The following is a 144,179-nucleotide window of genomic DNA, read 5'->3' as shown; positions in this document are numbered from 1 at the left end:
TAACCATGTCACTATGATATAGTTGCTTTTCTGTGCACTGCACCTTTTAATCTCCACGAGGCTGCTGTCTGCAAGTCAGCTCCCACTTTGTGTGCGATTTGGATGCAGCCTCATACAGAGGAGATGTGCGTAAAGGACTCCCTCATGAGACTTTGAATTTCTCTTTTGTTGTTGTTTTCCCTTAGTCTAAAATAATTTGTTTAGACTGAAACTATATGGCTGCTATTTGAGTGTGTAAAATGTAACACCAGGCATACGGGACCAGGTCCCTTGTTAACCAATGAAAGTGATATCTGAAGCAGGGCCGGGTCTGGCTTTTTTGCCGCCCCAAGCAAAAACAAAAAAACAAAAAAAAACACAACAACCCTGCAGGGTGTCTGGAGCGGCAAAGCAAAACAAAAAACAAAACAAAAAAACCCCAGGGTGCAAAACTGCAGTGCTACTTCCTTGGTGGCTCATGGCTGCCTCCCCTGACCGCGCTAGCAACCTTCTGGATGGGCGGCGGCTGCACTCCTGCTAGCAGGACTCCCTGCGCTGCAGACGTGCCCCGGGCAGCGGAGTGCATGCCCCAGCTAAGGGAGGGGAGGGAGCGGGGGTAAGAGAGAGAGAAGGGGGGCTGCCAGGGCTTCCTTCAGCCAGGGCGCTCGCCACTCGGCCCCTCCCACTGTGCCACCTGCCGGGAGGGCTCCGCGCTGCTCCCACCTGCAGGTGAATTGAAGGTCGGCGGGGAGGGAAGCCTGGGCTGCCAGGCTTGCTGCAGACCTGGCACCGGCTGGGGCAGACGGAGCAAGCAGGGTGCTCCCCTTTTCTGCGCCGCCGCCCCCTACAGGGCAGCCAGAGCGGCAAACCAAAAAAAAAAAAGGGCGTCTGTGCCACCCTAGGATTGGACGGAATGCCACCCTTTAGAATCTGCTTGGCTGGTGCCTGGAGCCGGCCCTGATCTGAAGTTATGGCGTCTTTCAAGATTGCCCTGAGATATAGTGTCTGCTTCTGAGCCCAAAGGGGTGGAAAGCCTGCCAGAGGAAGGAAGAGTCTCTTAAGCAGTATGCGCTTCTACTTGGTTTCATTGAGTAATCCAAGGAGTTCTGCACTTATTCCAGGTATGTGGTCTGTCTGTATTTAACTGGGAGCAGGGAACATCCAATAGTGTTGATTGAGTTTCAACAGACATTCTTCCTTTCCCCCGACGTAGTAAATAATGTTCTTAGCTTATGTATTATTGTTTTATTAAAATGGAACAATATATATGGCTGTGCTGCATGGCAGAACCCACGTTGCAAGCGGGGCCAGATTTAGGGGCACGCGACCCATGCGACTGCCTGAGGTGCCAGGCTTGGTGGGCGCAAGGTGCTGTTTTTGTTGTTAGTGACAAAAGGGAAAATAGAATGTTTGAAGTAAAATGTTTCAGGTATTCTGTATATGGATTCATTTTATCAATTGAAAATGCCATTGGCTAGTCTTTGGATCTCTCTGATGCTTCAGTGCGTGAAGGCAAAGGCGAGAAAAGTGATCTGTTGAACTAAAGGACTAGGCTTAACATTCTAAGGCTGTCACCTACTGTAATGCTATTTAATTCTAGTCCACCCAATGCTGGTGCACAGTTCAATTTCTTGATGTTAATACATTTGTTATTCTTAAAAATTAAAACTTTTCTATAATCTTAGAAGAAACTATTTTTATCTGCTTATATATGGCATGAATAAATACAGATGTACAGATCCTAGCATGCAAATTTCTCATCCTGTATGATAGGGATAAATCGCGCATCAAAGTCGTGAAATGGGCTACAAATGCAATTAAAAATAAGATATTCAAAAGCTTAACAAATGGGGGGGGGGGCGCCAAAGACACGTCTCGCCTGGGGTGCCATTTGGTCTAGGGCCAGCCCTGATTGCAAGAGCAGTTTAAGTATTCTGTAGTACTTTTTAGTGCTTCATTTTCAAACATTAATGCTTCTGTTTCTGAAACACATTCTGCATGGACTTGAACTTCATGCAGCAGAATTGAGTTACCCAGAGTGTCACTAAGTGAAATTGGGTGCAGAATTTGGCCGCATCTCAGCATGGGTAATTTTTTAGCCTCACTCAAGTGACTGTGCCTTTACATGAGCTAAGTGTCGGAAGGTACTGTCCAGGCTCCTCTCAATGATCCAGATTAATCTCTGTTGGGAAAACTCCTGACTTCAGTTGTGATGCATCAGGAACGAGTCTGGACCCAGTAACTTCAATGCCCAGGCCCACTACAATTATGGCAGAAGAAATGAAGATAAAATTATGGGTTCCTGATGACACGCAGAGTGTCTGGCAGACTCCGATAATCTTGTTATTTTAGCAACAGTTCTGAATAAAAATTCAACATGATCTGTCTGGAGCATAGACTCACTCGTCAATTAAGGAACTCTCAAATTCCGTATTTGCACCATTTGTAACTGTGATAATGCTAGTTGTCGTTTGGCTTATGTTCTTATACGATGTATTATGTTTCCAAGGGAATAGAAGCATCTGCTTATTAGAGGCACACCAATGTCTAGGAGAAACATCATGGGAGTTGGAGCCAGGAACTTGAGTTAATGAGTGACCTTGGGCAAGTCACTTAGGGCAAAATCTTCAAAAGTGGCCACAGTTTTTGGATGATCAACTTGAGACATCCAGGGCTGGATTTTCAGAAGTGCCGAACCACCTCTATTTCCAACTGAAGTCAGTGGCAGCTGTGAGTTCTTCGCACCTCTGAAAATCAGCCCTCTAAAGTTGGCACCAAGACATCAAGGCACCCAAAATCAGAGGCCACTTGGGAAAATGTTGACCTTCGTTTTTCATGCTTTGGTTTCCTCTCTGTAAAATGTGAGAAATACCCACAATACCTACCTCACAGGGCTTAGTCCGGTACTATTTGGAGAGTGCTTTGAGATTATCAGCAAGTGCTAAATCTGTTTTATAAGGACTGTTAATTACAGCCCCTTCAACAGTACACGATAGCCTATTAAATATGGCCTTGCTGACCCTCCGAGCCTGGTGGATTTTGCTTTATACCCATCTGTGAGATATATGGAGGACCATTGTATGCTCTGCTTCAACACTGCATCTACAAAGAAAACATTTTGCTCAAAAGAGCTCTTTGATTATCAGACTTGGTCTGAGTGGAAATAATGGGATCATTTTGATTAGAAAATAGCAGTGCTTCATGCCAAGCCATTTGTCTGTGCCAGCAGGTAGAGTACAGCAGGTGACTGATCCACTGAGTTGTAATCATAGCAGTAGTTGTTGATTAAGGGGGTGGGGGTAGGGGAAAGAGACTTTTGTAACACAAAAATAAATTATAGGGCTCCTATTGTACATTAGAGAGAAACCTCTCTGCTGTGCTCAAAGGGCTGCCTTCACCACTGTGTCCTGGTTACGACATGGTGGTGCTCTGACGTGTTAACACAGTCTGGTCTGATGGTGTAAACAGGTGTGAACCACATGGTAACCATGTTTCTGAATCATTAGCATTGGCTTTTAGCAAGTCTATAGCATGATTTGGGAACATGATTAAAACACAACTTGATCCCCCTCTACGCCCCAAGATAGGACTGTCTGAAATATTGTGGGGTGATGGCGAGGTAAATGTATCCGTCAGGTTGGTGTTAGTTTCAGCATAATTATGTCCAGACATACTGCGTGATTGCTGCCATAGAATCCTAAGTGCAGATGGGATCTTAGTTATTACAGCATATAGGGTGGGGTAAGAGGAAGAATATAACCTATCATAAGACACCCATCATGTATTCAGTGAGTCTCAACCAAAATACAGTGAGTGCTCCAGTGCATGCTGAGGAATGGGAAACCTTTAAGTTGAGTTGTGTTATAGTGCCCCTATTGGTCTAAGAGCAAATTGTTGTATATGCTACACTTGCTATTGTTAAAGCACATTCTTCCTCTGCTTTACAAGAGAAAGCCCAAGAGATAGCAATGTTGGCCTCTTATTTTCAAGGACACTGTGCTGCCCTAATGAGTGTGACATTGGCTTTGCCAGTGAACGGTAGAGGATAGAGAGTTGTCAGAACTTCCAGGAGTGCAAATCTAAAAAGATCTTTCAAATGAAGGTTATTTGCTGCTCTCTGAGCTATTGCTTGCCCTGACATTCCAGCATTTGAAGTTGCATCAAATATATATGTTGGAGTGTCAACTAAAAACCATCCCAAGATTTCTTCTGAAAATGTGTTGCTGAACTTACTATATTGGAATGAGCTAGGCAGTGTGTATGGATGGAATCGGCACTGCTAACCTGTGTCTTATAGTCCCCACACTGCTAATGGGAGATTCTCCTTTAACTTGTCGTAAGGGCCTGTGTCCTTAGAACAGGAGGACGTAAGTTCCAGCCTCACTGCTGCTGTGTATTCCCTGGTGTGCAGCAGTAAGTCAAGGATGAAGTTCTAGGTAGCCACACATTTATTACAATATTATATGCTATTGCTTAGGATCTTTGGAAGCGTGTGAGTTCATTTAGAAGTGAATATAAATGAGCCACCTGTAAGCATTTAAAAAAATTAAGATGTGATGCATTCATGAGGTTGACGAAAATTAGTAAGAGGAAAAGCATGCAGCAGTAATGTGCAGAGTGTATGTGCCCAGCAACTTGTTCTCTCAAAGGATGTGTCATGGTCTGAGGTTAACACTGTGTTTAAAATTATATTTCAAACTCAACAGGAACAACTGCCAGCTAACTAGTCTTGATCCAGGATCACAACTGCTGGAGGATGTCAACAACATGGTATTCAATTACACGGGCAGGACATTTTAACCTTTTATATCCTGGCTACAATCCTATGTTTGCAATGAATACGTCCTTTAACATCCATCACTTCTGTGTTTGTTCTTAGTGTGCTTCATTTCTGAACTGCCAGGAGGCCAATAGTTTCTTACCTCCAAGGGATCTGCTGTAGATTAAATTAATCCCTTTGTTCTCTATGTAACAGAGATGTTGGCAGTCCATTTTCTTTCCTCAGTGGATGATAATGGAAGGGAACTTAAATCCTTAATAACGTGAGGTATTAATATTCCCCCTCTGCTCGATTAAATTTTGTTGACTAATTCATATAATTATATACGCTGTTTGCCCTTTATTTGATGAGCAGTTGCTTCTTGCGTGTTCAGGTAAGTTACAGGTGATAGTCACCTCTTGAGCACCTCTTGCTGCTGCATGCAGTTCTGCAGGCCTCTTCCAGCTCCTGGAGCCCCCTTTAAGTTGTCAGCCTTGCTTGGCAGGCCTTCAGTGATTCAGCCCTTCAGCCAGGTTACTCAACCAAAAAGAACTCCTTCTGGGATAGCAAAGAGTCCTACAAAACTGTCTGTCTGCCCCCACCAGGATCTACATCTCCAGCTCTGGGCCTTTAAATTCAGCCCTTGGCTTAGGCCTCCAAACTAGCCTTGTCCCCATCTTGAGTTTTACACCACTTTGCCGAGGAGGAGACCCAGGCCTGTCTGCTTCTCCAGGTTCCAACCCAGGAACCCTATACCCAGCAGCCATGTACCACTCACTCAAATTCATTGCTACGAATCCTCTGGGCTTCTTCCCACCTTGCCCTTATATCTTCATCCCTTACCTTAGGGTTAAAGTTCTCAGGTACTCTCTATCTCCCAGCTTCAGCAAATGCAGCCAGAACCAATCTTGTGTTGTCTCTCAAGTCCCTTTGGCCAGACAGGCACACCATTCCTCACTCCTCTGGTCCCCGACAGAAACTGACCTATTATAGCCCTGCAGCTCCTTTTATCTGAGCCTACTGGGCTCTTCTGTGCAGCCTCTCTAGGCAGGCCTGGAGGACTCATCTTTACTGCTCCTTTCCTGAAGCAGAATGTAGTTTGACTGTGGGGCCTCCAGCAGGGGGCCACAAAGGGCCTCGTACACCCTGTTACAAGGTAGCTCAATGATGAGGTCAACATAGGTATTTTTTTTTAAATGCAATTGAAATGTTTATTAAAATTCACTAAGAATACTCAAAATAATCCATTGCAATAGAGGGATTTATATCCTCCAATGTATAAGAGAGAGAGGGCGAGGAATCTACATCTCTGTAGTGCTCCAGAAGTAATGGAAATGGATGGGATGGGATGGAGAGAGAGCTCAGCATATAAAACCCTGATAATTCCAAGCATAAAGCCGATGGCCATGGAGCGGACTTAAGAAAACCCAGTGGTGCTTATCAAAGCTCTGCCCACATGAACGGCACTGGATTGGACACTCAGAAGATTATGCAGATATCAAAAATAGGATCAGACCTATTCTGTTGGGCTCTTTGGGATTGGCTTCCACTCAGTTGGACTTAGATATGCACCCTAGGCTCCAGTAGTCAACTGGGGCTCTGCTCCCTCATGGTGAGCCTTTACTGCTTCCCTGGCTTGGCTGGGCTCTTTAAGCTTGATTATCCCATAGTGAGTTTAGATGGCCTCCAGGAGGTCTATTCCTCTCTGACTTGCTGCCTCCATTTGGACAGTTTGGTGGGTGGGAGGGCAGGAGGTTGTGGTGCTCTCACAAGGGCTCTATTCATAACACAAGCTCCACCCACTTGTGGCACCAAGTGAGATACAGTGCTCAGTAAATTAGGCAGATCTTCATAATATGATCCTTCCTCTTGTTTCTTGTGCTTCAGTCAGCACTGAAATAGTTAACAATGTTGCAGTTTAAATTACTGTTATTGGCCTTTACTGGGACCCTAATGAGATGACGCTACAAGTTGTTTCTACATCAGTTACACACAGAGCAAGTTTGTTTGCAACTCTATAGACTAAAGGCTTAGGGCCGGATTTTCCAGTCTGCTACAGGCGCTTGCATAGTACAGACAGTGCTAAGTAGTATTGTGGCCAGCAGAGAATTCTCCTTGTGGAGGAAACTCTCAGCTGGAGTAAAACCAGTGGAGGACTCACCATTTGCTTCCTGCACCAGCTGCATTTCCCCTATGTCTGGCGGAGGGGATCTCCACAGTGCCTCTTCCAATGACTGCTCTGACTTACCGCTGGTCCAGCCAATGCAGGATCGGTGAGCCACAACTAGCTCCTTGCAGTCCCCTTGTGCTCCAGCTTGGGCATGGTGGAGAACCTAGTACTTAACATTTGCCCTCCTCCCCAACGAATGCTGAGATTCTGGAGAACAAGTTGGCAGCTTCCCAAAAAAGTACTGGCTCCCCAAGCTACAGAGAGGCAGCCTGTGATTGCTGAAGAAAAACACATGTAATGATTCTATCAAACTGACATACAAAGGTGCGTAGGTAATATAGCAGCTTGGGTAAAACATACACTGTCCTAGTGCACTAAGCTATTTAGGCTGTAAACGCTTTAGGGCAAGGATCATGTCTTCCTGAGTGTCTGTACAGCCTAATGCATAATGAGGCATTGATGCTGATGGGGGCTTGTGAGCATACTGCACTGTAAGGAATAGAAAGAGCATGAGAACTACCATACCTGAATCCTCTACATTTTCTGAGGACTGGCACTGGTGCATATACACAGAGCTTTTGGCCTCTATTTCATGTTGTTAGCCATCAGAAGTTATTATCTAACAGCTCTAATGGTGGGTTGTTTGAAATGTCAGTGATCTCTCTTCAGTTGAGTGGCTTCTACATCACATAAGTATTGGAGCATAAACGTTCATGGGTGACCACAAAAGCTTGTGCTCCAATACGTCTGTTAGTCTATAAGGTGGCACAAGACTCTTTGTCGCTTTTTACAGAACCAGACTAACACGGCTACCCCTCTGATACTTCTACATCACAGAATTCACAATTGGCACTCCAGAAAAGAGAAAAGAATTGAATGGAAGTGGAGATCAGGTCCATCCAGGTCAGAGTTCAGGGCAAATCAGCATGGGGGAGCTCATGCTGCTTTCTAATCTGCAGAGAGTTTAAACGGAGCATCTTCTTTTCCTTCTGCCAATCTGACACACTTCACGAGCACTAAAAAACTCCCTATAAAGCATTTGTTTTGTTCCATATTGTCTAATGTATAATTTAACAGCCCATCCTTTCCTTTGGCATTTGCCGTCTAAAAAAAACCTAATTTTCACCTACTGCTATTGCTTTTAATGTCAATGAAAGCTGCATGTTTTATATGCATATATGCAAATTAAAAGGAAATTAGATGCAAATAGTGTAGATATTATACACAGCAAATTTAGATACATATTGACTTTAGATTTTGCTATTCCACCTCAGTGTGTTGCAAGCCACCAAAGCATAATTTTGGCGCAACACTGCCTCCCATTGTGATTTGCCCAATTATTCCAATATCAAGATTATACATTAAAAGCTAGGCTTTTCTAGCCTCATTGTTTGAAGCAGATCTTCAGCAAAAGAGCTCTATTAAGTCCAATATTAAATTTGAGAATTTAAACACCCAGGCCAAGACTAGGAAAAGAATAACCATGCAGTTAAAACATAGAGCTGGGAGTCAAGTGGCCTGAATTCGGCTCTTATTTCTAACAGATTTCCTGTATAACCTTGGAAAAATCTGTAAACACCCTGTAAAATAATAACAGGTTTCAGGGTAGCAGCCGTGTTAGTCTGTATCCTCAAAAAGAACAGGAGTACTTGTGGCACCTTAGAGACTAACAAATTTATTAGAGCATAAGCTTTCGTGGGCTACAACCCACTTCTTCGGATGCGTATAGAGTGTTTTCACTCTATGTGCATCCGAAGAAGTGGGTTGTAGCCCATGAAAGCTTATGCTTTAATAAATTTGTTAGTCTCTAAGGTGCCACAAGTACTCCTGTTCTTTTCGTAAAATAATAGCCACTTTTGGTTTGTGTGTATAGGACAGAGACTAAAACAGGTTTGTGCATTCATGCTCCCTCTAGTGGCTAAACAGAAGCAGTTTTACTAACAAAGGGCCTGATCCTGTAAGGTGTCCCTATGAAGATGTCAGCGCTGGTTGATGAGGGCATTCAGCATCTCACAAGAGGCGCTTGATACTTTGCAGAGTTGGGCTATGACCTAGACTGGACTATTGACATCACTGATGATTTCAAGCTTCCAAGGGGGAGGGGGAGGTACTGATAGAAAATCTCTGAATGGAAACTGGGAAAATGACAAAAGTGATAGTAAGTCTACCTTCACCTACCCCATAGAACTCAATAGTTACATTGGTGTGAGCACACAGCTAGGTGCTCTACCTCCTGAAAAACAATGGCAAGAAAACAGCAGTATTCAAAGCTGTCTAAAAAGCACAGTAGGTGGATATTCACTCCAGCAGCACATGCATTTTGACACCACAGGCTGAGTTGGCAACTTGCCAGAGCTGAGGGTTGTCTAATTTCCACATAAATTTACATATACTTTGGGACCAATTCAGTGGCATATAAATGAAACACTGGTTTGTGCCTGACTCTTCCTTGACAGATGAATAAGAATTACTTCAAAATCCCTGCAGTTCATGAGTTTTCTTCTTTCTTTGATAGTTAAAGGCATGACAACCAAAGGCTAATCAGTGGGAGAAGCCCAGACTTCTAGGTTGACCCTCTGAGATCCACAGAGGTTCTCAAAGGTCCCTCACCCACCATTAATTATTGAAAGAAATGTGCTTCACTATCTGTTTTATAAATTCTATTGACACTATTACACAAGCAAAGATAAAATCAAGAAAAACACATCACGAAAGCTAAGCTACTATTAATAATATTAAACTAAACTAAGAATAAAGCAATACAACTATCAAATCAGAATCAAATCAATAAATCAGCAAGTTTGTTTCAGCACTGGATTGGAATTAAATAATCAAATTAGTTACATCTTCAGATTAATTTAAAAACAAACAAACAATCCTTAGAATTTAAAAGAAGGGATCTAAGGAAGTGGTTGTCCGTTGGGCTATAAATCCCTATTAAAGAATTTTAGTAAGGCAATCAAGCCTATAAAATGGAAGTGATTAAAATACTGAAGCCAAATTATTGTCTAATGTCTGAATCATACCCTCAGAGCCAATAATAAGCTTCCTCTTTAGTTTTCAATTCTTTTCTGGTAGGTAACCCTCTCCCCTCCTCCCAGAACAGAGATGTTCAAATCCAGACTTCAACAAAATGCATTTAATAAGCAGAAGTCTGACAACTTTTGTGAATTTTAAACATAGGACACCGAACATGCTTTAATGACTATCTTGATGAGGCAATGTTTGGGACTAGTTAAAAGTGGGGAACTTTCTTTCTGACACCTTCCCTGTGTGGACTTTATGGGTGCTCCGACACACATGGATAGACACAGCCACAATTTCACACCCTAAAGTTAAAGAATATAAAAAGGCTGGGACATCTCTCAGCTAATGAAAACAAAAGACAAAAAAAGGGAAAACAAGATACTTAAGAATGATGGGGTGGGGCTTTCAAACTCTTCAGCTCTCAGTCTTCTGAACTTGTAGAGCAGGAGCAGGGATCATAGTCACGAAGACAGATGATGATCTCCTGGCACAGCTCTTCTCACTAGTGGGCCTCCTTCAGGTACAGAGAGACCGGTCAAAGGTAGGTGTAGCCTGTTTTTTGATGTCTTGACTTTCCCTCCTCAAGGCCCACCTGGCCTTGGAGATTCTGGAACATCATTCTTCCCTCCGGTAACTGGTTTACCCACAAGGTGAGGTCTTCAAACAAATGAGGTGTGAGGCCTAGCGTGCAGCTCTGCAACTTGGTCCAGTCAGGTTTGAATGGGATCATCCTTAGCTCGCATTAACTTGGAAAAGTCCCCCTTAAGCCTGCAATTTTTAAAATATGTGCCGTGAATATCACAGAGACGAAATTTGTGACCCTCCCCTCCTACTAGGATTGCCAAGTTTGGTTGAATGTGTTCCTGGAGGTTTCATCACGACATAATCTTTAATTAAAGATTAATCTTTAATTCCTGGAGACTCCAGGACAATCCTGGAGGGATGGCAACCCTACCTCTTATCCCTCCCCTCATAATAACTAACTAAATAAATAAATCCAGTGCCAGAGACCATTTCTGAGGAAGCTGTCATGGTCCTATCTGGGTGTAAAGTTTGTGAGATGACATTATGTCACCAGTTTCTGGAGAGTTTCACACACAAATCCTATAAAAATAGCTGATTGCTATGGTGCTTTTCAACAACTAGTCACTCAACACTCATCAATCAGCAGCATTAAAAATCATTTGGATAATTTATGATGAGTGTTATTTTCACAAACAAGACAATTTACAATAATCTTTCTAATTTGAAACCGGGCTGTAAATCAAACAGCTTATTTTTGGTAATCTTCACCTTGATAGAGAAAAGTTACTCTTAAGATTAAAGCCACTTAAGAAAAAAAATTAAAAGTTTATATAAGGTCTGTATTCCCATATATACTATTTTTCTCATGCAGGGCTGCTGAGGGAAGATTTGAGATAAGATTTTAAAAGCTGGATGCCTAAAGTTAGGCTCCTAAATAAGTGGTCTGATTTTTCAAAAGAACTGAGTATACAAGCTCCCATTCAAGTCAAAGAACATTTGAAAATCAGATCAGGTATCTGAATATAGACTAAGGAACCTAGCTTTAGATATTCACTGGTGCAACCAGTTTTAGTGGTTAGAAGAATGAATTTCCTTTTCTCAAAACCAAAGAAACAAAATAACAACCCATGTAGACAGTGTGGTCTAATGTTTAGAGCACAGGACTGGGAGACAGAAGATTTGGGTTCTATTTCTTGGCTCTGCCACTGAGTTGCTGCATGTCCTCAATCAGTGTTTGATCCATGCCTCGTTATGAAAGGACTGTTGTAGACAAGGCTATAAAATCCACTTTGAGTATTAAAGAGAATCTTTTTTTCTTTCAAAACTTTTTGCTAAAACTTAGAATTTTAAACTTGAATATTTGATATATTTTGATATATTTTGTCACCCCACATACCTGAGGGAAGACTGGTGTTCCAGAATCTTCAGGGCCAGCTGGGCCTTGAAGAGGGAAAGTCAAGCAAATATCCAGTACTTTATTTAATGATGCAGACTATTTTTGGATACAGTGTGTACGGAAGATGCTCCACAAAACATAATTGTTGAATTGTATTTCCTAGTTGCTCACAAGAGGGCAGTGCATTCATATAATTTGTTTAGCTGGGCTGAGAACCTCTTTCAGTGTGTCTCTGTAAAGTCTGTATGTCCTCTAAAAATCACAGCTATCATACAAGTGTTATATTTTTGCATGCCACTTGGCTGATTGCAATTTAGTGTTACAACTGTAGTTAGTGTCAAATATTAAGCAGCTTCCGCCTTAAATGTGTTGAAGATGATGATTATTGTTAACTAAGAGGATTCCTGAGAAAGGAGATTGCTCTAAACTCATAAGCCCCAATTGTCTACTACATCTGTGCTGTGCTCGGATGGATGGAGTGGAGAGTGGTGACCCCAGAGAGCCAGTGGCAGCTCATTGATCCTCAGACACCAGGCCTTGGGAGAAGTTACAGCAGTAGGCAGGGGCCTGTTCGAACTTCCACCACTGGTGGCATTTACACCCATGGAGGATCAGGCATAATGACACTTTGCTCTATCATGCCCCTTCTTGCTCCCAACAGGCCCTCTGTTCCTTCCATCTAAGGGTGAAGGGGTGGTTGACTCACATGGGAGGCAGCTATGCCAGTGCACAGGATTATGTGACAGAACAGAATCCAGCTGCTATGAAGGGGAAGCAGTGAATTGTGTTGTGCGAGTGTATGTACTGCATAAAAAGTCAATTCCTGAGGTGGGGGGAGGGGCATGGAGGGATAGCTTTTTAGAAAATTAATGATGTGTTTAGACTCTGAAACAAAGGATCAGTGCAGCTTGATCCTGAGAGCATGGTGTGGGGTGAGAGTCTAATATATATTCAATTTATATTTTTAAACGAAACAAACCTTGATAGATTTTGGCTTGGACTGTTTGTTTAATGCAGTGAATCTTGTTTTTCCCTTTGAACCATAGATTTCCCCCAGCTGGAGAGTGGTAGCTTAATGGTCTAAGCCTCAGGTCTGAAATACCTAACCTCTCACCACTCACTGCAGGGTCATCCCAAATCCTCTTCTCTCTCAAGTCCAATACAAAACTAAGTTCCAAGCCATTTACTGTGTGAATGACTGAAACTCTCTACTGTGTGTGGCCTTAACGATCCCATGGTACTTTTCTGATAGGTCTTTTGTCCTGTGTCCTTGGTCATTGTCCCCATTCATTCCCTACCTGCCACTCCACCAGAGTAGTGTGCTGTGCACCAGTTTTCTTCTATCTGGATTTTAGTGGTGCTGTTATCCTGACTGTAAGCCAGTTTACAGGAAAATTAAAAGTTCCCACTATGGGTCACTCCCCATCCCTTTCTTCAGGGCTTGTTTTATTTCCAAAAACAAAGCTCCGAATCACTACAAATCAACTTGAACTATGGAGTAAGACCCATCTGAGGCCTTTCCGCTTCAGCCAGCTGCAAGGAGAGCCCTTCCCCTAAGGTAACCTCCTTTCCTTTTCCTTTTCTAACAACTCTTGAGATCAGCCATGTGATGAACAGGAACTTGGTAACCTTTGAAATGCCAGAGCGCCTTTACCCCTTCCCATGTGACATTATCATTTTATTGATATAGCACCATAACTGTGCATAGCACTTTCCAAACCTACAGGGACAAGGTCAGTGGCCTGATGACCTTATGTTTTGTGACCCAAATCTTGAAGTCCTTACTCAGATTTTAAGCAGTCCTTCCTCCACCAATCTCCCATTGAAAGTTGACTGCTTTTTTCTGGGGCTGTGCAGTGGCATCACTTGAGAGACCTGGATTCTATTCCCTGCTAAACCACAGACTTCCTGTGTGACTTTGGGCAAATCACTTAGTCTCTCTGTGCCTCAATTCCTTGTCTGTATAACGGGGATCATAGCACTGCCCTACCGTCCAGGGGTGTTGTGAAGACAGATATATTAAGATTGTGAGATGCTCAGATACATGGGTGATGGGGGTAATTATAAGTACCTTAGGTAGATAACAAGGTATTCATTTCCAAGGCACAGCCTTCCTACTGCTTTCAGGTTAAAAACAAAACAACAAAACAAAAAATATTTAGACTAGTTTCCCCTAGTGCTCTTTATGGAATCTCAGTGACAACAGCCTTGGAAAGTTCTCCTTGGAAGACACGCACCTATTTTTTATTTATTATAGAGAGAGCTGGGTAGGAAATGGGTTTTCCCTCCTGTGAAAATTTTGAAAGAGAGATTCCCCTCTTTCACCCCAGCCAAACATAGCCTGGTGGTTAGGCACTCACCTGGGATGTAAGAGAGCCAGGTTCACGTCCCTGTATTTCCCACATCCTAGGTGAATACCATAAGCTCTGGGCCATGAAGTCAGTTGCTCTCTCTCACCCACTGAATATTTAATACTCACACAAGTGGAACAGTGACAACATTAGAGACGGGGGGTATGTCCATACAGCCCATGGCAGCGAGCCTTCCAGCCAGTGTCGACAGACCCAGGCTAGCCGGGCTCGCTAGTGCTCTAAGAATAGCTGTGTAGGCAGTGCCTTGACATTCTGCTCAGGCTCTAAAGCCTGGGACTTCAAAGCTTGAGTCCCAGCCCAAGCTGTAATGTCAGAGCACTGTCTATGCAGCTCATTTTAGAGTGCTAGTGCAAGCCCCACTAGCCTGAGCTGTTGACTTGGGCTGGGAGGCTCATTTCCATGGGCTGCATAGACATACCCTGAGAGAGACCCCCCCATTTCCACCCTAGAATAGCCAATAGCCTCCTGGTTAGGACAGTCACTTGGGCTGTGGGGAGACCCAGGTTCAAGTTCTTAGTCCAAATCAGGCATCTCCCACATCCACCAGGTTATTCTGGGTGTGGGTCTCTCCCTCTCTCTTTCAGTTTTGACCACTTGGCATTTTCTGTTGGAAAAATTCCTGACCAGCTCTAATTCCACGCAACTTGCACCGTTTATTTTTCGGGCCCCAATCTCTTCTTTAAAAACTAAAATGCTCTTCTCTTGCACCATAGTTAGTGTGGAAAGCAACAAGGCTGACTTCTGAGACTGGGGGAAATGCATTTTGAATCTGAATGGCAAGTGTGTGCCCTGCAGTGTTTGATAAATATCACCCGGTTAATCCCTGGAAATGTCATTTGTGTTCGTTTAACTTCCCTGGGTCATTGCCCCAGGGACAGCTCACTTTTGCATGGGATATGACACTCACTTTGTTATCTTCCACCGGGCTGGAGATTTATCAGCCCATGCTCACAGGAAATAAACAGCCATTAGTTCCGTTCAATGACAGCCCTCTTCATTTGCTGTATGTATCATCACTCGATGACTGCCATAGAATATGGAACCCATGGTTGCAGTCTCTGGCTATTGATTCATCTTCACTGCTTTTTAATGTGCCCTGTATCATTTCTTGTATTGTTTGTTTGTTCTCGTAATATAAATGTTGTGCAAACACTTTTTAATGAACTTGATCATTTGCACAAGGACATGCCATTTAAATTCACAGATTAAAACATTGACTTTTAAACCCACTATTCCAGTGGATACAGATCTAACATATAGCAAGCACTCTTACTCATGTCCAGACGAATAGCAGAATGCAGGAACCTGTCACTACCAGGGTTAGTGAATCTGTCCACGGCTTTCAATAATTAAAAGGCGCATTTATCATTATGGGGACTGAAACCAAACTGACATTAGCTGACACAATCTACATTCTAGCCTGGTTTTCCATTGAACAATTTATCTTTCCTGCTTTTTAACGATTTGCAAGTGTACCCACATAGAGATAAAATGGAGGAGTATCAGTGACGTAACACGACAAATATTTGAAGGTGTAACCCTCAAGAGTGAAGATTACGCTATTTGGGGTAGTGGAACTAGGAGTAATGGGATGAAATTTAGAAAAGAAGAGTTAGAATTCGAGCTGCTTTACCCTCAGTTTGTAGTTTGTGGCCATGTTAGCCCTAAACATTTTTAGTGGGCCAAGGCTTGAAGATCCTCCATGCTAACAAGGATAGGGGCAGCCTAGCTGTTTGTCTCTGGAGCTCCACCATAACTTCCATAGTCCCCCAGCATGGTCTGTAGTTTCCCCAGCAATGCCTGAAGCATAATTTAAGATGCCTGCGGAGGATGTTGAATGAGCTTGCTATAGCATGTGCTGCATCTGATATAATTGAAATGGTAGCTCCTGCATCCACATCCATCCTGACGTGATTATCCTTCCTCTGCTGGAGTCATCCTGCATCCGTGTGAGAACTCTGATGCAGGGCTTGTGCCTGCAAATCCTCACTCATGAGCAGGCCTTACTCATGTGAGTAGCCCCATTGACTTCAATGGAGCCGCTTGTGTGAGTAAGGATTATGTGTGAGAGTGAGTGTTTGACAAATTGGGCCCCAGGTTACCATCTGCAAAGTTATGTCTTTTGAGCTACTCAGTTAGTCCTGGTTCTGTTGCAGGTCTTCCTGTCACGTCTCACTGCCTATGTTGTACCTTTACTGCCATTAGTCTTTTCCTGGAACTTTATTCTCCTGCTTACAGGTGTGTTTTCCTTGCACTGTTGACACACCAAGTTCTTACACTAACATGCAGCTTCTGAATGACCCATTATGCCATATCAAACGCATCCTCAACTACCTGACATTTTTCTTGCAAGTCTCATTGTTAGGAGGGTAGATGTAGGCAGTCTTTAACTAGGAATGAAGTCCTGGAGTGTCACCTGGGAGCATGTACAAAGCCAAGGCAGTCCATGGAAACTTTCAAATGTCCTGGGATTGGGATGGAATTTGGGGAGTGTGATCCCTTCTGGAATCTACCTGTCAGTTGGGTGTCGCTCGCTTCATTGCTTCTGTAGGCCAAGCTTACTACACACATCAGGGGCTCTATGTGCATTCCTCTATACCACCCCTCCCCCCCCCGGTGTGTCAGCCTCTCACCCCCCTTTATCTCAGGGACTTACTGCAATACCCCCACTCTATCCCTCATGCCAGAGGTTCTGGGCATCCCCTATTCCCTCTCCCATGCCAGGGCTTCCCCATTCCCCTTCCTACCAGGGTCTCACATTCTCCCTCCATTCTATGTGTCCTCCATTCCTCCCTTCCCTTCAAGTCTTCCGATTCTGCTCTCCCGCCATTCTTTCTTTTTCAGGGTGCTGAAATTTTAAGCTCAAGAGGGACATGGACAGAGCTAAAATGAAGACTATTCTTACATGGAATGTGCTGATTTCTGCTGTCAACCATTTCTTTGCTCTATAGCGAATTACAGAGATGGTTGAAGCTGCTGGCTTTGCGAACTGGATGCCAGGGGTCCCTTTCCCCCTTTTGTTTTTTCTAACGTTCACAAAAATCAGCAGGGTTTTGCCCATTGAGGCCTAGAAGATTCCCTGAAATTTTGGAATTGACAGATGCAGTGTTCCAAATGTATCATGTTACATCCAACCAGAGAAATGCCATCAAGATGACGAGTGTAGGGGCCTCACAAGCCTGACCAATTACAGTAAAATTATTATTTACTGAGCTGTGACCATTATGCTACAGACATAGGAGAAGACCCAGTGTGAAATCCTGTCCTCACTGAAGTCAATGGGAGTTTTGCCATTGATTTTAATGGAGCTAGGATTTCACCCCAGTCTTGGCCCCAATTTTTGGTGTGAAACAATGGTGTCTGCCATATTTTCAGGAACTTCTAGTGGATTTTACAAATCTAGAAAATTGAGATTATTCACCTATCGTTTTAATTGGCTGATAATTGAATAATGAAATGGTTTTTTTATAAATTATGCAAACAAACATATATAACTTATAGGCGATAAACAGATCTGGTTGAAACTTTTTCATTAAAACGTTTTATTGGGGAGCAAAAAATGGCTTTTCAACTAAAACCAATTTTTTTATTTGGTCCAGATTATTTTTTAATTAAAAAAACCAAACAAACTGAAAATGAAACATTTGTGGAGGGGGGGGGGGGTTCTGTAGAAAAATTTGTTTTCAAACTGAAAACACAAATTTCTAAACCAAAAACCAAACTTTTTTTTTTTTGGTTTTCAAAAAACAATTTTTGGTGAAAATTTTTGAAAATTTTTTTTTAATTGGCACTGGTTGAAAAAGAGCAATTATTCTTCATGGGAAATTTTGAAAGCAATTTTTTTCAAAATTTCCTGTGAAAAATAATTACTATTTTTCAACTAGTGATAGTTAAAATGTGTTTTATTTTAAAAACTGTTAGATGCAAATGTTTTAAACACTTACTATCTTCTTGATGATCATTTGATTCCAGTACTTATACAAAGATATATTAAGAATATTTGTCAATAGTATTTTTACCTATCTAAATGATACTGAGGCATCAATGAGTTATTCCTCACATTAGCAGATGGTGGCTCAGTAAGAAGATATGTTTTCATACCCTCACAATTTATTCCCAGACTAAACAAAGCCACTTACATAATAGGGCTAATTTATTTTAATCTATGTTAATATATTTCTTATCAAACTCTATCAGCCTACTACATCTGAAGATGTCTAGACTTTGGATAAGAGTCTTCTTTATCATATATGAAAAGCGTCATTAGAATTTCAATACAACACAGCAATTTTTGTGTTAATTATGTAAGACCATTTAAAGTGCTAAAGTAATGTTAAGCAGTTGTAGCAAGAAACACCATAAAAATATGGTGATCAGAAATGTGGCACAGGGCAATTATAAAGACACACAATTCTTTTGTTACAGACATTATTGCTTGCACACAGGTGAGATAAGAGGGGCTGTAAAATTTGCATTATCTGAAACCAAGCTCTTTCTTGTATTCTGTGTCTTTCTCATAATTTTTATTGCCTGTTTTGAAAGGTGTTAGAGGAAGTTGATTTTATAAGGGGTCAATCCAATTTTTCTGCCAGCAAAAGCTTATATTATGGCATTTAAATGTGTTTCTGCAGGTATGATAAGCTAAATAGGATTTGTCAGTCCTCTGCATTTTATCATATTGTTATAGCTGAATAACTCACTAATTCAATAATTCACCTGTGTTTAATGGACAAAAATGCTAAAAATAAGGGTTTTTTAAATAAATATAAAGTTTCTAAACTTGGATTCATGCTTTTTAAATTTAATTGATATTTTTAAACGTTGGCAAACAAATGCTGTCTGTACCAAACGACAAGATAATCGCTCTCCCATTACACCGTGCCAGTTCTGCACAGCTCCTTCCAGATTTTTTTTATACGACTTTACTATGAATCCTTAAATGTTACATGTCAATAAGCAATTTGACCTTTAGGGGTGAATTTGACAGTTCATTTTATATTATATATTTATATATTCAAAGAAAACTGATTCATATGAATTTAGAGAGACCAAGTGGGTGAGGTAATCTATTTTATTGGACCAACTTCTGTTGGTGGGAAGTGCAAGCTTTTGAACTTTACAGGTTTTACATGATTTTAGTAAATCACATTTTCTCGCCTTTATTTTTAATCCAAAAAATGTAATCTGACATTAACAAAAACAAACAGAATAAAAACACACATCAAAGTAAAACTATAGTGTAGGACCTTTTATTGTATTCTGTATCCCCTGCGTTTAGCCGCTGTATTTCTGGTAGCAAATGATATGCAGAGATGAGCTGGACTGCAAAGATCTCTGTCTTTTCAGAAGGACAGTGTGTTCTAGTGGATAAGCTATGGGACCAGAATCTAGGAGATATTGTATTTCTGGCTCTGCCTCTGACCTGCTGTGTGATGTTGGAAAGCCACCCCGACACTTTCTTTTGTTTGTTTTTATATACAGTAGCACGCTGTCACCTGGGAGTGTATTGTTTCCTCTTTAGACTTCTTTCCTATCAGTGTGGGTACACTATGGACAAATTTATTAAAGGAAAACAGGAAGTTCAAAAAGGGCAAGAGGGACTCTTCACCAGGAAGAAATTCTGAAGTAACATTTTCAAAGGCAATTAGATCAGAGCTGGAGGGGGGACACTTCAGGCCTGTGCCTTTGATGTCAGTGTGAGTTTTGTCTGCGAGAAACTGTATCTCCAACACTCCTCAAAGTATGTGCGTGCGCACACACAGGTAATGCTTAGACATTCTAATTTTACAGGTTTTGTGCCAGTGACTATGTTCTTTAGATGCCATATCCTGAAATCCTTACCCAAGACTAAGTCAAGTAAAACTTCCTATGAAATGCAACCTGAATCAGTCAGGAGCACAGCATTTAACCCTTCATGATTATTAGAAACTTCGGATTTTTTCTATCACCATCCAGTACTATTTTTAAGAAAATCATCACATGTACAATGAGCGTAACTGGCCACTAGGTGTCACTGTTCTTCTGTAGAGATACAGGGGCAAGGTGTTCCTATAAAACTGTATAAAGCAATTTTGGATAACTGATATTTTTCTTTTCCTACACCTATGTGGGTAGAAATTGAAGTTCTCCAATAGTCCAACATTATGAGCTGTAGAGGAGTGTTGGTGGGGATTTCAAATCCACTCAAAAATTGAGGCTTCAATCAAGGGTGCTGGAACAATTTGGATAGTGGGGGTGCTGAGAGGCATTGAACCAAACTGTAAACTCTGTATATGATGGAGACCACTTCAAGCCAGGGGGTGCGGCAGTAACTCCAGCATCTATGGCTTCAACGTTTTCTAATGGAATCAAACTCTTGGAGGGCTAATTTGTGCTTAATAGTGTGGAGAAACAGAGAGAGATGGTGGCATTTGCCTGTCTGTTCCCTTGTTGCCTCAGCCAGGTAATAAAATTGTAGGGGGTCCTGCAAGTGAAAAATCAGGAGCAAGAGGGAAAGTAGTGGGATTTTTTAGGATCCAATGAAAACCAGGTAACTGAGCAGTGAAGTCTATTGAGGAGGTTGGGTAGTCAGGAAGCAATGGTTGAGAAGGGGAAAGAGCTTCTGATACAGAGGTTCTTGGGAGTAGAAAGGGGCAAGGTGACAAGAGACCTGTTGTGAGGAACAGGGGACTAGCTACCAACATGAAGTGTGTACATGTGCTGAAAGAACCAATCTCCACAGTATGCCAATAGTTTCCCCAAGGCAGCCTGACATTATACACAATCTAATCACTAACACAGCAGACCTTCAGCTACAAATTTTGTCTTCACTGACAATAACGATGTGCTTTTACCACAGGATAACTAATGCACGTTAGCTATCCCTTTGTAAAAAAACAGTGGAGGTAAGGCACGGTAGTTTTACTGTGAGGTAAACTAGTGAGATCAATCAAGGGTGGGATGTATAGTGCTGACCTTGCCTACCTACCTCATGGTAAATGCTAACAGTACCTTGTCTCCACTAGGATTTTATAGCAAGGGAACTAGCCCATATTTGTTATCTCCTTGTAAAAAAAAAAACCCCAACACCTTTGTGTCAGTGAAGACAAAAAGCCACAGAGTTCTAACACTGGCTGATAAAGCACTAAAAGAACTGTAAGAAATGTTGTCTCTGGAAATTTTAAATTGTTCTAGGCTTGATTCTCCACTGGGCCCCATTATGCCCTCTTACTCACATTCCCTGCCCTTTCTGGTTTATTCCCCCCATCCCTGACACACCACCTCCCTCCTCTCATGCTGACTGGGAGAGAAGAGGTACCAGTGCAAGAGACGGAGTAGCTGGTGTAAGAGGTGGAGTAGCCACCTCACACCCATGGAAAGTCCCACTACATACAAGGAATTCTCAAATGCAAATCTTCAGCTGCTTTAGGCTTTCATTGTGTGACATAAGCAGCCTAAAGTGAACGTGGCAAACTGGGGAATCCAATCTATTACATTGTGTATGTAGAACAGACCTAGCTATAGTGATGGCATAAAGAGAGAGTAGATGGTGGAAATGACCAGTATACATTTTCTTCATATGTATTCATATGGGATTGGAAAATTTAGGCACATTTTTGGTACAGAGTGATTCCCTTCCTTCCCAACACGCCAATATTGGCAAAGTTACTGACATCGCTTAGTTTCAGAGTAACAGCCGTGTTAGTCTGTATCCGCAAAAAGAAGAACAGGAGTACTTGTGGCACCTTAGAGACTAACAAATTTATTAGAGCATAAGCTTTCGTGGACTACAGCCCACTTCTTCGGATGCATATAGAATGGAACATATAATGAGGAGATATATATACACACATACAGAGAGCATAAACAGGTGGGAGTTGTCTTACCAACTCTGAGAGGCCAATTAATTAAGAGAAAGAAAAAAAAAAAAAAAAAAAAAAAACTTTTGAAGTGATAATCAAGCTAGCCGAGTACAGACAGTGTGATAAGAAGTGTGAGAGTACTTACAAGGGGAGATAGTCAACGTTTGTAATGGCTCAGCCATTCCCAGTCCTTATTCAAACCGGAGTTGATTGTGTCTAGTTTGCATATCAATTCTAGCTCTGTAGTCTCTCTTTGGAGTCTGTTTTTGAAGTTTTTCTGTTGTAATATAGCCACCCGCAGGTCTGTCACTGAATGACCAGACAGGTTAAAGTGTTCTCCCACTGGTTTTTGAGTATTTTGATTCCTGATGTCAGATTTGTGTCCACTTCAAAAGTTTTTTTTCTTTTTTTTTTTTTTTTTTTTCTTTCTCTTAATTAATTGGCCTCTCAGAGTTGGTAAGACAACTCCCACCTGTTTATGCTCTCTGTATGTGTGTATATATATCTCCTCATTATATGTTCCATTCTATATGCATCCGAAGAAGTGGGCTGTAGTCCACGAAAGCTTATGCTCTAATAAATTTGTTAGTCTCTAAGGTGCCACAAGTACTCCTGTTCTTCTTTTGACATCGCTTAGAACACGATTGAGCTTTTAGTCACAGTAGCTCACTTTAAACTCCTTTCCAGACAAGGGAAGGCTTGTATCAAAAGCAGCAATGGTAGGGCTAACCAATAACCGTATTGAAATAAATATCTGAGAGGGGAACAGGCAGAGGGAGTTAAAAACCAATGCTCAGTAATGAGATGGGCTTATTGGGGAGGAGAGTAGATGCAGTTGAATTTGATGGGCCATTTACAGAAGCCAGTTGAAACTTTGTCTTTAAGATAGAGGCTCAGTGATACATAAATTCAATGAGACTCCCTTTGCTTTCCTCTACTAAATACCCAAGCTGTGTAGATAGCTGAATGACAGCCTCAGGTGTTGGGAAGGAAGGGAATTCTTATCCAAAGAATTTATGGTGAGATTTTCAAAAGCATGTAAAATTAGGTGCCCAGCTCCCATTTATGTTCAGTGGATGTTGGGCATCAAACTCCCTTAAGCACTTTTGAAACTCCCACTTTGAATGTGTTTTGGAAGGAATACTTAGGACGGAAGAATCCCATGCACTGCTACAGACTAGGGACCAAATGGCTAGGTAGCAGTTCTGCAGAAAAGGACCTAGGGGTCACAGTGGACGAGAAGCTGGGTATGAGTCAACAGTGTGTTCTTGTTGCCAAGAAGGCTAATGGCATTTTGGGCTGTATAAGTAGGGGCATTGCCAGCAGATCAAGGAATGTGATAGTTCCCCTTTATTCGACATTGGTGAGGCCTCATCTGGAATACTGTGTCCAGTTTTGGGCCCCACACTACAAGAAGGATGTGGAAAAATTGGAAAGAGTCCAGCGGAGGGCAACAAAAATGATTAGGGGTCTGGAGCACATGACTTATGAGGAGAGGCTGAGGGAACTGGGATTGTTTAGTCTCCAGAAGAGAAGAATGAGGGGGGATTTGATAGCAGCCTTCAACTACCTGAAGGGGGGTTCCAAAGAGGATGGAGCTCGGCTGTTCTCAGTGGTGGCAGATGACAGAACAAGGAGCAATGGTCTCAAGTTGCAGTGGGGGAGATCCAGGTTGGATATTAGGAAACACTATTTCACTAGGAGGGTGGTGAAGCACTGGAATGCGTTACCTAGGGAGGTGGTGGAGTCTCCTTCCTTGGAGGTTTTTAAGGCCCAGCTTGACAAAGCCCTGGCTGGGATGATTTAGTTGGGAATTGGTCCTGCTTTGAGCAGGGGGTTGGACTAGATGACCTCTTGAGGTCCCTTCCAACCCTGATATTCTATGATTCTATGAATATAGAAATTGCTGACTGGGTGAGACACATAGATAAGCTACTCCAGTGTCATGTCTCCAATGGTGATCAACACCAGAGGCTTCAGAGGACGAGATAAAAACTCCACAGCAGGCATGAATGCAAATCCTGAAATCACGTCAGAAGTCAGTTTTAAATTCCGAAAAGATCAAGAAAAGAAACACCCATGACGATGGCAGTGTTTGGATTTTTTTAAAAAGAAGAAATGTAAATTGATTTTCTGAAATACTAGTATTAGCCTTTGCTAGGCAGAGAGGGAGATCATGTTTTACGCCCAGTAAAGCATGCGATGGGTTAGATGGAGCACTCATTAGTTATTACAACATTGTTGAAACAATTTAGATGTCTTTTAACCCATTTTAAAAATTACATTTGTTTTAAAAAAAATAGTTAGGAAAAACTTGGTGCTTGCAATATCAAAGCTTTCAAGTTTTTCAGCTGGTTTACATAAAGATGAATTTATAAGTATTTAAAATATTGTAGATTAATCTTGTTTTAAATCAATGTACATTGAGTAATATATAAATTTAAAGTTTCAGAGTAACAGCCGTGTTAGTCTGTATCCGCAAAAAGAAGAACAGGAGTACTTGTGGCACCTTAGAGACTAACAAATTTATTAGAGCATAAGCTTTCGTGGACTACAGCCCACTTCTTCGGATGCATATAAATTTAACATGTTAGCTTATGACAGTTATTGCTACCTTTATTTGGCTGAATCATAGAACTTTTTGGGAAAGATCTATTATGTCTCTTAACTCAGGAGTTCTCTAACTTTTCTGTAGTGTGGACCACATGCTTAGATTCAGTGGTTATAGGCACTATGTAAAAATCTTAGATACATTTTAGAGAGTGTCTATGGACCACTTCATCTCACACTCATTATCTCATCGTAACACTTTTGTGGCAACTGGAGCAACTGCTTGTGTAGTGACATCCCTGGAAGGTGTCATCACTGAACTAGGCACTAGCGCTCTTTGAAAATTTTTGAAAACTTTTCATAGAAAAAGGGACAAAAGTTGCACTAAAAGTTTCAGGAACAAATTTCCTGGTGTGGTGTTTAAACCAGCTCTACCTGGCTCCTCTGAACCTAAAGACCTGTGCCTCTATTGTTTGAGCTAAAGAGGCAGGGGTGAGAGTCTCACGCCTGCTCTGGCCCCTTTATTCTGGATGAAAGAGCCAGGGTGGCTTAAGAGGGTGCTAAAAGCCCCAGATCTAGCTTATGGAGGATAGTCCTGGCACAGGAACAGACAAACACAGCCATAAGGTGTCTTCCAAGCCCCCCTTCCCCAAGTCCTATATTAGGGGCATCGGTAGTGATGAGCTCCCAAAATCCTAATGACCAGTTCCCTACCGGCTCCTCGGCGGCACTTCAGCGGCGGGGCAGGGGTGGGGCTTCACTCGCTCCGGGTTTTCGACAGCATTTCGGCAGTGGGTCCTTCACCCGGAGCGAGTGAAGCCCCACTCCCGCCCCGCTGCCGAAGTGCGGCCGAAGACCCGGTAGGGAACTGCACGGTGAGTACAAGCCCCATGTGCCTGTCTCCCCACACCCATCTGACCCCAACCCACTTCCTACCCCCGACTGCCTCCCTCAGAACCCGCAACCCATCAATCCCCACGCTCCTTGTCCCCTGACCACCTCCTCCCGAGACCCCCCCACCCTAACTGATCCCCAGGACCCTACCCCCTACCCAACTCGCCCCGCTCCCTGTCCCTTGACTGCCCCGACCCCATCCACCATCACCCCGACAGACCCCCGGCACTCCCATGCCTACCCACCCACCCCCATTCTCCATCCCCTGACCGCCATCCCAGAACCTCCACCCCCTCCAACTGCTCCCTGCCCCTTATCCAACTCCTCCTCCCAGCCCCGGCCCCCTTACCATGCTGCTCAAAGTGGCAGGAGTGCAGAGCTTCCCAGAGCATTGGCGCCAGCGGCGCAGCGCGTTGGAGCTCTGCAAGGGTGGGGCGGAAGTGGGGGAGGGGCCGGGGGAGCTTCCCCAGCTGGGAGCTCAGGCGGGCCGGACAGGATGGTCCCGCTGGCCGGATGTGGCCCGTGGACCGGAGTTTGCCCACGTGCTGGCCCCTTTAACAACCGGTTCTATACCGGCTTCTAAATTTAACAAGCGGTTCTTGCGAACCGGTGCGAACCAGCTCCAGCTCACCACTGTCTAGAGGTGTGTTTCAGAGGTGGTGCCGCAGCATGTACTAGGCAGGGCAATGACTCTATCCCCAACACCCGGGCACCTGAATGAGTGGCACAGGCCCAGTTCTTGAGCTTGGGTTGAAAGGGAGAGGGGGAGTCATAGCTCCTTTGGCACTGGCTTTCAGAATAAACTGTGTCTTTGTGGGGAAGCACACACTGCACGTCCAAAGGGGCAGCCTACGAGCCATTCCAAGCATGATCCTGGAGGCATTTTGCCTGCCTCAGCACTGCAGCAGCAGCCAAAATGCAGATCGAATCTGTGTCTGATGTGCAGCCTCTTCTGTCCCCATAATGCAGCTAAGCTATGGCTTTGAAAGCTACAGTAGAGTCCAAATTTTATAAGGCCCTTGAGATCCTCTGGGGTAAAAGGCTTTGTATGATACGTGTAAGGGATCATAATTATTAGCACTTTGGATTTATTTCCATTGCTTTACATGACATAATGGATGCTTTGAAGATCAGTATTGCATATGTTCTACCACACAAAAAGATTACATATTTCAAGGTTTCAGGTACTATGCAGAACAGAACACAAGTGCCGTCAATATACTTTGCACTTCACTTATCCAAACTATGGAATTCTAGCTTCTGAGAGAAAAAGAAGTTCAGACTAACAGAGAAGAGGATTCAGAGAACTGCATCTCCTAATGTTTGTTGCTAGAAGAATCATCGCATATACAAAGTGATGGAGGCTTGACAGTGAGTCAGCCACCAGTAGACAGGTGACACAATCGTCCCAGGACTTTCTAAATTATGTTAGGGTCTATAGAATAACCCAGGATTAGGAAAATGCAAAGGAGGCTTAACCCATCTCCCCTTCCTCTTGGGCTGTTAGTTCTGTGCTGTGTCTCCAAGTGGTGCAGCACAGAACTCCACCCCAGGTGCATTGGTTCAGAAGCAGTAGCAGACTTCTAAACCTTTATATGTGGTCTAGTTGGTGACAGAGAGCCATATGGTGTTAGCATGGGTTACGCTTCCATGGAAAAGTAATATTTATGGATTTTGACAAAACGAGGACAGCCAGCAACATTTGACCAGCACACTTTCTGTGGACCAGTCGTGGTCCACACACTTCAAGTTGAGAACTTCTGATCTAATCCTTCCCTTTCCCTCTCCTGACCCCTCCCAGAGAAGGACTGTACCCTGCAGCATTTTGATTCCCCAGTGCTTTTTTCCATCTAGATTAAACTGTTACAAGTGCAAGGGTGTCTACTACTTCCCTCAGAAGGCAATTCTGCATCCTAATAGATCTCACTGCCAGGAAGTCTTTCCTGACATTCAGATTACATTTTCCTTTCCTTACGATCATTCATTTTATTTCTAACTGCATCCCCCTCCTATGCCACCTTAAACAATTTCCACCCTTTCTTGGTGTTTATCAGATGCTTGTAGATGGTTATCACATTATTCCTACCGCTTTTTAGCTGGTATTTAGCCAAACTATGTAATTAGGTTTTGGTTCAATAGAGGAACAGGCAGTGTCTTTTTAGCATCAGAAAAGGAAATCCTCAACTACAGATCTCATGTATTTCTACATAAATCCCATTTAGCTTATATGACTCATCCTTTATAACCTTTGGTGGCGATGAATCAGGTGACCTTCTTCTAGCAGCATACACTAGATAATGCTGGTTAAAGAAAGTTTCGGATCGCTCAGAAGTTCTGGCTGTAAATCAATGCCCCTGTTTTTTTCAAATCCACTTCAATGTAGAAAGAACATAAAATTCAGCCTTAAACTGCAGCCAGCCTCAACTGCTAATGGCAACTTCATCTGTGAGGAAAGTGTTTCCTGAGGCAAACACAATAGAAAGGAGGTTAAAGTAATGTCACTCTTGCATAACCTATCGAAATGGGTGTTGAGAATGAATGAGTTGGGCCTTTCCCAGGCTTTAAGGGAAACCTAGATCACCTTTACTTCAAGATTATAAATGTAGCTTTCTTTCTTCAGGGTAAGCACATGTTAGTCTTGGCTATACTCAATGCTCCCATACTGACAAGGCTCTCTGTAACCTATATGACCTCTGTATATCAAGGTTGTCATCTTATCCTGACAATTTCTGTGCCAGGCAGCAGAGGTGCCAACTTCCCAAGTGGTGCTCGACCCCCACTCTGCCCAGGCCCCAGTGGTTAGTGCACTAGACCTCCAAACCCTTGTTTCTCTGTCAGGGCGGAGGTAGCAGTACCTGGTTCCTGACCTCAGGTTGGGAGTGTTTGGACATCCTCCCCCTCCATCTGGGCCTTTGCCCTTACGTAGGCTGTGGTAGGTGGACCCCGGCCTTCCCTCTCCACTGGGTGGCAAACCCAGGGCCTTGTGGGAAGTAACACTAGCAAGGTCCTCTGTGTAGTGAGTCTAAGTCTGCTGTCTTGGGCTACTTCCTATCTATGTGCTCCTTCAATCTGGGGCATTGACCCTATAGTCCAAACAGTCAGTAGCTTCACAAAGTCTAAATGAGCAGGGCCCTGCAAGATCTGCTGGTTCCTGAAGTGGTGGTTGGAGAAGGCTCTTCCTGAGAACCTTATCAACTCTGTAGTTCCCCTCTCAGGGTCCACCTTCTGTCTGGCTTCCTGGAGAAGAATTCCTCTCTCCTGCAGCCTGTCACCACCCTTTGCTTGTGCTTCTGAGGTCCTTTTAACCCACTCCTCCAGCTGGAGTCTGCTAGGCAGGGCTACTTGGATTCAGCTAGGGTGACCAAACGGCAAGTGTGAAAAATCAGGATGGGGTTGAAGGGTAATAGGCACCTATATAAAACAAAGCCCCAAATATTGGGACTGTCCTTATAAAATTGGGACAGCTGGTCACCCTAGTTGCTCAGTATTGCCTTGTAACCCCTTTGGGCCAAGTGTGGGGTTTGTATACAGCGTCACAGCCCCCTATGCCCGCCCCCAATCAATTATTAGCTCAGCTCTACACCTATTATAAGGCCTTCTCTTCCATCTCTCCCCTTTTTCCATGGTAAGAAACTAATAAAGTACTGAGCCCAGCATAAAAATCAGTGCCCACGTACCCAGGATTCAGGCCATCATACATTCCATACTGATCAGTAGGTTGGCGGGGATGATAGGGAACTTGGATTCGAGAACTAATTGCACCATTTTTTACTCAAAAGATAAGGCAGGTGCAGTTAGACCAAATTGTTGGTCCATTTTGCTTATTTGCCAGTTCCTAATTGGATTATTTTCTAACTGTTGAAACTTGTTCCATAATAAGCACTTGGGAAATACAAGTGTAGTCCTTGTGTCTGTTGGTGGCTCATGTTATCAGGAGCTGTATGTTGGTAGTGCACACTGAGGACTAGAGTGTGTGAAGACCCTCTGCACCATTGCTCATTGGCCACTTCTTGCTGGGAGAAGCTAGACTCTAATAAATGTCAGGAAGAAAATGGGGTCATGGCCTCAATCTTCAGCCTTCTTTTTTCCACTCACTCACAGAAGCGAAGGGAGCAGGTCTGGCATGCAGGAGAGAACAATCTGCAACATCCTAATAGCTCTGCGCTACTTCCTATGCAGGTCTTAAAAGCCAGGGGCCAGCCCTAAATTTGATGACTCTCAAGTTTGCTGCACATTTGCTTGAAAGAGTCTCCTAGCAAAAATGTTATTCATTCTGATTAAGGGCAGCTCTCTACATGGCCAGAGGATTTTGGTTTGCTTGGTTTCATTTCTAGGATTAATTTTACTTTGACACCAGGCCATGCTGTACTCTTGTTCCATTTCCTGCTCTGCCTCAGAGGAAGTGTTCATCACTTTGTTGCAATAAGCAGCATTACAGCAGGCTGGCTTCCAAGATGCAATAGATTAATTTGACGCTTTTGTTACAGCACATTGGTCTGATTATTGCCAAATTAGCTTTAAGGCACCTATAGAATTGACTCTGGCACTTCACGTTTTCATGTAGACTGGTAGAGGGACTGCTGGAATTTGTTTTTCGGATGAGATGTCCTGATCAGGTGTAGCACTGAAGATTCCATGGACTGTTTTGCAAGAACGGGAAGAGTTTAACTCTGGTTTCCTGGCCAAATACAATTAGGATGATATAGTTGTTCAATCTAAACTACACCTGCAGTTTCAATTAATTGCACCATTGCCACACCTGCCTACAGTGGGCAACTGAAAAGCCTGAGGTTTGCATCTTGACTGTTCCTGCACACCTGTCCCTAAGGTTTTTCTTTGCCCGTAGATATACATACAGAAATATTGGCATAAAAGAAATGGATTTTTTCTAATCAGGAAAATAATATATATAATGTACCCTGAGTGACTCTGGACAACAGCATGTTATATGAGCTCAAATGGTGTCTTCTTTGCAGCCTGTTTTAATAAGACCTATTTCCATATCCCACAGCTACAGCTCTGAAAATCCTCAGATTATGGAGGCAGACCTGACAAATCCTACAGACCCCGAGGGTTGGCAGATATGAACATTTTTCACTCCCTATCCTGGAGGCCTGATTTGCAAAAATGCTCAGCCTCCATAATTCCCACTGAAATCTACGGAAGTCACAGGTGCTCAGCACCAAAAAAGTTATTCCATGAGTGTGCAATGCTACCAGACACACCAAATTACATTGCAAAGGTGGCTGCCCTTTTTCAGTTGTGAATGAAGTGATAGCTATACATGAAGGAACATGGCCTTATGCAGGGACAGTACAATGACTCCAGCCCCAACATGTGGGTACTTGGACAAGTACCAGGCCCAATTGCAGGCCTTGAACTTGAGTTGAAAGGAAGGAGAGTCATAGCTCTGCCAGTGATATTAGCCTCTCCAAAAGCTGCAGGAAGGGGCGAGGGAGGCACTGGCTTTCAGAATAAACCATGTATCTGTGGCAAAGCACACACTGCACTTCCAAAGAAGCACTCTAGGAGCCATTCCAAGAATGATCCTGGAGGCATTTTGCCTGCCTTAACACTGCAGCAGCAGCTAAAATGCAGATGGAATCTGCGCCTGATGTGGGGCCTCTTCTGTCCCCATCATGCAGCTTTGAAACTATGGCTTTGAAAGCCGCAAAAGAGCCCAAATTTTAGTGAGCCACTTTAGGTCCTTTGGGATGAAAGGTTTTGTATGATACTTGCAAGGGACCATAATAATTAGCACTTTTGACCTATTTTTTTGCTTGAAGTGAAATAACAGATGCTTTGAAAAACAGTATTGCAAATGTTCTACCACACAAAATGATTGAATATTTCAGTGAAGAGGTATCGGGTACTGTATAAAACTGAAGACAAGTCCCATCAATATAGTCCAAATTGTGGAATTCTGCCTTTGAAAGGAAAAGAAGTTCAGACTAGCAGAGAGGAGGGATTCAGAGAAATTTTTGTGGCCAGGAGAATCACCACACATACAATGCAGTGGAGGCTTGACAGTGAGTCAGCCACCAGTAGATAGATGACATGATGTCTCAGTTGACATTGAAGTAAATAAACAGTTAATCCTGTATACAAAGTTCAACTCCAGCCTTCTTTCTACACGGCTGTGTAAATGCAGGTGAACATGTAGCATTCAAATAGCTGATGATGGCACCATCTGCAAAAGGCTAATGGCTCAGTCGTTAAGCAGTGTGAGCCACAGTCTAATCAGATATTGTAAGATGAATAATTTAGCAATAATCCAAGTGCCTTTGAATAAATATTAAGTGAAGCAAAAACATACATATGGCACATTACGGGAACAAAAAAGGCATTTTTCAATTTCCCAGGCTGACAAGCTTGGTTATATTAGACATTAATCATGTGCATGCATGCCTAATACCCATGGAGAGGTTTGAGTGAGGTGCTTGTGACACAGCATTTGCAGGCCTTAGTAAGCAGAAGGAACTACAGAGCCCATGAGAAGATCCATTAGCTCTGCACTTTGTGGTTAGAGCCATGTAATCTGCATATGATACTACTAGAGGAAGGATGAACTAGTGCATAGGGCAGTAGCCTGGGATTTGGGAGATCGGGGTTTGATTTCCTGCTCTGCCATAGACTCCCCGTTTGATGCTGGGCAAATAACTTAGAGTTTGTCGTCACCAATTGTTAGCTCAAGGTATAACTCGGGTGTTGCCCCTAACCTGACTCCCGTGCACACAGAAAAATCTCTAGCTTGAGCTAACTGGCCTGGTAGGGAATGGGGATTGAAGCTGGAGTACTGCAGATGCTTGAGCTAATGTAGTGGGGACTCTGCTACTATGTGCTGCTAATCCAATCACTCTGTGCCACTCCAGTGTTGTTTTGTGGTTTGTCATTTCTCACTCAAGCTAGGTTAATCTGAGTGTAGATAATTCACTTCAGCACTGCAATGAGTGAAGACAAGCTTTTAGTCTCTCCTCAGCCTCAGTTCTGAATCTGTAAAATAGGGAAAATAGTAATTCCCTGCTTCACAGGGGTGTTGAGGGTAAATACATTAAAGATTGCGTAGTGTGCAGGTACTATGGGCCTAAAGGGTAAAAGGGGCCATATAATTGCAGGAAAGAAGATAGATAAAACACAGACATCTCTGTGATGCTCCTATCAGGTGGCTGGTCCACCCATCCTACAATCCTTTATAATACCTGTAATGTTGTAATAAAATCTGAATGTTATATTCCAAGTCAGATTAAATTCCTATTTAAGTGTAGATAAATCACAAACTTCATCCCTCTCCTTTCCATGTCCAGAAATGTCTGGGATTAAGCAAATGGCATCTTCCTGCCGACATAGGTAAAGCTATGGTACATTTCCAGTACATTTCAATGGCATCATCAGCATGACTTTAATATCAGACACACAGTGCTGATCTATATACCATTATTATCACCTAAACTATCTAAATGTGTTTATGGTCAGAAGTAGGGCTGGGTGGGAAATAGAGAATAATTTCAGGAGTTCAAGAGCCTTGTTCAGAACAAAAAGTTGAAATCTTCGAAATATTTACACACAGAAAAAACATTTTTTTTTTTCATTTCAGGCAATCAAAACATTTCATTTTGATAATTTCAATTTATTTAGTTTAGATTTTGACCTTTTTTCTTTAACTTTTTTTCAGCATAATCACTGTAAATTTCTAAACAAAAAGTTGTTTTGAAATAGAAAACCAGTAGTTTTTATTTTGAAAATGTCTAAATGAAATGTTTTGAAACTTTTTTTTTTCCCTGACATTTTTTCAGCTAGGGAAATTCATTGAACCTGACTCTGTTTTGTGACCACTTTCAATTTCAATGATTTGGCTTTCTTTCTTTCTTTCTTTCTTTCTTTCTTGTTAAAAAAAAAAAAGAATTTGTTGCAAAATTCTTGCTTAGCTCTAGTCAGAGGGACTCCATAAATGGCCTTGTGGGGACTTGTATTTATGCACACTCCAGGGTATGGCCTCCCACTGAGCTCAGAAATATGCCAGAGGACACAAAATAGCAGAAGGATATGTGCAGTTGTTTGAGTGATTTACCTCGGTGGGCTCACTGCCTCTAATAGGCAGAAAACAGTGCTACTACCTGCTCCCAGTAAAATCCTTGCCTCTGGCCCCCAGCAGGAGCCCAGAAAATGTAAAAGGCTATTCTGTGCTGGAGATCTGATTGCCATCAGATCTATCTCCAATCAGAGCATAGGCCCGTACACTGAAGCCAGCCAGCGAATACATAGAGACAACATTGAATCAAATAGTTTTATTTAAAAGATCTCTCTGAAGACATTAGGGAACTGATGGGCAGGATGCCCTGGGAGAATAACATGAGGGGGAAAGGAGTCCAGGATAGCTGGATGTATTTTAAAGAATCCTTATTGAGGCTGCAGGAACAAACCATCCCGATACGTGGAAAGAATAGTAAATATGGCAGGCAACCAGCTTGGCTTAACAGTGAAATCCTTGCTGATCTTAAACAAAAAAAACGGAACTTACAAGAAGTGGAAGAATGGGCAAATGACCAGGGAGGAGTATAAAAATATTGCTCAGGCATGCAGGAGTGAAATCAGGAAAGCCAAATCACACTTGGAGTTGCAGCTAGCAAGAGATGTTAAGAGTAACAAGAAGGGTTTCTTCAGGTATGTTAGCAACAAGAAGAAGGTCAAGGAAAGTGTGGGCCCATTACTGAATGAGGGAGGCAGGCAACCTAGTGACAGAGGATGTGGAAAAAGCTAACGTACTCGATGCTTTTTTTGCCTCTGTCTTCACGAATAAGGTCAGCTCCCAGAGTGGTGCACTGGGCAGCACGGCATGGGGAGGAGGTGACCAGCCCTCTGTGGAGAAAGAAGTGGTTCAGGACTATTCAGAAAAGCTGGACAAGCACAAGTCCATGGGTGCTAAAGGAGTTGGCGGATGTGATTTCAGAGCCAATTGGCCATTATCTTTGAAAACTCACCGTAATCAGGAGGTCCCGGATGACTGGAAAAAAGGCTAATGTAGTGCCCATCTTTAAAAAAGGGAAGGAGGAGGATCCGGGGAATTACAGGCCAGTCAGCCTCACCTCAGTCCCTGGAAAAATCATGGAGCAGGTCCTCAAGGAATCAATTCTGAGGCACTTAGAGGAAAGGAAAGTGATCAGGAACAGTCAGCATGGATTCACCAAGGGCAAGTCATGCCTGACTAACCTAATTGCCTTCTATGATGAGATAACTGGCTCTGTGGATGAGGGGAAAGCAGTGGATGTGTTATTCCTTGACTTTAGCAAAGCTTTTGATATGGTTTCCCACAGTATTCTTGCCAGCAAGTTAAAGAAGTATGGGCTGGATGAATGGACTATAAGGTGAATAGAAAGCTGGCTCGATCGTTGGGCTCAACGGGTAGTGATCAATGGCTCCATGTCTATTTGGCAGCCAGTATCAAGCGGAGTGCCCCGAGGGTCGGTCCTGGGGCCAGTTTAGTTCAATGTCTTCATTAATGATCTGGAGGATGGCGTGGACTGCACTCTCAGCAAGTTTGCAGATGATACTAAACTGGGAGGAGTGGTAGATACGCTGGAGGGTAGGGATAGGATACAGAGGGACCTAGACAAATTAGAGGATTGGGCCAAAAGAAATCTGACAAAAACAAGTGCAGAGTCCTGCACTTAGGACGGAAGAATCCCATGCACTGCTACACACTATTGACCAAATGGCTAGGAAGCAGTTCTGCAGAAAAAGACCTAGGGGTTACAGTGGATGAGAAGCTGTATATGAGTTGACAGTGTGCCCTTGTTGCCAAGAAGGCTAACTGCATTTTGGGCTGTATGAGTAGGGGCATTGCCAGCAGATCGAGGGACGTGATCGTTCCCCTCTACTCAACAATGGTGAGGCCTCATCTGGAGTACTGTGTCCTGTTTTGGGCCCCACACTACAAGAAGGATGTGGAAAAATTGGAAAGAGTCCAGCGGAGGGCAACAAAAATGATTTGGGGGCTGGAGCACATGACTTATGAGGAGAGGCTGAGGGAACTGGGATTGTTTAGTCTGCAGAAGAGAAGAATGAGGGGGGATTTGATAGCTGCTTTCAACTACCTGAAAGGGGGTTCCAAAGAGGATGGATCTAGACTGTTCTCAGTGGTCGCAGATGACAGAACAAGGAGTAACGGTCTGAAGTTGGAGTTGGGGAGGCTTAGGTTGGATATTAGGGAAAACGTTTTCACTAGTAGGGTGGTGAAACACTGGAATGGGTTATCTAGGGAGGTGGTGGAATCTCCTTCCATAGAGGTGTTTAAGGTCAGGCTTGACAAAGCCCTGGCAAGGATGATTTAGTTGGGGATTGGTCCTGCTTTGAGCAGGGGGTTGGACTAGATGACCTCCTGAGGTCCCTTCCAACCCTGATATTCTGTGATTCTATGATTCTACCAAGTGTAATACTCTAGCAATCCAGTCAGTGCTGCTGGAGTGACTCAGTGTAAATCTGGCACTTCCAAACTCCTGAGATTGAAAAATATCATTTGTTTCAAATTATACATCTTCCCCAGTGAGAAATGCCTGTCCTTTCTTTTACTCTCTCCTTTGGTGAGACTTTAGAGTCTTTAAAGATCTTCAGTGCTCTTCCCTTGTCAGAGCAAAGGTGTTTCTCTTTGTCTGGATTTTGAAAGGCCATCACTAGGATTTAAAATGCCCTCCCTACACACTGTGGCCTTGCCCCCTTCTTGGGGTGGTGGTAGCAAGGCCCATTCATACAGGAGCCCACTATAGGGTGGTGGTAGGTCTGACCCACTGCCACTGGTCTTCAGGAGAGCTGTGACTTTCCCTTCTCCCTGCCTACTGCTCCAGCCTTCATGTAGGCTAGGGGCCAGTCCAGGAATTAACAGGCTTCAGGCCTACTGCCAGAGCCCTCCTCCTGGCATGCAAGTGTATGAGAGAGGGAGACACCTTTCTAGCAATACTCTCTGATGGAGTGCTAGCTGAAGCCCCCTCCACAAAATCTCCTGTTGGGTTTGGGTTGCTGAGAAGTGGCAGGAGGTCTCATGCACATTATCCTCTTCTGGGGTGACAGGGTGTTTCCCAACATGTAGCCTTCTGCTGGAGTGGCAGGGAGCATGGCCTCCCACACAAAAACCTCTGCTGGGGGCCTTTCAACTGCAGCCTCCCCATGACAGCTCTGCCAAGATATGGCAGCCTTAATTTCAGTCAGAGAGATGACAGAGGTGATCTGCTAAATTAGCCAAGTTAGACTATCTGCCAGTGTGGGCTCTGTGGTCAATGTAGCCTAGTATCTCTAAATACTGTGGCATGGTTGGCAAATTGGGGCCATATTAAACTGAATTAGAAAAACATACCCACTGGATTTTGTTTTGCATTCACCCTCATGGCCTTTTGAGTCTGTCTGGGAGGGTACCCTGAAATAGAAGCTGCTTTCATCTTTATGTTAGTGACTCCTCCAGGAGAGATGATGCCATTAATCCAGTTATGTATTGATTGTATGATGTCATTCATCCAATCATAGTATTGTTGTCCCTTTGGCCCAAGTGGTTAGCCAGTATCTGGGGCCTTACAGCTTTGTTTCTGCTAGGAGGAGAAACTGATGAGATGAGTCAGGTATAATTCTTTTGTGCAACCTTGTTTATTTACAAAGAATGTACACACAAAGACCTGTTTCCCTAAGTGCAGTAGAAACAAACAACAGCAGGCAAATTGCTCAGAATTTCCCATGCCTGCCTTTCTAGCACATTCTGTGCCCAAATAGCTTAGTCTCTCTGCTCCCTGTCAGGGCCACAATCATGACTGATTATCTTGTCATCTGCTGGCTTTCTGCCTCTCTTACACAGCTTGCCAAACAATCCCCCAACTCCTGTGTTTCAACCAGGGAACCTCTCAGCCCACCTTATAGCCTCTGATCAGGCATTGTCATGCAGTCCTTTGTCTTGGGCAGTAGCTTCTCTTATTTGCAGATAACTCATTACATAAAGTAGCTTAATTTTTCCTTCCATTTAGCCTGAAAGAAGGGTGCTTACCACATTTGTTGGCTTTAACCATACTGTGATTGTCTATGAACAAAAGACTTGCTTGATGCCAGTCATTAACATCTTCCAGCATAATAGTATGCTAATATCTCTGGTAAGTATTATCACAGATCAGGGCAACTGCACCTGTATTCCCCCTATGTGGTCCCTCGAGGGCATCACCACATGAGGCTCCTGGCTCCTCAGCTGTCACCTCTCTTGGATGGAAATCCACATCTCTCTCTTTTTCCCGACTGGGTTTTTTTTCCAGGCTGCACAGTTCCCTGCCTACACATGATGTCCCTGTCAAGCCAGATTGTCTTAACAGGCCAGCGTCTATGCTTTGCTGTAATTGCCAACAGTTACGTTACCACACAGTCCTTTGCAAGCAAGAACATTTATATTTAAGGTGAAAGAATTACAGAGAGCATCATAAAAACAATAAAAGAACCTACATGTATGCTAATAAGCTACCCAGAGATCACTCCCTGACTCCAACAAGGGATCTGAAATAGTCAGTCCTTCAAACCCTACAAAGGATATTTCTTGTGGTTACAAGTTCATAACAGCCTTAGATCAGAACTGGCACCCCTATAGGTTAGTCTTTCTTTTATACAGCTTGAGCCTTTGATGTTCAGATTCCAGGAAAAAGTAATCAGCAGGCAGTGGTCCTCTCCTCAGGATGTAGCTTCAAAAGGCTGGGGTTTTGCATAACTGGAGATGGGGAATTTGTCTTCCCCATTCCCTACAGATTCCCAGGAAAATCACTTAACCCTGTTTGTCTCAAAAGTCCATTTGTCAAGTTGTCTGGCACATTGTTTAACATTGTCTTCTGAAGTTCATAACACTTTCCAGGGTTCACTTCACACCTTCCCCCTGCCCCCACCCCGGAGAGGCCTGGCTCACAATAATACATAAATTATGCATGTAATACAATGGACTCCAAAGATACTTAAAATTAATTCAATCAGGTTTTTCAAGGATACTGTAGAAAATTGCCATATTTGTTACAAGTATACTATGAAAAGCAGAGTTGTTATTGCTTAGGATTCCTTGTAAAGCTTTTTTAGTCCTCCATTCTTCATTAACAAAGCATAGTTGCTCAGTGTAATGGTTAGTTTGCTCATTCTTTTTAGCAACTAGAACAGAAACTTTATTAAGCACGGTCATATCTTACCTGTTTGTACTGTACTTGAACTCAGAATATCTTCCACAAGTGATTCAAAAAACTTCTCCAGAAGTTTGCTCAGGGCTTTTCCTTGTTTTGATCTTTCCAGATTATAATACTTGAAAATTGTTTGGGTTTCTCATTTCTCAATAGGACAGTTCTCGGGTTACTTTTGATATTGTGGAGCTAGCGATTCTTCTGTGGATGGGTATAATAAAGGAGTACTGATTTCTTTTTAGCCACCAGCCTTTAAGGGAACAAAAAAAACCCCAAATGTTTCTGGAGTTTGCTTGTGACAGTCTTGGGCATTTAAGTTGTATAGGTACAGGCAGTGATGCTTAGGTCAGCTTCGGCAGTGCCGCACTTCCAGCTACTCACCATTGCTATATCAAGGTAACTTGAAGAAGGATCCTCTAAGGGATAGAAAGTATTTCTCAACTATCTATCTAATCTACATATAGTTTGATATATAGTTTGATCACCATGGTATTTAAGTACCAGACAACAAATTAATGAAGCAATGAGTGTGCCCTAATGGCTATATTCAGGAGTGTGCATTGTAATTTTTATTTATTTATTTATTTATTTATTTATTTACTTATTGGGAAGTGGCTATTACCAGGGAAGGCCTTGTCAAAAGCCAAATCTTCTACTAGCAGAAGTACCTGTTGCTGACCATAGGTTTCAAGAACAGGTTCAGCAATGCACAGGTTAACTGCAAACCCATTTATCATCATTTCAGAAAACTGTGGTTCAGATATTCTCGGTGTTGGTTTTAACTGTAGTTTGTCCTCATCTACACTTACATTTAAACTGTATGCAGCCCTTAAATGGTGCTGAGCCTGTTGCTGATACCTTTTGTCAGTAACTGGCCCATCAGAAATGATGGACATGTAAGGCTGGGTGTCATCTGCAAACTGAAGACACTACAATGAGACCACACTTTCCCACTAAGGTCATGTTTATACTGCTAAAATGGTGTGTATTTAATCTCAGGGTAACTCACACATGTGAGCTGTGCCAAGATAAGACTATAGCAAGACAAGGCACTTTAGGTTTATTATGAGGTACACTCGCTTAAGTCAGCCCTATACCTCAGGCTGGGGTTTACCTCACCTCGTTTACTAAACTAAACTAGTCAAACTAAAGTACCTTGTCTTCACTGTGTTTTTACTTTGGGATAGCTCATGAATGTGAGGTAAAAAGCTCACCTTTTTTAGCAGAGAAGCCAAAGCCTATGCTTTCTAATGGCTCAATATACACACTGAACCAGGAGAGGTGACAGAATGGAACCTTGAATGAGGGAAGCATCAGGGCAGACAAGCAACTGCCCAGTACTACGTTCAGAGATCTCTCAGAAAAAAAGGAATAAAGAAACTCAAGCAACTCTGCCTATCTTTGCTACTGTCCACAGGTGAGTTAACTGTACCTCAACGGTAATGAAGGAAGCTGACAGATAGTTAATTACCAGGAAGCGGTTGTCAATCAACACAGTCAGTGCAGTTTCCATGTTATAACCAGGCCTAAAACCAAAATCACTGGTTCTGAAGAGACCAACAATGGCTCGAGCGACTCTAACTGCTTGGTGACTTGATGTCACCAACAAAGAGAGACATGGTTCTGACTCAGGCCTGGTTTACACTAAAAGTTAGGTTGACATAACTATGGCGCTCGGGGGTGTGAAAAATCCACATCCCTGAAGGTCGTAGCTAAAATACCTAACCCCTGGTGTAAATGCAGCTAGGTCAATGGAAGAATGTGTCTGTTGATCCAGTTACTGTCGCTCAGGGAGGGTGGAGTTCCGCCAGTGACAGAAAAAACCCTTCCATTGTTGTAGGAAACTTCCACACTATGGTGTTACAGTGGCATAACTACAGCACGATGATGTCTGTCATGTAGACATGGTCTCACATGTAGCCTGCAACTCTCCATGAATTGGGTACATACAAGAAGGCCAAATTACAGGTGAGGAATAATGTTGTGCCACTTGCTGAAATGAGCTGCTATTCATGCAGTTCTGTAACTGTATTATTTACCTAGTGACATTTTCAAAAGTGCCCATGAGAGTTAGGGATCTAGCCTGCTCCAGAGCTTTTGAAATTCCTGCTAGGTGCTTATCTGCATATTTAGGCACCTAAATACTTTTTGAAAAATCTGACCCCAAGTGCGGAAGTCATTTTTGAAAGTGGGATTAGGCTCCTCAGTCACTAAGAGACAGATTTTGTTACTGTTCAGCTGGATATTTTATGGTTCAACAGAGTCTGCACCAGTACAATCTATGCCAGTTCTTGCCTCTATAATAATCTGGGAGTGACATCAATTGCTGCCTCCCCAACAATCATTTGAAGCACCTCTATGTATGGACACAAGGTGCTCTTTAAATCGATTGAGGGGTTACTATCGGTGTAACTTCTTCAGTGGAGACAAGGTCAAAACCACTAGAAATCCTACTAGGGCCTTTCAAATTAGAACAACAGTATACTGGCTGTGGAGAAGTTTGCATTGCTGTTGCCAGTTACATTCTTGTTCTGGGTACTGTCAGCCTGGCTCAGTTCATAATTGCTACTGTAAATTCTCTTATTGTTAAATATGTATGCTTTAAAATAATATTGGGCCTTGGGCACGTCTACACTACAACCCCCCATGGCAACAAGTCTGAGCCTCGGTCAACTGATTTGGGCTTGCACCACAGGGCTAAAAACAGCAGTGTAGACATTCCCACTAGGGATGGACCCTGGGCTCTGAGACTCACCCGTTACCAGGTTTCAAAGCCCAGGCTCAAGCCCAAGCGGGAATGTCTACACTGTTATTTTTAGCCCTGTAGCATTAACCCAGTCAGTTGACCCAGGCTCTGAGCCTGGCTGTGGGGTTTTTTTTTTTTTTTTTGCAGTGTAGACGTACCCAGAGTTTTCCTTTCCCAAAGATGTCAGGGACATCAGAGTGGAAGGAGAAAAGTAAAGCAGCCTGAAAGACAGGATGCTCAGGAATGCTTTACCTGTGTATAAACTGTGGAACATATTTGAACAGAACATTTTAAATATTAATATTTCTAGGACTACTGTTGGCAGCTGTCACCTTGCTTATCTTAGGATACAAGCAGCATATGGGATCCAGTAAAAGAAAAGAGAAACTAGTTTTCATTTTGATTTAATGTTAAAACCATCAGGGAAAAAACATTTTACTTATCAGGGGGATTATAGAATGTCATAAACATCAGGGCCTGATTCTGAAACTGGTTCAGTACAGGCAGAATTCCTGTGCCTGTGCAGAGCTAAATGAAAGATGGGGTCCTTAGATTAAATATTAAAACAAGTCCCTTAGAACATGAACTAATTTATTCTAGGGCTGTCAAGTGATTAACAAAATTAATCGTGATTAATCGTGGGATTAAAAAAAATAATCGTGATTAATTGTGCAATTAATCGTGCTGTTAAACAATAATAGAATACCATTTATTTAAATATTTTTTGATGTTTTCTACATTTTCAAATATATTGATTTCAGTTACAACACAGAATACAAAGTGTACAGTGCTCACTTTATATTTATTATTACAAATATTTGCACTGTAAAAAAAACGAAAGTAATAGTATTTTTCAGTTCACCTAAAACAAGTACTGTAGTGCAATCTCTTTATTATGAAAGTTGAACTTACAAATGTAGAATTATGTCCAAAAAAATAACTGCATTCAAAAATAAAACAATGTAAAACTTTAGAGCCTACAAATCCACTCAGTCCTACTTCAGCCAATCGCACAGACAAACAAGTTTGGTTACATTTTGCAGGAGATAATGTCACCTGCTTCTTGTTTACAATGTCACCTGAAAGTGAGAACAGGCATTTTCATCAGGGCCGACTCCAGGCACCAGCCTGGCAAGCAGGTGCTTGGGGCGGCCGCTCCGGAGAGGGGCGACACATCCAGGTATTTGGCCGCAATTTGGTGTATGGTCCCTCACTCCCACTCGGAGCGAAGGACTTCCCGCCAAATTGCCGCCGCAGATCGCGATCGCAGCTTTTTTTTTTTTTTGGCTGCTTGGGGCAGCCAAAACCCTGGAGCCGGCCCTGATTCTCATGGTACTGTTATAGCTGGTGTTGCAAGATATTTACGTGCCAGATGTGCTAAAAATTCATATGTCCCTTCATGCTTCATCCACTATTCCAGAGGACATGCATCCATGCTGATGACGGGTTCTGCTCGATAACGATCCAAAGCAGACACATGTTCATTTTCATTATCTGAGTCAGATGCCACCAGCAGAAGGTTGATTTTGTTTTTTGGTGGTTCGGGTTCTGCAGTTTCCAGATCTGAGTACTGCTCTTTTAAGACTTTTGAGAGCATGTTCCACACCTCGTCCATCTCAGATTTTGGACAGCACTTCAGATTCTTCAACCTTGGATCGAGTGCTGTAGCTATTTTTAGAAATCGCACATTGGTACCTTCTTTGTGTTTTGTCAAATCTGCAGTGAAAGTGTTCTTAAAACGAACATGTGTTGGGTCATCATCCGAGACTGCTATAACATGAAATATATGGCAGAAAGCGGGTAAAATAGAACGGGAAATATACAATTCAGTCACAAATTTAATTAATGCATTATTTTTTTATCGAGCATCATCAGCATGGAAGGATGTCCTCTGGAACGATGGCCGAAGCATGAAGGGGCATACGAATGTTTAGCACATCTGCCACGTAAATACCTTGCAACGCTGGCTACAAAAGTGCAACGTGAACGCCTGTTCTCACTTTCAGGTGACATTGTAAATAAGAAGTAGGCAGCAGTATCTCCTGTAAATGTAAACAAACCTGTTTGTTTTAGTGATTGGCTGAACAAGAAGTAGGACTAAGTGGACTTGTAGGCTCTAAAGCAGGGGTCGGCAACCTTTCAGAAGTGGTGTGCCGAGTCTTCATTTATTCACTCTAATTTAAGGTTTCATGTGCTAGTAATATATTTTAACGTTTTCAGAAGGTCTCTTTCTATAAGTCTATAATATATAACTAAACTATTGTTGTATGTAAAGTAAATAAGGTTTTTAAAATGTTTAAGAAGCTTAATTTAAAACTAAATTAAAATGCAGAGCCCCCCAGACTGGTGGCCAGGACCTGGGTAGTGTGAGTGCCACTGAAAATCAGCTCGCGTGCCGCCTTTGGCACACGTGCCATAGGTTGCCTACCCCTGCTCTAAAGTTTTGCATTGTTTTGTTTTTGCGTGCAGTTATGTAACAAAAAAAATCTATATTTGTATGTTACATTTTCACGATAAAGAGATTGCAGGACAGTACTTGTATGAGGTGAATTGAAAAATACTATTTTATCATTTTTACAGTGCAAATATTTGTAATAAAAATAATAATGTAAAGTGAGCACTGTACACTTTGTATTTTGTGTTGTAATAGAAATCAATACATTTGAAAATGTAGAAAAACATCCAAAAATATTTAATAAATTTCAGTTGGTATTCTATTATTTAACAGTGCAATTGATCACGATTAATTTTTTAAATTGTGATTAATTTTTTTGAGTTAATCGCGTGAATTAACTGCGATTAATCGACAGCCTTAGTTTATTCATATTACTGTTTGCCAAATTCATTCAAATACTTACTCTAAAATGTGCCAAACTTACACTGGATCAATATTGTGCCTGTAATTAATTTATTGCGCTAATCATTTATTATTTTGATTAAGATTATAAGCAAGTTAAGGTCTTGATCCTGCAAACCCATACATGTGAGTGGATAATCTGTCCCAAGTGAATGAATCTGAAGAACTAGGGCCTTTTAAAACAAATCTTCTAATAAAAGCATCCTTCCCTAAGATGGTACCTTAATGATAATTTGGTAGTGCTTATTGCATCTCTGCTGTTTTCAGCAGTCTTATGTGGAATGTTACTGTAGCATTCATGGCGTTGATGGATTTCCACTCGATACGGCTAACTGCAGTGCCTTGCATAATGACAGGTTTCAAAGTAGCAGCTGTGTTAGTCTGTATCGGCAAAAAGAACAGTTAGTCTCTACGGTGCCACAAGTACTCCTGTTCTTTTTGTGTAGCATTCATGATTATCAAGTGTGCATATGACAAATTTCTATATACTTGCAAAAAATACCAGAAGTTCATGCCAAAGTATATAGAGTAAAATAGTAACACCTATTTTAAATGTAACAATGCTATTATTATGATGCTATAATTGGTCATTCATATATAAAGTTTCAAAGACTAATACTGTACACTTGTACAATATGCTGTCTCATTATCAGAGAAAAAGGGTCAAACAATGAAATTAATGGCAGGCAGCTTTACAATGAACAAAAGGCTATTTCTACACGCAGCCTGTAGTCAGCTCATAGAACTCATGCCACAAGAGATCAGTCATACTATAGAGTAATTTTTTTAAAGAGGCTGGATAATTTTATGATCAATAATATTTGTAGTTAGGGGACACTGAAGTCAATATAGGACAAAATTATGTTTTGTTAAAAAAAAAAAAAAAAAAGTAAAAAAGCCAAGGGGTTTATAACAGCTAAGATTCAAAACTCTATTGAAGATTGTAAGCACCAGCTTCTATGAGCCAGCCCTTAAGGTTGGATTTAAACATTCTCCTGTGAGGCAGAAAGTGAAACTGCCAAGAATCAAAAGTGAAACTGTTTTCATTGTCCAGTGTCCACAGTAGGTGAAATGCAAATGATCGGCAATAATGTTAAAAAGCATGTGCAGATATTTTAAATTCCTCCTGGTGTATTAATCTACAGTGATACTGATAAAAAAGATAACATTTTATTTTAAAATATGGAATTTCAACCTCCCCATGCATGCCAAAATAAGTCTAATCAAATCTCATGTTTAGATTGTAAATTGATTACTGCAGGAGTCAGAAAAAAATAACTCCTTTCTTCCACTTTACAATAAATAATAATTTTTATTCTTCCATAGCATCTTCCGTCCAAGGACGTCAAATAGCTTCACAAAGCTGTACAGTGGCCCTGTGAGGAAAGGAAATATTGTCCCCATTTTACAGGTGGTGATGAAACTGGTACAAAGAAGTTTTTGCTTTGTTTGTGGTCATAGCAAGTCAGTGGCAGAGGTGAAAACAAAACCCAGATCTGATTCCTGTGCTGTAACAACTACCGGAACACTCTGAGACTGGAGGCTTTTTAACATAGGTAAAGAAGGAATAAAACAGAAAAGATTGTGAAAGGAGGAAACATGCTTCTCCCCCCCCCCCCCATTTCCTATTGAAGTCAGTGGGGTTTTTCTGCTCTGAATTTCAAATGTCAAGTTCTCAGTTTCTAGCTGTAACAACCTCTGTGATCATTAAGAAAAAAATTAGCTTGTCTCACTGCTAATTTATTTTTAAAATTAATATTTGTGTAATTGACATTTTAGCCAACACCATTTTCAGTCTTCAATTTGGAAAGACTAAAACCATGAATCCCAGCTGGCAACCTATATATATAAACTCTTTCCCTGGGCCTGCTCAATCTGGTTCCTAAAGAACAAGTTTTTTTTTTTTTTTTTTTAAACCCTAAATGGCAGATCCCCCGTTAAGCCAGCAGTGCACTTGAGCTCCCCTTGTCTGCGGTTTAGACATGTAGGGTTGGCTTTTAACTCCTTCGCCCTCTCTCTGTCTCTCCTCTGTCCCCTAAGGAGTCCCTGATTGTCAAAGGAAATGCTCCAAACACACCTCTAAAAGCCCCTAACCTCTTTCCCAGCAAGGGACAAGCTTAAAATCGGATCACACGGGCGATCTCTCCCCTCTCTCGACAAGCCACAGAGGCACCCCCCCACCCCCACCTTTTCCTCCAGTCCCAGCCAGAGTGTCTCTCTCTCTCTGCCATTATGTTCAACCATCTTTTAACCAGGCCTCTCTGCAGGCTGCAGTGGCAGTGAGAGAGCCCTGAGCCCTGTCTGCCCGAGGCCCCCCTTGCAGGAGCAGCCCCCCGGGTGCGGGTCGCTGGCCCTGCAGGGCAGCAGCAGGTCTGTTTGCATGGGGGTGCGGCGTGTGCATGCAGCGGGTTCGCTTTCTCCCCAGGGCCTGGCTGCTGCTCCCACGCGCGCTAGGCCCCGCTGGGCTGTGGCAGAGCGGCCTGGAGTGCGGCAGCCGCGGCTCTCTCCCCGGGCCCGGCTCTCGCCGCCGCCGCCGCTCCTGCAGCCGCCGCCGCCCAGGGGGCTCCCAAGCCGCGCGGGGCCGCCGGGGGGAGGGGGAAAGGGTGTCCCTGTCTTCCACTGGGGGGACTCCTCCGGAATGGGGCGGCAGCCAGCGCGCAGGGCCGAGGTCACCGGAGCGGTACAGCTGCCAAGCCTTGACGGCTGCAAAGTCCAGCACGGCGGGGGGTGGTTAGCGGCTCCCCTGCCTCCAGCCGCGGGAGGGGTTAGGGCGTAGGCACCTCGGCCTCCCAGGGGAGCACCCTCTCCTCCGGGCAAGGCCCCTGCAGCCCCCACCCAGACCTCCCCTCCCCTCTGAACAGGAAGGGGCTTTAGTTTGGTGCTGGAGAGCATGTAGGGATTCTAGTTAGGAGGGGGATGGGGGCCAGGAGTGCGGAGGAGACTGGTTGGGAGTCTGCCATTGTGGGGGAGAAGATGGGTGTCAGGGATGCAGAAGGGATCATGAGTAGGAGCCCCCCCAGTGAGGGGGAGTGAAGGGTGTGGAGGAGACCGTGGTTAGGAGCCCTCCAGTGAGGGGTGGGGATGAGGGTGAAGGCTGTGGAGGAGACCGTGGTTAGGAGCCCCCAGTGAGGGGTGGAGATGGGGGTGAAGGGTGTGGAGGAGACTGACTGTGGTTAGGAGCCCCCCCAGTGAGGGGTGGGGATGGGAGTGAAGGGTGTGGAGGAGACTGACTGTGGTTAGGAGCCCCCCCAGTGAGGGGTGGGGATGGGAGTGAAGGGTGTGGAGGAGACTGACTGTGGTTAGGAGCCCCCCAGTGAGGGGTGGGGATGGGAGTGAAGGGTGTGGAGGAGACTGACTGTGGTTAGGAGCCCCCCAGTGCAGGCAAGGGATGAGGATGACAGGTGTGGAGAAGACCGTGGTTAGGAGCTGCCCCAGTGTATTGAGGAGATGGGGGCGAGGGATGCGGAGAAAATTGTGGTTTTGATCTGCCCCAGAGAGGGGAAGGCATGGGGAGTGAGTGAACCAGAAAAGACTGTGATTAGGAGCTGCCCCAGAGTGGGGAGGAGATGAGTGTGAGGGATGTAGAGAAGACTGTGGCTATGAACCACTTCTGTGTGGGGAGAAGATGGGGTGAGGATCAGAGAGAGACAAGACTTTTGTCAGGAGCTGCTTCTTTAAGAGGAAGTGTTGGAGGGAAGAAACCGGTGATAAGTTATACCAATGGGGGGATTGGTTGGGGTGGTGCAGAGAAAATCATGTTGAGGCGCCACCTCACTGAGGGCATGGGAAAGGGCACAGAAAAGATTGATGGTGGACAGGACAGCAATGGGGGCATAGAAGATCTTGATTTGGAGCCACCCTCAAGTGTGTGTTGAGGAAGCCAGGCCCTGGATTGGAGGATGGAGGAGAAAGAGGGGCACTTGGTTAGGAACTATCCCAGTGCTGAGACGGGTGGGTGCAGAAAAGGCCTTGATGAGGAGCCATTCCAGACCTTTGGGGAGTTGAGTGGACCTTGATCAGGACGGAGTCACATTTGGGGATGGGGGTTGTGGGAGATGAGAAGACTTCGGTTAGCAGCACCCTCCCCCTGCCCCCTGTGCTTTGTGAAGGTGTGGGGGAAGATCAGACCTTGGTTAACAACTCTTTTCCACCTGTGCCCAAAAGAGGGTTGAGAGACAAAAGAAGCCACCACAGTGCTGTTGGGCGTGGGGAGGGGACAAAGAAGTGATTTCTTCTGGAAGTGGATTGTGGGGTGGGGAGAAAAATGATGTGTAGAGGGAGAAAACACTTGTTAGTGTTGCCCCAAATACTGTGAAGAGGTAGGAGGATGGGAAGGAGAAGACCTTGGTTAGCTGCCACCCCAGAGCTGCTGGCATGAGGGGGCAGTTATGACGTTAATCGGCAGCCACCCTGACTGTAGGGAGTGGAGACAGAGAAGACCTTGGTTAGCAGTCACCCCACTGCTGCGGCCGAGTCTGTCTTGTGCAGCAAGAGAGATCCTATGAGGATTTTTATTGCAGTCTCTTTGTTAGCTACAGACACAGCTCACAGCTTTCAGCCAGGTTGTGGGAGGTAAGTGGGGGAGGAGAGGAAGGGAATGTTTGTGGGGTGGAGTTGGGGTGTAAGGATGTTTGTATGCAGTGGGGATATAATTGAAATAGGGGGACATAATTGAAATCACCCCCACACCCAAAGAAGAAAAGAGCCCCTGCGATTTTCAGGGACTTGTTGGCAACTCAGCGAGGGTTGCCATAGCTTTTTATGTAGGGTGACCAGAACCGGCTGAAACTGGTTTGAGGCAGATCAGCTCCTGAACACAATGCAGTCACTGAGCTACTACAGTGGGATAGCTTCCTCCCTTCATGGCAGCCAAAAGCAGAGGAGCTTGCAGAAAGATACCATCCCAAAACAGTATGTGAATGCACACTTTAGACACACAGCACTGGTATGTGGCTAATGTAGTCATAAAGGATTCTGTATATAAATTTACATATTTGCAGTAACTGAGATTACTTTAGCTTTTCATTCCTTTTTATGTTTAAAGAATGGGCAAGAGCTGAGATTTATGACCCTTATTAAAATATTTTTGCTTTGCAAGGGTGGGACACTGGTTAAACTAAATAAAAATGGATTGAATGATTTGTAATTGTAGTTATGCTTGTGACTGAAGAATGCTGCTTTGCATGCTGTTTTATTTACAGGGTGTTGTCTTACGGTTTTCTTCGTTATAAGATGTGAAGGGGGGTGCTGTGTCTTTCTTAAAGGCCAAAGGAAACAGTATTGTTGTAGAATTGTGCATAAAAGCATTGCAAAGATGCTGTAAGGCATACTCTCTCTTTTTTTTTTTTTTCTTTCTTGTAGGCCTATTGATTGGGGCTGCCTTTAACCCTTTCATATTTGCAGAGGTAAAGCATCTCTGACAATAACTGAGCATTGGCTAAAAAATCTTTCAAAGGTCAAGGTTCACAAGGTGAGATATGGCATTTTGAGTATGACTATAACAACAGTATGAAGCTACATGTATACAAAAACTAAATCTGACTCCTGATTGCACACTTGACACATTGGTGAAGAAACAATGGTTTAAATGTAGGAGAAGAAATACCATTAACCTCATCCAAATGTAATGGGATTAAAGCTGTTGTTTGTAAAGACTTACTGATACCCAGGCTAAATACAATATCTTCATTTATATATCTCATAGAGGAGGATTTTTTCACTATTCAGTCATACAGAATAGGCCTCTGAGTGACAATCATAAATTGTGGACCACATGGCAGTGAACTATTCTGCATTGCAGTACAGCATTACACATTTAGAATTTTCCATCTAATTATTGATAAATATTGATTGCATGGCCAAATCTAGGTAGCCTACTTATTATTTCGGAACTAACGACTTTAATGTAATACTGGTATTTTATATATGTTTTATGTATAGGTGTATAATATATATAAAACATACCAAGTTGATTGTGTTTCTTAAACTGTATTACACCAAGAGGATTTTGCAGCCAAGTGGAAGGATATATTTTAGAGCTTTGATGGCGTTCCAGTGGATTATTAGTGACATAATTATAATATTGAGCAGTTATGAAATAAGAATAGGAATGGGCAGTACATCAGCTGCTAAGGGATGACTACTTTTAACCAAAGCTTCCCAGCAATGGATAATGGACAGGTTTTTTTTGTCATCTAAAAAATAAATGTGTACTTAGATTTGAGCTGGCATTTGCATCTTATACTGAAAGCTGGAGGCTTCAGAGAGAGGGAGAGGGAAAGAAGAAAGCAGTAATGATTATAGCAAAGGGAAGAACAAAGGCTGTTAGAGCTTACACACTGGAACACTAAATATTTTGCCTTGGGGATTCTTTTGCTAGAACTGTTACTTCCTAAAACAGGAAATCAGCAACTCTCGAATCTTATCCAGTATGATTTTCACAAAGCTAACCAGTCCTGGCTGTAAGCTGGTTTTATAAATCTACAGTCAAGAAAAATATGGAGGAAAAATATTGAAAATGTATTTTATTCTAGTGTGAAATGAGTTTTTTTTCTTTGTGTTCAGCAGAATAAAGTAGACAGTCTTAAAAGCCTTGAGAATTTTTGGATTGGGTAAGTTGTATGGTGGCTGTTGATAGGCAGGGTGTCTATATCAAAGAGTGACAAATATAAAGGAACCTTTTTATTTCTGACTGCAGTAGATTACATAAAGTATTTGGAAGTGAATTGTGATATAATGAAAGTGGCATGTTAAATGTTTAGCCAGAATATATTTTATATAGTTTTATATATAGGTATATTGTGTTTCTCAAATTTGATAGGGTAATGAATAGCTTGCATGGTGGAGTAAAATGCCTCACAAATCACTGTGCTATGATTTCTTTTAATAGTTTACATAATTTCTGAATGCAGAGGTTCTATATTTGACGATAAACATCTGTAGCAGAATTCTGCTTGCAAACACAAATCCATGTTGCATAATAGGAATAGTATTTATTGCTGATGATGATGCATGCTCTTTTCCAAGTGTCAGCTAAAATTCATATGGTTACATGGGAACACCTTTCATTTCATTTTTCCCCACCAGGATATAAACTATTTTAAAACTGTAGGTACTTGAATTGAACAAAACTCAGTGTATCTGTTTTATCTGGTTTTGGCACTAATTATGCTTTTTTTTTTTTTTTGCAAAGGATGTCTTATTTACATTTTACATTTGCGAGGAAGTTTATACAGTAACATGAGAAACCTGAATAGATGCTGGTTTATATGGTACTTCTGGTAGCTTTGTTTTTTCCACGTAGGCCAGCTTTTTCAGTTGAAAATACTGCTTAATGTTAGAGGGTTGGTCGTCTGTATCAGTAATCATGAGCTCATCTTGGATTGAGGATTATCTCGGGTATTTGATCTTGAACAGAGGGATAATGATTTATCAGGTTCCAGGTCTCCTTTGAATGAAACAGCTAGGTTTCTGTTTCTTGGAAGTATGACTGTAAGGTAGAACATACATGTGCATACTGATTCCTGGAACTGAATGTGAAAATATTGACCCTAATGTTTTCAGGGCCTGTTCTCTTTGCTGGTGTTGCACAGACAGGCCTTGCCTGATTTGGAGTGCTCTCACTGAGATTCCCTGTAGCTGCTTCATGCTGCTTTTGAGCAAGAATTGCCATCCAGTTTGCAGACGACTGTATTAGTCTGAGTGGAGGAAATAAATGGAAGAAAGTGTAATTAGAATATTATTCTCTTTTTCATTAGATTCAGGATTTCAAGAGCTGTTAAGTTACCATTATAAATTCTTATGTTCACGTGTCTGTAACTTAAAGTTTCAGCCCATTTTACATACGAAAGATATCAGAGTAGGAGAGAGCTATTTTTGTAATAATCTTTCAAAACAGCATGCAAAAAGAGAAGTTTTGGGGATTTAGATGGTTTTGGGGCTTGTCTTCAGTTTAAAGAGAAACTATTGCGGCTGATCGACCCAAAACTTGACGTACCTTATTTAAGCAAATTTGTTAGCAAAATGTAGGCAATTTTACATCTATCAGGGGGTAGCCGTGTTAGTCTGTATCTACAAAAACAACAAGGAGTCTGGTGGCACCTTAAAGACTAACAGATTTATTTGGGCATAAGCTTTCGTGAGTAAAAACCTCACTTCTTCGGATGCATTTTACATCTGTCATCTTTCTCCACTGTTCTACTGTGGAGGTGGTCTGCTCAGCTTCAGAGGGTCGATGGGAAAGCAGTGCTTTGTCATGGCCTAGACTAGAGCAGCGTTCCCCAAACTGTGGGTGGGGGTGCAGAGAACCATTTGTGGGAGGGCATGGTGGGTCCAGGCTAGCCCTCATGGGGGGCAGGGAGGGAGTTTAACCCAGCCCCTCCCCACCCCCACCTCTGCTTCCTCTGCTTCCAGCCCAGGCCCTGCTCCCAGCCTCAGACCCCTGCTGTAGCTCCAACCCTATCCCCGCCCCCAGCCGGAGCTCCGTTCCCGGCCCTGCCCCCAGCCGCGGCTCTGTTCCTGACCCCAGCTGCAGCCCTATTCCCAGCCCCCTTACTCCTGTTCACGTCTCCCTCCTCCCCCCACGGGAGCCATGGCCCCGCTCCCGGCCTCAGCTCCTGCGGGTGGTTGTGTAGACAGGGGTACCCCTGAAAAATTTGGGGACCACTGGCCTAGAGAATAGAGCACTGGACGAGGAGTTAGGAGACCTGAGTTCTGTTCCTGGCTTTGCTGCAGACCTGCTGAGTCACTTTGGGCAAGTCACTTCCTGTCTCAGTTCCCCCCATCTCTAAAATGGAGATAATGATACTGACCTCCTTTGTAAAGTGCTTTGAGATCTACTGGTAAATGCTATTTATTATTCTCATGTTAGTGAAAAATCTGCCCTCTTGCTGCCAACCAAAGATTGGCAATAACAAAGTTTGAAAAACCACATTTGGTTCTTTTTGACTAGAAGAATGGGACATGGGCACACAAACCATGTACAGAAGAGAAGAACCAAAAAGAGGAATGGGTATTTAGAAATTTGGCACCCTTCCTAGTGTACTCAGAGGAGGAGTTGGCCAGGTTCTTTGAATATTAACCTGATCCTGAGCAAGTAATGTACAATGTAACTTTTGTAACTTTGCCTTAATAAAGAGTACAAAAGACAACCCCAACAACAACAACAAAACCACAACCAAGAAGTAGGCTGTTAGGAGTGAGAATTCCAGATGAAACTCCAGAGAATTCCCCTTCTTCTCCTTTCACTTTCTCCCCCCTCTGTCTCCACTAAGAAGTTAATTCTGCGTTAACAGCCCACTTTGTAGACAATTGATGATTGGAGGAGGAAGTAGATTTTCAAGCTTCCGAAGAGTCATAAATCACCAGTGATTTTTTTTTTAAATAGTAGAAAATATCTGTGTGTGATTTGATTTTTTTTTTTTTTTTTAAATGTGGATGCTTTGTTAGGTTTTTTTTCCACTATTGTTATAATTAAACTAACCTTTCAACAAATCAGACATTAAAAAATTCCAAGATATAGTACCCATAATTTAAAAACAAAACAACAATTGCCAACAGTTAGCTGTTATAAGCATAGGAAATTGTTGGCAAATGGCAAACTACTGAAGTTCTCTTTAGAGATCAAAACAAAACATTGTTTTGTGATAGTGGACCATTGTTGGCTTGCCATTGCTTGGTAGTCCATAACTGTAAAACTCAGCTAAGGTGTATACACAAATAGTGGTCTTGCCATACCTTATAGTAAAGATTTCACAGCCGAATTCTGTACAAAAATTTTGTATTTTTTAAGGTCCCAAACCTGAACCTATGAGCAAAGACTGTTTGAAAGAGCTTTGTCTCTAGGAACTACAGAAAGCTAGGGGAACATAATGCTGATTTCCAACTGTCTGCTCAGCCTGTCTGGAGCTGCTATTGCACCCTATGTGAAGAAATGGATGCAGACCAATGTCTCCTGAGGCTCCCAAATTAGTTGTATGTCCCAGTGGAAGCTGTTATGCATAGACCTACATCCTTGGCTGTTCTCTCTGTCAGATTATAGAAATACACTATGGATATATTCTGTCTGGCATGGATACCTGTATGTGTCCGGGGTCTCCATGGCTTCACCATCCCAACTATAGACTTCAGATGCTTTAATTCCTAAGATGTTTTCTTAAAATGGCACATTGCTTGTGCTCAAGACTTCATTATTTTTACAAAATATATCACAGTACACTATGAAGTATTATAAATAATTAAAACCAAACAACAGTTGTCAAAATCAACAAAGTTCATTTTGTGATGCATTATCTTCCTTAATTGTTGGCTTACAGTACTTGCTAATGCACAAAATGTCAGTAATTGACAATCGGTCTCCCAAGTATTAGTGTGGATTAACAAGGTTCTGCTGTACTTCAGAAATAGGATAATGTAGAAATGAGTTAAAAAGAGAGAATACTAAATTTTTGTTACAACAATGTTTATCCCATCATATATATTTGATAGTTTGCTTTTAGTGATGCCTTTAGTTTACAATGCCAAACAATAATAATCTGGGAGTATAATGTGGTCAAGTCTCATTCCATGGGCAGATTAGTGATAGAAAGGTAAGGGGGGTGTCATTTGATTTGTAAACTGTACAGAATCATAATTTCAGTGGTGTCACCCTCCGTAGCATGGCAGGAGGGACTTGCTATCTCCCCTGGCTCTCAGCTCCATGTCTCCAGTTGGTAGAAATTTTGATAATACTGTGCCGTCAGAAATGGGTTGAGTTTGGTATTATTCGAAAGCCATTTCTCCAGTGCAGTGGTTCTCAACCAGCTTCTGGGGCCCTCTGGGGGGCCATGAGCAGATTTCATGGGCATGGACAACGCATGACTCTTCTGTTTGGGGAGGCTGTGGCCCCACCCTGAGGCCCACTTCTGCTCAGCCTCCTCTCCTGGAAGCCCTGCCCATGTTCCACCCACAGCCCTGCTCGGCCCTCTCACCTGCTGCTCGTGCCTGTTCTCCCCCTCACTTGCCGCTCGCATCTCTTTGCCCCTTCCCCGAGACCTGTTCTGGCTGGCCAGCAACTCACGCAGGCATGCCTCTCGCGCCCAGTCCCCTCTGCCTGCCTGCCGGCTCACTTGCCGCTCGCATCTCTTTGCCCCTTCCCCGAGACCTGTTCTGGCTGGCCAGCAACTCACGCAGGCATGCCTCTCGCGCCCAGTCCCCTCTGCCTGCCTGCCGGCTGGCCGCTCACTCGCCTCTTTGCCCCCTCTCCTAGGGGCTGCTCGCCAGCCGAGACAGCTGGCCAGCCACTCACGCGCCTCTTTGCCCCCTCACTCAGAGCTCTCCTCTCCCCTGGCCACTCACATGCATGTGTATGCCTCTTCGCCCCATCTCCCCACCTGCCGGCCAACCAGCTGGCCACTCATATGTGTGCACCTCTTCTTCCCTGGCGCCTGCCAGCCAGCTGGCCACTCATGCACCTCTTCGCCCCCGCCGGCCAGCCGAGCCGGCCAGCCTCTTCACCCCCTCCCGTGAGGCTCCCTTGTTGGTGGAACTGATATGGGAAGAGGATAAGTCGGACTGGGGCCTCGGAGGGGAGCACATGCGGAATCGCAGGCGGGACACCCACCCTTTCGGTGGCGGTGCGCTCCAAAGGCAGTGGGCAGGCTGTTTGCGGAGGCTTAGCCTCCCCTAGCCTTTTATACGTGCCACTTATGTTCAGGGGTCCACCAGGCATGGCTAGCATTAGACTCGCTAGGGCCCAGGGCAGACAGCCGAAGCCTGACTGCCTGAAACTGCAGCCTGGGGAAGCGAGACCCACCAACAGGTGCAGAAGCCAAAGCCTGAGCAATGAAGCATCACAGTGCCCCCTGTGGTGCGGGATCCTGGGCAATTCCCCTGCTTGCTACTCTCTAAAGCCGGCCTTGTCTTTTATATGCAGAAAAAAAGTTGGTGTGACACAGGTGGGCCGTGGAGTTTTTATAACCTAATGGGGAGGGCCTCAGAAAGAAAAAGGTTGAGAACCCCACTCCAGGGAACACATGGTACCAAACATGACAAACAAAGAACAATTATGTAGCTATATATTTGAGAAAATGTTATGTTATCATAGAATCATAGACTATCAGGGTTGGAAGGGACCTCAGGAGGTCATCTAGTCCAAACCCCTGCTCAAAGCAGGACCAATCCCCAACTAAATCATCCCAGCCAGGGCTTTGTCAAGCCTGACCTTAAAAACCTCTAAGGAAGGAGATTTCACCACCTCCCTAGGTAACCCATTCCAGTGTTTCACCACCCTCCTAGTGAAAAAGTTTTTCCTAATATCCAACCTAAACCTCCCACACTGTAACTTGAGACCATTACTCCTTGTTCTGTCATCTGCATCCACTGAGAACAGTCTAGATCCATCCTCTTTGGAACCCCCTTTCAGGTAGTTGAAAGCAGCTATCAAATCCCCCCTTATTCTTCTCTTCTGCAGACTAAACAATCCCAGTTCCCTCAGCCTCTCCTCATAAGTCATGTGCTCCAGCCCCCTAATCATTTTTGTTGCCCTCTGCTGGACTCTTTCCAATTTTTCCACATCCTCCTTGTAGTGTGGGGCCCCAAACTGGACACAGTACTCCAGATATGAGGCCTCACCAATGTCGAATAGAAGGGAACGATCACGTCCCTCGATCGGCTGGCAATGCCCCTACTCATACAGCCCAAAATGCAGTTAGCCTTCTTGGCAACAAGGGCACACTGTCGACTCATATCCAGTTTCTCGTCCACTGTAACCCCTAGGTCCTTTTCTGCAGAACTGCTGCCTAGCCATTTGGTCCCTAGTCTGTAGCAGTGCATGGGATTCTTCTGTCCTAAGTGCAGGACTCTGCACTTGTTTTTGTTGAACCTCATCAGATTTCTTTTGTCCCAATCCTCTAATTTGTCTAGGTCCTTCTGTATGCTATCCCTATCCTCCAGCATATCTACCACTCCTTCCAGTTTAGTGTCATTGGCAGACTTGCTGAGGGTGCAGTCCACACATCCTCCAGATCATTAATGAAGACATTGAACAAAACCGCCCCGAGGACCGACCCTGGGGGCACTCCACTTGATACCGGCTGCCAACTAGACTTGGAGCCATTGATTACTACCCGTTGAGCCCAACGATCTAGCCAGCTTTCTATCCATCTTCTTATCCATTCATCCAGCCCATACTTCTTTAACTTGCTGGCAAGAATACTGTGGAAGACCGTATCAAAAGCTTTGCTAAGGTCAAGGAATAACATGTCCACTGCTTTCCCCTCATCCACAGAGCCAGTTATCTCATCATAGAAGGCAATTAGGTTAGTCAGGCATGACTTGCCCTTGGTGAATCCATGCTGACTGTTCCTGATCACTTTCCTCTCCTCTAAGTCCTTCAGAATTGATTCCTTGAGGACCTTCTCCATGATTTTTCCAGGGACTGAAGTGAGGTTGACTGGGCTGTAGTTCCCCGGATCCTCCTCCTTCCCTTTTTTTTTTTAAAGATCTGCACTACATTAGCCTTTTTCCAGTCATCTGGGATGCATTGCTTACATAAAAAGACACCGATCTTTGATGATCCTAGGGAAGTTAGCCTTGACATATTGAACTGAAAACATTTATTCATCAAAGTCCACTTCGGTGTTGTCTCCATATAGGGCACCACTGCTAGACATGTTGTCACACTGATACTTGTCTGAGCCACGCTTTCAGATCTCTGTACAAGGTAGGCTGCTGACCAAACATTAGCAGGGGTGGTAAGCATCTGGTGTTTGCACACAAACATTTCATTAGCTTAAGGATTGATTCGGAAGCATGTGGTATGTTGCACATTACTGATGTGATCAGTCCATCCTCCAAGACACATCTGTGTCCAATAGGGGAGGGTAGTTTTGGATGCCCTTGATCATCTTGGAGCTATTCCATTGCTTGATGATTTGCCTTCTTGATGCCATGTATAAATGCTCCCCTTGTTGATGGCAATTTTTTTCTTTTTGTCTGCTTCTTGGAAAACATCCACCAGTGTAGCTCTGCAAGTGTCATAATGTTGGTCTTCAAATGGTAAACTCAGCAGATGAACATCTCCATTGCATTTATGACCTCATCAATGACTGTCGTAGCCATTCCAAGCATGTTCAGAGTGAAGAGAGAATCTCTGAAAGCTGAATCAAATGCTTTCCAGTAAGATAATTCAGTCTTTCCAACAGCACTTGTAGTGGTAGATTACGCACCGATGGCACACAGTTGTCGTAGAAACCTGTCTTTCTCTCAAGCACTCGTACATGAGGTTCTGTGATAAAATGTCAGCCTTGGGCTCCATTTGCTTGCTGTCCTACTTCTGGTGCTGAAGACACTGCAACCACTGATGCACTACCTAAAGAAGAACTACAAGTCATGCAATATTTTTTTTTTTTTTTGCGGTTTGGCCTCAGCTATGGATCCCTGAAACACACACACATTGCAGGACAAAACACTTTTCCATAAAAATTTAGCAGCTGCATATAACTGTTGACGTCAGCACTTTCTTCCGCTTTTCATAGTACCATGTCTTTTGCAGCTTTTAAGGATAAGCGCTGTGATTCATTTCTGTGGATAGGGTTGCTAAAAGCTACATCCCTATCCCATAGTTCATCTTCAATAAGTGCTTTAAGAGCCTTTCTGCTAAGCATCTGTTCCTCTTCAATCCAGTTCAAAGCACATATTTCTCTGTACTTAGCCTCTGCATCAGCTATTGCCACCACTTTCCCATCCATTAAAGACTCTGTGAGGCAATTTATGAACTCTAGCTGAGTCGCATAGTTTGCAATAGTAAAATCAGCCATTGTTTCTGTTGAATTTTACCTTTTGACGCATCACATTACAAATGTTCTTGGTCTAGTACTCGATGTGATACGCACTGTCCTAGGCGTGGACACCTTTTGGGTCAGTGCACACTCACTTTACTTTCCATGCAACATTCTCTCTAAGAGTGATTGATTCATACAGCGTCTCACCAGTGTCACATGTTGAAACAGTGTTTAATGGATGCCTTTGGGCTTTCGGCTTACTGCAAAAGAATAGATGTTCTTCTCAAAATGCATGCCCAGAGACATAGTATAAGACAAATCTCGCCCATAGTAGGCACTTTCTCTGGCATCTTCAACTTTTTCCTGAAGCTCGATATACTTCCTCTCCAACTGTACCACATTCAGTTTGTGCATGCTTCTTGTGTTAACCAGGTCTGCCACAGTGGTATTCTCCAAAGATTCAGCTACTAGTCGGTATTCTCCAGCTCCCCATTGACGCCTAAAAATAATCAGGGCCAAAATAAAAACAAGAATTTTGTAATCAATTACTTTGGGATTGTAATTAATTATGTCAGCTATGTTATGTAACCATGTGCAGGCTATTTGTGGATGGATTCCCATAATTTATGGCTTGCTGATGATGTTTTAACCATTACCTCATTACAACTCTTTTTTGGCATAAAAAACAAAGCTGATAATCAGTACTACTGAACCATTTATTTTTTTGCCGATGTTGGCTGTGACCTGGAGTGCCTGGGGCAGCCCTCACTTAAAATGCCAATGTCAGGGCAGGCTGCAAAAGGGAGAGCAGATAAACTCCAGTTTTGGGAGTAACACTGAAGTTAAACTCACCAACCAGTCACAAACTGTGCTCCTGATACCCCCACACTGGTTATCAAGAAGCCAAAAGAAATCACACAGCCCCCTTTATTGCATTCCAGTTCTCTGGCTCCCAATCAGGACATATGTCCAGTACAGTGAGAAGTTATTTAAAAACTTTGCTCACTATACAAAATGTTCTTCTGACCCCAAAAGGTCAGCCGCGTTACCAGGTCAATAGTAGTTCGGATCTTACCCAAAATACTACACTGCCAGCCAATCCTTTAGTGTTTAGAACTAAAGGGTTTATTATAAAGTAAAAAAAGAAATGACAAAAAGAGAGTTGTTAAGTAGTAAACCAATCAGAATACATACATAAGACTTCAAAGTCCATATATTAGGTTCTTAGCAGTATTGGTCAGTTTTCTAGTTTAAAAGTCCCTCTGGAATACATCCACAGTGTGGATGGGTCATTCAGTCCTTTGTTCAGAGCTTCAGTTTGTAGAAAAGTTACTCCAGAGGTAAGAAGCAGGAATGAAGACAAAATGGAGATGATCCAGCTGCCTTTTATAGTCTTTTGCCATGCAGCTTGTACGTCCTTTGTCCCAAATACAAGCTGCCCAGCACATGGCATGGAAAAGCCTCAGACTTCTCTGTTCACAGGCATACCACATGGGCCTTGCTGACTCATCAGGTGTATTCCCTGGTTTCTTTCAATGGGTTCACTGTACCATCGAATGGCTAGGTAGTGCTGGGCCATCGAACAGGCTAGGTAGTGCTGATGGCAATCTGTCTGGGGGTGTCACCCAGATGTGCAGCACAAGTTTGAAATACAGATATACCCTGCATATCTATAAATCATGATACAAAGGTGATACAAACATATAAACAAGATTATCATACTTGGCAAATCATAACATTTTCACAGATACCTTACATGGCATATCTGGTCAGATTCATTGCAATTTTATAATATTGGTATTAACAATAACATAAAATGTCACCCAGATTCCATACAACATCACAATGGCAAATCAATTTGAAGCTCTCCTTCAATTACAGTAATCTGTAACATTTAAAAAAAACACAAGAGTATCGTGTTCTGAGCATTGACTAATAACACACTACTGTCAGTTGAGAGCCATAGTGTAACTTTTTGTGAGGGCTGCATGTTTGATGTGCCTTTGTTATAGTATAATTTTTAAAAGTTGATTTAAAAAAAAAATATTTTCTTGAATATAAACAAGCAGTTCTCAAACTGTGGGTCGGGACCCCAAAGTGGGTCGGGACCCCCTTTGAATGGGGTACCAGAGCTGTCTTGGACTTGCTGAGGCCTGGGGCTGAAGCCAGAGCCCCAGGGCCGAAGCCAAAGACCGAGGGCTTCAGTCCTGGGCGGCTGGGCTCACGTTGCAGGCCCCCTGCCTGGGGTTGAAGCCCTGGAGCTTCAACTTTGGCTCCCCTGCCCAGAGTATTGGAGTTCGGGTTTTCGCCCCCCACCTGGGCAGTGGGGCTTGGCGGGCTCAGGCTTCGGTCCCCCCTCCTGGAGTCATGAAGTAATTTTTGTTGTCAAAACGGGGGGTCGCGGTGCAATGACGTTTGAGAGCCCCTGATATATACACACATAATTATTCTAGGTTTGTCATGTTTGGTACCATTGTGTTTGTAGGAGAAAGGACTTTCAAATGATACCCAACTTTCCACCCATTTCTAATGACATTGTATTATCAAAATTTCCACCAACCAGAGGACTTGAAGCTATGAGGTGGAGGGCACAAAGTCCCTCCTGCCACGCTGCAGAGGGTGACACGACTGAAATTGTAGGTTTTTATGAATCAAATGATGTCTTCTTTACCTTTCTATCATTAACTTGCCCACAGAATTACACATGCTCCCAGATTATAATACATTGTATTGTTAATGGGTGGTGAAGTTTGAAATTTCAATTTTTTTTCTTCTATTATCGTCCTGATTTGCTTTCAATATCTTGAATCATGAAACTAGCATAAAAATCATTTAACTAAAGCAAAAGTGCACGGCCATTGTCACAGCAACGTGGGTTTTAAATAGCATCATAGAAATTCATTTATACTCTTCTCTTACCTCCCTCTCCAGGATTTCTCTGAATTAAATTTCTGAACATACAGCCTTGTAGTTTGTCCTTAAGTAGATTTTAAAAAAAGGTTGCTGAAATTTGTACTCGTTTTGAGAAAAAAAATATAATTAGCTTGGTCTAGCTTAGCATGGTAGGAGGTGCACAAGCTTCCCTATTACTACACTTCAACATAACTCTTATAGCCAGTTTTGGCCTTGCTTCAGCATAGCTCTCCAGGTGTACACTGCTTTTGTGATAGAAACAAACAAGGCTATGGAATATCCCCAAAGATATGTTTGTTAGGGACCTGAGCTCATATTGAGTTCTTGTCTCAAGAGGGGAAAAGCTGCTGGAATACACCCAGTTGTGCTGTCTACTCCCAGATACAAGTTTTTGAGCATGGTGTAGTCATGTCTTCATGTTCCTAACTCTAGCCTCCTAATTTTTTTAGATAGCAGTAGTTTTACAGTAAAACTATGTAATGTGTTATTTCTGTTGTTGTAACATCTTAACCTTGAGGTCAGAGTTAAGGTTGTGTATATGTGTGTGCTAAAGAATTGAATATATTCATTGTGGGTGGCAGTATTTTAGAAAGGCTAGGAAGTTTGCTGTGGCACTAGAGAGGCTGAGTGTATTTGAATATTATGATGTTTGGAAGCGAACCCTCTGACCGATTAGGTCTGAATATTAATTTTGCCTTAACTGGTGACGTCTTTGATTTTTAGTGATTCAGGAAATGTAGCTGAACATCCTTAACAATTTTTTTTGAGTTGGAATAATAAATGTTTAAACTGTTTTAGGCAATAATCAACTATTAGATAGTTACAGTTCATAAATGTAATTCGTGATTTTCTTTGCAGTGAGCATTAATTTAAAAGTTTTAATATTGGGAAGATTTTGCCAGTTGTATCCTTGCTGAGATTTCTGTTTTCGAAAGAAAAACAGAACTTTTTTGAAAAACGTGTACAAATTGAGAGGCTGGTATTAACGTTTCTTCTACTCATTGCAATCTATGCATAGAGTCAAACTTGATTTTTTGTTTTTTAAGTTTAATAATTGTTATGTTGAATTATATTAGGTTCTGTTGCTTGGTGCAAATTTGTCTGAAGCTGAGACACACTAGCACTTCAACAAAGATATTAAGGAAACTGACTTCATCACTTTATTGGTATTATGGGTAGGGTAAATAACTTTTATTAGGTCAGAGAGCAAAAAGCCTGTGTATTGTAATAGTTGCATTTCTGAAGCAGTGTTTCTTCTGGCTGTCCCATAGTAACAAATTGTGGGATTTTTGATAAACCAGAAAGGCCTTGTGTGCTATGCGGGGATGAGAGGCATTACTGATTGAGGTTAAAGTGGCTTCTACCATATCCTAGTTGCCTTCTGAGTATTTCAAACCACGCTGAATCACAGTTTGACTTGTGGCTACTCCTATTTCCTGGAGAAGTTATGCTAGTTGATAGCTCATGAAAACTAGTGTACTGCTTTTGTTTGCCTTAACATATTTGGCTTTAACAGCAAATCATCAGAACTATTGATCAGCTGTCACTGCTAACATATTTGCTTTTGTTTAGGCTGGTGTTAAGAACTGATATCCATTATTGATGTTCTAACTGGGAGATAGGGCATGTCTTTGTGGAGAAATTTCCTGTCACAGCTACATGGGAATAGTTTTTCTGTTGTAGGTACATTGTTATAGCTCTTTGTGGGGACAGTTGATCAAAGTGAATTTATTCCAGAGTAGAATGTCCACACGGGTACGTATACTTGTATATTTACACTGAAATAACTAATTAGGCATAGCTATGCTGGGAAATTTCCCAATTTGACAACACTTCAAGCTAGCCATTGATAAGCTTCCTGCACATTACTACTATTTATTATTTTTGCAGTGCTCATACTGGTGCTGGGTTGCTTTACAGATCAGATAGAAACAAGTGGTCTCTGACCTAAATGATTAACAGCCTAGTTCTAGACATAATATGAATTTGGACAACAACTGTTAAGGAGAGAAACGGGTGAGGAAGGATAAAGGTAAGAGTCACAAATTTGCATTTTTTTTTTTTATTTTTTTTTGGTGTAGGCATATGCACATTTTGAATGCCTCAAGCCACCTTCTCCCCCATAATAATTGTAAACTCACTTCTTTTGGGAATTGCAAAAGATGTGCGTATTGAAGAGGTATTTGAATAAGGAGACAGGGTGACTATGTAGGTATTGGCAGAACTACGTAGGGCCTGGAAGGTGAGGACAAGGTACTTAGATTTCATGGAGCAGAAAAGAGGGAGCCAGAAGAAGGATTGAGAGACTGTGTAATGTGGTTAGATTCATGGAGAAAGAGGTGTGATGGTTCTTGGGGCACCCAGGAGTGTGAGTCGCCTTGTTATGCCCTTTCTCTAGCTGGAGGGAGTTTTTCTTGGAATAGCTTGATGTCAGCTCCCTGACACCACCTGCTTTTCAACCTCTTAATCCATCTCCTCTAGGCTATGCCAGCCCTAACTTCGCCTTGCAGATTAACAATAGGTACACCCAAATCCCTGAGTCCCTTTCATTCGTTCCCCTGTGATGTTCAGCCCCTGACACTGGCTACGCATAGACATTCCAGATTCTGTGCACCCAAAGGGGCAATGTTTACCAAGTTTACCTTAAACCACTGCTCCTGTAAACCATACAGCACTTGTGAACACTTATGATAAAACAAAAGTAGATTTATCTAAGAAAAAATAAAGATTTAATGAGAAACAAGAGAAGAGTGGTGGAAAGAAATTGTTACAATACAAAACAAAATCATGATATGGGAACTAGGTGCTACACTTAGGAAAGGTAATTATTGATATCTCAATAAGGATATTTCCCCCCTCAAAGTTCAATCTGTTGCAGAGCTGTCTGGTTTCTCAAGAACCAGGATCCAAATATTTATGAAAGAACCCCCACTTCACAAAGGGTTTCTTCAGTGAATGGATACAAGGTGTTTCTCCTGTTAAACTGAAAACAGCCTTTTGTTTCTATTCACAGACAGGGAAAACCTCTGTTTTGTAAGTTTTCTCTTATACCTTTAAGTGATTTTGATTGTTTGTCGTTTCCTCTGATGGTTTCCCATTCAAAGTTTTAGTATTTTGCAAGGATAAACAATTGAGTCTTGCACTGGATCACTGGCCAAACAGAAGGGGCTGGCAACTCTCCCTTGCCAGTATGGGCCACCCCCAAGACACATTATCTACTGGTGACTAATTTCTATTCCCAAGTCCGTAAAAAAAAAAATTCAGTATAAAGACATTATTCCTTAAATATTACCCATGCAATCATCTCACAATGACTATGAATGTTGACAAGTTACAAGCTTTCTGTAGATACCAAACATGTTACTCTTTATGAATAAATAGCCTGTAAGGCATAGAATCGTAAGACTGGAAGGGACCTCAAGAGTTCATCTAATCCAGTATGCTGCATGCATGGCAGGACTAAGTATTATCTAGACCATCCCTGACAGGTGTTTGTCTAACCTGCTCTTAAAAATCTCCCAAGATTCCACAACCTCCCCCAGTGCATAACCACCCTGACGGGAAGTTTTTCCTAATGTCCTACCTAAACCACCCTTGCTGCAATTTAACCCATTGCTTCTTGTTCTATCCTCAGAGGTTAAGGAGAACAGTTTCTCTTCCATTTCCGTGTAATAACCTTTATGTACTTGAAAACTGTTATCATATCCTCTCTGTCTTCTTTTCTCCAGGCTAAAAAAACCCCAATTTTTTCAATCTTCCCTCATAGGTCATGTTTTCTAGACCTTTAAGCATTTTTGCTGCTCTTCTCTGGACTTTCTCCCATTTGTCCACATCTTTCCTGAAATGTGGCGCACAGAACTTGACACAAAGAGGCCATATCAGCGCGGAGTAGAGCGGAAGAATTACTTCTCGTGTCTTACTTACAACACTCCTGCTAACACATCCCAGAATGATGTTTACTTTTTTTGCAACAGTGTTACACTGTTGATTCGTTTACAGTAGAACCTCAGAATTATGGACACCTCAGGAATGGAGGCTGTTTGAAATGTTCGTAACTCCGAACAATACATTATAGTTGTTATTTCAAAAGTTTACAACTGAACATTGATTTAATACAGCTCTGAAACTTTACTATGCAGAAGAAAAATGCTGCTTTCCCCTTTTTTTTAGTAGTTTATGTTTAACACAGTACTGTACTGTTTTTTTTGGTCTCTGCTACTGTCTGATTGCATAATTCTGGTTCCAAATGAGATGTATGATTGACTGGTCAGTTCATAACTCTAGTGTTCGTAACTCTGAGGTTCTACTGTAGCTTGTGATCCACAGTGACCCCAGATCCCTTTCTGCAGTACTGTTTCCTATGCAATCATTTCCCATTTTATGTGTGTGCAACGGATCGTACCTTCCTAAATGGAGTATTTGCATTTGTCCTTATTGAATTTCATCATGTTTACGTCAGACCTTTTGTCCAGTTTATCCAGATAATTTTGAATTTTAATCTCATCCTCCAAAACATTTGCAACCCCTCCCAGCTACGTATCATCTGCAAACTTTATAAGTGTACTCGCTATGCCATTATTTAAATCATTGATGAAGATATTGGACAGAACTGGACCAAGAACTGATCCCTGCTGGGCCCCACTCGATATGCCCTTCCAGCTTGACTGTGAACAGCTGATAACTACTCTCTGGGAATGGTTTTGTAACCAGTTATGCACCCACCTTATAGTAGCTCCATCTAGGTTTTATTTCCCTAATTTGTTTATGAGAAGGTCATGTGAGACAGTATCAAAAGCCTTACTAAAGTCAAGATATACCACATCTACCGCTTTCCCCCAGCCACAAGGCTTGTTACCCTGTCAAAGAAAGCTATTAGGTTGGCTTGCACAATTTGTTCTTGACAAATCCATGCTGACTGTTACTTACCACCTTATTATCTTCTAGATAGTCACAAATTGATTGCTTAATTAGTTGTTGCATTATCTTTCCAGGTACTGAAGTTAAGCTGACTGGCCTGTAATTCCCAAGTTGTCCTTATTCCCCTTTTTATAGATTGGCACTATATTTGTGCTTTTCCAGTCCTCTGGAATCTCTCCCGTCTTCTGTGAGTTTTCGAAGATAATCGCTAATGGCTCAGATATCTCCTCAGTCAGCTTCTTGAGTATTCTAGGATGTATTTAATTATGCAGGCTCTGGGGACTTGAAGGGTTCTTTCCGTATTTTAGCCTCTGATCCTCATTTTCACTGGCATTTGCTATGTTAGTCATCCAATTGCTACTAACCTTTTTGGTGAAAACTAAAACAAGTCATTTAGCACTTCTGCCATTTCCACATTTTCTATTATTGTCCCCCCCATTGAGTAATGGGCCTACCCTGTTCTTGGTCTTCCTCTTGCTTCTAATGTATTTGTAGAATGTTTTCTTGTAACCCTTGATGTCTCTAGCTAGTTTCATTTCATTTTGTGCCTTGGCTTTTCTAATTTTTCCCCTACATCCTTGTGTTGTTTTTTTATATTCATCCTTCATAATTTGACCTAGATTCCACTTTTTGACATGTGTTTGGTCTTGTGGATTTGTTGCGTCTGAGGTGAGAGACAATGGTTTTTATGTCACGGGCTAGTTTTAGCAACTGCTTTAGATGGACAGGAGCGAGAGAGAGAAGATGATGTGGGTATGACGGAGGGTGGAAAGGAGGAAGTTGCAGTAGTTTAGATGGGAGCAGATCGGGGAATAAAGGTAATTTTAGTTGTTGGGATAGAGAGATACATCTTCAAAATGTGGAGGGGAAAATGCAAAATTTGTACACAGCTTGCATGAGAGGACAGAATGAAGGGTAGGAGATGAAGATCACACAGAGATTTAAAGTCTGAGAGATAGAGAGGATGGTGCTGATAATAGGGAAGGAGAATGGGGTAAGTGAAGAAGGTTTAGGAGAAAATGAACTTTATTTTTGACCGTTACACATAAGTTGTTAGCAAAATATCTTGAAGGGAGGTTGCTGAGGCAGCCTAAAATTCAATTGGAAGCACAACACAAGTCAGGAGTGGAAAAGGTAAATTTGCAAGTCATCTTCATAGAAATGGTAACTGAAATTGGGTGAGCAAATAATGTTGCTCATCTATAAGGTTTAGCGGGAGAAGAAGGTCCCACAAAATGGAGAGGGGAGGGGGCACTGAAGAGCAGTTAGTGGTAAGAAGAAAACTAAAGAAAGGACAGTTTTTTACAAAGGCTAGAGCAGGGGTGGGCAAACTTTTTGGCCCGAGGGCCACATCAGGGTTGCGAAATGGTATGGAGGGCCGAGTAGGGAAGGCTGCCTCCCCAAACAGCCTCGCCCCCTCCCACTTCCTGCCCCCTGACTGCCCCCCTCAGAACCTCTGACCCATCCAACCCCCCCTGTTCCTTGTCCCCTGACCACCTCCTTCTGGGACCCCACACCCCTAACCGCCCCCCCGGGACTCCCACCCGCTATCCAGCCCCCCCTCCCTGTCCCCTGACCGCTCCCTCCTGGGATCCCCCGCCCCTAACCGCCTCCTGGGACCCCACCCCCTATCCAAATCCCCGCTCCCTGTCCCCGGACCGCCCCCTCCCGGGAACCCCTGCCCCTAATTACCCTCCTGGAACCCCCCCAGCCCCTTTTGGAATGTGGCCCTGCGAACATGGGCGGAGGACTCAGGAGGAGCAGGGGCAGCAGCGCAGCCGGAGAGAAGTGGCGGTTTCCTCTTTAAAGCGCCACTTCTCTGTGGCCGGCTGCCCGATGCTTCTCCTGAGTCTTCCGGCCTGCGCTTGCCACGCTCCCGCCACCCACATCTCCTACCTGCTCCCCTGAGGCTGCAGGTGAGCCTTCCTCCCTGCTTTCCTCTGCCTCCCCCATGGGGGGTGCGCTGGTGCTGAGCTACCCGGCGGCGGGGCGAGCTCAGGCCGCAGGGGAGGGGGAACAGTAGGGGAGGGAGCTAGCCTCCCTGGCCGGGAGCTCAGGGGCCGGGCAGGACGGTCCTGCGGGCCGGATGTGGTGTGCCGTACTTTGCCCACCTCTGGACTAGAGGAAAGGACAGGATATGAAGGAGGGAAGATGATCAGCTGTATCAACAATAGTGGAGGAATGAAGGAGACTAAGGACTGAGCATATGGGGCCCAAGATGTAATCAAGAAGTGATTGTTAGAAACATCTAGATTTATTGAATAGTAATTTGAGAAGAAAAAAGGTTGTTTAGCATAACCAGTTGTACAGAAGTTGCAGTCAGTCGTGTCTGCTTGTAACTGAGAGGGCAGAACCAGACCTCTGAGCTACGAGTACAGACGCTCCCCAGGTAACCAAACCTGCACTTACGGAAAAAGTGCTGTAAGCGTTGTTTTTGTTTGTTTGTTTTTTGTGTGTAATTGTCCGGTATACGTCCCCGACTTATGCAAAGTTCCGGAACGCCTTGCGTAAGTCGAGGAGTATCTGGTATAGAGCTAAGCTCATCCACTGAGGAGGCTGCCAGGTTATTTTGTTTCCATATCTACATTGGGCTGACAGATCTCCTACAAAGCATCAGGCTGTTTTATACTGATTGCTTCAGTTTTCCTCTTTACAGATCAAAACAAAACCAAAAAACCTTTTCAGTTTCAGCATTAATTTATAGTAGCTTGGCCTCATTCCTGAAAGATTGGGGGAAAACAATCTCCTGTCTGAGGCACTGCAGCAGTCCTCTCGCTCCAGCTCTAAGTGAAATCGCAGACAAATACAAAAGCTAGGACACAACAATGATTTTCTTGTTCCTTTCCCCTGCTAGAGTATTTGAAGGGATAGTTTTGTTTGTTTTGCTCTTAGGACTAGAGTCTCTCCAACTCAAACCAGTTCAGCCACAGAGCTTAGGGAGGAGTGACGGAGAATCGTTTTAAATCCAAAGTGCCTTCATTAACCCCTCTGCATGGAGCCCCCACAAGGGAAACAGCTACCGCTATTAAACCGCCTGAGGGTGTTTCAACATGGCATATGTGAACTTCCCCCACTTCCAGATCCACAACAGCTGTGATAAATCAATATTTCAACACAGGTTCTAGGAAATCAGGGCAGTAGTGGTAAGGGCCCCCAGTCATAGATTTCCTGCTGCAGCAACTTTCTTCCCATGCAGTACTACCAAGAGTCAGCATGGTCTTCTGCCTTTCTGTCTCAGCCATGTAGTGGGGGCCCCAGAGGATCCAAAGAAATGGAGTGTTTCCAGTGGCAAACCACTGAATTCCTGCCCTGGTTCCCACTTTCTGTGTCTATAGATAGCTCGCTGGGGCTTGCTATCTTGTTTTGATGCTACACTCATACCAGTGATTTGCTTCACTGGAACTTGCGTGTGATGAACTGAGTTAAAATGATAAACAGGAAGAAAATAAAGAGGCAATGAAACAGCAAGGCAGTATTTTCCCTTCAGCTCAAAAATGGACCCTCTTCATGCTGTTCTCTAGATGTAATTACTTCTGATTAGGCACTTTCAAAGAAACATCGTGAACAGTCATGAACATTTACTACATACATAGAAGCAAAGGAGATTTCCTTTTTTCCTGGAATTTGATGCTGAAGATTAAACATTGGTAAAAGATACGGAGGCCCACAAAAGGGACTTTCTACCAAAAGAGCCTATCGATAGGTGAGTGGACTCTTCCCTGAAACTAAAGAAGCAGTGAGAGGCAAAAAGGCATCCTTCAAAAAGTGGAAGTTAAATCCTAATGAGGAAAATAGAAAGGAGCATAAACTCTGGCAAATGAAGTGTAAAAATATAATTAGGAAGGCCAAAAAAGAATCTGAAGAACAGCTAGCCAGCGACTCAAAAAGTAATAGCAAAATTTTTTTTAAGTACATCAGAAGCAGGAAGCCTGCTAAACAACCAGTGGGGCCACTGGACGATCGAGATGATAAAGGAGCATTCAAGGATGATAAGGCCATTGCGGAGAAACTAAATGAATTCTTTGCATTGGTCTTCATGGTTGAGGATGTGAGGGAGATTCCCAAACCTGAGCCATTCTTTTAGGTGACAAATCGGAGGCACTGTCCCAGATTGAGGTGTCATTAGAGGAGGTTTTGGAACAAATTGATAAATTAACTGTAATAAGTCACCAGGAAAGATGGTATTCACCCAAGAGTTCTGAAGGAACTCAAATGTAAAATTGCAGGACTACTAACTGTCATCTGTAACCTATCATTTAAATCAGCTTCTGAACCAAATGACTGGAGGATAGCTAATGTGATGCCAATTTTTCATTAGGCCTTCAGAGGGGACTACGGCAATTACAGGCCGGTAAACCTGACTTCAGTACCGGTCAAACTGGTTGAAACTGTAGTAAAGAACAAAATTGTCAAACACATAGATGAACATAATTTGTTGGGGAATAGTCAACATGGTATTTGTAAAGGGAAATCATGCCTCACAAATCTACTAGAATTCTTTGAGGGGGGTCAACAAGCATGTGGACAAGGGGGATCTAGTGGATATAGTGTATTTAGATTTTCAGAAAGCCTTTGACAAGGTCCCTCACCAAAGACTCTTAAGAAAAGTAAGCAGTCATGGGATAAGAGGGAAGGTTCTCTCATGGATTGGTAACTGGTTAAAAGATAGGAAACAAAGGGTAGGAATAAATGGTCCGTTTTCAGAACGGAGAGAGGTAAATAGTGGTGTCCCCCAGGGGTATGTACTGGGCCCAATCCTATTCAACATACACTTCTACCCCGATACAACGCGACCCGATATAACACAAATTCGGATATAACGCGGTAAAGCAGTGCTCCGGGGGGGGGGGGGGGGTTGCACACTCCGGTAGATCAAAGCAAGTTTGATGTAACACGGTTTCACTTATAACACGGTAAGATTTTTTGGCTCCCGAGAACAGCGTTATATCAAGGTAGAGGTGTATTCATAAATGATCAGGAAAAAGAGATAAACAGTGAGGTGGCAAAATTGGCAGATGATACAAAACTACTAAAGATAGTTTAAGTCCCAGGCAGACTGCAAAGAGTTACAAAAGGATCTCTCAAAACTGGGTGACTGGGCAACAAAGTGGCAGATGAAATTCAGTGTTGATAAATGCAGAGTAATGCACATTACAAAATATAATCCCACCTATACACGTAAAACGATGGGGTCTAAATTAGCTGCTACCACTCAAGAAAGAGCTCTTGGAGTCATTGTGGATAGTTCTCTGAAAACATCCACTCGATGTGCAATGGCAGTCAACAAAGCAAACAGAAGGTTAGGAAACATTAAGCGAGGGATAGATATTAAGTCAGAAAATATCATATTGCATCTCTCTATAAATCTATGGTACGCCCACATCTTGACTGCTGTGTGCAGGTGTGGTCGCCCCATCTCAAAAAAGATATACTGGACTTGGAAAAGGTTCAGAAAAGGGCAGCAAAAATTATTATGGGTATGGAACGGCTGCCATATGAGGAAAGATTAATAAGACTGGGACTTTTTAGCTTGGAAAAGAGACGACTAAGGGGGGATATGATAGAGGTCTATAAAATCATGACTAGTGTGGAGAAAGTAAATAAGGAAGTGTTATGAGAAGGAGTAAATAACACAAGAACTAGGGGTCACCAAATGAAATTAATAGGCAGCAGGTTTAAAACAAACAAAAGGAAGTCTCTTTTTTCACACAACGCACAGTCAACCTGTGGAACTCCTTGCTAGAGGTTATTGTGAAGGCCAAGAATATAACAGGGTTCAAAAAAGAACTAGATACATTAATGGAGAATAGGCCCATCAATGGCTATCAGCCAGGATGGGCAGGGATATTGTTCGTACCCTCTGTTTGCTAGAGGCTGGGAATGGGCGACAGGATGGATCTCTTGATGATTACCTGTTCTGTTCATTCCCTCTGGGGCACCTCGCATTGGCCACTGTCGGAAGACAGGATACTGGACTAGATGGACCTTTGATCTGACCCAGTATGGCTGTTCTTGTATCCCTGGGGCCAATGGCATCTTCTGCTTTTTTTCCTGAGATTCCCTGTGAGAGGTCCCACTACACACTGTCAGAAAAGCAAGCTTAATTCATATGATCCACTTCACTGGTGTTACTCTCTGTTATGCCGTGGTCTCTTGAAAGCATGCAGGCACTCTGCTAGAAGATCAGTATCCAGGATTAAAGAACTCCTACATTCTTTGGAAAACTTCTGAGAGAAAACCCTTGAGTGATCAGTAGACAAAGTAGTGGATGAATTTTGAGAGAAGCTGAGAAAACGCTTCTCATAATTCAAGTAGTATGAAAGGGATTTCAAGTCCTTTTACAAAAGCAGGAAGTCCTTTGCTGGGTAGTTAGAATAGACAACCAGTACAAAAAAGGGAAATCAAACAGGTCTAGAGGAGGTAGGACTAGGAGAGATCTCATTGTGTATCACCTCCTCTGAAGTGAGAGAGTCCCTGATCTGAATAGTAAATGGCCCCTCATCACTTTGGTCAGATCGGTTCAATAAATAATCAAGAATGGATAGGCTATGAAATTAAATCAGTATCCCCAAACACATGTTGTTTTTATGTATTGCACCCCAAAATCGGTGGAGAGCAGACATGAAGGAAGTTGCACTTCAGGGTAATATCCTCCATTCTAATTAAGACTGTGCAGAAATGCGTGGTCTTGAACTTCAAACTGTTTCTCTTCTGTTAATCTGAGATACATATCCGTGTTTGCACAGCTCACAGAATATTTTTCAGATTTAAATATGGTTTTAACCATCTTACATTCTAGGTGCTTCCACTTGCTCTCTCAAGTGCACTACAAATCTTTACCAAAGCACTTGTAGCCTTAGTGGCAGCCCTCAGGCAGAAAGGTTTTCACTTTTACCTGTCTTCTAATTTGGGCTCCATTCATGGAGAAAGTGAAGGCAGATATTCTGTGAATAATCCATTCTTGGGAGATCATGGTTTCCTGACAAATCAGGATGTCACCTCATCCCTGTCGTAATGGACTTTACAAACTGCACATTAGGCCAGGGCAGGAGTAGAAGTCAGTGGTCTGGCCTGCAGGCAGATTGGTGTTGATTTTATCCTAGAACACATACCAGAAATCATGCTTGGAGGTAGAGCTCTCCAGGATGAAGGAATAATCAGGAAGGGACCTTGAAATAAAAGGGAGGAATCAGGGTTTAAATGCCTGGCTGCTGTGATTGAGCCAAAATGTAATTTAAGCTAGGAAGGTATTGGTCCCAGATGCCTGAGAACAACAGCCTGCCTAAAAGAGGGAGGAGCAGTAGCAGTGCTTTTTCCTGAGGTGAAGGGAAGCTCTGACTACAAACTTTTCATCCACTCAGCAAGTGGGAATACTGGCCACTTGCATGTATGTGGGTTTTTCCCGTCTGAGGTGAGTTCACAGACTGTTTGAAAGCCCAGTGAACGGGAAAGACCCATAGTAGGAAGGGTGAGCCTGGATGTGAGATACAAAGTAAACTTTGTTTTACCTGATGTTTTTCACTAAGCATCAAGGCTCACCATTCCTTCCCACCTGTACTGGGAATTGATCTACCTTCTTTTGATAGACATTTAGAACTATGCCTTATGTACTCTTTTGGTGAAGTTTAAACATTTAACCTTAACCACGCCTAATGTTACAGCATGCAAGTTCTTTTGAGCTATTTTTCAGCTTGGGAAGCAAACTTAACTGAATTCTTAGTGAGGGAGGAACAAAATTCCTGTTTTGACCTGGACAGTTTCAGTCTTACACAGTATTTTATCTGAGGACTTTTAAATGGCCTTTACTTATTATGCTGCTATTGTCATATGTAAAAAGTTCAAAATGTATAATTAAAAGAAAACCTTAAACTAAGCAGATTTTAAGTTTGTAGTTTCTTTGAAATGCATAAAAATAAAATGTCTGCCTGGTATCTCAGAAGTACAGTATTTAGTTTTAATCCAGCTGGGCTGTACTTCTAATACAACATTAATTTTTCCTTTCCTAAAATAAATCACTATATATTCTAACACTGAATTGCTATCCAAAACATTTTAAATGGTTCTCTTTGTAGAAGCAAAAAAGTTTGTGTTTGTGAAATTGTGCATAAAATATTTTGTGCCTATAGTCTTATTACCAGTGGTTTTGATAATCTGCATCATAAAATCAAAAACACTGGAGATGCAAAAAGAACTGCTGGATACTTATCAGTGAAATTTTGTTCCCCATGATGTAGTCAATAGTGCTTTCTTCATTTAAACCACATCTTCTGTTCCTAAAGTGGATTCTGTGTCTGGGGGTCAAAACCAGAGCAGTCACTCTTTTTAGTTTGGGGTGAGTCCTACAATCTGGCAAGGGAGTCAAGGATATATCCCCAAAGCCAGAATCTTATTGGTTCCTGACCTTTCATACTGCTGAACATTTTTACCTACCCCCCACCCTCCCAAAGCTCCCCAAATCAGTGAAATGGATATTTTCTTAAATTTCTAAAATCTTTGAGGGATTAGCTAGTAATTGGTGTCTCTCCTTACATATTCTCTTTGAGGAACATCAGCATTGTCCTTCTGGTAAGGCAAGCTTGAATCATGACTGACAATAATACATAGCACAAAGCTAAGGGGTCTAAGCAGCACGACAATTTCCTTCTAGCCGTGTACTGAAAGCGAGTTCCCCATTAACATGTTGTCCCTCCCTTTGGTGGTGCCAACCAGGATAGGCTCCATGCGAATTTGCAGTTCAGCGAAGACCTTGCAGAATAGAAATGTAACTGAGTGCTGGTCTATGAAGGGAGTTCACTGAGTTGAAGCGCACTAGCAGATCCACTGTACATAAGCGGAAGTAATAGCTTGCAAATATCTTTAGTCCTCAAAGTCTCAAGGATCTGCTATAGTGGATGTTTTAGTAGCTTTTATGTCCCCTGCCTCCTTTACGGATGATGAAGAGAAGATCTGTACTTAGCACTAAGGAAAGAAGCAGTTTAGCTGTTTCGGGCAGGGATTGTCTTTTTATTCTGTATGTAACGCACCTTGCACAATGGGATCCTGGTCCTTGACAGGGGTTCCAAGGCACTATGATTATATTACTAATAAGTTACTCAAGGCTTCAGTTGCTTTCCTTTTGCTTCCTGCTGCTGTATGATAAATGACCATTCTAATTTATTATTTTCATCCATGGACATTTTACATATGGCTTTGTGTTCCAGAATTGTTAAACGGGCTGTGTTTGCCTAGGAAGAAGTAGATTTTAAGGCCCGGTGGGACTGTTTAACTATTATTTTAATCTAGGCTGAACTCCTGCAGGATGCTGGCCAAAGAACCTCACCCAATAATTACTATTTCAATCCAATAACTTCTGTTTGAGCGCTAGCATATCTTTAAAAAAAATCCAGTCTTGATTTAAATAGATAGGATTTGTTCTCATGAAGGTTTCATTCCTCTCCTTCCCCTAATTCCTCCTTTCTAATCTCTGCTGTCCATTCTGCAATAGCTTCCCTGACCAAGCCTGATACAGGTATCAACTACTGCCTCAAAGATGGAGTTGCTGCAGATGCAAATCCCCAATCCGCATCTCTGATTCTTAAAGAAACAGTCTAAGGCCAAGAAAACAGAAGACCAGATGAAAAACTAAAATGTCCTCAGTGAATTGGATGAACTTTTAAAATGGTCTATTTTCATTTATAACTGATGAGCCTATCCTTGGCTCTAGGCACTTTTAACATTTATAAAATACACAGTACAATATATAAAATTCACATTATCACATTCAACGCAGCCAGTGCCAATGAACCTATAATAACTCCCACATATATTTATTTTGACTTCATTCTCTCCCTCAACTAGCTCCCTTCCCAAATATCTGTGAGCATTTATGGACTTTTTAGCATGCCTGGATAATCATCAATGTTGGGGTCTGGCAGACCGAGTGGAGCAAGTTCTTGAGTCTAGGATGCTTCAGGAAAAAAAAAAAAACTGCCAGAAAGCCCCACCAATTTTTTTAAAACAAAGTGGGCTTGAGCATCTTCACTGATCTAAAATGCAGAAGTTTATTCTAGTCAGAGAAATCATCTCAGATAGGCGGTTCCCAAATTCTTCAGGGCTTTAAGTTTTTTAAAAAGTCCTTCAAAGTCCATTCTGAAATCAACAGGCAGCCAGAGCACATCTGGGAGCATTGATACTATGTGCTCTTAGTGAGAAACTCGGCCAATAAATGGGTTGCCACATTCTGCGCTAGCTTCAGTTTCTAGATGGTCTCAAAATGTATCTCTGTTTAGAGCACAGCCTGTTAATATAGTCTTGAGGTGGCAAAGGCATGTATTGCGGTAGCAAGAGCCTCAATGAAAGAAAGTCAGTCATCTTACCATAACAGATGGAAAATGTGGCTACAGCTCCTATCTGAATAGCCTAGGATCTAGCAAGATCCTTAAATTGCAAATGTGCATATAATCTTCAGTTTTTATGGCTGTGTCTTGCATTTACCAACGTTGGGTTTATCTGGATTGAACATCAGTCTGTTAGCTCTCCTCTAAGCCCCAATTTTATGCAAGCACTAGGAAACGTATACAGAAAATTCTCTCTGGAACATTAATTGCTAGGAGTGACAGACATGGTTAAGGCAGAGAAAAATTATTTTGGTGTCCGTGATTGTTGATCTTGGCCCACCTCTGCATTTCTGTTTATAGTAGTTTTATGGTAGTCTCTAAGCTCTTATTCTTTCTGACAGTCATCATTTTTGCTCTGTGACCTTTTTTGTATCTTTCTGTTAATGAGGGTCCAGTATTGAATTAATATTCTAGACATTGCTGTATCAAAGCCATATTGAGACTACGAACCTTCCTGGTTTTTACATGAAGACTTTATGTCTATATCTGCAAGATAAGGGTGTGATTCCCCTGCTTGTGTACACATACTCACACTAGCTCTTATGAAGCTAGTACAAGTATAAATAGCAGTAGGACTGGTAGCAGCAGTGGAGGCATGGTTGAGCCGTGCTGACTACACCCACCTGAGTGGGTATATATTTGGCACGGTTCAGCTGTTCCTCCGCTGTTGCTGCCAGTGCTACTGTGGCTACACTGCTATTTGTGCTCGCGCTAGCTCAATGAGAGGTAGGGTAAGTATGTGTACACGAGCAGGGAAATTACACTCCTATATTGCAATGTAGACATGGCCTACAACATTTATCATAAAGATGCATTGTCCTTTTTTGCTACCAAATCACACTGCAAAACTAAGATTAATTTGCAGTCCAGTATTGACCCTCAGGGTATGTCTACACTGCAATGTAAGCCCAGGGTTAGTCTATGAACCTTGGGTTTGCAAGCTCAGGTCTTGAGCATCCACACTGCATATTGATTTTAGGTTTAGAATTTCTGGAGCTGGGCCTCAAACCTAGGGCTCCAGCTTCCAAACTGCAGTACTGAGTTAGACCTGAGTCAAACCACTATATCCCAGGCTTCGTTGCCCTCTCTCCAGATGTGGCTGCTTTAGGCTTTGGTTTATTGCGCAGCATAGGAAAACTTGGCAGTTCACCATGCATGTACAAGAAGTTCCCAACAGATCCTGCCAAGTTGTCTTTTGGGTCTGCATTCTCCCGGCAACAGAAGCAGTAACATTGGGAGGAGCCACCATTTGAAGAGCTGCTCTTGCTTACGCTTTCACTCCTGTTTCAGCAAATGGGCAGAGCATCCATTAGATGCCATTGGACATTCTGGCAGCAGATTATGGTGGAGGAGGAGGATGATAGACATGGAAAAATGAAACTGGCTGATGTTGCTTGTGGCTCTTGGTGTAGCTGTTGATGTCTGTGTAGATACGCATTCCTGGAGCCCAGCCTCAAGCAGAGATTAATGGGATCACATCATCATGCAAACCTGGAATGACCAACAGTGGGTCCAGAACTTCCGCAGGAAGAAAGTTAAATTTCTGGAGCTTTGTGAGCAGCTTGCCCTACCCTCCAGCATCACAGCACATGCCGAAGGGTGGTCATACGAGTCAAGAAGTGGGTTTCTATAACAGTCTGAAAGCTGCTTATAACCCAGACTACTACAGGTCCATCACTAACCAGTTCGGCGTTGGAAAGTCAGCTGTGGGTAAAGTGTTCATGGAGGTTTCGGAGCCAATCAGGCATGTGGTTTACCCAAACAGGCCAAAACAATATTTCTGAAGTAACTGGTGGTTTTGGGAGAATGGGGTTTCCAAACTGCACCAGGGCCATTGACTGAACTCATGTGCCCATTGTTTGCCCTCTTCAAGGAACATGTGAGTACATAAACTGCAGAGGGGTCTACGTTATTATGCAGGCCCTTGTGGACCACAGAGGCCAATTTATGGATGCCAGTGTGGGCTACCCTGGAAAAGTTCATGATGCCATGGTTTTCCAGTGGTCAGGAGTCTACGGTAGACTGGGATACTATTCCCACCAAATGACATTGTCATAAATGGAGTTACTGTCCCCACTGTTATCCTGGGGAACCCCACATATCCCCTTTTGCCTTGGGTATGAAACCATATCCTGATCTCAGAGGGACCAGCAAAAGAACATTGTTACATTCTTAGCAGATGCAGAATGGCAGTTAAATGTGTATTTGGCAGACTGAAATCCCGCTGGCACTGTTTACAGACACATTTGGAAGCCTTTGTCATGAATGCTGTCCATATTATTGTGGCTTGCTGTGCTCTTCATAATACTTGTGAAGCCAAAGGTGAGCCATGTGCCTGTCAATGGAGCTATTACAGTAATAGATTGCTGAACTGGTACACTCAACCAGAAAGTCCACCTATCACAGCTAGGACAGGATGCATCTAGGCACACAAATCAGAAATGCTTGGTGCTCCCACATCATGGACTCATGGTTCTAATGGAAGAGGGAGAATACTAGGTTTATGAATATGCTTGTACAGTCTTTACATCTTGCAATGAAATGTATGTGTGAGGTTGATTGCCATGCATTGTAGTTATGAATATCATGACAGCTTATGAAGTGGCAAGCATTGGATTTTAGAGTATGGCTTGATGTAGAGAAATTTATTGAGAAATAATGATTGCATACAACTTCCCAGTTGTCCCTTTTTATGTGATAATCTTTTATTATTTGAAGTACACATTACATGATATAATGCAGTGATGCCAATAAAATTTCTTAATAAAATAACCCTTATTTTTTGAAGATTTATTAGAAACACACAATATTAAACCAAATTGTTTGGAACTGGTTGCACTATCAACTCCTACTGTTGAGTGTCCCTGGCCCCCCATTCTCCTTTGCCATTTTTCCTCCTTTAGTGTGCACTTGGTGCCACAGCAGGTGGGTGGAGCTGTTCACAGGGGCAGAGGTTAGCAAGTGGTTGTATGTATGCAAGGAGGAGGGGGCCAGCGTGGGCTGGAGATCTGCATGCAGTAGATTTGCCCTGTCCAACTGCTGTTAAGTCCTGATTGCATGGGCCAGCCAACCATGGAATTGATCAAAGTGTTCCTGGTCTGCAGCACATGGAACCACGGAGGGAGACTCCGGCCGTGGTGCAGGTGCAGTAAGAGGCTGTATTCTGATGGCTATAAGGATAAGGTCTCGAACAGATCTTTCGACTGAGCTCTATCTTTCTTCCTCAGCTGATATTCCTGCTCCAGAAACTGTGCTGCAAACCTCCCTTATGTGCTGAAACTCTGTCCTCTCGCTCTGCAGCCTGTCTGTGTCTTTCCACTTGCTGCAAATCTTTCTCCCTCTGAGACTGCACCTGCCTGTTGGTCCAGAATGTCCAGAAACACTTCTGCTTGGACTGGTCTGTGACAGTTCTGCATCCTAGGGGCCTGCTGGAGTGGGCCCATGCTGCTGAGGTGGCAGGACCATCAGACACTGAAGGACCATCAAAGCTGGAAGAGTCTAAAAGCAGATATCAGACTGTGTATTATTGTTTGTGCTTCCCAGAGAGGTTCAGTGCCTCGTGAAACAACAAGCTAAAAATGATCCTTTGTAAACTGAGATCGTGTAGATTCTGAGAGGAATGCCTCAGCTCGCAGAAGCTCCTTAGACAAAATTCAGTTAATCAGAGTGAAAAGACTGCACAGACAGTGGTAAGTTACAGTTTACTATGATTTTGTTTAAAAATTACAGAGCTCCTTGGCCTTTTGGGGATTGTTGAAGGGCTGGTGCAGTTTTCTACATAAACCTTCTCTATACTTTCAGGCATTCCACATTCCTGAGGACATCACCAATCCTAGAAGTCCCAGAATGGCGAAGGGGGATTTTATTCCAAGCTGCTGGTGGCAAGACAGCTGTGTCTGAGACAGAGGTGTTCCTTGACAGAGCAGCATATGTACAAGTGGAGTGGGCTGTTGACCTATAGAGGAGGGCCTGGGAAATAAACCCTTCCCTGAAAATTGTCTGCCTATCTGGGGTCCCTACTACAGGGAAAAAGTGCTGCTTCAGTGCCCAGGATTGGATCAGAATTCATGAGGGAATCAACAGGATGCTTCACAATTGTCTCCCTACAGCACTGTACAGCACTCGTAGGCTGTTCTGAATGCATCTACCCAGGAACTACATGTAAACACACACGATAATATAGATTCTCAGAAACTGCACAGGCATTCCCTCCTCCCCCATTTTCTTGGCACATTTCTGTACTGCATACAACCTCCTGGTTGTACTCCAGACATTGATTTTGTCACCCATGGACTACACTTAACCTCCCCCACAGTGGACAATTTTCTGTTTACAGGCGGCTTGTTATGATGTGGCATGCCACAGTGTGGTGTATTAAAAAGGAAAGCAGCATAGGTTCTTATTTTACACTAGGGTGACCAGACGTCCCAATTTTATCGGGACTGTCCCGATATTTGCTTGTTTGTCCCGCATCCCGACCAACGTGCGGTCGGGACACTGGACAAACAAGCAATTCTGCCCTCTCGGAAGGGCTCTTGCCCCCCCCCCGACTCCACCCTCTTCATCCCCCATTGGCTCCCTCCCCAAATCCCCGCCCTGGCCCCGCCTCTTCCCCATGCATGTGGCACTCCTCCTCCCTTCCAGGCTTGCTGCTGTAATGGCGGCAAGCCTGGAGGGAGGGGGTGGTGGCCGGCTTCCAGTTCCTGGAGCTGGTGAGTAGGGGCACTGGGCGGGCAAGGGGGGCTAGCCAGGGGGCTGCTCCCCCAGGAGGTAGAGCGGGGGCGCCGGACCCCAGCAGCGGCGGGGGAGAGCAGCTCGGGGCCGCACGAGTGGCCATGTAAAGTTTATCAGCTTGGACAGGACCCCGGCCGGCTCCCCGCCCCGCGCCAGCATGTCGCACCAGCCACCACAGGCTAGGTAAGGAGCCGAGTCGCCCCCTCCCCTTTTGTCCTGGCTCCTCAGCTGAGCCCCCCATCACCCTCCTCGGGGAGCAGTTCCCTTGCCAGCCCCCCTTGCCCGCCCGGTGCCCGTACTCACAAGCCGCAGGAACTGGAAGCCGGCCACCACCCTCTCCCTCCAGGCTTGCGCCGGCATTCCAGCAGCAAGCCTGGGAGGGAGGAGGAATGCCGCTCAGCTGAGGAGCCAGGGGGAGGAGGGACTCGGTTCCTTACCTGGCCTGCGGCGGCCGGCGAAACATGCTGGAGCGGGGTGGGGACGCTACCCCCCTACAGGGCAGGGCGAGGAGCTGGCCGGGGTCCCCCCAAGCCGATAAACTTTATGTGCCCACTCGCGCGGCCCTGAGTCGCTCTCCCCCGCCGCTGCCGGGGTCCGGAGCCCCGCGCCTCTCGCTCCAGCGGCTCCTTCCCCGTTGGGCGGCGGGACATGCCGCGTGTGCCCTGGGGGGGGGGAGGGGAGAGGGGCAGCAGCTCCGCCTCCCCCTCTGCGCGTCCCGATATCCTCCCTTCTCCCCCCCCCCCCCACGTCCCGATATTTCCCATCAGTGATCTGGTCACCCTATTTTACACACCCCTGCACATCTCTGTAAGCATGTGTGAGTTTCTAGTAAAAAATTAGTTTTAAATGCTTGTTTCACTGTTCTTCGTACTTCCTTGAATCATAGGCAGCAACTTTCCCCGGCACCGGTGGGAGATCACGCCCCCCTGGCCCTGCCCCGACTCCACTCTTTCCCCGCCCCTGCCCCGCCCCCATTCCAACCCCTTCCCCAAAGTCATCGCCCCAACTCCGCCCCCTCCCTGCCCCTATTGGACCCCTTTCCCAAATCTCCGCCCTGGCCCTGCCTCTTCCCTGAGCGCGCAGCATTCCCCTCCGCCTCCCTCCCTCCAAGTTGTGCGAAACAGCTGTTTCACGGTGCAAGTGCTGGGAGCTAGGGAGAAAAAGCGGGCACGCGGTGTGCTCAGGGGAGGAGGCGGAGATGAGCTGGGCGGGGAGCTGCCGGTGGGTGCTGAGCACGGAGTCGGTGCCTGTGCCTTGAATCCCACGTGGTGTGTCTGAGGGGCTTATGCCACAGCGCTAGGCATTAGCAGATATGCTGCAGCCCACTGCTTGCAATAAATTTTGTACTGGGTTATAAATAGGAAATTCCTCCCATCCCTGAGCCAGAAACTTAGGCTCAGGGGCTACTTCTGCCTTTTGCATTTCTGATGCTGCATTCTCTTTAGTAACTTTGTAATTCTGTTTAACAAAAGAAAAAGAAAAAAAAATCATGTTTCTTTGATGCTGCTTATTGCTGATGGTTCAGTTATCTGTTAATTTTGTCTCTTATTACTGTGAAGCCTGTGTTAAAAGCCACATTTATAACTACATCAAGCATTTTACAATTTTCAGTTATCTCTTTTAAGAAACCACCCTTCATTATGATTTGAAACTGCCCAGGATTGGTCCCAATACAACAGCGCCTTCCCTAAGGGCAGCTGCTGTCTTTGAACTACAGTGTCCTTAAACTCGCTTTATACACATGACTCTGGGTCCTTCAAGCTGTTCCACACAGACATACTCTGCACTGGTGTGGAGACCTATTGAAGTCAACAGGGCTCTACATGGGCTCAGAAATCTGAGTGGGTGAAATAACTGGATGGGCACCATAGTTTGTGCACAGGGCTCTGCACTTTGCCTAATTTTGTGTTTTTTATTTTATTTTATTTTTATTGCAGTAGTGAGTAGGAACCCTAGTCGTCATCCAGGACTAGGTGCTGTACATTCCTTTATATTTTTATACTGACATCCAAAACAGCTGTTTAAAAATAACAAACTATGTTTTTATTTCATCTATTATATGTGTAGGATAACATGCAGTTAAGTCAGTTTTTCAGCTACAGGTGACTTTTTTAACATTAAAATAGTTTTTTACAATAATATGAGCATTTGTATTAAATGTTTTAAAAGTAGGGCTGTGAAGCAATTAAAAAAAAATCGCGATTAATCACAATGTTAAACAATAATAGAAGACCATTTAAATATTTTTGGATGTTTTCTACATTTTCAAATATACTGATTTAAATTACAACACAGAATACAAAGTTTATAGTGCTCACTTTATATTTATATTTTATTACAAGTATTTGCACTGTAAAAATCCCCAAAAGAAATGGTATTTTTCACTTCACCTAATACAAGTACTGTAGTGCAATCTTTTTATCATGAAAGTTGAACTTACAAATGTAGAATTATGTAAACAAAAAAACCTGCATTCAAAAATAAAACAATGTAAAATTTTAGAGCCTACAAGTCCAGTCGGTCCTACTTCTTGTTCAGCCTATTGCTTAAACAAACAACTTTATTTACAGTTGCAGAAGATAATGCTGCCCACTTCTTGTTTACAATGTCTCCCGAAAGTGAGTACAGGTGTTCACATGGCACTATTGTAGCCGGCGTCGGAAGATAGTTACAAGTAAAACAGAACAGGGGACATACAATTCTCCCCCAAGGAGTTCAATCACAAATTTAATTAATGCATTATTTTTTTAATGAGCGTCTTCAGCTTGGAAGCATGTCCTCTGGAATGGTGGCCGAATCATAAAGGGGCATAAGAATGTTTAGCATATCTGGCACGTAAATACTTTGCAATGCTGGCTACAAAAGTGCCATGCAAATACCTGTTTTCACTTTCTGGAGACATTGTAAATAAGAAGAGGGCAGCATTATCTCCCGTAAATGTAAACAAACCTGTTCGTCTTAGCGATTAGCTGAATGAGAAGTAGGACTGAGCGGACTTGTAGGCTCTGAAGTTTTACATTGTTTTATTTTTGAGTGCAGTTATGTAACAAAAAAATGTAAATGTGTAAGTTGCACTTTCGCGACAAAGAGATTGCACTACAGTACTTGTAAGAGGTGAATTGAAAAATACTGTTTCTTTTGTTTATCATTTGTACAGTGCAAATATTTGTAATAAAAAATAATATACACTTTGATTTCAATTACAACACAGAATACAATATATATAAAAATGTAGAAAAACATCCAAAATATTTAATAAATTTCAATTGGTATTCTGTTGTTTAACAGTGCAATTAGAACAGCAATTAATTGCGATTAATTTTTAATCGCGATTAATTTTTTTTGAGTTAATCGCATGAGTTAACTGCGATTAATCGACAGCCCTAGCAGATTATTGGTATTTTGGTATCATCTATATAATTTAATTTTTTTGTAGGGTTAAATTAATTTTTGTAAATAGAATTCTCAGCCCTCTTCATTAAAAGTCTACCTCTTTTAAGAGACGACCTTTTGTGTTGGTGCTTGAGTGGTCGATTACTATAGGTTTAACTGTATTTGGTCCATTTTTTTTCATTAGGGATAGAAATCACACTTTCCAGATTCAATTATTAGGGTCACATTTCTTATCTTTTTTGACAACTAGACAAACAAGTGTTTCTAATCTTCAATGTCTCCCTAATTCTCTGGCTTTTCAAAAATAATTGTCAGTGATTCGGTAAGTTATACTTTCCTTAACACTAATGTATGTCATTTGGACCAACAGATTTGAATACATTGGAATTCAGTAATTCGCACTGATGGCTGCAACTATACTTTTGAATAAATTAATTTTGTAAATTTGTCATTAAGTGCACAAACAATAAAACAAGGATACTGTTATTTCAAAATGTACTTTTTATGCCTGACAAGTGTAGTTTGTTTGTATGCTACAGTACACCAGTATGTTTTGTAAAAGTAATAAAATCTTGAGTACAATACTCTGCTAACAGTCTTTACTGAGAAGGTGAATTATTCTGAATCAAGAAATGCAGATTAGAAAAGTATGAATTAGTGAGGTACAACTGTGTATTATTTTCAAGAAGTGAATTTATTTAAATCAAAGCAATTTCAAATCACTTACTTTAATCATGATTTAAATAATTAATTCTAATCCTCTTTTGAAGTTGTAGTTTTTAGTTATTTTCCTAAAGAAAGGTTAATTCACATTAGTTGTTAACTGTTAAAACATTTTGATTGGGAACTAAATGTAGCCTTCATATTAAATTTGATCCTTCTTTTTGGTAAGCAGGAGGATACACTATCTATACACATTAATTAAGCTATTACATAAAGCGTAGGTTATATTTATTCAAATTTTAATTTTTACATTTTGTGTATGTTAGAAAATGGTGAATAATGCATTTCCTATTTACTAGATGGTTAATTTTTAACATGTGATCGTGTCAAGCTCTAGTTGGATAGAAATTCAGATCAATTAAAAATGCACAACACCGGTATTTTAAATCTTTTTGTTAAATAAAACTACCGTAAATATGCTGCATACATAACAAAAAAAATTATGAAAGATGTCTTTGCATTGTAAACTAACTGATTTATTAAACAAAGGAAGTATTGTCTATAGTTAATGAATTGAACTGATTGTTTCTGGTCATGATGTCCTTTGAGATTTTAAAACGAGTAGATCTCATCCTCTCACACCTAGTTTTTTCCCCCCATAGACTGGAAGAGGAAAATAAATCCCAATTAGTTTCTTAACTTTGAATGAACTAATCATTGAATTGAACTAGTTGAATAAACAAATACATTGTTTTCTGTGCTCTGCAAAAGAGGCTACTGCTGTCAAAAGCTGATTTAGCATTTCAACAATCTGATTCCAGGTGCTTAGCCAGTGACTTCCTCCAGTTCAGTGTTGAATGCTAATTTTTTGTATTTAATTTACACAATTTTAATATAAGAAGCTTAGGCCATAATATAGGTTGTCGGTTGCAAATTAATTTTAAATAGGTTGATTTAAAAAACATTTAATTTAAATAAAAATCCAGATTTGATTTTTTTTAAAAGCTTGGTTTTTATCCACCCTGTTTTCTCTCTAATTCCTGTTTTTTATTCATAGTAGGGCTGTCAAGCAATTAAAAAAATAATTGTGATTAATTGTGCAATTAAAAAAAATAATCATGAAATTAATCGCGTGATTAATCGCACTGTTAAACAGTAATAGAATACCATTTATTTAAATATTTTTGGATATTTTGTAAATTTTCATATACATCTCTATCCCGATATAACGCGACCCGATATAACATGAATTCGGATATAACGTGGTAAAGCAGTGTTCCGGGGGGAGGGCGGGGCTGCACACTCCGGTGGATCAAAGCAAGTTCGATATAATGCGGTTTCACCTATAACGTGGTAAGATTTTTCAGCTCCCGAAGACAGCGTTATATCAAGGTAGAGGTGTATACTGATTTCAATTATAACAGAATACAAAGTGCACAGTGTTCACGTTATATTTATTTATATATATTTAGTTTTGATTACAAGGATTGTAAGCATATCTGGCAAGTAAATACCTTGCAAGGCCGGCTACAAATGTCCCATGCGAATGTCTGTCCTCACTTTCCAGTGACATTGTAAATAAGATGTGGGCAGCATTATCTCCTGTAAATGTAAACAAACTTGTTTGTCTTTAGCGAATGGCTGAAGTAAAAGTAGGACTGAGTTGACTTGTAGGCGCTAAAGTTTTGCATTGTTTTGTTTTTGAGTGCAGTTATACAACACAAAAAATCTACATTTGTAAGTTGCACTTTCACAATAAAGAGATTGCACTACAGTACTTGTAAGAAGTGAATTGAAAAATACTTTATTTTATTTATAATATAAACTGAGCACTGTACACTTTGTATTCTGTGTTGTAATTGAAATCAATATATTTGAAAATGTAGAAAAACATCCAAAAATATTTTAATAAATATCAATTGGTATTCTATTGTTTAACAGTGTGATTAAAACTATGATTAATTTTTTTTTAGTTAACGCGTGAATTAACTGCGATTAATCGACTGTTCTAATTCATAGGTATTTTTACAACCTCTTTATTATTTCCTAATTGTCCAAACTTTCTTTTTCTTGTTAAAGACAGATGTTTAAACTGATTTCACGTCTTGCCATTTTTAGTCGTCCTCATTTCATAGGGTTCTTTTTTCTCACTGGAAGTATTCTCCTTTCTCTGCTATATTTGTGAAAACCCTTTTAATTCTTATCTCCTGTAGCTATCGGCAACTTGTTCTTTTTCTGGTGCCACTGCCTTCATCACATGACATCTGTCCTACAAAGAGAACCATTTCTTCTCTACCCAGTTTTCTTTATCGTCACCTCTGTCATTCCCTATTCCTTTTTTTGAGGACACTGTTAATTCTCAAAATTACAGCCATCATACCATTTTTGGCCTCCAAAACAAAACCACCACCCATCCCCAAGTTAACGATGTGTTGCTTACTCTTTCTCAGTACAATACAGGAAGTAGTGATCTTATCTTTTAATGATGTCATTTCCTACCACATCCTCAATCCATTTCAATATCTCCTGCCTCTTCCTTAGCACTGAAACTACACTCCTTATTGTGGTCAGTCTCCACTGCTCTGATCTTGGCTCCCTTACACTACATTATTTTCCCCTTTGACCTCAGCGCAGTATTTGACATTATTGGCTACATCATTCCTATGTATTAAACATGATGGTGGTATCTGATATTCTTTTGTCTTTCTAATAGCTATTAGAACATGGATTATAGGTCCACTAAAGGCTGTCCTTGAAAGTTCTAGCTGTGTTCACTTATTTGTGTACTGTTTCCAACATGGATGTCCAGAGTCTCTTCTATCAGATTATTTACCGCCACAGTAGCATTTGCAAAGTCCATGGCAACTGAACTGACCTGAGGTGGTCAGTAAACCACAAATAAACAAATTTACCAGGTTATTGTGGTGTAAACGTAGTGTGGTGATGGCTGAGCTTATTTAGTAGTGAGGAATTTCAGGGTTACTATTTTTTTAAAAAAAAGTTTTGTCAGGGTTTGTGTACAAAATAAAAATTGCTTAGATTAAATACTTGCAACATTTAATATGAAAATTCTAATTTATATTAAAACTTCCCTTTAAACCCCTGGGAAAGTCTCCAGCCTCTCTCATTTGTTTGTCTGCTGAGCAATCAATTCCACTGAACTATCAGCCATATCTTGCCATGGAATGGCTAGTTGTTGGTTCGCCAAGAGTGGTGTACAGTAAAAGTGCTGATGCTCCCAGGCTACCCAAATCCTATTACAAGTAGACTTGCAAATGGGTTTCTCAGATGACTGCCTGCCACATGAGAGCTAAATTCCTGGGCTGCACAAGGTTGTCTCCTGATTTTCATAGCACATAGGGTTTTCCATATTAGATCAAACCAAAGATACCTCAGACCCAGTAGTATCCTGTCTCCAGAAATGGCCTATGCTTGATGTTTCAGAGGCATGTAAATACCCAAGCATCAGTAAGATATCTGGACATAGGTGCAGTCCTGGATGCAGTGTGGATGGGGTGGTGGGTGGAAACTTCCTTCCTGATACTTGTAGCTATCAGCTGAATGGTAGACATGTGGGTTTCCAAAAGTGGCAGGGTTGGACCCTCAAGTCACTGTACAGACAAAATGGCAATTTCCCCGGTCTTTAGACTTTTATATTATCTGCCTGCCTTTTGAAGGTGTCCATCACCAGTGTATCGGGGCACCAAACACAGCTATTAGACATGCATTATTTTATTCCCAAACACTTGTACTTACTATAACAAGACTGTAGCCCATCTCAGGATGGATGGTCAGTTCATCTGTAAAAATCACATCTCAACATATCTGAAAAACTTTTAAGGGAGCCCAGTCATCTGGTAACATAAAATGAGTTACAGAAACCGCACACAAATGTTCAAATGTCACAAGCAAACAATTCTGTTGCAACTCAGCCTTGATTATCTGAAATGTAGTCCTGTCCCCTATCCCCATCATCTTTTCTAACTATGGTCTGGGGAACCCTTCCGGGTGATCCCTGGAACATAATCTGTCATTCTTCAAAGTAATGATGATTTCTTCCAGATGTGGCCCAAGACAAGACTTGTAGGGCTGTTCTACATGGGGGACATTTTTCTAAAATTCTACTCTCTGTTTCTAAAACTAGTTAAGCCAAACAGATTTTAATGGTGGCTGAAGCCTTAGTATAGATTCATTTTTAGATCCTGAATCATTTTTTACTGAACTGGTGTCAAAAAGCAGAGTTTGAACTAAGTGTCAAATTTAAGGTGAAGAGCAGAATTCTCAGCTTTTGCAGTTAAATACCTCAAGAGAACTGTAGCAGTGAGTAGCATCAGTACAGCTGAAACAGGGATGGGGCCTAATGTCTCTGTTAAACTTTTAAAAGTCTTGTCCTGGTTTTACATTTTTATTGCTCTACACATACATAGGCTCTCTTTTGTGGTAAGTTGAGAAAGATAGTGGACAGGTCAATTCAGTGGAGCTGCACTGGTTTACATCCCCTTAAGCTCAGACCTTTGAATTTTCCTGGTATACCAGAAATGGAAGATATAGGCATGGGCTAGCCCAACTGGCTGATTATGTGGCGATAAAGTACTGAGGATAAAGGCGTGAAACAACATGTTTTGGATATTTCAGTACAGATGGAAGCACCAGAGAGGCAGGAAAGCTATTGAATAGTCACAGAGCTGCATGCTGTAGTTCCTGTATGCAGAATTATTGTTTTAAAAAAAGAAAGGAAAAAAAAACCCATTCAAGCAGTCCTATCCCATTTCCCCCCTTCAAAACCAAACAAACAGTCCCCCAAACAAAAAGAAAAATCCAACCACCACTGCCACCACCACAATAACCTGGTAAATTTGTTTATTTTATTTTTGTTTAATAACTTATTTTATTTTACTTGTATCACGTCCTGAGTGTGCCTCAATAAACCTAATCTGAGCAGCTGGCTAGTGATATCTCTCCATGGGGAGAGTAAGATATTTTAAATTCCACTGGAAACCAAAATTTGTGTATATGGTCTTTAGGAGATCCTATGAATTTTGCCCAACATCCTGTTTTTCTCTAGTTGGGTTGTCAGTGAAATAGTTGAGAACTACTTTGTCCTTCCAACAGAGACATCTTCCAGTTGTATTTTAACTATCTGTGATGTTATATTTTGTTCAGGGTTAACGCTAACAAAGCTGGAGCCCCTGCAAAGCCATTTTATTGTTCCCCTTACATACAAGGGCCAGAATTCAATAAGCAAGCTTCTTTCCTCTTTCCACCCCAAATACCTATGCTGTGACCATGGCCTGAGATGGGAAGGGAAGTCTAGGTATTATGTTTAGGCCAGGTATATGTATTCATGGAAGGAGTTAAGTGAGCAGTGAGTGAAGATTTCTGGTAAATAGAAATAAAGAGGAATGTGTGATTTCCCCTAGTGATACATGGATGATGCTCGCTGATAGTGCAAGGTGCTGAAGTTATAGCCAGAGAGCCCTTGTTCAGTAAGTAGCAGCTTGTTCTCCATACCATGTGCCCATCAAAGCACTGGAGCACAAGCAATAAACATGTCACTAGTATTTCATTCTGTCTCAGGGGGGAGCCCATGCCCTGACCCCTCCTGCAGATGTGGCAGCATTGTCTGAACCATCACTGCTCTTGTTAACTATATGTGACAGGACCCAGTACTCCCTTTTAATTTTATCCTGTCAAAAGCTGCTTTAATGATAGCAAGCAGAACCCTCTGCCTATCCTGCACAGGAAGTAAGCATGCCACTAAGTTCAAGCTTCTGACTCTTTCATATCAGGTTTTCAGAGAGTTTGGACTTGTGTGCATGGGGAAATAGACAGGCAGCTATAATGAAAAATCTCTGCATAGACTCACTGTTCTGAAATAAATATGACTTTATTCTGAAGTAACTACTCTGCTTCCAAAAGTACTTTGGAAGCAGAGTAGTTATTCCAGGCTAAATCACTTTTATTCTGGAATAGAGTGTCTGCATGGGTGAGTTATTCTAGAATAGTTAAATTATACTGGATTAGCAATAGCAGAATAACTATAGTATTTCAGAATAGCTGTACTGGTAAGTTTCCTCTGGGTAGACAAGGCCTTAGCTAAGATTCTTCTCAGGTGCTTATGAATTTGCACAAGGCAGATCTATCCCCAGCACTAGGTATTCTAAAGGCTGTAGTTGAACTTTTGTCCATCTGAAGCTCCCAGGACAAACCCTGAGATTAGAAAGCTTTTGCTGCTTTGTTACAATCTCAGGGTCTGCTTCCTTATAGCCAAAAATGTTCCATTTTCATTAGAGAAAACTGGCTTGTCTGCCCAGTGTAGACCAGATATCATTACTTTACAGATGAGGTCAATACGGTATTTTAGTCTAGGATGTCAAGTATCAGAGGGGTAGCCGTGTTAGTCTGGATCTGTAAAAAGCGACAGAGTCCTGTGGCACCTTATAGACTAACAGACGTATTGGAGCATAAGCTTTCGTGGGTGAATACCCACTTCATCAGATGAAGTCTAGTCTAGTCTAGGATGTGTTTGTTTAAAGACCATCTGAAAAATGTTTCTGCATTACATCCACTGATCAGGCAAACAATGTTGGTATGATATGTGTTTAAAAGAAGTTCAATTAACAGGATTTTAACCCTAGAGTAGAGGGGGGCAAAAGGACCTTTACAGGTACTCCTCATACTCTAACCTTGTGAAAATATTCTGGGAGCAGTTAATTAATAACCCACCCTTTTGTAAACTCAAAGGAATTTCAATCTGCTTAGTTCTTGCAGAGAAAAAGAAAAGATTGCAGGGCAGTGTTACAGTTAACAAAGGGCAACCACCATAACAAAAGTACTTAACAATGGGACTACTCACAGTACATAAAGTTAAGCATGTGTGTAAATCTTTGCAGGATTCGGGGCCATAGTGGGTGACTGAAAATAGCATGGAAATAGCTTACTGAGGTTAACTGTTTACTGTGAAGACAGTTCAAATGCCCAGTACTGCAAAGACCTCATGACCTTAATTGATTCAGTCACTAGATATGCTGTATTGCTCTAGCCATGTTGGTCCCAATGTATTAGAGAAACCAGGTGGGTGAGGTAATATCTTTTATTGGCCCAGCTTCTGTTGGTGACAGAGACAAGCTTTCGAGCTACACAGAGCTCTTCCTCAGGTCTGGGAAAGGTACTCAAGATTGTCACCCAATAGTTTGATCTTGTATTTAGCTATGACACTCGAGTGCCATTCCCAGACTTGAAGAAGAGCTCTGTGTAGCTCAAAAACTTGTCTCTCATCAACTGAAGTTGGTCCAGTAAAAGATATGACATCACCCATCTTGTCTCAGTCAGTAGATGTCAAATAGTGGGCAACACACCTCCCTTTCTACTCTTTATCTATTTAATTGGAGCTGAACTTATCAACCTAAATATATATACTAAATTGGAATTAATCCTGATGGAACCTGTTTCACAGCTGTACTGGAAAGTGAGTATTCTGGACATCGAGGTCATATAGAGAATAGTGTGATGGAACAATGCCATTTTTTAAAAGTGCATTTGATCTACAGTCATTGTATATGTTCAGTGGTTTGACTAACCGTGAAAAGTACAAATGTGCAAGAGATCTAGGTTTTTAAGTTCCATAATGTAGAGGTGTCTGGTTTTTAAGCACAGGAGTAGGATGCTTTTGAAAGAAAAGTGTAAATCTAAAATAAAAGGGAAAATTATAATCCCCAAAGGCTTCTTTTGTGCTGGTCTCACAGTGTAATCATTTGGCATGCTCGCTTGGACCTGGACAGCTATTGCATAATTTCTGATCTCTGAAAAGAAATTGTGATTTATAACATTTTTATACATTCATGGATGAAATAAGTGTGGTAACACTTCGCAAAACCATTTGCAAACTATGTATGGGCCATTATTTTTATTAATATATATATTGTATTAAAATATGGTTTTAATGTTTAAGGTACTGATATAAAGATTTTCTGCTCTTTTTACAGATTTGCTGCCAAACAAATACATGACCATGGGGGATATGAAGACCCCCGACTTTGACGACCTTCTTGCAGCCTTTGACATCCCAGACATGGTTGATCCTAAAGCAGCTATTGAGTCTGGACATGATGAGCATGAAAACCACATAAAACAGAATGCTCATACAGATGAAGATTCTCATGTGCCATCATCCTCAGATGTTGGTGTGAGCGTCATTGTGAAAAATGTACGTAATATTGATTCTTCTGAAGGAGTGGATAAGGATGGCCACCATTCCACCGGCAATGGCTTACATAATGGTTTTCTAACAGCATCTGCTCTTGAAAGTTTTGGTAAAGATGAAGGGAAGTGTCTGAAAGAGGAGGGGTCAGCCTCTGAGGCTACTCTGAAAGACTCAGCTTTCAACCAGTTTAGCCCAATCTCAAGTGCTGAAGAATTTGATGATGATGAAAAAATAGAGGTGGATGATCCTCCAGATAAAGAAGAGATGCGTGCAAATTTCAGAGCAAATGTGTTAACAGGATCAGTTTCTCAGCAGGAATATGACAAACTAAAGATGCTTGGAGGGGAAAACTTGATTAAACCTGGAATTCCAGCTTCAAGTAATGTAGATAAAAACAAAGGTGTTAAAAGAGAAACAGAAACAAACTCTGTGAATTTAAGTGTCTACGAACCATTCAAAGCCCGAAAAATAGAGGACAAATTGCTAAAAGACAATTCTGAAAACAGGGTACTTGATGGAAAACTAGGTACTGAAAAAGGTGAAACAAACCTTGCCAGCATTTCACAGTCCAAAGCAAAGTCATCAGCAAAACTTTCTTCATGCATTGCTGCAATTGCAGCACTGAGTGCTAAAAAGGCAGCTACAGATACCGGTAACGAATTACAGTCTACTTCAAGAGAATCTTCTCCATTACCAAAAGACATGAATGAAAGTCCCCGGGCTATTGAGAAATCACCTGAATCTCAGAGTCTTATTGATGGTGCTAAAAAACCATCTATAAAACAACCCGATAGTCCCCGAAGTGTATCAAGTGAAAACAGCAGCAAAGGGTCTCCATCTTCTCCTGCAGGGTCAACGCCAGCCATTCCAAAAGTTCGCATAAAAACCATCAAGACGTCCTCTGGGGAAATCAAGAGAACAGTTACAAGGGTGTTGCCAGAAGTTGATTTGGACTCTGGTAAAAAGCCAGAGCAAACTGCTTCCATGGTAGCTTCCATGACATCTCTCCTATCCTCTCCAACTTCTGCTGCTGTTCTTTCTTCTCCTCCTAGGACATCTCTCCAGTCAGCAGTTGTCACCAATGCAGTTGCATCTGCAGAACTTGCACCAAAACAGGTCACTATTAAACCTGTGGCTACTGCCTTTCTCCCAGTTTCAGCAGTTAAAACAGCAGGATCACAAGTTATTAATCTGAAGCTTGCTAACAATACTACGGTGAAAGCCACTGTAATATCTGCTGCTTCTGTGCAAAGTGCCAGTAGTGCCATTATTAAAGCCGCTAATGCTATACAGCAGCAGACTGTTGTGGTGCCAGCATCAAGCCTTGCCAGTGCTAAACTTGTGCCAAAGACAGTCCATCTTGCCAACCTTAATCTTCTGCCTCAAGGTGCTCAAACCACCTCTGAACTCCGCCAAGTGCTAACAAAACCTCAGCAACAAATAAAGCAGGCAATAATTTCTGCAGCAGCCTCACAGCCTTCTAAAAAAGTGTCGCGAGTCCAGGTGGTATCATCTCTGCAGAGTTCTGTAGTGGAAGCATTCAATAAGGTGCTGAGTAGTGTTAATCCCGTCCCAGTTTACGTCCCAAACCTCAGTCCTCCTGCCAATGCAGGTATAACATTACCAACACGTGGTTACAAGTGTTTGGAATGTGGCGATTCGTTTGCTCTCGAAAAGAGTCTGACACAGCATTATGATAGGAGGAGTGTGCGAATTGAAGTGACATGTAACCATTGTACAAAAAATTTAGTTTTCTACAATAAATGCAGTCTTCTTTCCCATGCTCGTGGACATAAGGAAAAAGGAGTTGTAATGCAGTGCTCCCATTTGATTTTAAAACCAGTCCCAGCAGATCAAATGATAGCGTCTCCTTCAAGCAATACTGCAGCATCTTCTACTCTTCAAAGCCCAATGGGAGTTGGCACCCATACTGTAACCAAGATACAGTCTGGCATAACTGGAACAGTAATATCAGCCCCAGCAAGTACACCTATCATTCCAGCTATGCCTCTAGATGAAGACCCATCAAAACTCTGTAGACATAGTCTAAAGTGTTTGGAGTGCAATGAAGTTTTCCAAGATGAGACATCTCTTGCTACACATTTCCAGCAGGCTGCAGACACAAGTGGACAAGTAGAGTATCTTATGTTTAAATTCCAGTGTTTCAGCAATAAGAATAGGAGATTTGAATATGTTTTTTGCTTTCACGTAAACATTCATACCTCATTTGAGTGAAGTAATAAATGCTTGAAAAAATATTTTAAAAATAGAAAAAAAACTGCAAGCACAAAATAGTGAATGTCATTGTTTTCAGAATTGGAGTATACTTTGTTAGAAAAATTTTACTCAATCCAGGTTTTAAAAGTTTACATCTGTAAGGGTGGTGAGGTTTTTTAAATTAAGATTTAGCAAAGTTTCTTAGAACTGTGCCCTGAGATACTGAAATTGGTAATGATATTCACTGAGAATTTGTAGTGATTCTTTTTTATGCTTTGGAATTTAAATATACAATGGAATCCACTTAATTGGCACCCTCCTTAACAGTACTCTCACTTAATGGGAACGATTGTCTTATGGTTGATTGTGTCTTTGATTTGATCTCAATTTCTATTAATTGTAGTGCGTAACTGTGCTAAGCGCTTATTTGGGTGCTACAGGGATTCTAGGCAATGAATAAATGGCACACTATTTAAATGATATGCCTGCTGTGTTTTGCGGGCCTTCTGAAAATAGGAGTGAAAAATGGTGTTTGCTAGCATATATTTCTAGCTGTGTGCCCATTTGTTTACTTGTTACTGCTTTCTTTCTCTCTTATGGTTGCTAAAATGAGTCAAATTTATCTTAATATAGTATTTTAAAAATGTTGTGTACATTGCATACTTTAAATAAAAACTTATTAAATAAAAGTGAAATAAACCAATGCACAATGTATTCTATAAGCCTCTGATAATTCAGACCATTGCTTAATTGGCATATTTGGATTTTCCCTGGGGTGTGCCAATTAAAAAGGATTCTACTGTATTTCAAAGCATTTGGCTGGCTTTCATGTTGCAACTTCCTGTTATGTGTGAATGGAAAGCCAGTAAATACACTCAGATCGACAGAGACAGGAGTGTGGTATAACAGTCTTCATCTTATGGGCAATGGCGGGGATAGACTTGCTGAGCGTTTGCACTTAGTAAGAAAACCTCTGATAGTACAGATGCAGATGGCTTCTACAAGGGCCTCCATATTACTTAAGTCTCATTGTGGGACTGTGCTCCTGGGATGTCTGTGAAGCAACACTTTGTACACATCACCTCAAGTAGCCCTGCATATAAAGGTAGATGAGTGTGGGAACACTGAATCCAGGGTTGTGTGGATTATGTGACACAGTAGCAGATGCTATTCCAGCTATTAGCTGGGATAATAGTTACAGAGGGCCTGCAGTGAAATCTCATGGCCTTACTGTGGGTTGCTATGTGCGAATTCCCACCCTTTAAATGCTTTAGAAATTCCTGCATAAAGTCTGATTACTCAGGCTTTGGGTGAAGAAGATGGAATTATGAATTTTCACCCTTAGGTCCCACTATAATTTTTAACCAAGCATTTAACCAGTTATTGGCATGGTTGACTCTAATATATTTTGTGCCCACGTGCCACATAGTTCAAACTCCGTAACTGGTCAGCTAACCCTGTCAGAGGCCTAGGCTGGCATACAGTTGGCGTTTTTGTAACTAATCCATTACTATTATTTATATTATGGTAGTGCCTAGGAACCCTACTCAATCAAGGCCCCATTGGGCTTGGCACTGTAAAAGCAAGTAACAAAGAAGACATTCCCTGCCCCAGAGAGCTCAGAAGCTACATATCAGACAGGACATGTGGAGTGTGGGTGGGCTGGGAGGATGCGGTGAGGATAAAATGAACAGAGTTGAGCAGAAAAGCATGAAAAAAAAATGCTGCTCTATCATGCTGGGTTTTTGTTGGTGGTTTTTGCCAGGGTGGGCGAAGCAACCTAATCATGTTTGTATAATCGGTGTGGCTTGTGCTATTTCCTCCCAGTTGTCCCTAAACTAGGATGTTCTTGCCTAATGTGCTGCTATTCTGTGCTGTGTGCATGTCCTTTGGACACATTTTCCTCTGCTAAGGCTTATGGGACAGCTGCCCAGATTTCCTCAGAATAAACATGAGTAGGCAGAATGAGAGGTGCAGACATTCAAATACAGTCGTGAAGGCAGAAAAGCTGCTATGGGGACGCAAACTAGACTATATTGCATATAACTTATGAACAACATGGCTGTCTCTAACTGGTAACAAAACCTCTTTAAAAGTTTAAGTGTTGACAAGGCCTTAGTGTCTGGCCATGTGATATTCTGTTTTCAAAGAAAAAAATCCAAGCATTTTAGTTACATCAGCCTCCATTATTTCAGTAAGCCACTGCAAGGGCAGAAAGTTTTAATTTTAATTCTCTTTTTTTAAAAGGACACTGATAATAAATAGATTTTAAATGTTATAAATCTCTGTTGTTTGCAAAATCCTCTTTAAAGAACTGAATTATTTTTCTTGTTTTATTGTGGTCTTTTTCCTTTGTCAGACATGGTTTCAGCCTCTCTGACCACTTTTTTTATGTGTGTGCATTATTACATTCAGTAGTATTACAACTGAGATGGAATGCCCAACATGAAAGCAGCTTTAGTGAACACGGCCACTTTAGGTAACAACAGTATATCTCATTTTTCTGACAAGATATGTTTTTGTGCTCTGTCATCAGTCATTGTAAGCATTGTTGTGGGAATAGTGTTTGTTGCAGAAGGACATTGTGTGGGTATTTATTAATCATTTTTGAATTTTTCTCTGATTATAATATCCCGTTAGAAACTTGAAAGAGAAATATTATTTCTTTGACTTTTGTTCTTCCTTGTACCTAGCACTGGCTTATTATTGTAAAGTTGCTCAAGAATGTGGGTTGCTAGCACTGATTTGTTTTTTGGAACAGTGGGGGGTGGAGAGGAGGTCGGAAAAGGTGGATTGATTTGGGGGGATGAGGGAATTATTTGGATTTTGCAAACAAATAGAAAGCACAGTAACTCTTATTTGGGGGTTACCAATCTTCACAGTGTCCTTTTAACTACTCTTGCAATGCAGGTAGCTCAAATGTTGTGTTTTGGTTTAGTCTAGATAACAATTTTTTCTTTTTAAAAATATTTCTTGGAAAGAGAAAACTATCCAAAAAACCCCACTGGCCCAACTGTTTGAACACGGAGGTCCTTCTCCATATATTATAGGAACTCTTCTGTATTATTTTGTGAACGATCCACACAAACCACCCCAGAAATGGACTTTGTGTCTAATATTGTGACTAAGGGCTTATTTACATGGCAGTATAGAACTGTGTCAGTGCAAAGTAGGTACTTTTTAGAGCATGCCAGCAGGGCCCAGATGGCGCAATTAGTATGCTTCACAAATTACACCCGGTTAGAGTTATTTGCCACAGTGTGTAGACAAGACCTAACTTTACGCATGTAAGTAGTCCCATTGAACTCAATGGGCCCACTCATGTGTAAGTGCAGGATTGTGCCAGTGTGCTATAGTGAACTTGAAGTAATAAAATGTTCAGGTAAGATAGGCTTAGAGGTATAACTGCATAGCTCCCATGGAAGCTGTGTAGCCAATACCCCTTAATATGACTTAACTGGTCTTGTGGGTTTTTATTTCTCCTCACCACCATTTTCCCCCAAGCCTCTTCCTCCTGACTCCTAGATCCTAAATGAAGACATGTAATGCTTGTCACACTGAGAAAAACATGTTTTGTTCTTATGTGGGTTGGAAGATAGACATGGAAATTCAGGCCCACCTTAAGCCCAACATAAAGTGTTAAGCAGAAGTGTTGGCTTGTAGAATTCCCTGGTAGTGTCTTCTTGTAAGCAGCTACAATTACAAATATTTTCTACACTTGTTAAAGTAGCAAACTGTCTACTTTGACAACTAGTATTGCTGGAGTTTTGTGACATTCTGGAGTGTTAGTGTTGTAGACTAATTATGCAAAGTGCTTGCTGTCACTTCTGAAATTGAGGAATACTTAGTGGGATTGGTAATGGTGTATGGCTTTTCTGTGGCGTAACATCCAGGTTTTCTTTTGTAGTGCTGCAAACAAAGATACTTTGGAAGGAATATGAAAAATCCATATATTTCTATTATTGGAATAAGAAGTTTTGTTTTGCCATTTTCTTATGTAATCAAAGAATACTCCAGATTCTCCACTATTGTATTACTGCTTGTTAATACGTAGATGGCAAAAGATAAATTGTGGCAGTGGTACTGAAGCTCAATAAATGTGGTAAGAACATTTTAAATAGAGTTATGGTTAGTCAGGCTTTTGTCCTTAAGCCTGTGATGAACACAAAATTAAAACCCCACATTAGTTCTATTAGTAATGGAAGTCATAATTCAGTGTTTCAGGAATTATTTGTTGGGACAATTAAGAACAAATATTTGGCTTTTTAAAGTTTGTGTGTGTGTGTTTGTGTGTAAAATGAGGAAATTTTGTGGCACATGCTTAGAACAAGCCCATGTTCCAACGTATTGGGCCATCAAGGTTATAAAGTAAAGTTTAAGAGTGAGCTGCATAAAAATAAACTCCCTAATTCAGTGTAGAGTTAAAGATATTTCATGTTAACATTCTTCTTTAAAATAAAACTTTATATAATTTTTTTCTAGGTTTGCATGGGTCCTCAAAAGCATTTAGACTGAGATCCTGCATTATGAAAGGAATAAAAATGAACTTACTTTGTCTCTTGTCAGGTTTCTAAAATTAGAGAGTAGTACAAAATAGTGTCTTTAAAAAATAATTCCTTTACAGCTGAAATACTGGCCTCATTGAAGTCAAAGGCAAAATTCCCATTAGCTTTAATGAAACCAGGATTTCACCTTAAATATTTAGGGTCTGATCCTGCAATCCTACTCAGATAAGCAATCCTTACTGGAACATGCCTGTGACCCTGGTGGAGAATCACCATAATATTAATAAAAAGTATATTGCATGTTAGAATAAGCGTAACATTCTCAAACTGTTAAATTGTTTGCGGGATTACTTTGGTTCATGGTATTTACTAATATTCTTTTAAAAAACAAATAACCCCCTTAATGTTATCTTTCACAGTAACTATTAAGGGCCTGTTCTTGCTTCTTTTGTAGTCAGTATCAAAACTCTGACTTACGTGGGAGCAGGTTTAGGCCCTAACTTTACATGGGTGCCTAGACGCAATTGCCAATAACGATGAGTCAGCACCATATGTAAGCTACTTATAACTAGGGCCCTACCAAATTCAGGGTCCATTTCGATCAATTTCACGGTCATAGGATTTTAAAAATGGTAAATTTCATGATTTCAGATATTTAAATCTGAAATTTCATGGTGGTGTAATTGTAGGGATCCTGACCCAAAAAGAAGTTATTGGAGGGTCGCAAGGTTATTGTAGGGGGAGTTGTGCTACTGCTACACTTACTTCTGCGCTGCTGCTGGCGGTGGTGCTGCCTTCAGAGCTGGGTGGCCGGAGAGCGGCAGCTACTGGCCTAGAGCCCAGCTCTGAAGGCAGAGCTGCCGCCAGCAGCAGCGCAGAAGTAAAGATGGCATGGTATGGTATTGCCACCCTTACTTCTGTGCTGCTGCCTTCAGAGCTGGGCCCTCGGTCAGCAGCCGCCACTCTCCAGCCGCCCACCTCTGAAGGCAACAGCGCAGCATGGTATGGTATTGCCACCCTTACTTCTGTGCTGCTGCTGGCAGGGCAATGCCTTCAGAGTTGGGCACCCAGCCAACAACTGCAACTCTTTGGCTGCCCAGCTCTGAAGGCAGCACAGAAGTAAGGATGGCAATACTGCAACCCCCCCTAAAATAACCTTGCAACCCCCCACAGTCCCTTTTTGGGTCAGGAACCCCAGTTTAGAAACGCAGGTCTCCCGTGAAATCTGTACACAAAAGACCCTGATGTGTTTTTCATGGCTGCGAATGTGGTAGGGCCCTACTTATAACATTCTACTATTGTGTTTAGAATTGCTGTTTTGATTCTACTGTTAAGACTATAATTGCAACATATTGTGAAGGAACAGCTTTGGACTTTACTATTAAACACAAAATTATTCAAAGGAAAATGGTCCAGAATTGGAGGAGATGGTCATTTTCATATCATGCCTACCATTTGAGGGGGACAGCAAGAATAAACACACTCTATTGAATTATTTCATAATTACAATTTTGTTTAATCAGTAATTCAGTAAGTCTATTTGTAAGACAAATTGATAGAGGATTTTTTGTTTTGTGTTTTAGCAAAACATGCACATCTACGGGTAAAGTTTTCAAAAGTCTTATTTTCAAAAGCGCCTACATCTCTTAGGAGGCTTGATTTTATTTTCAAAAGTGCCTAAGTCACTCAAGAGCATAAGTCCCACTGAAAGTCATGGGGCACTTTTGAAAAATTGACCCTAAAATCCATTAGAGCAGAAATTGAACATTTTAAAAGTTGTACTTCCTCATGGACAATGACCTCCTTACTCTAATTTTTTTTAGTGAAGAAAAAATAGAAATACCAAAAAGTACCAGAAGCCTGTACATTAGCTATCCATTATTTCTGTATATCATTGCTTGGTTTACAGTGTAGGACCTAAGAGATGTGCTGGTTTTGGTTTTTAGTTTAATTTCAGGCTTCAGCTTGGGGCTTGTAGCTTTCTGCCTTGGATCAATCACTTATTATTATTAATTTTTTAATTATTTTATTATAACCAGCTTGTTATTAAAAACAAAGTATTAAAAAGAGGAATTAGGGATCCTGTTTTGCAAAGACTTAACATCTAATATTTAATTTTAAGCATGTGAATAGTTCAGTTGAAGTCATTGGAACTGCTCATGTGCTTAAAGTCAAGCACTGAGCATAAATCTGTCCAGTATTGTAGCCTAGCTATTTAGAGATGCTTTTTTGCATGTATGTAACTAAAACCTATGTGGGCCAGATTCACAGGTACCATTCAGCCTCTTTGGGCCTCTCCAGTGATGGAAAGGAGCTGTAAACCCAATTTAAATCTGTGTTTACATCTGATTTACATCATTTGAATTCCATCACTGGAATGGCACAAAGCAGCCAGAAAGTACTAGTGATTCTGACTTGACAGGTGATCAGCATGTACTAAAGGATTTTATTTATTTTTTTAGTCTGAAAACCAAAACTAATTGCTTGAGATTGGGAAAGTGGCTACTGCACTTACAGAGACTCCTTTTCAAAGAAAAGCTTTAGAAATATTTTACATAAATGTAGTTCTTATTTACATGTGCAATATTTACAATGCATACACAATTCTCTGGTCTTGTGGGTAAATATATTTAAAACTACCTTTTTAAAGAAAAAAAATTAATTGACCTTCCCCTCCCCCACACACAATTAAGTGGCACTGTGGATGTTACAATTAAAAAACAACGTAAGCAAGGAGATCTAAAAGTAAAGACAACACTCCATATTTAAGTTTATTTTAGTGGGGGAGATTTTTCTGTGGTACTCTGAGTTAAGGGCATAAATATAGTTCACATGGACCTTTAGGCTCCTTCACAGTACCAGAGTGGTGTGTAAAGGGGACTTTATATCAGGCCCAGAATGTCCAATTTAGAGGCCTCTATTGTACAAAGGGATCCAGGACTAGGGCCTACATCTGAATTTGCCTGCTCTTGTTGGTTAATATCACAACCATAACACAGATTTTTTTTTTAAATGTACTATAATGTTTGACAGAAGAAAGCATATAGTTGAACCAAACCATTTGTTTTATCTATTTTGGTTTATCATTTAGAAGACTTGCAATATCTGCCAGATGCTGCTTCCTAACCAGTGCAGTTTTGCATCACACCAGAGAATTCATCAGCATAAATCTCCATATACGTGTCCTGAATGTGGAGCAATCTGCAGATCGGTCCACTTCCAGACCCACGTCACTAAGAACTGCCTACATTACACACGAAGAGTTGGTTTTCGGTCAGTATGATTACACATGTGTAACTAAAATATGTTGTATATACATACACATATATAAATGTTTTTTTCTATGTTTTTCAAACTTAGACTAAAATAGTTTCTCTTTATTGTGAAAATTGCTTGCAAGATGCTGCTTTATTGTTTTAAAGTTGTCATGGCTACGGTACTATTTGTACTACACATTTTGGGATAAAAATTCTTGCTGGATGTCAGCCATGCATTTGGGCTTCTGCTTATGTATGGTACTCAGTCAGAATATTACTAATTTCATCCAGCCATGAGATGTCATATTTAAGGCATACAGTTTCTAAGCTAATAAATTCAGACATGTTTTACTAATTCAGTTTCTTTAAAAAAAGACATAAGCTGACTTTTAGGTAGTCTTGGTAGAATAATCATAATCTTGTTTGTATTTGCTGCTAGACAGTATGTTTAAAGCACTGATGGGTGTATTCCACTTGTCTATCAGATACAGAAGGTAACTTTGTTGAAGTCTTTCTCCCTGTCTTTTTCTCACTCTTTCTCCCCAGTTGGGGAAGTCCAGGTTCCCTCTGCTGGATTTACCACTACACTATACTTTAAACCAGTTCACATTGTCCATCAAAGAGTGCAACAGTCTGCTACTTTGGCTCTTTGTTGAGAGTCTTTAATTCCTGTGTTTCCCCATATTTTCTGCTGGGAAGCAACTATCAGTGGGGTGACAAGGATTGGAGGAGTATCAAGGAAACCTCTAGCCTTGCACTGAGCAGCCTTGAAACTCTGTCAGTCCCTAGAATTCCACCAAAACACAGAGCAGCACCAAGACAACAGCTCAGAAGAGCCTAACTTTTCCCAGCTCCTACGGCAGGCACTTCATAGCACATAGCACTTCAGTATAGTCTTGCAGTCAGTCTTAACTGGCTACCTAAAGAAAGAGCGGTGTGATTTAGAATCCCACCAGCTGATAGTACGTCTTCCCCTCAAGGAAACACAGTTCAGTTATCAGGATGGCTGAGAAGTTTTCTGTTAAGGGTACTCTGAGGGGAGGATGAAGTCTTTTTAGTGCATCTAGGCAGATGTTGTGGCAGGATCTTTCTGGTTTTGGTGACCTGGGTAGGTCAGGCCAAAGATTCAACTCTTATCTGCCCCAAAGTCTCTTTTGATTATTCTCTCTCTCCTTCTTCCCCTTCTCCTGAGTAATCGGGTGCGCTGAAGAAGGGGGAGATTTCTGATGAGTCTTCCATTCCCAGCCCATTCCCTTCCTATACCTCATTCACCTGTTGGACTCAGATGCCACATCTTCCTCAGAGACACCTGGCCTCTACCCATATGGTCGTAGCAACCAGAAGACCCCCTCATAGTCAAAATCTACTTTCCACAATGAATCAGGACAATGGTGCTAAATTATCCAGGATTTTTCTTCAAAACCCTATGAGAAACTGTCTGAACCCCTCACCACAGTCTGCGTCAAAGTTCCTTTTCTCCACTCTATCCGATGAGCGTAAAATAAAAATCCATCTTTTCCTCATTAGAATCCTCAGAATCTCCTCATCAACACCAGACTTTCTCTTGAGGAAGGATGTATTTCCTCCTGCCTTTCCGAACAGTGTCCGATAATTTAAGGAAGCTGTTTGATGCCAGTGATCTAGTTGATTGAGCTAATTAAATTGAGGCAATTCAGCTCACTTGACTCAAGCCGGATTCTCTCAAACTGAGGAAGAAAAAGCTGCTGCAACAGTGAGTCCAGGAGTGGGGACCCGGACCTGAGGGGGACCCAGATCTTCAGCAGAGCTACTTCTGTATTCAGGCAGACATGCAGACTATAGTCAGCAGTGGATGCTTATATTTGTGGATTATTTTATTTATAAGGAAAAAACTCATTTCAAGAAAAAAAATTCTCTTGACTGTGATATCACTAGCACATTAGAAGTAGAACTAATATGGAGTTAAATGTAAAAAGATGATGATACTTAAAATTTAGTGTTGTGGAGAGGTGTGTGTCTGTAGTTAAGATGGAAGTTCGTTTTCATTTATAAGTTTCATTTGAGCCCCTCCCATCTTTAACAGATTTAAGCCAAATCACCTGAAATTTCACATATATGCTGTTATGCTGAAGTAGAGGGTTTTTTTTTAGAAATTTTGAGGTATCTCAGAGACAATATGTTTGTGAGATATGAGTGCTCAAAAATTGTGCTTTCACTTTTCAAAAAGTTTCCTAATTCTTTTGGCTTGCCATATCTGAAAAATGGCATACTGTTTCCTATATCATCATGCTATCTCTCTTCCATAAGATCACCGTATCTCTAAAAGGATATAACAGACATAGAAGGAGTTCAGAGATGGGTAACGAAAATAATTAGAGGCATGGAAAATCTTCCATAAGAAGAGAGATTTAAAAGGTAGGAACTGTTTAGTTTAGAGAAGATATGAACAGGTAGAGATATGATAGATACAAAATAATAAATGATATAGTGAAGGTAAATTGAGTAAATTTACCCTTTTTCTCTTAATATAAAAAGAAGGGGACAGTTAATGAAATTGGAAGCGAATTTAAAACCAGTAAAAGGAATTTTTTTAAATGCAATGCATAATTGGCCTGTGGAACTCATTGCCAACATTGAGGCCAGCAGATTAGTGGGTGTCAAAAGGATTGGACATTTATATGGCTAATGAGAACTTCCATAATTATAGTAGATAGAAATAAAGTTTGGAAGGGATACAAACCTTCATGCTTCAAGCGAACTTCCAAAAGATTGGGGTTAGTAAGAAACTTTCCCTATAAGCAAGTTATTCCATAATTGTCCACTACAGGGTATTTTTGGAATTTCTTTGAAGCTGCTAGTACTGGAGAGAGGATACTGGACTAAATGGGCCACTGACTTGATCTAGTATAGAAATTCCTGTGTTCTTATATTAATTCAATTTATGTTACTTGCTTTACTGTAGACTGAATTGTGGGAAGGTGTCAGAGACACTAAGATTTCAAAGGCATATTTTAGAAAATGTTTTCAGAATCCCAACCTGATGTTTAGAAAAGATTGTAAAGCTCCTGTGTAATCACTCTGAATTTAAGTTTACTCTTCTCTGTCCAAATATTGATTTGACTACATACAGAGAAAAATCACTCAGCTAAGAAAACATTTTCATTAAAATTAAACCTGAATAAATATAGTAAAGTTGTTATTCTTGTTGTATTTCATTTTTGGTAGCTTCTAGATTGCAATATGGTTCTTCATACAATCCCCTACTGCTGATAAAAATGTATTTTCTAGGACCTCTAGGGTCTAAAAAGTTCTTATTTATAATCAACAGATGGAATAGATTCCATTGGCCATTCTATCTATTGTTGGCATAAAACTATTATCAAATCTTGTCCTCTGGCTTTAGATCTTGCAAATTAATTATTGTTATCTTTTTTTTCTTTTTTAGGTCTATAACCATTTTCTTTCTGTTGGATCTTAATGTGTGATTTGTACTTTCCAGTATTATTGTAGCCGTGTCGGTCCCAGGAAATTAGAGAGACAAGGTGGCTGAGGTAATATCTTTTATTGGAACAATTGTCTCTCTCACCAACAGAAGTTGGTCTGGTAAAAGCTATTACCTCACCCACCTTGTCTCTGTGATTTGTACTTTGTTAACCAATCAAATCATATGATTGTATCAGATTGAATACATAACCCTCCCTCCTCCATCTGCCTAAAACCAAGTTTTGATTCCACATATTTTAGTACACTTTTGTGTTATGTTAGACTGACTCTTTTCCCCTCCTCTTACAGCTGTGTACATTGCAATGTTGTGTACTCTGATGTGGCTGCACTCAAGTCTCACATTCAAGGTTCTCACTGTGAAGTCTTCTACAAATGTCCTATCTGTCCCATGGCATTTAAATCTGCACCCAGCACACATTCTCATGCCTATACACAACACCCTGGTATCAAGATAGGAGAACCAAAGTAAGAAATATTAAATTTTTGCTCTTACTCTAATGCTATATTTTAATAACCAGTGAAATTACATTCTCTGTTGTATTTATAATGTTAAAAGTCACATACTGGATAACCAGCAATTTATCATACTGTTGATAATGTGTGGAGTACATGTCACATTTTGTCATTTATTTGGCAAAGATAAGATTTCCGTGAACATAACAATAAGATTTCTTTAACCATAGCAGCATAGAAAACTTGATACAGCTGCACCCAAGAAGCTACCTGTATTCAGTCTTGCTCAGTGTTCTTTTTCCCCATTGTTAAACTAAATGATTTTAAATCAGCTGCATTTTTTTATCATGAACTAGAGTATCAGTAGTGACAGTTGAAACCATTAACGTTTTGCTGTTTTTGAAATGTGTTGAGACATTTATAATTCTAACAGAGTACTGTTTCCATCTAATGTTCTATTTGCAGCCATAAACCTACAACCTGGGGAGGAAACCATGATGGTTAATGACATTTATTTCACAACATACTATTATTCATTAATTAGTAAAATAATTGCATGTTTATGCTGTGATATAAAAAGGTATATTCATAAATTTTTACAGTGCAATAATAATATTGATAAATTGACATAATCGTGGATGACTTGATTCTGATTTAAAACTTAGAATACAATGTACAGGTGAATCAGCAAGTATTTTGCTTACAGTGATAAGTCATCCATATTATAATTGCTCTGCAGGACAAAAGTGTAATATTATGGTTTTGTGGAAATGGTCTCTAATTTAAGATGCAAACACCACAAGCCTTAAAGAAATTAGAAACTAGCATAATGTCTCTGAATATGTTAAATTAGGTCCACACTTTCTCCATGTCAACCAGCATTCAGAGGTACCAGAGAAATTGGAGTAATTTTTTACATACATCTCGTCCCTCAGTTCTTCTCTCCCAAGCTCCTCGGTATAGCTCTACCTTTCAAACAACAGAAAGAGCCCTTGCTTTCCATACCTTCTAGAATGCGCTCTAGTTAATATAGCTTTTCCATTTAGTGTAGCTTAATAATCATTAATATTCGTCAGCACTGTTATTGCACTTTTCTCCCTCATAATGTTTGCTTGGCAAACCAGGAAAGATAAATGCTTAACATATTGCAGAGCAGATGACTCCAAAGAACTTGGTTCTTTCAGTCACTTTTGCTCGCAGGTCTGTAGATAGTCACTTTTGGCAGTCTCAGAAATGCCAGGTATTCTCAGTTCATTGGTCTCATGCTGTTCTGTCAGGGAAGAATTGTCTGTGGCCTAAAGTTCTCCCAGGTAGGCCATTTCATGACAAGATGTGTTTTTTCTCCAGGAGATGTTGTCCCTCATCAGTCTTTTCTACCTGGCTTGTCTTCACTACTAGCCACAACCTTTGGGAGTGCTGAGCTAGGCTTGCACCTTCACAAGACGCACATGTCATCAAGAAAAAGAGAATTCCAACTGCAGTTAAGTGAGAGAGGCCCACCACTAAACATTCTCCAACCTTGCTTGTCAAGGTCAAGGCAGATGTACCTTGGTCTGTCTCTGCACGTGCCTTTTTTGATGCATACCAACTCCTCTGTTAAATGAGGAAGCATTATTTCCAGTTTACTACAAAGGGGTTTAGAGAGAGATTAAGTGATTTACCCAAGGTCTGTGGGAGAGTTAGGATTTGAGCCTTAGGATCCTGTTTTTCAGAAATACTGAGCATAAGCTCCAGCTGAACTCAATGGAACCTACATACCGCCTAAATCCCAACCTTTGCCTTTGCCACAAAGCTGTCCTTCCTCTACCTGCTTTCTCCATTGTTAGGTACAGGTTGGGTATTAAAATATTCAAGAATTCTGCTCTATCTCGCCGCTCTGAAACGCAGAGAGCATGACTGTATATTTCAATACCTTGCATGCTCAAAAAAAACTTCAAGGTGGCAGAGTAAAAGAACAAGGCAGCATGCATCATTCTGTCAAATTTTAAGCCTTTTAAACTTGAGACTGTCGTGTTTAATATTCCAAAGTATATTTTTATTCTTCAGATTGTTCAGACCCATACTGAAGCAGAATTGAAACTAATGTATGGGCTCTGACCCTGAATTCCCATGTTTCCATTGTTGCAAATTATGTTCCTTTTTAGCAAGATGGCATCTCTGACAGTAGGCTCAGAAATGCCAACATTTAATTCAGAAACTTTTAGATTGCTGTGTTGAACAGTGAGGAAACAGTTTTTTAGTTATGTGATTTTTTTATTAGTAGTAGTAGTAGTAAAAACCAGTGTGACAGAGTGCTGAGCAAGAATAGCTGATTCAGCACTCTGGTCACAGCCGCTCCAATCAAACAATGTAGAATGGAGCTGGTTAAACAGAGCTGTGGCTAATTTGTGGCGGAGGAGAGCTGGAAGGCTAATTAAGCTGTTAGGCACAGGAAGGAAGTAGAGAGAGATTGCCCTTCCCTGCTTGGTATAGGAGTTGGGGGCTCCATAGGACTGTTGAAGCAGAGCGGTATATAGTATGAAGGTATTGGGAATCCACATTGTAAATAAACTACACAAGATGTTTGATCGGCACAAGGGTCTCTGAGCAGTTTGTAAGCCAGAGCAGAGGCAGGAGCCAGAGGGCCCTCTCACAGCCAGCAAAAAAAACTAAGCTCAGAAATTACAAGTGACTATTTCACATTGAAAGAGTTCAAAAGATATCTTGAATAAATCCTGATCGTATTGAGCTGTATCAGGTCATGTGCACAGGTTAATTCTTTTGAGCTGGCTCCCCTAATTGTAGATATGAGCTGGTGTATCGTTAGAGCCATATGCAGAAGGAGGAACGTGCATTTTTGTGGAATACATTTGTAGAGCTTTGTGCAGATACAAATTTTGTATCTGCATTTGATATCCGATCTGCAAACATGGTCCGCGGATATAAAGCAGGTATCTGCAGAGCTCTAGATATAAAATTTGGATCCACGTCTATCCATGATCCGTAAACACGGTCTGCGGATATAAAGCGGGTACCCGCAGATTTGCAGGGCTCTATACATTTGTATTATAGCAAATTATTTTAAGAGAATCCAACTGTTAATTCTTTAAGTGCAATTTTATTTATTTATTTATTTTGCTAAACGGACCCTTCACAAACACCTGCAGAGGATACGTTATCACTAAGGCTATGTTTTAATCATGGGTATTTTTAGTAAAAGACATTGACTGGTCATGGGCAGTAAACAGAAATTCACAGCCCATGACCTGTCCATGCCTTGTACTATACACTCCTGACTAAATCTTGGGAGGAGGGGTCGGCCCAGGGCTGCCACGGGTGCTAGAGGGGGGCGGCCTGGGGGCGCCGTGGGTGCTGCAGGGGATGGCCCAAGGGCACCGCGGGCGCTGGAGGGGGAGGCAGCCTGGGGGCGCGCAGCTTGAGAGCCCCGCTGGTGCTGGGGTAGGGGGGGGAATTGGCAGGGCTGGCAAGCTCCCTACCTGGCTCCGCACCTCCCCGGAAGTGGTGACATCCCCTTCCCTCAGTACCTAGGTGGAAGCGTGGCCAACCAGCTCTGCCACTCCCATTGGTCAGGAACCGCCGCCTGAAATTCCTCTGGGAATTGTGTGTGCTCAGCACCTCAGAAAATAAGGTGTGATGGGTGGACAGGGTCAGGAAGGATTTATAGGTCTGTCCTGAAGACAAGGGCTGGAGCCACCCCCTGAAACACCTCTCCAGGAATGAATGAAGGACCCTCTGGCTGAAGGGGAAAATAGGCTTCAGGCCTGGGCTCTCCTGACACAGGGTTTTTGTGTGTCAGCGGGAAAGTTTGATAGGCAAGGGCCTGTCCAACCTGAACTAGGAACACTGGGAGCAGCCCAGCCTGGACAGAAGGCTTGAAGTGGACTTACAGTTGCCTTATTGTTCTTCTGTTTGTTACAAAAGTGAAACCCTAGGATGGAGGTGAGTTTTGACCCTACACAGGGATGTGCACCACGTTTGCAGCTGGGGCAGTCAACTGCTCATACAGTCTGTTTTGTTTGCAGGAACTAATGGAGATAGAGCATTAAGTAAGCCACTGTATGCCCTTGGCATTTAGTGGAATTGCATGATTTATAATTGTATTACTAATGTCTGTTTATCAGAACAGATGCAGCAAATAAGATATGATTTCACTTCTTAAATTTCATTTTAACCTGTTTTATGAAAAACCACATTAGGTAGAATGGCTCTCAATAGGTACAAATGAGATTATTTTAATATGGGGGAAAGGAAGGCTTTTTCAATTTTAATTCTCCACACACACACCAATCTCGTCAGGGATAGCTTAATTTATTTTATGGGCTAAAGAAGCTCCTGTGTGACTTTTTCTTTGTAGCTAGTATGCTTTTAGGAATAGCCGTAAGATTTTTTTTTTTATTGATAATCTCCTTTTAAACCTTGGGAAAATTAATATTTATGGCACCAATTTATTAATAACATTAGACTGTTGGTATACAATATAGTATATTATTGTACAATTATCATTTATATAGAAAAATAAATTATTGGAAGGAGAAATGCCATGTCCTAGTAGAGACACCTTTAAAATTACTAATTGTCTTTTAATGTGATGTTCAGGTATCTACCTATAGATTCTATGTTTATTTGTTCTAAAGAAATTTTTAGAATTTCTATTGGCCAGATTTTCACAGATTGAAATAAGTGCATTTCCCACATACAATTGTTGGTGCATAGTATTTGTGAGGAAATATTTAGCATGTGCATGCATATAGGCCCCAATCCACTGACCTCAACTAGACTACTCATGAGCTTTAAGTAAGGCATGTGTTTTAGTATTTTGTTGAATTGGGGCTACAGTAATTTAGGCCCTGATCGAGCATAGCCCTTAAACACATGCTTTAGTACTTTGTTTGATCAGGGCCTTAGCTAGACACATTTTGTATTGACTCACATGATTTATTTGATTCACAAATATATGTGCTCAGTTGTATATACCTAACTTTGAAAATGTGGCTGAAAGAAATATTTTGTAATGAATTGGATCCATGTGTCTACCATGATACAGCATACCATACAGAATATCTGTATCAATTTGAATTAGTTGAGTTTATTCTGAAAATAGATGACTTGGGAATTTGGACTTCTATCAGGAAGATTCTGAACTTCTGCAAAAGCAGAGCAACTTTGACTTAACTTAAACGTTTATTTAAAATGTGAATATTAAGAAGCTGATATTTTTAAAGAAGTGTAATATTCTCAGTAGCAGATTTATTTTCTCCTATCGATATTAGCTGGTTTTGCTAATGAGCACTGTGTTGCTCCATTACACATGCAGTGATTACTCAAGGATTAATTTACTTTAAATACAATGAAAAGATCAGAAAGCAAAGCAAATTAGAAAGTACTAACATAATATTCCACCATTTGACAATATATACAATCCTGTAGTCGCAAATTTGTAGATTAGGGGCCTGAAACAGTTTCAACTCAAGTCATTGGCTGTGGAACTGTACCCTAGATGACCTACTAGGTTTTTCTGATTTATAATGTACACGATTTTATTTGAAATATATGTTTATAGTCAGAGCAAGGATATTAACTTTGAGTTCTTGCCACTTCTGCCATTTTCTGACTCAAACTGTATGGAATCAGAATGATGTCATTTTATTCCCTTCTTAGTTTCTAGCAGTGTAATCAAGTGGGTAGTGATGGGTATCAGGAGTCAGGATTCTAGTGTTCTGTCTAGTGTGCTGCCATGGGTGACAATTGTTTGGAGGGTCAGTGCCATGGTGTATAACCTTGTTCAAGTCTCTTAACCTTCCCGTGCCTCAGTTTCCAAACCTGGTTATAATTATTAATTAGCTTTGTAAAACACTTTATCAGAGATGAGTCACATCACAAAATATCTGATACATGCCATCTGTTATTATTGATGGAAATACACATTTTCTTTACAAAATGTATGAATAAATGAAAATTGCAAATACTCTTGCTAGTGAGTAGCTCTTTATATTCTCACATAAAAATGAAGAATGCTATGAATAAAATATTACCATTTTAAACTGTTGCATTACTGCTGAGCCAGGCCATCACCGGGAGTGTGCACCCCCTATAAAGTATAGAGCTACATAGCAGCTCCCAGTGTGCCAAATGGTGGAGGGTGAACACATTGCCATGTGAATCCTTGGGTTCTCCCCATCCCCTATGGATGCATTATGGGCACAGGTGCTACTGCATGCTTAGGGCTTAAGTGATGTGCATGGTACATGTCCGAAATAGCTCTGTGGTCGGGGGAAGATTCCTTTGCTCTGCATCTCTGCTCAGGTGCTCTGACTGGGCACCGGTAGTTGAGGATTTCCCTTTAACAGAGTTAGCTCTTCCAGTAGTTTAGGGACAAAATACAACCAGTAACAGTATGATTCAACTGAATATTTATTAACATTGGGAAATTATGATTAACATTTAAAAAGTAAATTTTAGAAATGTTGATGATGAAAAAATGTCAGGGGACTCTAGATACTTACACTTTTCTATAAAGTGGCTGCTACCGCCACAATCAGCGGATACTAGGTTAGTTGGACCACTGGTCTGATCAAATATGGCAGTTCCCATGCTTCTATGTTATTTTTCCCTTTCAGATGCCATTTTCTTTCTTTCCTTTTTCTAAAGAAAAATTGCAACAGTTCTGAAGAAATAAAGGGAATTACATGGGCTTTATAAACAGATATCTGAAAAAGAGGATAAATTTTGGACCTACCAATCTTGACAGTGCATTTTTATTTAAAAATGAAAGTAACTTCTTATAGAGAGCCAAACATGTAAATAGGCAAAACAAACAGATAAAAAATCATGAAAAGAAAACCAGTGCATAACATTCCACGTTCTTTGCAGAATCATTGGCAAAATGCAACCAGCCTCAAACCATTATTATGTAGTATTAGTTCTTTCACTTAGACCAGAGGGTTACCCTCTCTGTGAACTGACCTGATCTCTCCATTTCATTAGCACATCCTAGTTTCATTTTGGTTTATTACTTATTGGTGGGGAGCTTGACAGAGTCAGAATTCTCTGAAATGATACTCATTTCAAGATTAATTCATAATTTTTCCTTAATTTTAGGAAGCATTTTTATGCTGTCATTTTAACTCGCTTTCAGAGACTGCTGTTACAATGTCCTTTACTAATTCAGCCTGTTTTGGTCCTTGTTAATTACTATCTTAGATTCTTCACCAGCCTTTTTATAAAGTCTGGATGAATTTATGCACTACTTAATCATCAGCTGACTCATTATAACGTACTTTTGTTGCTAGTTAACATCTTTATGAGAATATTGTAATACAGGAAGGAAGTTGATTCACTTGCTATTAAAATTACACAATTGGCTTTTGCTGTTTCCAGCAGTCCTGCATCAGCAGTACTAGAAGCTGTGCTTTGGTCATTTCTGTACAATGCTTTGAAATAGGTAGCTGATGAAAAAAATTAAATTGCCAAATAGAAAGGCTGCCTTCCAGTGAAATTTCAGCTTCAAAGAGACTGAATGGATTGGACTAATAGTTCAAGAAGTTGAGAAGACACATCTAAGCCAAAAGTGAACCTGACTTAACATGTTAGCACTCTTGATCAAATCAGTAACCCCTGCAAGTTAGTGCCTTTGAATTCCAAAGTCAGGTAGACCAACAGCCCTTTTGTTATAAATGTGAATTAAAGATTTAAAGATATATATGTTGGGAAAAATCTTGTCAGAAGCATTTACTGGTTTTATGTATAACGGTTATAAATAGATATAAATGTGCCATTGGTTTTAGATTTTAATACTGTTTTTCTTGAGTGCTGCTTTACTTTCCATTTGGAGGATTATTCTTTAATTAGTTGTATCATTTTCATTTTTAATTTTCCACAACAGACCAATACGTTCATGTATACATATATCTGGTCTCACCTGTGATAAAAAGAAATTTAACAGTAATTCCTGCTGATAAGTGATCAGGATGACTTGACTTTTATTTACTGAACTTCTTCTGTTTTTAGAATAATATATAAATGTTCCATGTGTGACACCGTGTTTACCCTGCAACCCTTGCTGTATCGCCACTTTGATCAACACATTGAAAACCAGAAGGTGTCTGTTTTCAAGTGTCCGGACTGTTCTCTTTTATATGCACAGAAGCAACTTATGATGGATCATATCAAGGTGTGTGGGCATCTCCTTTCATTTGAATTCTTATACAGCATTTGTCACGTTTAAAGCCTTACACAAAATCATCTCAGAAAAGCACAAAATTATGAGAAAACTACTAAAAGTAATAGGTGGTAGTTATTCCTAAAGAGTAATTTGCAGTTAATATCTCTAAGCAGTTAAAATATAGAATCTGTATGTTCTAGTCACTAACTCGATTTCTCTGTGTGAACATTAGTATTTTATATATTGCCAGTGACTGTGTGTATTGCATGCAAGATGATATATTATAAAAATAATACTGGTTACAGTGAGATTTATGCACCCAATCCTGCTAAGTATTGGCATCGCCTACAGTGTGTGCTAAGTATCATCAGCTCTCGCTGAAGTCAGTTGGGAGTTGATGGTGCTTAGCTCATTACAGAATCAAGCTTTCTGTACTCAGAACTCACTGATAAGAGAAGCATTGTGCTACTTATATGGATGCAGAAATATATGTACCCTTAGAAGGTAAAATTAAACAGAGTATCTCATAACTATATTTACACAAGAAGATGATTTACTGGAGAACTCTGGCTGTTATCCTTCCAACCTGTGCTATTAAGAGATAATAACCCCACCCCACCCATTCCCGGCTGCAATTGGTTAGCCATTTATTTTAAATATATTGCTTTACCTTGTTTTTAAAGCACTGGAGGGCTTAGCAACTCTTAGATTCCTTAAACCACAAGAGTGTGATTCATCATTGCCCTGTACCTTGTGTCATCATGCGCCATTGTAAAGTGGTGTGAACCAGAATAGTGGCATTTGACATCCACTTTGCATTTCCTTTACACTGACATAAATGACTTAACAAGGTGCAGGGCAGTGGAGAATCAGACTCCTAGTCTTTGCTGAAATCAGCACATTGAATTTCAGCCTGAGCTATGGCACTTACTACCTGGGAAGTAGCTGAGATTTGCGCTGAAGGCAAGAACAGCAATTCTGAGAAACCAACTCTTTTAAAAACACACAATATACCCTAAAGTTCTTTCTCATCTACACCCCAGATAGGGGAGGAGACTAGACATTATTTTTTCTTTAAATTCCGGGGTTTTCTGCTGTGAATATGATGCCATAAACAACTGGATCCCAGTATGGCAATTTGTATTCCAGAAAAACTGGTTTCAAGTATTGTACCAGACATGGTTACCTCCTGACCATTGCATGCACTCTCATATGTTTGTCTTCAGGTTATGTATCTGCTCTTAGGTGACTTTATCCTATAGTTGAAAATATGAGGGAAAACAGCATATTTGTCAAATGTATGGGATGACAAAAGATGTTTTAAGAAGTGAGGACAAGGTATTTTCAGTGCTCTAAACCTCTGTTAGCTCCCATTTTAAGACCTGTGACACATTTTCGGTGAGAATTTATTTCATAATCTTGTTGCATTTTGCCAGATACTTTTAATTATTATTGACCTGCAGTAATGTTTGTTAAGCTAGCCCTTTACTTGCCTTCGTATCTAACTCTTGCATCATTTTCTTGCTCAACCATCAAGCAAGGGGATATACTTCTCTTAGCAACTTACTGAAAGCATCCCCTTTGTGCTGTGTACAGCTTCTTCAGTTATAAACAGGAATAAATAGTGGCATATACACACACATGCATATATAGTTATATATGTATTGTTTGTTTCGGTATTTGAAACCAATTGGTTTTAAGGCAGAGGTGGAGTTGATAGCTACACCTATGGTTAAGATTGCTTAACTCTTTCCATTATAAGGCCCTGTTTTTAGTTGCTTATCACTTTTTACTGTTTGGGCTGAAATCTTGTATGCCTCAGGCTGATTTTTAATTTAATTGAAAATGATTTAGCTATTCTTGAGAACAACATTGGGGAATGATATGTTGTTTTGTTCACATTAAAAATTCTTACAGCCATTTCATTGAGGGTGGGGTTCTCTGGAAAAAAAAAAGTGTGATCATGTAATTAAAGACTGTTTCATAATGGATACAAACAAGCGGGGTGAATTAAGCTTGCCTGGGCAGCCTTTTAAGTGCTTGACTTTGCAATTTTAATGTTCTTTTAATGTATTTTTTTTTTGGTATGTAAAGAATAAAACATTTGACTCTGATAGCTAACATTATCTTAAGTTAAAAATGTGCAGAATACTTTAAAATGAGCATCCATTTTTACACCTTTCCTCACACCCCAGAAATTGTCTTTTTTTCATTACCTTTCATAGAGTTTTTGTCAACTTGTAATGGGAATAGATTTAATTACATTCGCTAGAACCTTATTTAGACATTCTAAAAAGAGTTAACCTTTCTTCTTTTAAATGTCAAATGGGTGAAGTGAAAGCACCTTATCTTTTTAGTCACCGTTTTTTAATGAAACATTTTGGTTTTGAAAGTAAATGGCATTAATTTCTGTAGAGACCACTTAAACAGAAAGACAGTTCTGTCCCACAGCACAGCTGAGTATGACATTTGCGAGGTACCTGGCAAACAGCCAATGGGAATCATCTGGTTATCCTACAAAGAAGAGCCTAATACTGAGATAGCTTGGCTTTGCTAAAGTATCAGCTTTATATCCCAGTATCAGTTTCCTCTGGTTCAACAACATATTGAATGGTTTTGGCTGCTGGGTCAACATGCTCAGCCCAGCTATAAGATAGGATGATTATATTCGGAGTGGCTGGACATGCAAACCAGCAAAGCAAAGGTAATGGACAGTGTAAGAGGCCATGAGAACACTGGCAATTGGAAGGCAAGACTTTCATATGTGAAGGTAATCTCCTGACTGGCAAATTCATGGTTGAAAGGGATTATTAACTGAGTTATTTAATCTTTCAAAAGCCATCTTTACTTGTATCTCTTTCCCAATATTGCTGCCCAAACTCTGTCAATGCAAACATATTTACAGGAAAGCATAAGCTAAACTGTACATCAGGTGGTCCACATTAGGGAAGATTGTTCCACTTTATTGTGCAAGTAAAATGAAAAATTAGAGTTAATCAGGATAAAGAAGGCCTTTTAAGAAATCTCTCTCCCCCTCCCCCCCGCCAAAAAAAGCAAGTTAAACCTCTCACTCACACATTTTTATGTTGCTTGTTTGTATTGCAACCTTGTTTTTATTTAAACATTGTTTTGGGTGTCCTTATATTACAAGTGATCTGATAAATAGATTTATATCATGAGGGGTAGAAAGAAGTAAAGCCTTTAGTCAGATAATTTTTTACATTTTAGCCACACCAATAGCAAACTCTTTTGTAACATTTTTATTGTTTATATTTTAGTCTATGCATGGAACGTTGAAAAGTGTTGAGGGGCCACCAAACTTGGGTATAAATTTGCTCCTGAGCACTAAACCCACAACTCAAAACTCAGCCAGTCACAACAAAGAGGATACAAAATCCGTCAACGGAACAGAAAAGCTGGAGAAGAAATCTCCCTCTCCTGTAAAGAAAGCAGAGCCCAAAAAAGTAACCAACCCTGGCTGGACGTGCTGGGAATGCGATCGACTCTTCACTCAGAGAGATGTGTACATATCCCACATGAGGAAAGAGCATGGAAAGGTAAATTACTGTAGCTTCCAAATTAAATGAATTAATACTAAAATAGAAACAGTTATTTTTTTTTCAAATTCAGTAGACCTTTATAAATAGAGTGAGAATGTTTCTGATTATTTCATTTTGTGCTCTATTTTTTTCTTCCCTGTTCTCATATCCATTTCCTTTTTCCTTTTATATTGCTTAGCTTTTTACGTTTCTACTGAAAGACTCTCATCGCCCTCAGTTAATTGTAGGGTTATTTAGTCAATAAAAAAGGTTGTTCAAGAACAGATGGAATGACTGAAAAAAGTTCCTATGAAATTTTTCTGAGTCAGCTAAACTGATTTCTGATTCTCTTTCCATTCCCCTCCCCTCACACTGCTTTAACAGTTCGGTTCCAGGGGACATCATTTTTGGGGTTTTTGTTTGGCCAGATGAGTGTGGTTGTTGTAAATTACAGACCTATGTTGCATTCCTCATGCATCTTTGACTGCCTCTTCCAGGTCTAATAACATTTAGAGCTAGTCAAAAAATAGAAAAAAAAATCCACCAAAAAAAACATTTTTCTTCTTCGAGTAGTGTTCCTATGGGTGCTCCTCTTCAAGTGCCCATGCGCCTCTTGAGCCTTTGATCAGAGATTTTCCGTTAGCAGTGTCCATTTGGCCTTCACATTCTCCGAATGCTTCCTCATGCCAGACACCGAGAATATACAGGGATGCGTGGTTGAACCCCGTCAGTTATTTCTCAGCCATCTTGGCCTGAGATAGAGCTTGAGTAGGTCTGCCTTGAACGTGCCTCTGCTATCTTGTATACACTTTTTTCCTATCATTGTTTGTTTAGTTAGTACAGGTTAGTTATTAGTAATAGTTTTAGTTAGAGATATGTAATGAGAGGATTGTTTTGTTTCTCTCCCTCCCCTTGGGGAGCCTTATTCTCCAGGTAGGGCATGCCTGGCTCGTCAAGTTTTATACTCTGCCTCTCCTGCCGAGAGGCTCTACCTGTTAGCGATAGCTATTGTAAGTGTGTCCATTGCTTGGCTGAGTGCCATATCTCCCAGAAGTGAAGCTTCTGCCTGGCTCTCAAATCCAGGTTAAGGAAGAAATGGGAGATTAAACTCAGACTGTTGAGGATGCAACACTCCCTTTGACAGCTTTTGAATCAGGTTAGAAAAACCTTCCATACATCTGTCTCTGGACAGATCGAGAACTCCTTCAATCTTGGCAAACACGTCCCCTTAGAAATAGGAAGATTTTGGAGGCTTCGGCTAAGGTTTCTAAAAAGAGGAGTGCAGACTCTCATCTTAAGAAGCCAGCTCCAAAAAAACCCAGATCCCCTTCGAGATTTACGGTCTCCAAAGCCTCAACCTCTCAGCTTAGTATTGTTGAGTCGAAGGACTCCTCCTCCAGTTCTGGTGGAGCTGGAAAGTCCTGGAGCTTGGCTCCAACAGGGCCACAGCACAAGGAGAGCATGTGTAAACATTCCAAACTGACACCAGTGGGCTCAGCCCTCCGTCAGTACCTACCCATTCAGCACCCTCGGAACCAAGCAAGCAATGGCTCCAAACACCATTGATGCCTGCGTTGTTAGGGCCCTCCTCCACCATAAGCTTTGGCCACTGCATCCTCCGTACCATGTCAGTACCATTCTCCTACTTGGTACCACAGGAGTCCAGATACACTAAGGACCTGTCTGTAACAGACGAACCAAAGTCCTCGCTTTCTACAACCCAAAATTAATCTCTGAATCTACTGCTTTATGTGATCCCGTTATGAATATGTAACTAATACTAAATGTAAATGAAGCAGTATTTAAAATAGAAAATCTCGCAAACTGGGACTAACTAGTTTTTCCAGGGGCAATAAAAAACATGATTTACCTGGTAGAAACTATCTCTGATAAATATCATGCCATTCCTGCCACCCCAACCTGAGACCTCAACCTCATACTCAGTTACTTTATGAGACCTCCATTTGAACCAGTGGCAACCTGTTCGCTGCTCCATTTATCTGTGAAGGAAGCCTTTTTAATAGCCATCATGTCAGCCTGTAGGATCAGAGAGATTGGAGCCTTGATGGCAGATCACCCCTTTAAGGTCTTCAAGCATAAAGTATATTTATGGCCACACCCTAAATTTTTACCTAAGAGTACTGTTGGAGTTCCACCTTAACCAATCCATTCATCTACCAGTGTTTTTTCCAAAACAGCATAGCTCTTTGCATGTGACCTGTTCTCATGTCTTGGATATTAGAAGGGGGTTGGCTTTATATTTAGATAGGACCAAACAATTTTGAAATGTCACCTAGACTGTTCATCTGTTTCACAGATAGTCTCTGTGTACAGATCATGGGTCTATCAAGATAGATATCTGGGTGTATTATCACTAGTTTTGGTACTGCGGACATTCACCCCCTGCAAATGGTGATAACGCGGTCTACCAGATCACAAGCAACATCCACAACATTACTTAGGAATGTGTCAGTATCTGAGATATTAGGGCTGCAACATGGGCTTCATTATATACATTTTCTAAACATTACACTTTGATCCATGCCACTAGATCCGATATGGCAGTTGGTAATGAAGTACGGTCTTCAGTTCTGGACTTAGTTCCAAAACTTCCTCTTCTCTCTGGGAATACTGCTCGGAAGTCATCTGAAGTGAAGCACCCATAAGGACAATACTTAAAGAAAAAAAGATTACTCATCTTGTGCAGTAACTGCAGTTTCTCAAGATGTGTCCTCCCTTGGGTGCTCCACTACCTGCCCGCCTTCCCTTCTGCTTTAGACTGTTCTCTATGGAACATTTGGGTGGAGGAGGACCTGAGGGCAGTTCACCTGCACATCCCTATATAGCCCCGGTGTCCAACACAATAAGATATAGGGAGCATGCATGGGCTGAACAGACACAGTTAATGGAAAATCTCTGATCAAGGGCTCAAGAGATGCATACACACATGAAGTGGATCATCCATAGGGACATACTTTTCGAAGATCCACAATTACTGCACAAGTGCACAATCTCTTCTTCAAAGTTACCAACATTTTCTGACTTGTTCTATTGACATTTCAAACATCGGAACAGCTTGTAACAGACATTCACAAAAGAAACAAAATATGCTAGAGCAGTGGTTCCCAAACTTGTTCCACCGCTTGTGCAGGGAAAGCCCCTGGCGGGCCGGGCCGGTTTGTTTACCTGCCGCATCCACAGGTTCGGCCGATCGCGGCTCCCAGTGGCTGTGGTTCGCTGGTCCGGGCCAATGGGAGCTGCTGGAAGTGGCGACCAGTATGTCCCTCAGCCTGCGCCGCTTCCAGCAGCCCCCATTGGCCTGGAGCAGCGAACCGTGGCCAGTGGGAGCCGCGATCGGCCGAACCTGCGGATGCGGCAGGTAAACAAACCGGCCCGGCCTGCCAGGGGCTTTCCCTGCACAAGCAGCGAACAAATTTTGGAATCACTGTGCTAGAGAAATGTTTCCTTTTTTCCCCAATTGTGGAAATTCCTGAAAATTATAATGGCCTGCAGTGCAGGTAGACATTACTCTGTGTTGCACTAGTGTCAGGTTCATATCTCATGACCAAAGAGGGGTAGATATAGGAACTTCATGTGGAAATATATATACGGAATTTTCTATCTGTATATTTGGAAAAGGAGAGAATTCTAGCTTCACAACGAGACATGTCCCTTCCTTCTAGATCTAGCAGTCCTGAGATATAAAACCATGACATTATTATGTATAGAAAACTATTTTAGGTAGTTTTTACAGATTTCTAAAATCTGTAGGACTTGTTGAAAAATTCCAAATTTTAATTACTTTTTTTTCCAAAATGTCAGCACAGAAAAAAGACTAAATTTTTGTGAAACGATGTAAATGAATTTCCCATTTTTCAAAAATGTATTTGTTGTTTTTCTCTCCAGGGAGGCCTCTATAGTTGGATTCATGGTGCTAACGAAGCCTGGCTTTACAGGTGGAGGATATGAAAAATAGTACCAATAAAAACAATTAAATTCTCAAAAAAAGCTTTTTTTCCTCTGAAATAGGCTGAGTAAAGAGAATACATGGGGGTGTGATGTGGTATAACGTTTTTGGACGGCCCATATAACACATTCGTGGCTTCACCATGAGAAGTAGTCATCCATAGCTCTTGCCGAACTTTAAAGCATACCACGAGGCATTTATATATTCTAAAAATGTGGTTTCAGATTGTCTTCAGCTCATGTCCCTCCAAATGTCTTTTCTTTTAGAAACGTGTACAAGGGATTTATACCCTGAAGAAGCATGCTACTTAAGAAACATAAGAACAGCCATACTGGGTCTGACCAATGGTCCATCTAGCCCAGTATCCTGTCTTCCAACATTGGCCAATGCCAGCTGCTTCAGGCGGAATGACCAGAACAGGGCAATTATGGAGTGCTTACCTGTAAGAATGTGAGTAGTCCCATAAGCTTCAGTGGGGCTCCTTACATGCTTAAAGTTAGGCACATATTTAAATATCTTGCTGAACAGAGTCTTAATCCCTCAAATGGGACTAATAATTTTGCAATATCACAGGAGAAAATGGTTTAAAAAATTTTCAACTGGCCTAAGGAGTCACGATTTTAAAGATTAAATATAAAATGGAAGTTGGGGTCAGACAGGACTGTGTCTGTAAAAACTTCTAATTTAGGATTAACCCCATTTGATATATTTTCCCCATTTCTGTCAGAGGTCCTGCAGTCATTCCTAAGCAGTGTAACCATTAAGGAGGATGTGCACACCAGCTGATGATCTGGCATTCGAAACTATAGAGATGAAATAACTGTCCCTAAAATCGTCTTCAGTTCCTCTTATTTCTGGCAGCACAAGCAATCGGAAACATTCCCTTTTGTCCTCAGCCTGTTGTAAAGTTAGGATTTAGGGTTATTTGGGGATTTTAAGTTAGGTTGGGCAGATCTGGAGAGGTGCTCTACATTCAAGACATGTACCTCCTCTGATATTGAAATGCCCATATGAGATCAACATATGGGTTTGAGAGTTGTTTAAGAATTGGTATTTATGTAGGGGCTATTTGGCTGCAGGGGATAGGAATGAATGGAGCCAGAACTTAATGTCATCCTCCTGGAAAAGTGCTTGCTGCTCATTCCTTTGAAGCTGATGGATAGGAATAGATGGATTCACTTCTGGAACCCAGTTCCCAAGCATTGATCCAAGAACTCAGATCAGAAGTCCCAAATGGAATACTGGGAGATTCTGATTTACCTGGCCAGTGCCCATGAGAAAAAGAGGAAGGAGAGGAAGTTTGAGTCACTTTGGAGGAAAGGCGTGGTCTCTGTCATAAAAGGAAGAAATGATCCTAGATATCAGATATTTCTTCTTCTAGGCACAAGGCAGACTCTGGATCAGACTATGTCTCAGTGCCATCCTCTCACTTGAACCTGAATGGCAAGTATAAGCAATCCTCAAATCAGAGCACTTCAGCTCAGTGTCTTAGTGATCTGGATTTCCTTCTATGGGCTCAGTGCTCCTATCTAGGGTCCAACCCAGTTCTTTCAGATCTGTTGCATATTCAGACCCAGAGAGTCCTTGGATCTAAGAGTCTCCTAGTTGGGAGGGGATAGTTTGAGTGAACCAGGAGCCTGGTTCTAATTAGCTCAGTTGAAGGCTCATCTAAGTCAAAGTGATCTACATTAGATCTGTCAGCATCCTTTTGGCTTTTTCTTTCAATCCTCTGTTCCAGTGGGGGACTGACTTATCAATTTCTGAAGTGTTTAAGCTGTCAATAAAATTAAATTATGGCTGCCAAGATAAACTTCTAATTGTAAACCTTCTACTTTTCTGAGTGAGCAGTGTCTTTCCTGCAAGCTCAAGATGATAGACCTGCTGTTTAAGGGACTGACTTGCTGAGTTCTTGGATTGGTGATATGCTAAATCAGTTATAGGGGACATTAACAATGGCTTGTTCTTTGAGCTTTTGCAGCCCATAAGTAGGAAGAAGTGTTCTTCGGATACTAGAGACCCTCTGGCCATTCTCACTAGGAGTACCATCACTACAGATGATTCCATTAATCTTTTCTCTTTTAGAGAAACACAACACAATAGAGGGCTTTTATGCTGGCACCTGCAGCTGCGTCTATTTCAAGCAAGTACAATTTTGAAAAAAATCTCCTGAGAGCCCAGAATGAACTGACATAAATTGTTCTGCTTCTTTCCTTTCTTTTTGGGATTGTTTTTCCCACCTCCTTCCACATGGTAGTCTATAATATAAAACCATTAGATCCTCGAAATTATGAAGAAGGCTTATGTCCTACAGTGGAATGCCATGCTATACCCCATCTTTCTGCATGCCTTTTCAGGGATCTTTCCTGTGAGTTGATGTTGTGACATGAAATCACCATGCATCAAATTTGGCAGAGCAGTGCTTCAGTCTATTTTCAATTAGGTATTCCTCATCCTTTCTCCTGCAGTTGTCTTTGCTGCTTCCAGAGTGAAGATCTGCAGAAGCAATTTGGCAGTGGAGAAGGGGTTATTTAAAAGTAACTGGAGTTATCTGAAAACATTGCCTATGTAAATTCAAACCGATCCTCCCTTTTTCCCCTCTGTCTTTGGTGGCAGAGAAGAATTGAAAAGGGGGCAAGGGCATCTCTTTTTTAATTACAATTTACAGTGCTGGTAACAGTGCTGGTAGGTGTGTGCATGCCTCTTAATGGTCACACAGTTTAGAAATTGTTCTGGGACCAGTGACTCCTAAAGTGTCCTCAAAGAATAAAAGATCTTGGTAAGTAACCTTACTTTGTTATTTTTAAAAGATTGAAAATGTCTGCTGCCTTTGATTACCTTGCTAGTTAATATTTTATTCTTTTTCCCTTCTTTAAAGCAAATGAAGAAACATCCTTGTCGACAATGTGACAAATCTTTCAGTTCATCCCATAGTCTATGTCGCCACAATCGTATCAAACACAAAGGCATTAGGAAAGTTTATACCTGCTCGTAAGTTCTACTTTTAATGTTCTTTAAGATCAATGGAGCCAAAGGTAAAGAAAAAAGTAGAGGCTGTTGTCAGTTTATCTGCACTTCTTGTTTATGCAAAACCAAACATCTAATTAATTCAGTTAGATCAGTTAACTTATTATATGAATGCATGGATCAACTCTGAATTTGAATGACAACCGGAGTATCTGTACTGTCCCACTTGTGTATAATATAGCACAGTGTTTCTCAACCAGGGATATGTGCACCCCTGGGGGTACTCAGAGGTCTTCCAGGGGGTACCTCAACTCGTCTAGATATTTGCCTAGTTTTACCACAGGCTACATAAAAAGCACTAGCAAAGTCAGGTACAAACTAAAATTTCATACAGACAATGACTTGTTTATACTACTCTATATACTATATACAGAAATGTAAGTACAATATTTATATTCCAATTGATTTATTTTATAATTATATGGTAAAAATAAGAAAACAAGCAATTTTTTATTAATAGTGTGCTGTGACACTTTTGTATTTATGTGTCTGATTTTGTAAGCAAGTAGTTTTTAAGTAAGGTGAAACTTGGAATATGCAAGATAAATCAGACTCCTGAAAGGGGTACAGTAGTCTGGAAAGGCTGAGAACCATTGATCTAGCATATTGCTTTATGGACTTAAAATAATGAGCATAGTAATGGGTATCACCTGTTTGGTTATTGGGCAGGATCTGCCATACTCTAAACCCATTTCAGGCTGATTTCAGCTGATCTACTAAGTAGTATCGAGTTGCATTAGTCGCTCATTATATGATCTGGTTGGCCACTGTTCCATCTGTTCCATTCGTCACATGATGAGCATCAAGAGCTCCTATTTTGACCTGCATCGCCTTTCAAAGAAAGCATAGTGTGTATGTTCATTTTAATGTCAGAATCATCTGTTTGTATCATAAAGTATATTGTACTTTTTGAATTAGCAATGTAGTTATCATAGAAAATGTTAATTCCCAAAAATAGAGATATTTTGAAAGAGAATATTGGCGTATATCTCTTTCCCCTGTTCTCTTCTGGGCACACCCCTTCCAGGAACCATTCTAGAACACCCCCATCCCCAACCCAAACATCACTTTGGGGTATGTTAAATAATATCCAAGCCCCACAACCACCTCCAGCTGAAGGAGCAAGCCAGATGGGGAGATAAGATTGCTCTCTTGACCAACCTGGATGCATGCCAAGAACAGCAGGCACAAGTGAAGTGGAAATGGAGCTACGAAGGGATGCCTGGTTCACAGAGGGAGGTGAATCAAGTCCAGAGACTTAGAAGAATCTGGGGCTGAGGTCAGACTGAAAAGTTTCTACAGTGTCTAGCTCAATGGAGTCCTGGTCTATAAATAAGACTCCTAGGCACTAGTAAAACAAATAATAATAATAATGATATTTGGAATCCAATTTCAGACTGCAGGGGAGACGTTTGCTGCCCAGGTGAAGCTTGGATTGGGGAGGGGAGATGAAGAATGGGTGTGTCTAATTTTAGCCACCGGTGATGTGGACAGAAGAGTAGAGGGGAAAGAGCTCAGATACTTCAGTTTTCACTTTGTTTCCCAGTATGTCTGCTTCTAGGATGTTACATCAGAGATATCCACAGTGAGAGAGAGGTTAATTTGCTCAGATATTTGTAATTAATTGTGTATTTGGTAATTTTGTTTACTTTTTAATACTTTTGTATATAAACTTGGTTAGAAAAATATTGGCGTTTTCTTTAACAAATTGCACTGGTGCCTGGATATAGTGCACTACTTCATATCTGTCTTGTTTTTTTAAAAAAAAAAGATTGTTTATAAAAAAGGTAAACATTTGACCATATGTATCTCTGCTTTGCATTTATACAGGCACTGCCCGGATTCAAGACGCACTTTTACTAAGCGGCTGATGTTAGAAAAACATATTCAGTTGATGCATGGCATTAAAGACCCTGATGTGAAAGAAATGACAGAATCAACCAATATAGAAGAAAGTGAAGTAAAAGAAGACACAAAGGTAAACACTTTAGGAGTACCTCTTTCAACAATGAATTTTTTGGTCCGTTCTTCTTTGTGTGAAGTTAGACCTTTTTATAGATACATAGATTTTAGGGCCAGAAGGGACCATGATGATTGTCTAATCTGATCTCCTGTTTAACATAGGCCAAAGCATTTCACTCAGTAATTCCTGCATCAGGTCCATATAGGGTGACCAGATAGCAAGTGTGAAAAATTGGGACGGGGTGGGGGATAATAGGTGCCTATATAAGAAAAAGCCCCAAATATCGGGACTGTCCCTATAAAATGGGGACATCTGGTCACCCTAGGTCCATAGCTTGTGGTTGAACTAGGGCATGTTTATTAGAAAGACATCTAGTCTTGACTTAAAGACTTCAAGTGAGAGAGAATTCAGCCTCTCTCTTGGTGAGTTGTTTCAATAGCACCTTTTTAAAGGTGCTCTGTTGGAAGTTCTGCAAACCCAAATCTTTTATCAACCAAACAACTACAGCTTAGATAGAAGCAGAAGCTAGAAGTACAACCTTCCTCAGAATACCGTGTCAGTGTGCTGCAGTCCCATGCTGGAGGGAGCACCCCTGCATGTGAGAGGCTAGCGCAGTCTCCTTGATTATTCAGTCCTTGTTCAGCCTGCTAGGACTTCTAACAGTGATGCCAATTTATTGATAACTCGTGGTAGCTTTGTTATGTGGACATATGTTTACTGGCAAACTGGCACCACCAAACTCATTTCACATAGGACACTGAATAACCATCACATAGTAATAATACCAATTTAGGCTCAGTTTAAAGTAGTAATTTAAAAATGAAAAATTTGCAGTAATCCATAGAATAAGGCAGTCCTCCTGCAGTGCCGAATGAATGAGCGGTGTTGACTAGCACTGAACAATCCTCCTTGGCCAGAGGAACACTGATCCAAAAACAGAGCTCTGAATGTTCATGATATATATTAAGTATCTTGGTTTTATTAAGACAGGCCTCGTTTTCCATTTGATGCCTGGGAATTTCTTTCAGGACACCTGGAATAGTCCCATTTTTTTTCATTACATTAATCAAATGTTTGAATTTTTTTTATCAACATTTATTTCCATACTGAGTAAAATGTGCTTTGTGTTTACCAGAAATAAAAGGTAGAGTGGAATTAGTGTTCAGTGTGATGAAGAATGTTAGGAGTGAAGAGAAAACTAAAATGGCTGTAGGGTGCTATCAGAGCTATTGAGTTGCATAGGGTGAATGTTAATGACACTTGTTCAGTGTTTAATGATGAACTCATTCTGTACACTAAGAAATATGCACGTCTTTGAGTCAGAGGCTGATAGTGGTGACACCAACACACGTTTTTTAAAAAGGGAATTTTTGTGTGACTGTTTCCCTACCCTAAAAAATGTTGCCATGAAATTGTCCCCCCTTTCTACAAACATTTTTTGAAAATAGGGTCATGTTAGGTATATAGTCTTGAAATATAACGTGGATTCTCAGGGCCAAATAGGTAAGTGAAGGATTCTTGAAAAATATGCCTCTTGAGCAATAAAATGAAGAAACAGATTGGTAGTAGATTAGTAATCAAAAATTGTACTCAGTAGTCATCTTTCTCCAGCATCTCCTTTTGGCCACAAATAATCAGGAGGTGATTTACAGTCGTCGTCATCATCATCATGCATGGAATAAAATCAAATCCAATTAAGATTGAGATTCTGAAAGTAAGCACTAAAGTGCTGATAGAATGATATCCTAAATATGTCCATCATTACTGTATCATTTAATATTATATTTTAATACAGTAATACTGGAAGACATTTATTAATGTTCGTACAATGCACCAAATGCTGTTACCTAGCTAGCAAAATCAATCTGAACTGATTCTTATTAACATAGATGGTTGTTTCTATTATTTCAGAGATTGGATTTAGCAGGGGGTTATTGGAACATATCCATGGAAGATTTTTAAGTCCACAAGTGGTAAATATTCATGAGAAGAACTGTGTATTTATAACTGCATAAAATACACTTTTCTTGTTTTTTAGGTTCCCAGTCCAAAGCGTAAATTGGAAGAACCTGTACTGGAATTCAGGCCTCCCAGGGGAGCAATCACGCAGCCATTGAAGAAGTTGAAGATAAATGTTTTTAAAGTCCACAAATGTGCTGTGTGTGGCTTTACAACAGAAAATCTTCTTCAGTTTCATGAACATATCCCTCAGCACAAATCTGATGGCTCTTCGTATCAGTGCAGGGAATGTGGCCTCTGCTATACCTCTCATGTATCTCTCTCCAGGCATCTCTTCATTGTACATAAGCTGAAGGAGCCTCAGCCAGTATCGAAACAGAACGGGTCTGGGGAGGATAATCAACAAGAAAATAAACCCAATCATGAAGATGAATCATCTGACAACATGGTATCAGACCGAAAATGCAAAGTGTGTGCAAAGACATTTGAAACTGAAGCGGCCTTAAATACTCATATGAGAACACATGGCATGGCCTTCATTAAATCTAAAAGATTGAGTTCAGCTGAAAAGTGATCAGATATTTGAGAAGCAAAAATCTGCCTCCACATTGGAATATAAATGACATTTTTGTTATAGAAAGTTCTCCGTATAATAGTGTTAACAGTACGGTTCAGGCTGTTGCAATATATTCTACATAAATGTATCCTCTTCACCTCATTGTCTATACGCTCAACAAGCATTAAAACAGTATTTGAGTTGAAAAGAGTTTGTATATATTTAAACTAACAATTTTTATACTCTTTGTTACGTGTTTGTATTGATATTTAGTGGGAAATCAGTTGTTCGTTTTGTTTGTTTTGTAGTAAGTTTCTTTACAACAGAGTTCTTAATACAGGGGCAGTTCCTTCGGTTCCGTTAAACTGTTTTATATATGAAATGCTTCTGAAGGAAAGTTTAATTAATGAAACTGCACCAGAAAGCAGTGCTTTTATGTGTAGGGAAGATTTTGAAAATCAGTGGGACTTGTGCTTCTAAATCTCTCAGGCGGTTTTGAAAATCTTTCCCTAAAGAATAGTCACTGCATCTATAGAGAATACAGTGTTGGGTTTAGGCAGTAACACCAGAAATACCAAGTATTTACTATTCAGGGTGCATACTCCTTCGAAAGTCATTGCACTTTTGAAAACATGTTACTGCACAACTGGGCATCACTACATAATTTGTTTAGGCCCTGCAAGGAGGTCTTTAAGGTCACACAAAGTTAAAATTGTTACAGAAGGGCTGGGTTGCTGTGGATTAAACAAATAAGATGTAATTAGATAAATACGTTTTATAGTTACGGTGGGTTTTGTCATATAATTTATTTAACATTATACAGAAGTGAGTACACAGCATTGTGTATTTTCCTTTCTTCTGGCTCTTGAAAAAAAAATAGTTTAATTCCTTGGCTGTGTGAGTTGGTATTGCCCAGCTCTGTATGCTAATGCCAAATGTTCTGGTGCTCAATGTTATGTCCAACCACAACTGTCAAGAAGGTAATACACCAGCCTATTTAAGTAAAAGTTGGCCTTTCAACATTAGCACAGACCATCTGAAACTAGTTCAGTCATTTCAAAAAGTATACCTAATATTACTGGTTATGCTTTCTTGAAGTACAGAAAAGGTACCATACTGTCCCCTTCATATATAGTTCTCTGTGAGAGTTATATTTTTGTTTGTTTGCTTTTGCATTTTATACCTTGTATGTATCCCTAAACAAATTTTGTACCTTTTTTTAAAAAAATAGTGTATATATAGATATCCGCATGATATACTGTAGTAATTGTTCGGTTCTTTAAAAGTCTTGCTGCTGTCAAATGCTACTATACACTATGTCCATTATAACTGTATTAAACACATTTCATATGTAAATAAATGTGGCGCATTTTGCCCTTAAAGATTTGTGAGATTCTGTTATTTATTATTAAATTCTAACAGCATTAGAAACCTGAGCTTCTATGTAAAAATTCCTCTTGCCACTCTGTGTTGTATTTCAGAAAATTTAGCTCTACCTTTTCTCTCCATCCATGTTCCTAAGTTGGTTGATTAGTAGATGCTTGTTATCCCCTTTATACACTACTCAAGTATTAGGTGGTTATGCAGTACTTCTGTATGCTAAAGCTTATAGCTGAAGTTGCAGGTTCCTGGTATGTTTTTGTCAGTTATGTGCACTGGCTATCATTGCCCTTTTGTTAAGTGTATACCTCTTTAACACTTGTTTGTTGATGAGCACTGTCAACTGTACAGCAAATAAGTTATCACTATGCAGCAATGGTGTTTTGTATACAGTGAACAGATAATAAAGGTTAAATTTGCACAGGCATTATTAATACTTTTTGTTGTCTGTTCCCTTTCCATTATTGTACACCTACAAAGGAGAAACCCCAAACCAATGGTTTTATGTCATTACATACAGGGCAAAAAACTTGCAAGTTAGTAGTGGCTCCAAGTTTTTAGATAGGCTATGTGACATGAGTTTGGTGGTCACAGTCCAGTTTCCAAGTGCGCATGTGTGCATCAAAGAATCTGCCACAAATTGTCCATTAGGGATTTCATTTTGCCAATCTATTAAGTGGGTGGAATTCAGATATTTGGTAATGGGCACTAGTCAAAACCCCAAGTTGGCAGAATTGGCATTCCTTAGTAGTAATTTCAGCAGAGGTTTAATGGGAGACAGGGATTGAACAAGCCCCTAACTCCTAGAAGCATTTCTTCTAGTTTTATAGACATTGGTTTATAGACATTGGTAGGACAGCATATGGAAATACAACCTAACACTGTCGGTAACGTACGTGCTATTTAAATAAATAAGACTTCGAATTTCCATAAGCCCATAAGAAGAGAGATAGAATACCATAATAGCTGCCCCACCATCCCATCTCTGTGTGTCATCCAACTCCTCGAAGCAGTTTTCCAGCTCTCTTCTTTCTTTTGTTTCCCCCTTCCATTGCCAAGTTGAAGGAAGAAGGCTAGAAAAGTGGCATCCTTTTTCAGTTGGAAATATGCTAGATGACATTCTATTAAGAGCATTCGTAGCACAAGCTAAGCGTGGGGTGGGGCTCCTTACCAACAGGAAAATACCTCCATCTCAGGATGGTTATCTACACCAAAGCAGAGAAAGGTTTCATATCTCAGGACATACAGCCCCTGTGGGTAGCCCTCCAGGATGTTCTGTTCCTCAAGTGCAGTTTCATGGAGGGGTTTCCTATGGTGGTCATGGCACTTTCCACCTTCTGTGGTCTTGATCTGCCAAGTCAGGCTATTCTTAAGTCTTCTAGTCACTTATCCTGAGAAAATGCCATCATCTCTCTTCTCTGTCAGATATATTTCCTTCCCCAGTCAAACATGCACTCCTACAATGGGTCCATGATGCAAAACTACCCAGTGCACAACTTATTCCCTATTTCGAAGGTCCATCTGTGCTACCATGGAATCAAGACACGTGGGTGGGCTATGGGGCTCATTGAACAGGACAGTCCCTCTATAGACAGTGATTCTAGGATGAAATGTTTTTGCATTATACAGTCAGCTGAACATACCCTTATGCAAAAGTCCCACTTCAAGCAATCTGGGGCACTCAGCTCAGATAACAGTGGTTCAAATCAAATTGGCAAGAAAAAGGCAGAGTCTGTAAACTAAGGGGACCAGACGTCCCTGGATGAGGGACTGTGTGCCTGGGCAAACTATGGTCCCCGAAAGAGTTCCCGTTTCACAAAACTCGTCCCTGAATACCCTTGCTTTTAATTTCTCATGTTGGTTTATATGTCTAGTGCATAAACACGTTGGAGAGAAATATCCAGAACGCTTCCATTATTGTTATTATTATTAGCTATACCAGATGTAAGCAGGGTCTGAATGAGCTCTCCCTTGACATCTAGTGATGAGCTGGAGGACAAGGCTTCAGGAGCTGACAAGGGGTGGGGAGGACACCAGGCCAGGGTGGGGGGCTCCAGGGATCGCTATGGGGCAGGGGGCATGAGGCCAGGGTGAGGGGGGGTTGCAGACCCTCAGGGGCAGGAGGCACGAGGCCGGGGTGAGGGGGGCTTGGGACCACTTGGGTGGGGGGCATGAGGCTGGGGTGTGGTGGCCGGGGGGCGGGCTGTGTTGCAATCACTGCCCTGGCACAAGAGGATGCTGCAGGACTCCGTCAGGCACTTACCAGCCAGGTTGCTCGGTTGGGCCTGGGGCCCACAAGTCACAACTCCATGGCCCAGCTGTCTCCATGCCAAGCTGAAAATAATTTGAATTAGGGCCCATACAGCACTGCCCTCTTATTGGTCTGCAGAGTGAGCACGACACCCCATCGCTTCATGATTGGAGGGGCAGGTTGTGGTGGAGACACAGGCTCCCCGTGGGGTGGAGACGTCCCCCCTCAAACGTCGCCGCTCACCACCCCCCATCCCTGCGCTGCTGCCATTGGGGTGCGGCTGTACAAGCCGCTGCCTGGGGACACAACATGGCGTTTGGCAGCGGAGCCAAGAAAGAGGTTCTTTAAATAGGCCAGATGGACAGTGGGTATGGAAAACTGACGTTCCTGAACAGTGTTTTTGTCTTGTTTGTCACCAGTGTCTGAATGCATTTCTTCAGTGCACTGTCACATCCATGCTGATTATATGCATATTTGTTGTTTATATGTGCAACTGTTAAAATGTAAGCTGCTAAAAAAATTGCCTTGCTATGCTCCGCAACTTACATTTTCAGTCTTGGCTACTTTGCTGTGGTCCCATCCCTGTGTGCCCCGGATTTGGTTCCCAAAATATGGTCACCTTACTGTAAACATACATTTAAAAAGAGTCCAAAGGCCCTTGAGCCTCAGAGCTTTTGTCTGTTTACCTCGCTTGTCCCTCCAAGGGGGCTAATAGGCTTTCAGAGGCAGTCTGCTGTTAATTCTGCTGGCTGGGAGAAAGCTACTGCTTCTTAGCAGTCCCAAGCTCTTTCACCCTCTCTCTTCCTGTTCCTTCCCCTGCATAGTTGGGCTCGTCCCCATTAGTCACGGTTCTTCTCTTGCTATTTCAATTGCCCCGGGAGACTTCACAAAGGTCCTCTCAGTAGTCATAGTCATCTTTGACGGATGGGAATAGTTGTCTTCCCCTACCTGTATGATTGGTCCCTCAAGGGTTGTTCCATTCTCTGAGGTTCAGTCTGTCACCAATCAGGCCTAGCTCTCTTCCACCCCCTGGGCCTTCAACTCTGTATAGAGAACTCCACTTTAACATCTGTCCAACACACCAACTTCATTGGAGCCGTCCTGGATTCCACAATCAGCAGGGCATGCCTACCTACAGCCAGGTTTGTCACAATGTCCAGTCTCTTTTCTATTCTGCAGCAGAGAACTCAGACCCACCAAGGTCTTGTCTGCAACTTCTAGGTCATATGGCAGCCCCACGCCAGGCTTCACTCTCAATGTCTCCAAGCCAGGTTCAGAATCATCTATATGCCCAACAAGCACAGTCTATCCAAACATGTGGCTGTTTCCCAGAGTCCTTGACTGCCTCAAGCGATGTAAGGACCCCCACAGCTGGAGCGAGAGAGAGCTTTACTCAATTACCCCATTGTTATGATACTCACCTGGGATGTGGGACACTTTGGGTCAAGTCTCTACTCTGAATCAGACAAAGCAGGGATTTGAATCTGTATCTTTGACATACAAGGTGAGGGCCCTGACCACCAAGCTATAAGCTATTCTGGGGTGTTCTTTTGTGAAAATTTTTGAAAGATCTCACTTTCATTCTGTAGCAGAACAAAAACAAATGTTGAAACCTTGATATTTTTGCAAAATGGAATTGTTTTCCAACCAGCCCTACTCCTCTCCCTTCCAGCAGCTGTGGGCATGAGGTGGGAGGCTTCAAACATCAGAGGCATCTGCTACCAGAGACTGGTGTGAAAGATGGATCACTCCCCTGCAGGGTCTAGAGAAGTCTCCCTGATAGGAATCCAACACATGCTAGAACATGTGGGAAATTTTTGATATATTTTCCCAGTGTACACAAGTCCCAAGGGTCTGTTCCTGTATGCTCACTTACTACTGCATTGTGCTTCATAAGAAACAGAATTGTGAGGAGTGAGGGACTCATTTTGTCCAAATGGAAAATTAAACTGGTAGAAAAAAGAGAATTTTTCAAGCTCTTAATATGATATTATAAATGATAGCAATTTTAAATAGGATTTTGTGTGTCCCCTCACTTTGATCTTCCCTTCTCCACCACTCATGATTGCTATGCAAATTGTATAATTTGACCCTATTTCCAAAGAAAATCTGCAAACATCAAAATACTGTGTGTCATCTGTAATTTTCCTATGACAGCTACAAACAAAAGGGTACAATCCAGCATGCAAGTTTCTCTTCCTACCTTGGGCAGTTCCCCCTCTATTTTTTCAATTGCATGTGTGAAGTATGTTCATACTGCTGTAAGGAACATAGTGGGATCAGAGTATATTGTATTTTCCTACTACCCTTCTACTTCATCCTGGAAATGAAAACACAGCCACTAAAATCCTTTGGCTTATCCTCATTGTTTAGTTTGAGGACATGACGATCAGACAAGCAACTAAGTTCATTTGATCTTCATTTTCTTTTTAGTCTCCTTAAAGGCCAGTGCCTGCACCCATTGAAATCAATAGCAAAACACTCAGGGACTCCAGTAGGATCAGGATCAAAACTGAAGGGTTTATACTTGGCGCTACTGCTGCGTAGTACATATAGACAGGCCCAATAAAATGTGTTATCTACAGAACAGGCACTGTATGTGTGGTGACCACGTAAGTAACCAAACACTGCCTGGACAATGTGCTCTCACCTGCAGGGACCACCCTTAAGATCGAAGGAAAATGTCAGTCTTCATGTCCATTCAGACCCTGGCATCTCTGGGTATGTCTACACTGCACACTAAGCCCAGGTTCTGACTCAGGTTTGAATCCAAGCACCCCTTCTGTCCACACACAAATCAGTCTGAATCAGGTCAGCAAGCACTCAGGACCCGGGTGCTAGGACCCTGCTAGGGTGATGGGTCAGTGCCCCAGTCCTGCTGACTTGGGTCTAATCCCCATCATTCTGCAGTGGGGCTGCAGCTCAAGTGGCAGACCTGAGACAGACGGTCTGAGTAGTGCAGTATGGATGTGTTAGCATGACTGGGAGATCCAGGCCCAGCAATTGGATGCCCAGATTTACAGTGCAGTTGGATGTCCAAAAGCAGGCTTGGAAACACCAAGTCAGCAGGCCCACAGTGCAGTATAGACATACGCTCTGAAGCTGCATTAAGGTTGTCAATCAATATTAGTTTGTTGTGGTGGTTCTGTGATGTAGATACTAGGCTGGGATTACCAAACACGTTACCTACATTGTACTCCATCCAGCAACAACTTTAGCTCACTACAACTTGGGCCCAGTTTAAGCCAGTGAAAAGCTCTATATGTAAGACCCCCCAGGTCTAGAATGCAGGCCTGCAGAGCTGCCAGGCTGCTGGCAGCACCATACTGCCACCCAGTGACAGCTGTAATCAGCTTGTGTTCCATGGCCTGCTCTGGACACACACCATGGGAAGTCCCACCTCATGGGGTCTGACAGGCAGCAGCCTCGTGGCTTCTCATTGGCTCCCCACCCTATATAAACCCCTGGGGCATTCTAGGAAGCGTCTAGGCAATAGTGTTGGTCTTCTGTAGCTGCCATGACCATTTCTGTTCCTGAACTCCTGGCTTTGACCTTGTCTTGACTTGGACTTTGCCTCCTGACCGGGACCCTGAAATCTGACTCAGACTCTGAAATGTAGTATTGACCCTGGCCTGACTGTGAACTCCTCCACTACTCCCAGCCTCAGGTTTGCCCCTGCTCTGACTCTTGGTTCTGACTGGCCTTGTTGGGATCCTGATAGTATGTCCAATTATCAAGCTCCTAACCAATCCAATCCTTTACACTTTCCTCTCTATAGATTTTATGTACCTAACACAGTTTTACTGGTAATATTTATTCTATGCTCAAGTGACAACAATAACTCTAACCATAAGAGAATAGAAGAGCTCCTTAGTGGGCAGTTATGGATTTTACATTTCATGAGGAAGCACTTTGGAGTTCATCATGCCTGTCACTGTGACTTTTTTATTATGGTCATGATACATGGGCTTTATAACCTTCGGGAGCAATATGTTCTGAAATTAAGGCTCCTTTTACTTGTTACGCTTATTTATACACAATAGATATAGTATGAAAATGCTCTATAGATATCAGAACATTTTTCAAGCTTTCTACTGCTATACAGGTCCCTGGAACATTGCCCCCATGGATTGGGGAAGCAGGAACTACGGGATTTAATGAAGTCTCAGAGCTGTACTAGCAGTAATGGAGATGTAGCACCATTGCTGCTCTCTGGCCTAGTGGGAGATTTCTCCCACACCAGTTCCCACTGAAACCCATAGACCAAGACCACCATATGCTGAGGTAAAGAACATAAGAATGGCCATATTGGGTCAGACCAATGGTCCATCTACCCCAGTATCCTGTTTTCTGGTAGTCAGAATCTTAGGGACACCCAGAGCAATAGGTTGCATCCCTGATCATCTTGGCTAATAGCCATTGATGGATCTATCCTCCATGAACTTATCTCATTCTTTTTTGCACCCTGATATTGTTTTGGCCTTCACAACATTCCCTGGCCATCAGTTCCACAGGTTGACTGTGCTTTGTGTGAGGAAGTACTTTCTTATGTTGGTTTTAAATCTTGTGTCTATTCATTTCATTGGGTGTCCCATGGTTCTTGGGTTATGTGAAGGGGTAAATAACATTTCCTTATTCACTTTCTCCACACCATTCATGATTTTATAGACCTCTGTTATTCCCTCATTAGTCATCTCTTTGTCTAAGATGAACAGTCTGTCTTTTTAATTTCTCCCCATATGGAAGTTGTTCCATACCCCTAATATATATATATATATTTGCCCTTCTCTGTATTTTTCCCAAGTCTAATGTGTCTTTTTTTTAGATGGGATGACCCGAACTGCATGCAGTATTCCAGGAGTGGGTTTACCATGGATTTATGTAGAGGCATTATGATATTTACTGTATTATCTATCCTTTTCATTATGGTTCCTAACATTCTTTTTGTTTTTTTGATTGCCACTGCATACTGAACAGACATTTTCAGAGAACTATCAATGATGACTCCAAAATCTCTTTCTTGCATAGTAATACCTACGTTAGATCACATCATTTAATGTGTATAGTTGGGATTATGTTTTCCAATGTGCATTACTTTGCATGTATCAACACTGAATTTCATCTGCCATTTTCTTGCCCTGTCACCCAGCTTTGTGAGATCCCTTTTGTAACTCTTCATAGTCTGCTTTGGTCTTAACTATCTTGAGTAATTTTGTATCATCTGCAAACTTTGCCACTTACCTGTTTACCCCCTTTTCCAGATTGTGAGAATAAAGCTAATTAGTTAATTTATAAAGTTCAATAAGTGATATGCAAAATGAAAGCAAAGAACATAAGCAGTGGAAAGTAAATTGAATTTGAAACATAATCTTTCAGTTTCAATGAGCTAAGCTATGTTGTGAGTAACAGAGGTAAGAACATTTTCTTTGGTTTGTAAATGTGTCTGTTGTCAAAAATGACTAGTGATGATATGTAGCACCTTGAAGGAGCTTGATTTTTCAAAAAGTGCTCACCCACCCTCTGAAAACCAGCTCTTTCTGAGGGGTCAGAAGTGGGGCACCCACAAATTGAAGCACCCAAAATCACAAAGGGCAAGGGACTCCTGAATTCCAGTCCCACGTGACACCAGCTCCCTCTCTAGCTTTACTCAAGTCACTTACCCATCTTGTGCTCATTTGGTTCCCCCATCTGTAAAATGGGGCTAATATTACTTACCTACCACAAAAGAGTTGTTGAAACTATTGAGTAAAGTTTGTAAAGATTTATGTAAGTGCTAATGCACACAACCCTCCAGAAACTGGGGAGAGCCTCAGATTCTTTATCTGATTTGCACAATGGCCTGTTGCAAAATGTTTTTATTCCATGTATTTATTTAGATTTAAATTACCATTAATGCCTGTACATAAAGCTTTAGCTGCCCTAACAATTAAACTTACAGTTGCAGAATGATAACCACCAACCCCCGCCCAGTAGGACTAACTAATCACATGAGGTAACATGCTAACTCAGCCAACTAGCAACATTCAATCTTCATATGCAAGTAACAGTTTGGGATGTTTTAATTTATGTATGGCCCCCTGTGTATAGATGCAGGTTTCTACTTGTCTTTTAGCAGCAGATTCACGGTCAAAACTGTGTCAGTGCTGCTACAAACTCACCTGGCCAACACATTTCACACTGTTGCTCCATTCACAAGTTGCTAATGTGAAACCTGACTCCTAAAATGATGTAGAAATGCTAATTTCAGTTAAATAGCCGCATCTTTTGCGTTAGGAAATGAGAGCATTGCAATCTGATCATAACTCATGTAAAGCATTAAAACCAAGCTAAATACAAAGATGAAGGATGGTTTATTTAGGGCACTAGCCTGAAATTTGGATTTGGGTCCTTGCTCTGTCATGGGCTTCCTGTGTGATCTGGGCAAGTCACTTAGCCTCTCTATGCTTTAGTCCTTCATCTGTAAATATGGGGATACTTCCCTACCTCACAGGGATGTTGTGAGGATAAATACATTACAGACTGTGAGGTGCTCAGATACTACGGTAATGGGGGACATATAAGTTCCCTAGATAGAGAGACAGGCCTAGATCCTCACAGGTATGTAGGCTTCTAACTCCTATCTTTGAGGTTCTGGGCCAAATTCTTTAGCACTGTCAGTTCAGCGACAGTGTAAGCAGGGTCTCCCCTGACATCTAGTGGCACACTGGGGGAAAAGACTTCAGGAGAAGACCATGTTTACTTAGACACTGCCTGGGTGTGCAGCATGATGGAGCTGCTTTGCCAAAATGATCAATTCTGGCTGGTTTTGAGTTACAAATCACTCTAGTATTTGAATGCAGGGGTAATGAAATGTTGTTATCCTTATTGTACGAGTAACGGGTAGCAGAACAGTGCTTAGCATGTCCTGATTGAGAGGGTCACCATCAACTGAACCTCTCTCACTAAGCAGAGGGTAGGGATGCCAAATATCAGGGAAGAGGAGAGTGGGTGAGAATAGGTGTTCTTACCTGGTGGGGTGGAGTTTACCTGAAGAGTCTTAGTCACTATTTGACTTGTCCCTTTCTAGCATTTAATGACAAGAGTTGATTAGGCTTAATTAAGAGTTCTTGTTTCCAGTTAGTGGTTCCTAGCACGGTTCTCACTGCTGAACATGTCTAGGGGCTAAGTCTTTGACCTTGTGTGAGACCGGAGAAGGACAACACAAACTGCACTGGTAGCGAGGTTCCCCACTATCTGCTGAAATCACCGAGAGCTGGGTTATGTGGTGGAACCTCCGAATGTGATTTCACAGCAGCAGCTAGTGATGGCAGCAGCAGAGAGTGGTGCCAATGAGCGGTGGCAGACAGAGGGCAGTGACAGCGAGACAGCGGCAGCTATGAGCCTGTTGCAGAAGTGGCAACAGCAGCAGAGGCATTGCTCAATGCCACTTCCTCCTCCCCACCAGGGTGGGAGGTGAACCCTGTGAATGCACCTCTGGACTCTGGGTCTTCACTAACCAAGGACCACCAACTGTGAGTGGGGTGCAGCGGAGGGAGAGGGGAGTGATGTGTTAAAGGGACATTCGTTCATTGGACTTTCCCACCGCCAAATGGGAAACTGAGGCAAAGGATGCTGATCAATGCACTATGAAGTTGGGTTTGCTTATGGTCACATGCTTTTGAATGGGGTTGTGGTGTTTGCCCAAATTAATGCTGGGTTCCCTTTTTATAAAACCTCTTTTTATTATACACTAGTCTCAGTGAGTGCGGGTGGGGAAGTATGGCCTTTTAGAGGCACCCAAAGGTGGTGATGGTAAATTTTCCCGGATTACTGGATAGGGGCTCGAGCTGCTTCTGTTTCTTATTGTTAAGAGGAACCACTAGAAGACTAGATATTGAACTTAGCATCTTTTGCTGACGACTCTACCTCACGGGGGGTTACATTAGTAAGCATTAAATTGGCACCATTAAAGTGTGCGTTTGTGTGTGTGTAAAAAGATACACACACACAGAACATGGTTAAAAGCAGTATCCAGACTGAACGTCAGTTTTGAGCTGCATGGCTAATGGATGGCAGGTGGCTGGAAGGGCACAGGAAACTGGAGACTTGTTTTATTCAACAGAAAGTAGGTGCGTAAATAGTTTTTCACGCTTGCACATTTCTGTCGCTCTGCAGCTGTTTTGGAAAGCATGCCGTGTCTATGCATATTAAGAATAAGGAAGTATCACATTTTCCTGTGACCTGTGTGAAATTATGAGTGTCCCTTACATATATCTTGTGATATATTTAAGGGACACAAGTGAAGAGCCTAGGGGAAATAGAGGTAGAGAAATGTCTGTCTCCTTGTTAATGCTCCTTCTGATGCCTCTAATACGTTACGCTTCTCCTGTAAGAAACGTTTCTCTAAGATGTTTGGAAGACACCAATCAATTTCTTTCTGATCTGAATGCAGTGGAACCAAAAGCGTATGCAATCATGAGTAAGTACATTTTTCTACCTCTGGTATGTTTACAAGGGTGAAATTGGGCTATGCCACCTAGAGACCACACTACAAAACTTAGGAGCAGAGATGGAAAGGCTGATCTGTTTCTGTATTTCTAAGAACCCACAGATGCAATTTTGGTCTCAGATATAAATGGTGAGGGATATAGAATCCAAGAGGTAGGAATTTAACTGTGATCTATCTACCTATGGTAATTATATGGCCCCTATTACCATACTATTTGAACATCTCACAACCATTAAGGTACCTATCCTCACAACATCCCTGCGAGGTAGAGATGTATCTCCCATTTTCCCAACGCTATTCTCATTTTACAGATGGGGGCACTGAAGAACAGAGAGACTAGGTCACACAGGAACTCTGTGGTGGAGCAGGGAATTCGGTTCTCCTAAGTCTCAGGCTAGAGGCCCAACTATTGGACCATCCTTCCATTAGGACCATCCTTTCCTCAGGGATCACTAGTACTATAGCAAGGAATGTCTTTTATGGGAAACTCTGTTTTAAACCTTCCTTTAGGATCAAATCTTGTTTGCCATCCTCAGATGGGCATCCTAGTGAAATCAATTGTCTCACTAAAGCTTTAATCCTGCAGTTTGATGTATTAGCAAAGACTCTATCATGCAGTTTCACAGAACTCCGGGGTGGGTGTGGGGGGGTCTGTACTAACATATTCAATTATAGGACCAAGGTCTAAGAAGGTAACATGATGGCAGATGAAATACATTATTTTGCAGTT

General features: G+C 41.6%; 1 protein-coding gene across 4 annotated transcripts; it reads left to right on the top strand.

The window, feature by feature from the left end:
* The first annotated feature begins 46,510 nt into the window (after nt 1–46,510).
* ZNF532 (zinc finger protein 532) lies at nt 46,511–133,146 on the top strand. Of its 4 annotated transcripts, none has more exons than XM_054032702.1 (10): nt 46,511–46,658; nt 49,650–49,758; nt 94,029–96,379; nt 104,060–104,241; nt 107,997–108,173; nt 116,169–116,331; nt 119,601–119,879; nt 126,704–126,816; nt 128,683–128,830; nt 130,854–133,146. In XM_054032702.1, exons 3-10 carry the CDS (start codon nt 94,049–94,051, stop codon nt 131,346–131,348), a joined length of 3,888 nt encoding a protein of 1,295 aa, XP_053888677.1. In that variant the 5' UTR covers nt 46,511–46,658; nt 49,650–49,758; nt 94,029–94,048; the 3' UTR covers nt 131,349–133,146. The 4 variants fall into 4 exon arrangements, with proteins under 4 accessions (XP_053888677.1, XP_053888680.1, XP_053888678.1 ...); XM_054032703.1 differs by lacking the exon at nt 46,511–46,658 and adding an exon at nt 48,792–48,860; XM_054032705.1 differs by lacking the exon at nt 49,650–49,758.
* The last annotated feature ends 11,033 nt before the right edge of the window (nt 133,147–144,179 follow it).

Source organism: Malaclemys terrapin, chromosome 6, assembly GCF_027887155.1.
Source record: "Malaclemys terrapin pileata isolate rMalTer1 chromosome 6, rMalTer1.hap1, whole genome shotgun sequence".
Lineage (NCBI taxonomy): Eukaryota > Metazoa > Chordata > Testudines > Emydidae > Malaclemys > Malaclemys terrapin.
Note: the sequence above shows the minus strand (reverse complement) of the source record. Positions and strands in the feature narration are given on the sequence as shown.

Bases quoted from the DNA above. Each gene is read 5' to 3' on its own strand.
- ZNF532 (XM_054032705.1), top strand. From the start codon at position 94,049: ATGACCATGGGGGATATGAAGACCCCCGACTTTGACGACCTTCTTGCA. The intron at 108,174-116,168 runs GTAAGAAATATT...TTCTGTTTTTAG, and splicing joins ATCAAGATAGGAGAACCAAA to AATAATATATAAATGTTCCA. The intron at 126,817-128,682 runs GTAAGTTCTACT...GCATTTATACAG, and splicing joins AGGAAAGTTTATACCTGCTC to GCACTGCCCGGATTCAAGAC.